We start from the raw sequence: 144,179 nt of genomic DNA, 5'->3' as shown, positions 1-144,179 counted from the left end.
ATTGTCTGGGATCAATGTAAAATTTGATCTCAAAACCAGATTGCTTGTGATTGTGGTCAAAATGCATTCAAAAAAAGAAAGAACATTGAACAATTTTGTACAGCTATAGAAGCTCCCAGTGACAGACTGGATACACTCTAAGCAAAAAGGCTTTTAAACTTCCTGAGGTTAGGTGTGGGAGGATGAAATAGAAATTTCAGGTAATTCTTTGCTCCCTCTGTCCTTAGCCCTTTGTGACAGTCAATAACATTTTCACTTACCAAAGTGGTGCAGAGCATAAAACAATGACGAACCCTGTGGAAGGGAGAAAATGGCCTCTTAGGGAGATAATATGAATCTCATTTTTTATTTACTGGATGGCTGTCTCAATATGAGCGTGGAACACATCAGAATTATCATGGCTGTATTGTCAGCACCTTTGCCCAGGCAAACAATTCAGTGGTCTGCCATTCCTGCTGTAGCAATTACTATAAGAAGTTAATAATTGCAGCAGATATGTATGATATTTTGAGGCATGGTTCTTTCTGTGTGTGGCATGGTGTATGTGTGTGGCTGGGTCTGTATCAAGAAGGTCTAATTTACCTAGAGACTATTCATCTCAATGGCAGTTTCTCGGCTGGCACATTCACCCTCAGAATTACACAACCTGCATGCTGCCATCTTTGCTCACGGTCACTTAGTTCCAGGCACACAAGTTAGGTCTGAAGGCTACTTTTGAATAGCTGTCAATTGAGGTAGATGAACACACAAAATCGACATGCTGCATCCAAATTTTCATGTACCCAGAAATCGAACCCATACTCCTGAATTAATGACAAACGGCACCCCCCATCAGACATTTTTGCATTAATTCAAATGTGTTCACCTTTTCCTGTGCCGCTACTGATAGTGTGTTTCCGAAACATGGGTATTAGTCACATGGAAACCAGGAAATAGTTGCGATCAAATAATCAGCATGAGTGGTGAATGGGATTTGGAGGTTGCATTTTTGCTATAAAATTAAATTGTTACTCTACTTATGGTTGGGTTAAGGGTTGGGGTTAGGATTAGGGAGTAGGGTTAATAAAATATGCATTCCTTTTGACTGTATTAAAGCATTTACAACTAAAATACAACTCGCTTTTGGCGCCACCTTGTGGACATTTCCATTTGAACACTTTGCATTTAGCGCAGACCAATTTCAGCAGCAGATATTTTGACCTCCTTTTGCTGAATTCTTTGTCTCAGTATGTCTACCAGTAGGGGCTATCTGCCCATGCTAATCAGACAAACCTTGACTCCCTGGTCTGAATGGATTCCAGTAAAATATTATGCAATTAATTTCTCAGTTGACAGGCTATCTTTACTCAGAGAAAACCATTTCTTTGATCAATTGCCAGAACAAAATGTCTTGTCAAGGACATGAGTGAACAGGACTATGGAAACTGTATGAGACTACAATGAATGAGGAACCAGGTACAACATAATGTGAACATGATAACTGGCCCCTTTCTACTCTGGTTAATTTAACATTTCATTCAAAGCCACTGTCCTTAAACCAGATGCTCCGGCACTCTGACAGTTTGACACTCTGGACTTCTCAATTTAGCCATCAGCCGCAATGTCTTTGGCTGGCTGAACTCTAGGAGGAGATCTTTAATGGCTGCTGTTCCATAGGGACCTCTTTTCCCATGATTAACAGCCCTGGTTGTGTCTGCAAAAAGCCATCTGTCTGTCCTTGCACACCCCATCTCTCTTTGGAAGCAACCCCATGCCAGTCTGAATTATTATCACTCAGTGGCTTTGATGGGTCTCTTCTTTCTTTCTCTCTGTCTCTCTCTCTCCATCTTTTTTCTTGTGATATGGGTAAAGGAACATTTGATGTTTACAGTAGCTGATCAATATATCTCTGCTCTTTGGTCAGAGAAGTGTAATTGGAAAAGTTTGTGTTTGCAGCTAACACAATGGCAGCGGTTTGCTCTTGGGAGCACAGCAGAAAATATATTCTATTGCTGGGTTGTGATTTGTCGTTTTTGAGAGGTGCTGTTTAGGTGGGATTTAAATCTTCATTTCACGCGAACTGCATTAGGGATGCACTATCAATACCAGGGATTCAATACCAATTTTGTGAGGTAAACCTGAAATATCTGCAAGATTTTTCAAATAATTAGCTGTGCACCAGCCCTTTTACGAATGTGCTATGCTGGGTATCATTCGATCCACCTTTAAAAAACAAGCTAACATTTGGAAAAGCTTAAGCTGTTAGCTTGTTGATGGAAGGACCCATTTCATATAACTGAAAGACTAAGATTATTATGTGGCATTAGATCCACCACCTGTGCTTCTCTCCCACCCTTCTATATGGTTATGGGTGAATTCCTAACCCAACTGATTCATGAGTAATGCAATATAAATTACTTGTGCACCATGACTGCAAAGAAATGTTTAACCCCTTATCAGTTAAGTGGTATCAGTTGCATGGTATATATTTTTAGAAAACCTTTCAAAATGTAAGAAAATATATTTGGATCCTGCTCAGATACTGTTATGCTACAACACTGCTGTCAAAACACACAAAATATGAGGGCTAAAAAAGAAACTTTTCAGTTATTATTCAGTTTGACATTATACCTTTTAGACAGTAAGTATGGATGGTCAAAAATGTACTTTGGTGTTGATCTCCAACATGTCAACTATACCAGGAAAAAACGTGTTGATAGGACAAAGCAATACAAACTTATAGCATATTGAATCATGGTTTCCGAGGTGGTCTTTTATTTATCAGTGTCCAAATAACCTCTCCAAGCAAGAATTATTGTGTTTTATTGAACGTTAAAACAGAATAACTGAAAACTATGAATGCAAAAATCTCTCTATATATAATCACTACCGGTCAAAAGTTTTGAAACACTTGACTGAAATGTTTCTCATGATCTTAAAAATCTTTTTTTTCTGAAGGCGATGCTTAAATATTTGAAATGAGTTTTGTAGACAAAAATAGAATTGTGCCACCATATTAATTTATTTCATTATAAAAATAAATTTGATAAAAAAAAGAAAAAGTTTTTGAAATTGATGACTTGGACCAAATAATAAAGAAAAGCAGCCAATTAGTGCCCAGCATATAGATGGGAACTCCTTCAATACTGTTTAAAAAGCATCCCAGGGTGATACCTGAAAAAGTAGGTTGAGAAAATGTCAGGAGTACATTTCTGCAAAATCTAGGCAAAGGGTGACTACTTTGAAGATGCTAAAATATAACACAGTTTTGATTCATTTTGGATTTTGTTTAGTCACAACATAATTCCCATAGTCCCATTTATGTTATTCCATAGTTTTGATGACTTTACTATTATTCTAAATGTGAAGAAAGCAAATTATAATAAAGAATGAGTAAGTGTTTCAAAACTTTTGACAGGTAGTGTACACACACACACACACACACACACACACACACACATATATATATATATATATATATATATATATATATACAGTATATACAGTATATATATATATATATATATATATATATACTTAAACTAGTACCATTTGATACCTTTCAGTGCACTTTGGCTCCTTATTCCAACACTTATTCCATCCTTCCAAAAAATGTGCGTTGAGCGCCCTCAGGTGTGCAGTCTATGTATGTGCGCTCTGGTTCTGGTCCACATGTGGGATACGTGACTTGTCCAAAAATTTATTATAATTTTTTTGATAAATACATTTGGATTTCACACACTAATGCTCACTGTAGTTTGGTCTATGAATGAAACATTTTTTCCTGTTATATTCTACTAATCAAGACTTTTCCAAAGATATATAGCACATGGCTGTGTGATTTACTGTTTTTTTTTATATGATTGTTGTTATCGCAAATTTGCGCATTTTTTTAAACGGAACAGTTCTACTTGAGCAAATTTAAAAGCAGTATTTTAGAATTGGTCAGATCAGCTATATTCATTGTAAAGATAAGAGTCTAAGCTTTAAAATGACACCTAATTTGTGCAGATCAAGCAAGTGGTTTTTGAGTAATACCGTAATATTTTTTTCGTGATCAGCGCCCCCTAGAGGCCCCGGTACCGGGTCGCTCCGGGTTTAAGAGGTTAAGTCAGTTGATAGTGCTACTTTTTGGACCATCCCCATTAAACTGAAATGGTTTTCTATAAACGTGACATTAGTGCATGTTCAAATTTAACAGGGTGGTGCTATTGGACTAATTAAGGATCTGGGCTGCTAAAATAACAAGAGTAGTACAAAAAAAAGTGAGCCAGAAAATGGAAGTGTTCGCAAGGCACACAATTAGTGAACTGCAGCTTGCTTGGATGAAGGTATGAGGTGCTTCAAATGGACTTTTAGTGACCACTGGCCACAATGTCTGTATCAAAATACTGATCTGAGACCTTGGTTTTCACTTTATGAATTGCTCAATGGTAATAGCAGAGAGCTTATGGGATCTGATTCTGGACTTGCATGCTGTCATAGCACAGGGTAGGGGGTTGTGCACTGTGTCAAGACAAAACTGGTAGTGTACTTCATAAATAGAGGTGGAGCACACAACATTAACACTCTCATGCTGTGTTTCACCAACCTTCTCACCTCCCTCCCCACAGGGAGCCAAAATATCCTTCTGACAACGACCTTGATTTGCCCACCCTGATGGCTGAATTTAATATGCTACCAGTCGACTGCACAGATAAACTGCCACAGAACGCGTATATTTAAAATTTCTTCCAATGGGCATGCAACGCATCTGTACATTAAAGGTGACCCAGATGTGTCCGATTTTCTCTTTGTAGTGACTCACATGACATTGAAACTCCACAGTTCAAAGGAAGTAAATGGCCAGAACATTGTCCAATGCATGTTATTCAGCAAAAGTAGAAATTCAGCAATAATGAAACCCTAGGAGAAGTGCACAGTAAATAGATTGGAAGCAAAGTTGTTTTTTATACTACCACAATTGGAGTCAATCTTAGGCTTCACCAAATTCACAAAAGCTGAAAACCAGCTCTGTATAAATACAATTAAAACACTCACTGTACACTTGTCAGTACTTACTATCAAGGGAGTTGCAGTCAAGGTAACATAGACAATGCATCACTGAGGCCTTGATAACCATAGTTGTTGCTTGTCAAAGCCTGTCAAAGCAGAGCAGAAAACAGAAATGACATGTCAATACACAGTGGTATTGGGCCAGCCTGAGAAGCCACAGTCTCATTTAGCAAACATGAATGCCAGGCAGTATTCAAAAGTAAGCAATTATTATGCAGATGTTTACATTTAAATGTAGTGTGTGTATGTGTGTTCAAAAGAGGCATACTTGTGGACACACGACAAGGAAAAAGAATCCCGCACAACTGATGGCAATTGATAATGACTGCCATAAGTCAGGCAACAAATGAGCACAGTTGAACTGAAGTCACTTAATTGTGCAGTAAGTGCCCTGCTCTACTTATTTCTCTCTACTTAGGGAGCTTGCTATGACTTGTGAGGTGCCATAACAGGGTGGATTATCTCTCCATCTCCTCTGAACTGCACTTTATTTTAGACCCCCCTTGCAGATATTGACAAACATAAATAAATTGCAGCCATCACCAATTGTTATACAATAGACTGTTTCCTCTGTAGCTGTGCTTAGAATGCACATAATAAGAGGACATTAGATTAAATGAAAATAGTCCACCTTGTTATCATTTGTATATGGCGTCTCATTATTTGTGACTGAATGGGAAATAGGTGTGCAACCTGGGTTATTTATTTTTGCTGGTACTTATGTCACATTTTCTTCTCTGTCTTGGCACACTAACAAATGCATTTTAATTGTACGTGTGTGTGAGGATATGTATCGTCAGTGCTCACAGGTGACATAGACTACATACTCTGAAGCCAGTGTCTTCCTTAATGTTGTCCCTGAAGAAAGAAAAGGTAGGTAGTGCTCTAACTCATTTCAGCCCTCACAGATTTGCCCGTCCATAGACATTCAGTCTAATTTTCAGTTTATGCACCACCCTCATTGTTTCATTTAATGTCTCGGCTGCTGAATGGACTAGAAGCTCAATCTAGGTGTCATTAGAAAGCTGAGATCCTCATCTTTACAATAATATCATATATAATATAATATATAACATTTAATCAGTAATAGTCTAAAACATATTTTTATGATGATTTGTTTAGCATGCTTTTCCTGCTGGATGGCATATTTTGTTCTGGACATCTAAGATATAACATTGGATTATTCAGCCAAGCAAGCTCACATACAATTAAAAAAATGGCTAATTTTTAGACGGCTGCTCAAGGTAAAAGCAGATATAAAGGTTTTAGCTATTTGGGGCTTACAGCAGCAATAATCTGTGCAAAATGACACAGTTGAAGTCAGAAGTTTACATACACTTAGGTTGAAGTCATTAAAACTCATTTTTTAACCACTCCACAGATTTCATATTAGCAAACTATAGTTTTGGCAAGTCGTTTAGGATATCTACTTTGTGCATGACATGAGTAATTGTTTCCAAAAATTGCTTACAGACAGATTGCTTAACTTTTAATTGACTATATCACAATTCCAGTGGGTCAGAAGTTTACATACACTAAGTTAACTTTTACTTTAAGCAGCTTGGAAAATTCCAGAAAATGATGTCAAGCCTAATTTAGCTTCTGATAGGCTAATTGGAGTCAATCGGAGGTGAACCTGTGGATGTATTTTAAGGCATACCTTCAAACTTAGTGCCTCTTTGCTTGACATCATGGGAAAATCAAAAGAAATCAGCCAAGACCTCAGAAAATATATTGTGGACCTCCACAAATCTGGTTCATCCTTGGGAGCAATTTCCAAATGCCTGAAGGTACCATCTGTGCAAACAATAGTATGCAAGTATAAACACCATGGGACCATGCAGCCATCATACCGCTCAGGAAATGCATTCTGTCTCCTAGAGATGAATGTAGTTTGGTGCGAAAAGTGCAAATCTATCCCAGAACAACAGCAAAGGACCTTGTGAAGATGCAGGGAAACAGGTAGACAAGTATCCACAGTAAAATGAGTCAACATAACCTGAAAGGCTGCTCAGCAAGGAAGAAGCCACTGCTCCAAAACTACCATAAAAAAGCCAGACTACAGTTTGCAAGTGCACATGGGGACAAAGATCTTACTTTTCGGAGAAATGTCCTCTGGTCTGTTTAAACAAAAATTTTACTGTTTGGCCATAATGACCATCATTATGTTTGAAGGAAAAAGGGTGAGGCTTTCAAGCCGAAGAACACCATCCCAATTGTGAAGCATGGGGATGGCAGCATGATGTTGTGGGGGTGCTTTGCTGCAGGAGAGACTGGTGCACTTCATGAAATAGATGGCATCATGAGGAAGGAAAATTTTGTGGATATATTGAAGCAAAATTTCAAGACATCAGCCAGTAAGTTAGAGCTCGGTCGCAAATGGGTCTTCTAAATGGGCAATGACCCAAGCATACCTCCAAAGTTGTGGCAAAATGGCTTAAGGACAACAAAGTCAAGGTATTGGAGTGGCCATCTCAAAGCCCTGACCTCCATCAGGGAACGGAGGTTACGAAAGTAACCAGGACGTTATTGTTTGAACTCTTAAGTTTTAGTTTTTGATACACAAAATATTCCAAATTTTAAGCCTGTACAATACCTTCATTAAATTACATTTGGAAAATTTTTCTAGATAGCAATTGCACTAAGAAATTTTATAGTATAAAACATTTAAATTACATCAGTTAGGGCATTTACTTTGGCAGCCTAAAAAATACTAAAACCTTTAACCAATGTGAAACTAGAAAAAAATTATGAAAAAACTAAACCTGAACTAAACAGTCGGAGTGAAAACTGAAAGGACAGATTGAAAATAAATTAGAATAAAAGCTACATTAAAAATTCATAACTATAGTAACCCTGATTTTTTACTTTAATTGGTTACTAAATATCTGAAATAACTCAGTAATTGTAGACTGAAATGAGCACAGTTACAGTTGAACTGTAAAAAATAAAAACAGTTCTTTTGACAGGTAAAATGATAACTATATAAAACAAAATGTCTCAGTTACTGTCGTAACCTCCGTTCCCTGATGGAGGGAACGAGACGTTGTGTCGATGTAGTGACACTAGGGATCACTCTTGGGAGCCCCAAACACCTCTGCTTTTTGAAAAAAGGCCAATGGAAATTGGCGAGTGGAATTTGCATGCCACTCCCCCGGACATATGGATATAAAAGGAGCTGGTATGCAACCACTCATTCATGTTTTGTACTGAGGAGCCGAGACAAGGTCCTGGCCATTTCAGCGGGTAGTTCAGCGTTGTGGCAAGAGGGACACAACATCTTGTTCCCTCCATCAGGAAAAGGAGGTTATGAAAGTAACCAGGACGTTCCCTATCTGTCACTCACTCGACATTGTGTCGATGTAGTGACACTAGGGGACACTAGGGGGTATTTTGAGTGGAAATACATCACATGGTCTTACCGAGTCTCGTCGGAACTATGTCATGTGGAGAAGTCCCATGGTAGGTCCTACCCGAGGGGGAGGAGTTTCTGCAAACATGGTGACCGGGGAAGAGGGACCTCTGCCCAAGGAAGACGCAGTTTACCGATGGGGAAGCGATTTAGCGGAAGATGTCACATGGGGTCACCTACAGGGAACCACCACATTTGGAGCACCTACCTCAGTACAGGGCCTAGTTAGCACACATACTGAGCCAGCAGCGAGTTTCTCCGCAAACTCGTCTGCCACAGGGCTAAGGAGAAAAGTCATCCAGGGTTCACAACTTGTGAACACGACTGGGAGTCAGAAGCACACGTCTTCACCTCAAGGGAGGGGAAGGGCTCTATGCGGAAGTGGTACACAGCCGGCAAGCTGTCCCGGAACTTACCTGTTTGGACCTGACAACACATGGGACGAAACCGTCTCAACCCGGAGATTATAGAACCTCGCAAAGGTGTTGGGTGTTGCCCAGCCCCCTGCTGTGCAGATGTCTGCTAAAGAGGTGCCAATGGTCAGGGCCCAGGAGGCCGCTACACTCCTCGTAGAGTGGGCTCGTAGTCCCACGGGGGGCGGCACATCCTGGGCGTGATATGCCATCACGATGGCGTCAATGACCCAGTGGGCGATCCTCTGTCTGGAGACAGCGCTTCCTTTCGGCTGTCCACCAAAGCAGACAAAGAGCTGCTCGGAGCTTCTAAAGCTCTGTGTGCGATCCAAATAGATGCGTAAAGCACGTACCGGACACAGCAACGCCAAAGCTGGGTCTGCCTTTTTGGGGCAGCGCTTGCAGTTTCACCACCTGATCCCTAAATGGAGTCATGGGAACCTTGGGTACATAGCCCAGTCGGGGTCTCAGGATCATGTGAGAGTACCCTGGACCAAACTCCAGGCATGATTTGCTGACAGAGAACGCCTGCAGGTCCCCTACCATCTTGATGGAAGTCAGGAGGGCAGTCTTCAAAGAGAGTGCCTTAAGCGCTACTGACTCTAGGGGCTAAAAGGGAGCACCCCATAGACCCCGAAGGACTACAGAGACGTCCAACGAGGGCATGAGGTGTGGTCTGGAGAGATTCAACCTCCTAGCGCCTCTCAAGAACCTGATGACCAAGTCGTGCTTCCCAAAATACTTACCATACACTGCCTCGTGATGTGCCGAAATGGCGGCTACATACACCTTCAAGGTGGAGGGGGACAGCTGCCCCTCCAGCCTCTTCTGCAGGAAAGAAAGCACCGATCCGACTGCGCATCTCTGGGGGTCTTCACGTCGGGAAGAACACCACTTAGTGAACAGATGCCACTTCAAGGCATACAGGCACCTCATAGAGGGAGCCCTAGCCTGAGTGATCGTGTCTACCACCGCGGGTGGTAGGCCACTTAGGTCTTCCACGTCCCGTCCAAGGGCCAGACGTGGAGATTCCAGAGGTCTGGTCACGGGTGCCAGATAGTGCCCCGTCCCTGAGAAAGAAGGTCCTTCCTCAGGGGGATTCTGGGTGGGCCAGTAGGGTGCTACTTGGATGATCTGCTCCTCGTCCTCCATGACCTTGCATAGGGTCTGTGCAAGTAGGCTCACTGGGGGAAACCACATATTTGTGTAGTCCAGGGAGCCAACTGTGTGCCAGCGCATCTATACCGAGGGGTGCCTCTGTCAGGGCGTACCAAAGCGGGCAGTGGGAGGATTCCCAGGAAGATAATGGGTCTACCTGTGCTTGACCGAATCGACTCCAAATCAGCTGGACAACAAGGGGGTGGAGTCTCCACTCTCCCCTGAGCATAACCTGTCATGACAGCACTTCTGCTGCGGTGTTGAGATCGCCCGGGATGTGAGTGGCTCGTAGCGACTTGAGGCACTGGTGACTCCAGAGGAGGAGACAGCGGGCGAGTTGTGACATGCAACGGGAGCGTAGACCACCTTGGTGGTTGATGTACGCTACCGTCACCATGTTGTCTGTTCAGACCAACACGTGCTTGCCCTGGATCAACGGCCGGAACCTCCGCAGGGCGAGCAGTACTGCCAACAACTCGAGGCAGTTGATGTGCCAATGCAGCTGCGGGCCAGTCCAGGAGCCGGCGGCTGTGTGCCCATTGCATACGGCACCCCAGCCCATCTTAGAGGCATCCGTCATAACAACGATGTGCCTGAAGACCTGCTCTAGGGGAATCCCTGCCCTACAAAAATGCAAGGTCGGTCCAAGGGCTGAAGAGGCGGTGACAGATCGGCATGATGACCATGCAATGTGTCCCACGGCGCCATGCCTATCTCGGGACTCGAGTCTGAAGCCAGTGCTTAAGTAGTCTCATATGCATTAACCCGAGCATTGTGGCAGCCGCTGAGGATGCCATATGCCCCAGGAGCCTCTGAAAAAGTTTTAGTGGAACCACTGTCTTCTGTCTGAACACCTTCAGACAGTTCAGCACCGACTGTGCGTGCTCGTTCATGAGGCATGCCGTCATCGAGACTGAGTCCAACTCCAAACCGAGAAAAGAGATGCTCTGAACCGGGAGGAGCTTGCTCTTTTCCCAGTTGACCCGAAGCCCTAGTCAGCTGAGGTGTGAGAGCACCAAGTCCCTGTGTGCGCACAACATGTCCCGAGAGTGAGCTAGGATTAGCCAGTCGTCGAGACAGTTGAGAATACGAATGCCCACCTCCCTTAACGGTGCAAGGGCTGCCTCTGCGACCTTTGAGAAGCCGCGAGGAGACAGGGACAGGCCGAAAGGGAGGACTTTGTACTGATACGTCTGACCCTCGAATGCAAACCACTGAAAGGGTCTGTGTCGAGGAAGGATCGAGACGTGGAAGTACGCATCCTTCAGGTCTACTGCCACGAACCAATCTTGATGCCGGACGTTCACCAGAATGTGTTTTTGCATCAGCATCTTGAACAGGAGTCTATGAAAGGCCCGGTTCAGTACTCGCAGGTCCAAGATTGGCCGCAACCCACCGCCTTTTTTCGGTACGATGAAGTAGGGGCTGTAAAACCCCTTCTTCATCTCTGCCGGATGGACAGGTTCTATCGCGCCCTTCCGTAGGAGGGTAGCGATCTCCGCGCGCAAAGTAGCAGCGTTTTCATCCTTGACCAAGGTGAAGTGGATACTGCTGAACCTGGGCGGGCGCCTTGCAAACTGAATTGTGTAGCCGAGTCGGACGGTCTGGATCAGCCATCGTGACGGATTGGAAAGAGCAAGCCATGCATCCAAGTTCCGCGCAAGGGGGACCAAGGGGACAACATTGTCAGACGTACTGGCAGGTGGGGCCTCACGGCGGGGCGGAGCTTGAGGTGCCACACCACGTTGTGACCGTGCTGAGTCTAGGGACATCGAAGAATTACCTGGCTCTTTGTGACCACCCCGGAACAGCCTGGGACGAGGGAGGAAGAGGCCTGTCCTCGTAACCCATGGAGACTGCCACATCGGGGGCGGCTGTGTGCCACAGCTGGGCGCTCGGGGGGGAAGACCACCGCTGGAGCGCCAATCCTGCAAGGAAAAACCCGTGGACGGTAGTCATAATGACGACCTGTAGACGGAAGTCGTGATGACGACCATGCACACCGGGTATGTGACCCAGGGAGGAAGGAAACTGCTCTTTTGCTGAACTGTTGGGTACCGCAGCCACTTGGGCATGCGGCGAAATCAAACAAAAAGGCAACAATTTTTTCCACCCGGCCCTCCACCAGGGGATGGAGTGGTCTTCTTACCAGCTCCAGGTGAGTGGGTTTCGTCATCCCTGGGTCGCCTGGCTCAGGGGCGCTTTGACGATCTCCATGGGTTCTTAGCGGCCGACTGTGAGACGGGTGGTGTCCGCACCAGGTGGCGGCGCTCTGCGGGCATAGGTGCTCTGCGAGCGCCTTATCCACCAGGGGAATCGCCGTATAGCCCCTGGCCGCCACGCCATCGAGGGTAGTGAGGGTGGGGGAACTGCAGAATCGGGGCCGGGCAGTAAAAGGTGCCTTCCACGATTTCATCAGCTCCTTGTACACTTCCGGGAAGAAAGGCACTGGAGCGGGGCATGGCCGCCTGGGAAAGCATGTCCATCATTTCTGCATCAGCCTGTGACTGGGCAATCGTCCATGAGGGGGGAGCCCAGCTGAGGCTTCTGCGTCCGACTGGACAAGCCCGCTCTCTGATGCTGCGCTCGAGAGCTCATCATCTTTCTTACGAAAGCAAGCCGCGACCGCAATGTTGCCATGGTCATATTCTCGCAGTGAGAACATGATCCATCCACAAACGCTGCCTCCATGTGGGTCGCGCCCAGACACAACAGACAGCGATCATGAGTGATCCCTAGTGTCACTACATCGACACAACGTCGAGTGAGTGACAGATAGGGAACTGAAAAGTAACTCAGATAACCGCTCTGAACAATTGTGGTGAGAATAGCATCTAAGAATGGTATTCTAGGATGCGGGTTGGCGCTGTTTTGGCGGCAATAGGGGGATCTACACAATATTAGGCAGGTGATTTTAATGTTGTGGCTGATCGGTGTGTACCCCTTATAGAACTGTTAGTTAGCACATATTGTTTTAAAATTGTGCACATTTGACAATATATGCACATATAACAATGCACATACTGTATGAAAGTGGTAATTGTGTGATCTTTTAGTGACACATGCTGTGGGGGGTGCTATATCACAAATTATTTTTCACTTAAAATGTTGAAGTCCCTTTATACATAGGTCTGGCATATGAGGTGTCGTTTGAAAGCTTAGAATCTGACATTTTCAGGGTATACCATCACTTTTGAATTGATTTTTAAAAATAACAAAAATAAGGCCTGAAAACATTTTCACAATTCCTGACATTTAATCATAGAAAACATTCCCTGTCTTAGGTCAGTTAGGATCACTACTTTATTTTAAGAATATGAAATGTCAGAATAATAGTAGAGAGAATGATTTATTTCAGCTTTTATTTCTTTCATCACATTCCCAGTGGGTCAGAAGTTTACATACACTTTGTTAGTATTTGGTAGCATTGCCTTTAAATTGTGTAACTTGGGTCAAATGTTTTGGGTAGCCTTCCACAAGCTTCTGACAATAAGTTGCTAGAATTTTGGCCCATTCCTCCAGACAGAACTGGTGTAACTGTGTCAGGTTTGTAGGCCTCCTTGCTTGCACATGCTTTTTCAGTTCTGCCCACATATTTTCTATTGGATTGAGGGAATGAGATGTTGTGTCGATGTAGTGACACTAGGGGTCGATCTTGAGAGCCCGAGACACCTTCAGAACTTTGAGAAAAGGCCAATGAGTATTGGTGTGTAGAATTTGCATGTCACTCCCCCCCGACATACGGGTATAAAAGGGAGGCTGGAATGCGGATTCATTCAGGTTTTTGCACTGAGGAGCTGAGACAAGGTCCCGGCCATTACAACGGTGTAGTTCAGCCTGTGGCAAGAGGGACACAACGTCTCGTTCCCTCCATCAGGGAATGGAGGTTACAACAGTAACCAAGATGTTCCCCTTCTGTCACTCACTCGACATTGTGTCGATGTAGTGACACTAGGGGTTCCTATACGAAACGCCACAATGGCTGAACTGTGTTACATGAACTGCCGATGCAGGTATAGGCAAGCTACTGTGAGCGTAGGAACAGATGCACTCGGACTGCACGTAGCCTCCCCAGACACCCCAAACGTCATGTAATTCCCAACAACCCTGAGGGGGGGAAGGAGACACATCTAGTATGGGAGCAGGCCACGCCAGCCGTGGCCTTTTCTCTCTAAGTTTTACTCTCCACAGAAAATTAGATTCGGCTGGGTCCTTTAAATGCTTATAAAATGCGCCGGGGAAGGCGTTCTTTTCCGTTCCTGTTCTTTCAGGGGGAAAAGACCCCACGGAGGCCACACCCTGCCCTGAAGGGGAGGGTAAAAAAGTGGCAAATACATCATATGGGCCTAAGGCCGCACATGGAAGAGGTGCAGTGGTAGGTCCTGTCCTTTGTGGGGGAGGAGCAATACAAACGCAGCGCCCGGGGCAGAGAGGGCTCTGCCAAGGGAGATGCGGGTCTACCAAAAAAGGGAGACCGTACTATGGAAGATACATTACAGGAGGTTACCAGGTTAACCGAGACATGGTGGAGCACTTACCCCAGTACAGGGCATGTTACCACATGTACTGGGTCCGACTACGAATTCCTCCGCTGAATTTGTGAGCCAGAGGGCTAGGAGGAAGGACATCCAGGGTTTACAGGTCGTGAACACGCATGGGAGAGAAGAGCGCATGGCTTCACCTCGAGGAGGGGAAAGGTGCTAGCAGCGTTCCCTTTCCGCTGTCCGCCGAAGCAGACAAAGAGCTGCTCAGAGTGTCTAAATCTCTGCGTGCGATCCAAGTAGATGCGCAAAGCATGCATTGGACACAGCAATGATAAGGCTGGGTCTGCCTCCTCTGGGGGCAGTGCTTGCAGGCTCACCACCTGATCCCTAAAAGGGGTTGTAGGAACCTTGGGCACATAGCCCGGTCGGGGTCTCAGGATCACGTGAGAGTCTTCCGGACCAAACTCTAGGCACTCTTCGCTAACAGAGAACACTTGCAGGTCCCCAACCCTCTTGATGGAAGTGAGCGTGATCAGGAGGGCGGTCTTCAATGACTTTAACTCGACTGACTCTAGGGGCTCGAACAGGGCTCTCCGTAGGCCTAAAAAGACCACAGAGAGGTCCCATGAGGGAAAGAGGTGCAGCCCAGGAGGGTTCAACCTCCTGGAGCCTCTCAGGAACCTGATGATCAGGTCGTGCTTACCGAGAGACGTACCTTCAACAGCGTTGTGGTGTGCTGCTATAGGAGCTACATAGACCTTGAGAATGGAGGGGGGCAGCCGCCCGTCCAACTTCTCTTGCAGGAAGGAAAGCACTGACCTGACTGCGCACCTCTGGGGGTCTTCGCTACGGGAAGAACACCACTTAGTGAAGATACGCCACTTCAGGGAATACAGCTGCCTTGTAGAAGGAGCTCTGGCCAGAGTGATTGTGTTAACCACTGCGGGCGGTAGACCAGTTAGGTCTTCTGCGTCCCGTCCAGGGACCAAACATGGAGATTCCAGAGGTCTGGGTGTGGGTGCCAGAGGGTGCCCCGTCCCTGAGAAAGAAGGTCCTTCCTCAGGGGAATTTGCCAGCTTGGGAGCCCTCCTGGGGGTCTTCGCGGCCAGCTGAGAAGTGGGGGGTGTTCCTTTCCTGCGGGGGGCTCTATGCCGGGGTTGAGGGCTGGGCTCGGGCTGGGGCAGAGCCGGTTGAGTTTGTGTCACCACAGGGGGACGCCCTCGGTGAACAGACGGGGTGCGCACTCTTGAGCTGCGTCGGGGCAAGATGTGCTGAATGGCCTCCGTCTGTTGCTTCACCACCGAGAACTGCTGGGCGAAGTCCTCGACGGTGTCGCCGAAGAGGTCGACCTGGGAGATGGGTGCGTTAAGGAACTGCGCCTTGTCCGCGTCCCTCATCTCGACCAGGTTCAGCTACAGGTGGCACTCCTGGACCACAAGTGTGGACATCGTCTGCCCGAGTGTGCACGCTGTGATCTTAGTTGCATGGAGGGCAAGCTCTTGTATCACACCGGGATCAGAACTACCCTCGTGTAGCTCTTTCAAAGCCTTGGACTGATGGACCTGTAAGAGGGCCATGCCGTGCAGGGCGGAGGCGGCCTGACCTGCAGCGCTGTAGGCTTTAGTTGCCAGAGATGACGTCGTCCTACAGGCTTGGGAAGGGAGTGCCAGGCAACTCCGCTTCTCAAAGTTCTGAAGGTGTCTCGGGCTCTCAAGATCGACCCCTAGTGTCACTACATTGACACAACTTCGAGTGAGTGACAGAAGGGGAACAGTATTTTACTAAAGATCATGCTGAATGGTAGGAAAAAGGCAAACTAGTCATGGCAGCAACAAGTAAACTGCCTAGTCTCGCTAAATGATTAATGACTTCATCTTTAAGCATTCTCACATGCTACACAGAACTGGATTTAATCTTAGATTGTACACTATCTTCACTCATGGTACCAGTTGTGTGGAAATCGTATCTTATTTTCACTGTATGGAGATGCTGCCATGCACTTTTTTCTGTCTAATTGGCCAGAATTCCAGGCATGGAGCTCAGGCCATAAATGTTTAACAGGTGGTTCCTCACATATGATATAAAAGGCACCTGTCAGATGACTTCTCCCAGACCGACTGGAATGATCACAGACCCACTAGAGCCACTGCTTGAATTTTCATGGGGGTATGATGCCCCAGACAAGTACTGTGAGAGAACTCTTTGTGTGTGTGTGTGTGTGTGTGTGTGTGTTTATGTGTGTGGAATATGAATGAGAGTGTGGTGAAGTTCACAGCTGTGGGGCAGGTGTGGAGGAGATAGGAAGTATATGCTTAGCTTGTCTCATACGTGTCAGGCATGTTTAGGGTCCTTTTACTGTATGGTTCCAGCATGTTAAGTACAGTTTCTGTCAGCTAACCTTTCCTCACACTAACCTTCATGAGCTGGAGGTAATGTCAAGAGTGGAACACAAGCTAAGAGCCAGAGACTGTGCTGTACAAATACCAGAGCAACGCTGTGCAAAAACATTCAGTTTAAAGACCCCAACAGAATTGGAGTATTGTGGCTTGTAGTCCATGTAATGTTAGATTTGAAGCCATCTATATGCTTCTTGTACTTCTAAAAGTTGACAAAAACAACCTATAGCAGATGTACACATTCAAAATACAGTCTCTCTCTACTGGGAAAATAAACCAAAAGTATTGATGATTCATCAGATTTCTGTCCAAGTAAATGTTCCCTGAGAATGTTCCTCTTCCAAATACGCACCACCTGCAACCCACTAGCAGGTAGCAAATCATGGTTTATGTCTGTTATGTAAACTATAGGCTGCTATTGAAAAAAAAGATTTTTACCAATAATTTGTAAACCTTTGAAGAGAGACCTACCATGAGCTTAGAGGTTATTGATCCTTAAATGCATGGTAATTTCCCCAAACACTCTTACATATTAGGGTCTTTAGAGACCCAGCACTTATATCTATCAAAAATAAAATAAAAATAAATGTACAAAATGCCCAGATAGTGTCAAATCTTTAAAATATTTTCAAGACAATTAGAAAATATTAAAATAAAATATATTTTTTATATATTTTGATGTTTTATTTTTCATAAATCAAAGAGATAATGCAACAAATCAGGACAAATCTAGAACAGGATTCATGACTTTCACACTGAAATTTCATGAGATGCAACTGGCTGTTAAACACATAATACATAATCTACACAAGGGGTCGGCAACCTTTTTGACATGGAGTGCCATTTTTTATTTTCTTGGTCAATGGCTGTGCCGACACTAATCCTAAAACTTTATTTCCAGGTTTATTTTATATTTTGAATAGACTCAGATTTTATCAGATTATGTTTTCTCTTTTAATCATTTAATGTAATTTTGAGTGTGACCACGGTTTAAGGACGGTGTACCTGTATGCTGGGTTGGAAATCTCAAGGATTAATAGTGGTGTATTCCTTATTACATCACGTGTTGTTCTGAAAGCAAAAAGAAACAAATGAAACATTGATTAGGTTGTCATCCGTGCAGCCTGACCAAAGTAAATCGGGCGTTTACTCGTGGAATTAACCGAAATGCGTGAATGGCTTGCATGCGCCACATGAGTCTGTTGGGTATACTGCAGTCTCGTCACATTTTAACTTTTTATTTAGCCTCCCATTCAGCTCATGAAAACACCCTGCGTGATCATGAGGAAGGATTACATCAAGATGTAGATTGGAATGCAGGTGCGGAATTTAAATAAATAAAATAGCCTACTTCTCTCTCGCCGATGCTGGCGTGCCAGTTATTACCCCTCCACCTGCCATAGGTTGCCGACCCCTGATCTACACATACACTGGTGGCCAAAAGTTTGGAATAATGTACAGATTTTGCACTTATGGAAAGAAATTGGTACTTTTTGTTAGTTGCATTCAACTGATCACAATGTATTGTCAGGACATTAAATTACTATTACAATTTGAATTTTTTTTTAAACTACAGTACTGTGCAAAAGTTTTAGGCACTAAAGATGTTTCACAAAAAAAAAAAACAATTCTTAAGATGGTTATTTATATCTTCAGCTTTAGTGTGTCAATAGGAAAAATACATTTTAGACTCCCAAACATTACTTTTGCAAATAGAAAAGATTAGAATAGAAAAACAGGGCGCTTTGCAAGAGATGGCATTGCCCCTACAGAGGCCCCCACCGAACATCGTGTCTGTCTGCGATTACAAGAAGAGACAGAAGCAATTGAGACAGCCTAAATAGATAAAAGAACTGTGGTGAATTCTCCAAGAAGCTTGGTACATCCTATCGGCCAACAACCAAGACAAACTGTGTCCAGGTGTACCTAGGATAATTGGGGCTGTTTTAAAGGCAAAGGTGTTCACACCATATATTGATTTAGCTTTTTTATGTTTACTGGACTTTGTATGATGTTAATTGATAAATGAAAAGTATTTATGGCATTATTTTTGGAGACATCCTCACTATGCAACATTTTTCACAAGTGCCTAAAGCTTTTGCACAGTACTGTACTTCAAAGTGTTCTCATCAAAAAATCCTCCAAGTGCAGCAATGACAGCTTTGCAGATCCTTGGCATTCTAGCTGTCGATTTGTCCAGATACTCAGGTGACATTTTACCCCACATTTCCTGTAGCACTTGCCAAAGATGTGACTGTCTTGTCAGGCACTTCTCACACACCTTACAGTCTGATCCCACAAAAGCTCAATGGGGTTAATATCCATAACACTCTTTTCCAGTTATCTATTGTCAATGTCTGTGTTTCTTTGCCCACTCTAACCTTTTCTTTTTGTTTTTCTGTTTCAAAAGTGGCTGCACCCCTGAGTCTTCTATTTATTGTTGTACATGAAACTGGTGTTGAGCAGGTAGAATTCAATGAAGCTGTCAGCTGAGGACATGCGAGGCGTCTATTTTTCTATCTGGGCCTTCTACATCTCTTTCTGTCCTTGTTAGAGCCAGTTGTCCTTTGTCTTTGAAGACTGTAGTGTACACATCTGTATGAAATATTCAGTGTTATGGCAATTTCAAGCGTTGTATATCCTTCATTCCTCAAAACAATGATTGACTGACGAGTTTCTAGAGAAAGCTGTTTCTTTTTTGTCATTTTTGACCTGATATTGACCTTAAGACATGCCAGTCTATTGCATACTGTGGCAACTCAAAAATAAACACAAAGACAATGTTAAGCTTAATTTAATGAACCAAATAGTTTTCAACTGTGTTTGACATAATGGCAAGTGATTTTCTAGTTCCAAATTAGCAATTTATCATGATTACTCAAGGATATATTGCTGGAGTGATGGCTGCCGGAAATGGGGCCTGTCTAGATTTAATCAAAAATGACTTGGTGCTGTTTTTTTACATCAGTAATGTGCTGACCATACTTTGTGATCAGTTGAATGCCGCTTTGGTGAATTAAAGTACCAATTTCCTTCCAAATCAGCAAAATGTGTACATTATTCCACATTTTTGGCCGCCAGTGTAAGCTACACATAAATTACACATAAGTTACACATATGTATTTTTTTAGGCACTTATTGAGTCAAAATAGATGAACAACTTACATTATTTCAGTAGTACACCCAAATGGCAATAGTCATATCAAACTGTTACACTTGCTATAGTTTACTTCAGTGTTGTTTCCACATCAGCTAGCAATGTCAAATGTAAATCAAATCAATCACTGAAACATCATCACCACCTTAAGTAAGAAATAACATGTATAATATGTATGTGTACATGCATATGGGATACTAAGGAAACCTGTTTTGTCCATGGTTTATCACTTTTTCCTGTCTTGTTTTCTCGTGATCATGACTTAATTTCCTCATGATCTCAATATAACAAAAGTAGTTTTTTCATGATCTTGACTTTATTTTCTCGAGATCTCTACATAACAAAAGTTCCCTGTCTGTCACTCACTTGACGTTGTGTCGATGTAGTGACACTAGGGGTTTGATCTTGAGAGCCCCAATCACCTTTGCTTAAAATAGAAAAGGTCATGACAGATGCCTCAAACTCGGGCTGGGGCGCCGTGTGCAATGGGCAGGCAGTCTCTGGGCTTTGGACAGGGCCTCCACTCCTTTGGTAGGGCATCAACTGCTTAGAGTGGCTGGCGGTATTGCTCGCCCTGCAGAGGTTTTGGGCGTTGATTCAGGGCAAGCACGTGTTGGTCCAGACCGACAACACAGTGACCGTAGAGTACATAAACTGCCAAGGCGGCATACGCTCGCATCGCATGTCGCAACTCGCCCGCCGCCTCCTCCTCTGGAGTCAGCGGACGTTGAAGTCGCTGTGAGCCACTCACCTTCTGGGTATCCTCAATGCTCCGTGGGGAGTGGGGACTCCACCCCCACGTAGTCCAGCTGATTTGAGAGAGATTCGGGGAGGTGCAGGTAGACCTGTTCGCCTCCCAAAAGTTCTCTCACTGCCCCCTTTGGTACTCCCTGTCCGAGGCTCCCCTCAGCACAGGTGCCTTGGTGCATAGCTGGCCTCGGGGGCCGCGCAAGTATACGTCTCCTCCAGTGAGCCTCATTGCACAGACTCTGTGCAAAGTCAGGGAGGATGAGCAGCAAGTACTGTTTGTTGCGCCGTACTGGCCCAACTGGACTTGGTTCTCGGATCTGATGCTCCTGGTAGTAGCACCTCCCTGGCGCATTCCCCTGAGGCAGGACCTTCTCACTCAGGGGCAGGGCATGCTCCAGCACCCATGGCCATGACCTCTGGAATCTCCATGTCTGGCTCCTGGACGGGATGTGGAAGACCTAGCAGGTGGTGGTAAGCATGATCTCTCTACGAGGCAGCTGTATGCCTTGAAGTGGCGTCCCTTTGCGAACTGGTGTTCTTCCCATGGGGAAGACCCACAGAGATGCGCCATCGGGTCTGTGTTGTCTTTCCTTCAGGAAGGGCTGGAGAGACGGCTGTCTCCCTCTACCCTGAAAGTGTACGTGGCACCCATAGCAGCTTACCATGACACACTGGACGGGAGGCCCTCATGACAGCTTGACATGATCAACAGGTTCCTCAAGGGCGCAAGGAGGTTGAATCCTCCTAGACCGCACCTGATTCCCTCTTGGGATCTCTCTGTAGTCCTACCTGCTCTACAGAGAACCCCCTTTGAATCCCTGGAGCAGGCCAAGCTCAGTACTTTGTCTCTGAAGACGGCCTTCCTGGTGGCGCTCACTTCCATCGAGAGGGTGGGGGATCTGCAGGTGCTCTGTTACCAGTGAATGCCTGGAGTTTGGGCTGGCACACTCTCACGTGATCTTGAGACCCCGGCCCGGTTACGTGCCCAAAGTTCCCACCACTGCTTTTCAGGACCAGATGGTGAAACTGCAAGCGCTCCCTTCAGAGGAGGAAGACCCGGCCTTGTCGTTGCTGTGTCCAGTTCGTGCCCTGCGAATCTATCTGGACCACATGCAGAGCTTTAGATGCTCGGAGCAGCTCTTTGTCTGTTTTGGAGGACAGCAGAAGGAGAAAGCTGTCTCCAAGCAGAGGCTAGCCCATTGTATTGTGGATGCCATTTCTCTTGCATACCAATCTCAGGACTTGCCATGCCCCTTGGGAGTCCGGGCGCACTCCATTAGAGGTGGCGTGTCCTCCTGGGCACTGGCAAGGGGGACCTCTCTAGCAGACATATGCAGAGCTGCGGGTTGGGCTACACCTAATACCTTTGCGAGGTTTTATAACCTACACATAGACCCGGTTTCGACCCGAGTGTTATGCGGTAACAGCAGGTAGACCGGGCGGCTGGTTAGGTGTAACGCTTGCCTGGCACCTTTCCCCTTTTTCAAAGATGATAATGTGTGCCTTTTTGTCCACAACAGTTCCCCGTATCCGGTGAACCCTGGATGCCTCTTTAATTCTTAAGCACTGTTCAGTGATGAACTCGGCGGAGAAATGACACCAGGCCCAGTACTCGTGTTATGCCCCTTTTCAGGTGAGCCCGTGTGCATGGGCTCAGTGCTCCATGTGTGGTGAGTCCCCCTTGGTAATCCCGTATGATGAGTTTCCACTGTTCGGTTTCCCCTTAGGTGAACCCTGTGTTTCCCCTCGCCAGAGCTTTTACTGCCTCGGCCACTGTGGCTAGGTACCCTCTCTGTAGATAGGGTCCTCCAGTGGTATCATTCCATATGTGAACTTCCCTGTTGGTAAGTCCATGTAAGGTATTCTCCACATGTTAACCTCCCTACGGTAGGATGTGGTTTCCATAGTGCTCTCCTTCCTGGAGAGGGAAGAGTACTTCCCAGCACTATTCTTGAAAGTGCTCAGCGGGAAATTGCTTAACAGCAAATCAGGAAAGGCACTGCCGGTAGCCTACTTGGGTAAGTGCCTCCTCCCCACTTAACGGGACTAGGGAGATGCCTTACCTAACTCGTTAGAAGGTCACGACGTGGTTGAGCACTCACTGTGAGGCACGCAGCAGCTTGCCCATGTCCACACTTCCATACATCGTGACATGGTTCAGCGCCTGCTGCATTTCCTATAGGAACCCCTAGTGTCACTACATCGACACAACGTTGAGTGAGTGACAGACAGGGAACGTCTTGGTTACTGATGTAACCTCTGTTCCCTGATGGAGGGAATGAGACATTGTGTCCCTCCTGCCGCGGCACTGAACCAGCCGCTGACATGGCCGGGACTCTCTATCGGCTCCTCAGCTTAAATCTGAATGAGTGGTGCACGCCATCTCCTTTTATACCCGTATGTTCGGGAGCGGAGAGTGGCATGCAAATTCCACTCGCCAGTTCTCATTGGCCTTTTCTATTTTAAGCAAAGTCGATTGGGGCTCTCAAGATCAAACCCCTAGTGTCACTACATCTACACAACGCCTCGTTCCCTCCATCAGTAACCAAGATGTTTTTTTCTCATGATCATGACTAAATTATCTCTTTTGTTCTTGTGATTTCCACCTAAAGTTTCCACGAGAAAACACCTTTTGGCACCTGGAGCAGCTCATTGTCTCAGGGACAGCATCTTCATCTTCTGTTTATCACAACAGTAGGCTTTCAAACGTATTTAAATAAGCTTCTATACAAGGTTCAATTTACTGCGATCTGGTGGTCAGAAAATGAAGCACAACTTGCAATATAATTTATTATCAATGCTACTATGTCGTTTTTGTATTTATTTAACTAACGTGTTTATAAATAAATATGTAATAACCAAGTGAAGGCATAAAGGTTTCATATATGAGTAAAGAAGCTACTATGTCTGAGAGTAAATTAATTAGAGTGATTTTCAGACAAATAAAGCCTTCACAGATAAAACATTTTCCCAAAATGATTGAAGCTCAGATACTTCAATGTATACAATGCTTCAATGGCACAAAGCTATTTCAGCTGCCGTCAGGCCTTGATTAATGAGATATGTGACGCACTCCTGCTCCTCCGACATTGCAATATGACGTCTCTGGAATGATTCTGCAGTGATATACGCTTAAATCGTGATCACGAGATAACAACTGTTATGTTGAGATCTCAAGAAAACAAGACAGAAAAAAGTGATAAAACATAGACAAAATGATAATTCCCCATTGTTGATAATACATTGTTCCACAGAATGCCAATGTGATATAGTATTTAATGTATGAATATAGTACTCATTTCTCTTGTAATAAACAGAAAAATAGATATTCTGTGATAGTAAACTTAAATAAATATTAAATAATAATAAAACATATAATTTGTGGAAGTGCGAAAAAAACCCACACTCTTACATACCTAGGGTCTCTAAAGACCCTATACACTTTTAGTACTTAAACCATTATATATAAAAAGAGTTTTTGCAATTTTTTTTCATTTTTTGTTTTGTTTTTGTGCTACACTCTTTATAAGAGATAGATTGAGGAATACTAAAGAGGTGTGGGCACAAATCCCCCCCCCCAAAAAAAGAATGAGGTACAGGGGGTGGAATAAGGTCATGGGTCTCTAAAGACCCAAGGTATGCGTTTAAGGGTTAATAGAGTTTATATGAAAGACAGACCACTGCTATAAAAATTAATGGAAGAAATTGGAACACCCAACGGCCAATGGATACAGAAAAGGAAGTCCCGCCTGTTAGGCAGAAGAGCCAATCACATTTTGGATACAGACATCGCCTGTCAGTAAACTCAGTAGCGGTTCTAGCTTGTATGGCACCCTGGGCAAGACCCGCTTCAACACACCCCCAAAGGGGGTATCTGTTTGGGTGCCTCGTGCTGCCCCCCCACAAGATGTCACCCTGGGCAACTACCCATGTCGCCCATGCCTAAATCCGCCACTCGAGAATGCTCATGCGCATTAGCTAAAGCAATAAATAATAAAAAAAAAAATAAAAAAAATAAATATATATATATATATATATATATATATATATATATATATATATATATATATTTGTTTTTTGTGTTCTGAGCTAAAAAAAGCACCATTTCTGATACCATTGTTGTCAGATTTTACTGCTGATTTACACATGTTCTTTGATCGTAATCTTGACCAACTTTTTTGGAGATTTCGGTCTTTATTCAAGCTGTACTTGTATTGCTTTTTTACATTAAAAATAGCTGTCCAGCGTGCTCGAGGGCATTCCAAAGATGGCCTTTTATTTCCACATTTAATAGTTGAATTTATGCTGATGAACTACTCCATAGGAAATATGCCAACAAAGGCAAGACACCTACACTTTTCGAGTGATTTCATGGGGTCTTTAACTAAATGCAGGGACAAACGATTCTTAAAAAGAAATGCAACAAGAACACAGTCACTTATCCAGGTAACCTAAATAAGACAAAAAAAAAAAACAAAAAAAAAAAAAAGAAAGAAAAGGGGGACCTAAGAAAAAAATAAATAAATAAGAACTTTGTGACTAAAGAAAATAGGTCACTATCTAAATCAGTGTTTCTCAACTGGTGGGTTGCGACCCAAAAGTGGGTCGCAGGTCTATTCGGAATGGGTCGCAGACAGCAGGGAAAGAACAATGATTTTTTGGCAGCCGCCCAAGTGATAGAGATTATTTAATGATAATATAATATATGATGAAGAGATTTGATGATAAGCTCGCATTCAGCTAAAGGCTTCACATTTGCACTGCGACTACTATAGACTACTGTAATTTATTATTATTATTACTATTATTTAAGACTAGCTACACTGACCTAACCATGGTTATGAGGAGCCTTTCCTCCTGTGTAATATGTATGATCTGTTTGAATTATGTTTGAAATGAGGAAACAAACGGGATAATAATGGGCTCATAACCTATAAATAAATTTGTAAAAGGGGGGGGAGAAAATTTCCTGTAGATTTTGTTGTTGACATCAACAACAAAAATAATGTCACTTGATGCATGTCCTTGTACTTGAAAACCATGAACAAAACTATGCAATATAAAAGGAAATGCGACCCAGGCAAAGTATTTTGATTACTGAAGAGACTACTTTGCATTTTATTGTCATTTGTTTCATTTAATATTTAGTCCTTTCAGATGGAAAACATATATACATTTAAATGATGAGATCCAAAGTGCATTTGAAAAGCAGTGAAACACATTCTTATAATGTGTTACATTCATACGAGCAGACAGAGAAGTAAGTTTGAAGTAAGTTTGGAGCACAAGAAATAGAAATAAAACTTGTGTAAATTGTCAGCTTTATGCTAAGCTAAAATGCTATTTCTGGCCATTTTACATGCACATGTTACCAGGCACGATCATATTTTTTTGTCAAGAAAATTCACGTTGGATCATAATTTCTTTTTTCTAGTAAGACCTTAGGGCAAACATCGTATTCTTGATGATAATTTTTGTATTGTTTTCCTGTAAAAGTATCGAAAAATCCTTAAAACAAGATCAATTTGATTTCTTGTTTTAGAAACAACACTGTATAAGATATTTAGGTTTTTCAGAGAATGTATTTTTAACGTGTATTTTGTCTTACTGTACTGGCAGAGTTATTATAGTCAAAACAAGTGAAAAAATCTACCAGTGCTGAAGAAGTAATCCAAAGTATTTAGAATATGTTACTGATCTTGAGCAATCTAACGGAATACATTACAAATTAAATTTTACAGCATGTATTCTGTAATCTGTAGTAGAATACATTTCAAAAGTAACCCTCCCAAACCTGGACCCAGGATACATTAAATACAGGTTACATTTTTACTATAGTGGCTCGCTGCTTGACTTCCAATGTAAAATCTGAGTCCCAAAGCAAAACCAGCTGAGAACCACTGATCTAAATTAGCTAATTGGTTATGGGGGTCATTTTTACTTTCATTTATTTTCCAGCTCCGTGAGGGTGCCTCATTTCTTGGGATTACAGATCTAGACATGTAGCACTCTCCTTTAAACATAATAAGTCAACAGCAGTCTGTTTATTCGACTGGGTTACCAGGGCACTGCACAGTCATTTATCAAACCACTGCTTATGTAAATGCAACAGCACAGCATGGAACCGCGTGGTATCTGTGTTCTGAGAGCCAAATGTTCTTGCCGAAAAAAGTTTGATGCTGTACCAAAATGCATTAATAAGAAATTATCTGCACATTGCAATCCTTGCCTGCTTTGTCATGATAAATAAAAGGGAAACTCTGATAGTGTTTAGAGTCAAGGGATGTATAAATCATAATCCATTAGCCTGTTGGCACACCACACTAATCGTTGTGTCTGACATTTCTTAGTGAATCAATACAAAGTTTTGTTTTAAAAATGCAATTTTGTATTGATTGTTTTTGGACATTAATAGTTGTTATGCAGCATGCAAAAACCAATCATACAAGGAGTGCTCCATTATTGGCCCCTGGTTCTCAATATTTTCACCTGGGCCTTGCTGTGGCTCTCAAGGGAAAAGCAGTTCAGAAAGAGTTCTAACTTAAATCAAACCACTGCAGAGCTATAAAATCCTTCAGTGAATCTGGAACAGCACTATAGTTTCCTATTTCATGGATCAGTAAATGGGATTCCCACATAACTACTACCAACATTCTCTTCTAAATGACTAAGCAAATATATTAAAATGCAGTTCTGATTATTTTATTTTCAATAAATACCATATGAATACCACCCTTACAAAACTTTTCATTTTTGGCTGAACTAATGCATTAAATTTAGCTGGAAATATGTCTTACTCTTTTACTCTTAGTTCTGTATTTGTTGTGATTTTGAAATTCTCCAGAAGGCAAGAAGGCAAAACAAGAGGACCATACAGTGTCAAGAAGAAAATCACTTTTTTAACCTCTTAAACCCTGCGGGCCCACTGGCCAGTGGAAGCACTATATGGCAAGCTGTTTTGACACTTAATACCCTGAAGTCCGTGGATGCATGTGTTAGGCATATGTGATATCATTTGAAAGCTTAGAATCTTAACTTTTCAGAGAACACCATAACTTTTGCATTTAGTTACATAAAATAACAAAATAAGGCCTGAAAACATTTGTGTCGCAAATTGGCCCCACTTAAAGGTTACATTGTAGAAATTATTAAAATGAATATAAGTCCTTCACATAGCACTTAAATAAGTCATATATCAAATGAAAGCTCTCATTATCAGGAATGAGAATTTTGTTGCCGTAATACCACAGTTTGAATTATTATTAATATATATATATATATATATATATATATATATATATATATATATATATATATATATATATATATATCTCACAGAGTGAAATTTTATTTCGGGAAGGCATAAAATGCAAACGTCTCTTTTCTTTGCTGACTACTGAACTGTAAGCCCCAGTTAGCCTCAAATCACTGTAAAGCTGGGATTCTCTGCCTTCCAATTACACCTGGATTGGGCTTCTAGACAACTCAAAAGCCAAGATATTCAACAAAACATTGTGAAAGCACTCAGCACTTAAAAAAAAAAAAAAAGACTTGTTGTCTATGGGTGAGGACTAAAATGCGTTAGAGCACCACCTACATTTCAGATCAGTATAATGTGATAGAGGGAAAATTCTTTTTTCTAGTACTTGCTGCCATCCAGTGGAATAAAATAAGACTTTTTGCTTGAAAATTGAGGACACAGAACTGTAATGGTATGCTTTAAACTTTAGACATTAAAAAAAGATATTTAAAAAAAAATGTTTATCATAAAATTGTAAACATATACAATGTTATTTATTATTATTTAGGGGGTTATCTGTAAAATAAATTTATTTTTAATGAAATTAGTCCACTGTATGTGTCAACAGGGAGATTTAAATTTGCGCGTGAAAAATTTCAGGTGGCATCCCAAAAATACTGCAAAGCGTAATGGTCTGTGACACATATAGTATAGTCCAATGATCTTAGGAATGATATGAAAGCAGTTCCAAGATTGTCAGCAACTTCGAATCAGCCAGACAAAAATGATTGAACAGTACCTTGCACAATAGCATTATTCTCCCTTTGCGAGTGTATTTCAGTTTCAACACTTGGACTTTGTTAGGTGACTAGGCTGTAAACCCACTCTGATCGTCATGTTGCACAAGTAGCATCAAGCAAAATCTTTACTTGTTTGTTAAAAAATTATTTGCTGCAAGCCAATTGAATTCTGAATATTTTACAGCCTGTTCAAGAAATCCACATCATATATGCTTGCAGAATCGTATTATTGACCAAACTACCAAGACCTTGGCAAAAATAGCTTTATGAATGAGCTGTCTGCTTTCCATCTAGTACTGTGACTGGAAGACAAGAGCTCCAACGGTTTTTTTTTTCAGCCTGGTCTCATGAAATTTACATGAACATGACAACATTTTTGCAATTCAAAATTTACGTGCTGTATATCACGTTTGGCTGCAGGTTTCCAGTTAAATGTCCAGCTGGGTGCACCAAAAGCAAGTAAAACGGTGTAGTATTCAGGTGCAGTTTTAAGGTGAATTTTAGATATATTTTTGAAAAACAAACCTCCCTAACAAAACTTTTGCCTGAACCTAACCAAAAGTGTTTTCAAATATAAATGAGACACTTAAAAAAAAAAAGACATCCTTACCAAATCAATGCCTAAATTTAACCATTAGTGTTTTAATATATAAATGAGAATTTAAAAAAGACATCCTTATACTTATCAATGCCTAAATCTAACCATAAATGTTTTAAAATGCAGAAGCGTAATGAAAAAGCAAATTTTCTGAAGCAACCACCTCATTTTGTGCTGTTTCTATGGCTCTGTAATGTCACGTGTCAGCTTGAGTTCATGGCTGGATTGAAACATGGTCCTCCAACTCTAAGTCCAATGCCCTATCAAGTGAACAACCATGCAAGATGTTATTGAAATAAGTGTATGGGTGAAGCTGCAATACAAGCATTAAACTGTATCGTTTTTCAAAAGATGTGTTTGAGTAAAAGTGTGTGGATATCATAAAACAGCAGGGCCTGAGTTATAGAGAGAAAAATAAGTACATATAAAGTCATCGCCAGCCACTAAAGTCATGATTTTAAAATACACAGTTGTTGTAGTGCCTCTAGTATTAATTTCTCCTGGAAACTACTGGGAAATATACCTGGAGACACGTATAACAAGTTTTGCAAAAATAGAATTTAGTGGTTTCTCTCATTATTGCACTGTGCTCACTACAGTGGTCTCTTTGTACAGATACTGTAAATTAAGACCACCCATTGGCCATGCAACCCACTTTATGTGACATTCTTTTTCTTTCTTATTCACTCTATTTGTCTTATTCCCCGCTGCATACTCTAAACATCATGATACCTGCCAGCTGAGAGATTTTGTTGATGGAAGGTAAACAAACTGACTTCAGAATGTAAGATTCTAAGCATGCAATATTTCCTCTCTGTGGATCAGTGAGTGCCCTCATGCTGCTTTCTGATGAGTGAATAAACTGAAAGGCACATAACTTGATCTCAAAACAACTGAAACTATTGATATAACTCAACATTTGTTCAGTGCTGTATGCTGAAGCTTTTTGAATGCTGTATGTTTTAAGATCAGTGCTGTACTGTATGTTTTTTTTTTTTTCAATCAGTGCATTCATTCAATGTATTCAATAGACACATTTTTCATTGACTGCAAGGGTGTAGATCTCATTTCAGCTTTGGGTTGGGGGTGAAACAGACAATAAATCTTACAGTATGGATATTTCCCTAAGTTGGGAGCATGCCTACCCTTGCCCCCCTGCAGGGACTGTTCCTCCACACCAAAATCTGTCTTGTTGCTTGTAATATACATTTTGGCACACTTTACTGTATGTATTCAGCAATTTGTATTTTTCTGTGCTCTGCAAGTTACACACTTGATTAATGTTCTCAGATGCAGCTTCTGCAGTTTCCAGAGACATGATCCTAAACTACTTCATTTCTTGCTTCAGCATTAATCATTCCATATCCACAGTTTTAGAGAGTACAACTGAACTACATCCCGTGTGATACAAACATTGCCCCAGTTAGCTATTGGACATCACACAGTTATAGATTTTATGTGTTTTATGTGTTACTTCATTTTCTGAGCCATAAGAAGATTACATCCAACTGAGCCATAAGAAGATTACAGTATAAAGGCTTTGACACATGCAAGGCTGCCAAAAATCTTTAATTGCCCTATGACATGTTCAATTGCCCTGTGTATTGGCTTTAAACCTTTTTAACTAGCACTAATTTATTTCATGAGGTATGAAGAGACATTGTTATCCTCTTGGACCATAACAACTAATATTGGTGGTTTGCTCTGTGCCTTGGTCAGTTGAAGAATTGCAAAATAATTAATTATATATCACATAACAACACACTTCTTGGCCATACAAGGACAATACACTTGCTGTCCTTGCTCTAAGGCTGATTTATGCAATGATCAGTGTGATTATTTCAGTAGAATCATAGAAAATATTGTTTGAGTTTCACAAAACAACTTGAACTAGCCCAATGAGTGTTGTCCTAAACAGCTGAGGAAAGGAACTGGTTAATTAAATGATAGATACATACAACACATCCCATGCTCTTACTACTCAATAAACAGCTCTATTCCCTTTTAAATGTGATATTTCACCAACCAGAGTAATAATAAGTTTCACTTCACATTTACAGTTTCAGTGTTACACATATTTATAATCAATTACAGTAAAAATACAATTACAAACTGCTCCACAAAATAATTAGGCAACATTTTAAATGAAGTTCATTCAATATGTAGAATTACTTAGTACTTTTCTGTACATACTATGTAGGAAAAGTTAAAATCATTGGAATGCAAGTTGTATGATAGACTTTCCATTGTGAAACACTCAAGTGAACATTGAAAATCAGGAATGACATTGTTCTGATGTTTCTACAGGATTTCTTTGCCTTTTACTGAGTCCCTCTGAAAATAAAGTCATCAGTGGTACCTTCTATAGGATATATTTGAACTGGGTCTTTTCGTCTAGGATCAATCATGAGGGTCGGTTGTGTTTTCATTTTTTGTCTTGCGAGTCAATGTGTTGTGCACTCACATCTGTTTTAGACAGATCTATATAAGAAGGATTTACTGCCATTCATACATTTCTCTAAGATCCAGAGTGAGTAACAAAGAGAATTTAAATCAACCCAACAAATCACAGGGCTGTATAAAGGTGCTGAAATAGAACCCAAGGGGTTTAGGTGAGCATTTTGCTTTTACACTGAGAGACTGCAAAATCATTTAAATACCTGAAAAGCATTTTCAACTCCAACAACCTTTTTTTATGAGCTGTTTGGCCAGATAAACCTATTGATATGTTTCGGCTGCTATCTTTTTCAAAATAGTTGATAACGTCTTTATTTAACCATAATGACAATTAATAGTCTATACATGATAAACCTGCTTTGATTGTCAGTTCATTGCAGTATACTGTAAAAAGTGTTAACCTGCAGTTGTTACCTTAAGGAGCCATTTCTAACTGATCTAACTCTTAAATTAATATTCCGGGTTTAATACAAGTTCAGCTCAACTGACAGAATTTGTGGCATAGTGTTGATTACCTCAAATCTTTTCTTATATATATATATATATATATAAAATATAAAATCAAAACTCAAGGTTACAGTGAGGTACTTACATGGGAGGTGAATGGGGCCAATGCGTGAATGTTAAAATACTCACTGTTTCAAAAGTATAGCCACAAAAAAAGTTAACAATATGCGTGTTAACATGATTTTAGTGTGAGAAAATCACTTATTAACCTTTTCTGTGTAAAGCTACTGTATATCCAATTTTACAACTATGTTGTAAACGTTCAATTACAATGAACGTAAAGCCTAACATGACTGCATCCATGATGATTTGAACAACTTTACAGCTCAAATAATAGTAAAATAGCTCAAATCAGAGTTTTAAAAGAAGAATTAATGTAAGTGTTTTATAAAATTAAAAGCTTCAAATTTCTGCCTTTAAACCCTCCAAAAATGGCCCCCTTCACTTCCATTGTAACCTAAAAATTTTTTTTTAAAGAATTATTTATTTATTTATTTATTTGTTTTTTTTTTGTGGCAATCAAAATTATGCCATATATGCTGTCGATGGAACTAAACTTTTATTAAACCTGGAATATTCCTTTTAAATTAGTCTTTTTGGTATAATCTAACATATTCATGTTGATTTAATGATGTAAAATGTTATATATATATATATATATATATATATTTACAGAATTGGGAGGGTTACTTTTGAAATGTATTCCACTACAGATTACAGAATACATGCTGTAAAATGTAATTTGTAATGTATTCCGTTAGATTATTCAAGGTCAGTAACGTATTCTAAATACTTTGGATTACTTCTTCAGCACTGGTAGATTTTTTCACTTGTTTTGACTATAAAACTCTGCCAGTACAGTAAGACAAAATACACATGTTAAAAATACATTCTCTGAAAAACCTAAATATCTTATGCAGTGTTGTTTCTAAAACAAGAAATCAAATTGATCTTGTTTTAAGGATTTTTTTTAAATATTTTTACAGAAAAACAATACAAAAATTATTATCAAGAATATGATTTTTGCTCTAATGTCAAAGGTCTTACTAGAAAAAAAGAAATTATGATCCAATGTGAATTTTCTTGATAAAAAAAAATATGATCATGCCTGGTAACATGTGCATGTAAAATGGCTAGAAATAGCATTTTAGCTTAGCGTAAAGCTGATAATTTACACAAGGTTTATTTCTATTTCTTCTGCTCCAAACTTACTTCAAACTTACTTCTCTGTCTGCTCGTATGAATGTAACACATCATAAGAATGTGTTTCACTGCTTTTCAAATGCACTTTGGATCTCATCATTTAAATGTATATATGTTTTCCATCTGAAAGGATTAAATATTAAATGAAACAAATTACAATAAAATACAAAGTAATCTCTTCAGTAATCAAAATACTTTTTGAATGTAACTGTATTCTAATGATCAATTATTTAAATTGTAACTGTAGTGGAAAACAGTTACTTATATTTTGTATTTTAAAAACGTAATCCCGTTACATGTATTTCGTTACTCCCCAACCCTATATATATATATATATATATATATATATATATATATATATATATATATATATATATAAACTTTTATTTATTTATTTATTTATTTATTTTTTAAAAAAAATTTACGTTACCAAATGAAGCGAATTTTAAGTAAACTTTTTTTTTTTTTTTTTTACTGTGGAAAGCTCGTTCAGCACCGTGGACAGCGCTTTGGGCACGCTCAAATGCATGAACAATATTGTGAGTTATACAGGTGCATCTCAATAAATTAGAATGTCATGGAAAAGTTCATTTATTTCAGTAATTCAACTCAAATTGTGAAACTCATGTATTAAATAAATTCAGCGCACACAGACTGAAGTAGTTTAAGTCTTTGGTTCTTTTAATTGTGATGATTTTGGCTCACATTTAACAAAAACCCACCAATTCACTATCTCAAAAAATTAGAATACATCATAAGACCAATAAAAAAAACATTTTTAGTGAATTGTTGGCCTTCTGGAAAGTATGTTCATTTACTGTATATGTACTCAATACTTGGTAGGGGCTCCTTTTGCTTTAATTACTGCCTCAATTCGGCGTGGCATGGAGGTGATCAGTTTGTGGCACTGCTGAGGTGGTATGGAAGCCCAGGTTTCTTTGACAGTGGCCTTCAGCTCATCTGCATTTTTTGGTCTCTTGTTTCTCATTTTCCTCTTGACAATACCCCATAGATTCTCTATGGGGTTCAGGTCTGGTGAGTTTGCTGGCCAGTCAAGCACACCAACACCATGGTCATTTAACCAACTTTTGGTGCTTTTGGCAGTGTGGGCAGGTGCCAAATCCTGCTGGAAAATGAAATCAGCATCTTTAAAAAGCTGGTCAGCAGAAGGAAGCATGAAGTACTCCAAAATTTCTTGGTAAATGGGTGCAGTGACTTTGGTTTTCAAAAAACACAATGGACCAACACCAGCAGATGACACTGCACCCCAAATCATCACAGACTGTGGAAACTTAACACTGGACTTCAAGCAACTTGGGCTATGAGCTTCTCCACCCTTCCTCCAGACTCTAGGACCTTGGTTTCCAAATGAAATACAAAACTTGCTCTCATCTGAAAAGAGGACTTTGGTCCACTGGGCAACAGTCCAGTTCTTCTTCTCCTTAGCCCAGGTAAGACGCCTCTGACGTTGTCTGTGGTTCAGGAGTGGCTTAACAAGAGGAATACGACAACTGTAGCCAAATTCCTTGACACGTCTGTGTGTCAGTCCATTCCTTGTGAAGTTCACCCAAATTCTTGAATCGATTTTGCTTGACAATTCTCATAAGGCTGTGGTTCTCTCGGTTGGTTGTGCATCTTTTTCTTCCACACTTTTTCCTTCCACTCAACTTTCTGTTAACATGCTTGAATACAGCACTCTGTGAACAGCCAGCTTCTTTGGCAATGAATGTTTGTGGCTTACCCTCCTTGTGAAGGGTGTCAATGATTGTCGTCTGGACAACTGTCAGATCAGCAGTCTTCCCCATGATTGTGTAGCCTAGTGAACCAAACTGAGAGACCATTTTGAAGGCTCAGGAAACCTTTGCAGGTGTTTTGAGTTGATTAGCTGATTGGGATGTCACCATATTCTAATTTTTTGAGATAGTGAATTGGTGGGTTTTTGTTAAATGTGAGCCAAAATCATCACAATTAAAAGAACCACAGACTTAAACTACTTCAGTCTGTGTGCATTGAATTTATTTAATACACGAGTTTCACAATTTGAGTTGTATTACTGAAATAAATGAACTTTTCCACGACATTCTAATTTATTGAGATGCACCTGTATATAGAGACCAACTGGGATTTGAAACTTTTCCCCAGTCTTACACTAAGCATTTCCCTTGACAGTAAATTGTTGCAAACAGTTTAAAGAGTTAATATTGTGTGCGAGGGCAAACAGAGCTCTAGCTGTCACAGAGCAGCTGCGCTGCAGAGGTTTGTCCTCATAACCTGTATTTGGCGTACAGTAAACCTCAGTAGAGCAGACAGGCTCAGACGTCAGCTGAGAAGGAGGTCCACAACCATAAGGACTGTAATCACCACATGGTGGAGCAAAGGGACGCCTAAATTTATTCCCACTTCTGAACCGATGAACCGAGCCACAAAGTTCAGCAATTGCAAAAAAGAATCGGCGTGCATCTTAAAAGAGCTAAGCTTTTCTGCAAATAACTATCCTCTCTATGGATTGCAATCAGTTGCCAAAACGCCACAGCAAATTAAATGTTTCGCTTTCCCCCAGAAAACAAATCTGTAACCAATCCATGTGCACCCGGAACGGATTGCGATGACTGTGTCCAACCTGAGTGTGGTCGGTTGCAGGAGGACGAACAGCGCGCTGTGCCTCAGTGCCGTGGAGGGACATTTGGAGGCGACCTTCTCCAATCGCAGCCTGAGCCCCACCGGGCACCTGCTCGTTGCGGTGTGCTTGGGCTTCATCGGCACTTTCGGATTCGTCAACAATCTCCTGGTTCTCGTGCTTTTCTGCCGCTACAAGGTGCTGCGGTCCCCCATCAACTTTCTACTGATGAATATTTCCTTCAGCGATCTGCTGGTGTGCGTGTTGGGGACGCCGTTCAGCTTCGCGGCGAGCACGCAAGGGCGATGGCTCATCGGCGACAGTGGATGTGTGTGGTATGGCTTTGCCAACTCATTATTAGGTGAGTGTGCGTGGAAAACGCATGTTTTTATAGACGTTTTGTTTTTACGATGCGTTATTCCGTTGGTCATTTCTGCTTTGGCTCAGTGCATGCGTAAAGATGATCATAACCATAGTTTCTCTGGATTAGATCTTAGTTTTGTAAAATTGCAATGATTGATAAAAACTTGTGAATAATAAACAAAAATTCCTATAGGCTAATTCCCAGTTTTGTCATATTTATAACACACAACACATTTGTTGTCCGGCTGCTTATCCACAAATTTCACAATAGAGATTGAAGTCTTATAGTTGAAGAAGCTTCGTTTCTTTCTCGTGGCAGCAAGAGCTGGACGCCTCTGTGCTCATAAATACATCTAACTAGTGGGATTCTCAGTCAGCCGATTTGTGATCGAATCAGTGAAACGCACAAAACGCGCACCAGTTCCTTTTGGGTTCTGATCGAGAAGTGAGCATTTTAAATGACTGATTCAAAACTTTTTTAGAAACATTACCTCCACCTTAATCTCAAATGAAATGAGAGTGTATGAGATAAGTGTCTGGTGCCTTTAGCAATTCTTATATTGCACATATGGCTTTGACCTTGTTTGATCATTTTCGTTTGACAAAGGGGCCGTTAAGACCAAGCGCGTTCTTGCGCAAAAAAGCTAGACGCAGGTGTATGGTTTTTAAAAGTTGAAGTGCATCGGTCAAATACGTCCATCTAGCGCATGTTTACATAGGAGAACAATTGAAAAACAGCGCGGACTGACGCAAAAACGTGTTCGGTGTGAACGCCTACTCACGTGCTGCCTTATTTTGTCGTTTAGATGATACATAAAAATCAGTTACACGTCATAGGCTATAAATGCCTTTATAGCCTATGACATGTGATTTCTAAAGGTTTTCCCCTTGTGTTATGTTAAAAAAAAAAATAAAAAAATAAAAAAATAAAAATAAAAAAACAGTCCTTTGGAGACTTAAACATGTTATTCACTATAAATACAATGTCTTAAGCCACGCAGGATCACTGTTCATAATTATTAGCTTACTACAAGCACACTTTTCATTTATTAGGTGAGACTGACAGATGACAAAGAAGATTACACCAGTTTTGAAGATGTCCCACTTTCGAGAAGGCATGTTATTTGTCATTGATTAAGATACTGAGCTCAGTCTTACTCAGAACTCAGTGTTACTACAATACAGCACTTATAGTATAGTCATCATCATGCAGTTGCTGTGTGTGCAGCAGTGGGTTGTGGTCAGGGGTGGAAAGAGTACTGAAAAATCATACTCAAGTAAAAGTACTCTTATTTCCCAAAAAAATGTAGTGTGAGTAGAGTAAAAGTACCTGTCCTAAAAATGACTCAAGTAAGACTAAAAGAGTACTATAGGTATTTTATAGGTATTTTTGACTGCCAACATTTAAAATACATCACTTATCTGAGAAAAACACTATATGAATCTGATTCCAAAAAAATCAAAGGGTGACATGATTACAGAAATAAAAAGATAAAAAAAATATTTTTCATTTTCTTGGGTTTCTTTCTTCAGCAGAAAACAAATTAAGATTTAAAAAAAAATACCTCAGATTTTTTGGTCCTCCCAATGCAGTGAATGGGTGCCAACATTTTGAAGCTCCAAGAATCACACAAGTCAGCATAAAAGTAATCCATTTGACTTCAGTGGTTAAATCCATGTCTTCAGAAGAAATATGATAGGTGTGGGTGAGAAACAGATCAATATTTAAGTCAAATTTTACTATATATTATCCTCCGTGCTCAGTCAGTCTCCACTTTAACTTTCACATTAGCTTCTTCTTGTGTTTTTGGTGATTCATATTTTTCATGCATATCGCCACCTACTGGGCAGGGAGAAGAATTTCTAGTAAAAATGGACTTAAATATTGATCTGTTTCTCACCCACACCTATCATATCACTGCTGAAGTCATGTATTTAACCACTGGAGTCATATGGATTACTTTTATGCTGCCTTAATGTGCTTTTTGGAGTGTCAAATATTTTGGCACCCATTCACTTGCATTGTATGAACCTACAGAGCTGAAATATTCTTCTAAAACACTTACTTTGTGTTCTGCAGAAGAAAGAAAGTCATACACATCTGAGATGGCATGAGGGTGAGTAAATGATAAGAGAAGTTTCATTTTTGGGTGAACTATTCCTGTAAGTAGCACATGGGGGGCCACATTGCACTCCTTTTGAGATACAATGTTCCACATTTATTTAATTATTGTATCTTTTAAGCCCAGAAATAGTTGTGTTCTCATTCTAATGTATGATGCACAATTTTCTGAAGTGTAATTGTGACTGGTGGAATATTCTGCCTGAAGTATTGCTCTACAAAGTTAGATACTTTTTTATCAGGCATCAGAAAAACTCGATAAAGGCTAAGCATAATTAGACATTATTTTATCATCTCTATTTTCCTGGTAATTTATTATACAAATTAACACACTCTCAACATCAGGCGTCGGTTTTATTAAAAAACTAACAATATTATTAAAAAATAATATTATTAAAAATGTCTGTTTTATTACATTCAATTAATACTTTTAAAGCTACTAAAGTTATTCAGCCAAATGTATTGAGGGTTTTTTCTCGTTTTCTTGTTATTATTGTTTGATTAATAGATTTTTTATGACATACTAGAGAGTGGTCTATTCGGTTACACTTCAAGTCTGACATTTTGATACAAATTCACTTTTTGTCCCACTGTTTACGTTCACTTTAGACATAACCGACTGCGTTTACATTAATGCCTCTCCAAGATGGGCATTTGCGGAATTATAAAGTGTATATTTGATCGTTTAGGCACGTACCCGCAATAGCGTTCTTGGAACAAACGTGCATGTAAAGCGCAGCGCACAAACATAAGCCACCTGTCAGTCAAACAGCGTGCAGCTACAGACTCCAGGAAATAAAAAGTCAATCTTTTATATTTTATCTAGATCAACCAACCAGTGGTGGTCTTGCTATTGCGATTGATATCATGAACACCCCTGGTCTAGATGTAGAACATAGGCTAAGTATAGAAAATTACTCAAAAGTTTATCATCGATATTGAGGACATCTCTTTTTTCCGATAAACATCAAGATCGTTTTATGTATGTGTGAGAAATATATCAATATTTAAGTCCTTTTTTTGCTATAAATCTCCACCTTTGACCAGCCCTGACCAGTATGTGGTGATCAGTGTTCCATCTAAGCTGCACACGTGTGCTGCCGCACACTTCTGATGCTCGTCCCGCGCAGATGGAAAAACATCTGTGCAGATGGCACACTCAATTGTGTGGGAAAACCTAGAGATTTTCCTGAATCAGAGCTAAGTGCATGCTCAGTGTTTCAACTGGAGTCCACATGAATGTTAAATTTTTTCCTGTATGGAGCTGAAGCTTTTAATGAAATCTGGAAATACACACTATTGATTGGTGAAACAACACATACTGTACACATAACCGTATTTACCGTGAGGCACAAGCGCTACTGATGAAAGCAGATATGCTGCTGCATGCCCAAGCGGTTAAATGTGCTTTATGGTCAATGCCCATCCTGAGAGTGGTTAACAGGAAATGTTGACTTGTGACTTCGCTGATTTAAGTTGTTTGATTTAGTTACTATCGCCACAGGTTGTCTGGAAAGAACAAGAATGAAGATGTCCAAAATGATAAAGTATATTTACACACAATTATACATGCCACTCATGAAACAATGAAGCAATGTCTGTAAATGTGTGTATGTTGGCTTGTGTGGTTTCTATTTAAACAGGGAGATGAACAAAGAATATATAGCCTATATTTAAATAATACAAATAATAGAGTCATGAAATAGTTATCAATAATTATATATTGCAAACAAGAATTACAATTATATAACAATGAGGAATAAGATAGAAATCTAGAATAAATACAAACATTAATGAAACACATAAAACAATATAAATTGAATAAATAATGAGTGTACAAACTGAACAATTATAGAAAATGTATACGAAGGACATTTCTGAGGTAAATGATATTCAAATACAGCTTCTCATGTACGCACACAGTGTTTAAAAGTGTTCGGTCCATGAAATGCTGAAGAAGTGAAGCTTTAAGCACTACAAGATGTCTCCAGAGGTAAATAAATAAATACATTAAAATAATAATAATAATAATAATAATAATAATAATAATTAAATATTAAGTCTTGTCAGCAAGGCACACCAGCAAGCTCCGCCTTTGATTTAATACTAACTGAAGGAAAGTTTAGAAAGTTCTGCATATTAATGAGATAAAGGATGGACAAGTTGCATTGAATAGTTCTGATTGGTAGGCTGCATCATGGTTCATGTTGATTGGCTGTTAGGGAGTTTGTTTTCTTGGCAGTTTTGGGTTGCCTGGCAACAGTTTGAGAGAGACTTCAAATAGTCTAGAAGTCAAGAGTTCAGGGGTGCAATAAAACCTCTGCTAAAAAAACACCTGTATAAAGACCTTTTTCAGACCTTTTGAACATAAACATTCGCTTACGACTTACGTGAATGCAAACAGGTGCAACAAAACAGGTATGTGTCAAAATATCAGATCTGTGTATAAAACTTTTCAGTGTAAACATACGAGTCAAAGTGGTTGACCACTGATCTGAATATTAGGGGAATGCATCCCCTTCGATATCTATGGTTGTTACTGTCCTGCTTTACACCAATCCCACTGTTCCCCTGTTCCCTTAGTATCTTATCTAAATTATATTCACCAGTAAGTCCCATTTGAGCTGAGAAGGGAGTGTTTTTGGCATCAGAAGGCTGCCAATGTGTCCACCAGAGCAAGACTAATCATATTCGATTGCATTGTGTTTGGAAAATCACCTTTTGGCAGCTTAACATGGCCAGAATATTAAAGTTGGATCCACCTATAAGTATATTTATAAGATACTTCATCAGATTAATCTCCTCTGAGATGTAACACTATGTGGACAATTTATAATTAGAAAAGGGAAAAAAAGGCTTCTTGTCTCATAACATGTTTATGACTGACAGTTTCCTTTGGATTCGAAATAGGGAGATGTGTGATGTGCGATGCTCTGGCAGGGGAGGCGGAGCCGGGGCCATCCTCGACAGCTCCACGTCATAATGAAGAGAGAGGGGGAGAGGCTGCAGCCCCTCCCCTCCTCAGGGAATTCCCTGACGGGGATTTCCCTTTGGAGCAGTCGCGAGATGAAACCCTCAAACACGCCTTTGACCAAGTGAGAGTCATCGATGGTCAACGACTCCAGCCGGTCATCGCCCTTTCATACCCCTATTTTGCAATTATAAATGAGCGGTTGTATAGAGTGACACAGGACACTCGGACCAAAGAGGATACAACCCAACTCTTGATTCCAAGGAGCCGTCGGGAAATGGTATTCCAGGCGGCTCATTATAATCCCATGGCGGGTCACTTAGGAGAAAGGAAGACACTGAACCGTCTAATAGCCCGTTTCTATTGGCCGGGCATTGGCGGCTATGTCCGCAGGTGGTGTGCGGCATGCCGTGAATGCCAGCTGGTTAACCCACCGGCCACCCCAAAAGCGCCATTGCGCCCTCTCCCTCTGATTGAGGTCCCCTTTGAGAGAATTGGAATGGACCTCGTCGGGCCATTAGAACGGTCAGCATGCGGACATCGCTTTGTATTGGTCCTAGTGGACTATGCAACGCGATATCCGGAAGCAGTGCCTCTTCGCAACATCTCAGCACGCAGTGTTGTGGAGGCACTCTTCAAATAATCTCCCGGGTGGGGATTCCAAAAGAAATCCTCACCGATCAGGGCACAATGTTTATGTCACGGACACTACACGAACTGTACGAGTTGTTAAATATTAAATCGATTCGCACCAGCGTGTACCATCTTCAAATGTATGGCCTGGTGGAACGATTTAATAAAACCCTCAAAAACATGATTCGTAAGTTCGTGCACGATGATGCTAGAAATTGGGATAAATGGCTCGACCCCCTGTTATTTGCAGTAGGAGAGGTCCTGCAAGCCTCCACTGGCTTCTCCCCATTCGAGCTGCTGTATGGGCGACGCCCACGTGGTGTGCTCGATGTATTGCGAGAAGCCTGGGAGGAGAGACCTTCAAACAGTAAAAATGAAATTCAGTACGTTCATGATCTTAGAGCAAAACTCCACACTTTGGGGCAGCTAACACAGGAGAATTTGCTCCAAGCTCAAGAACGACAGCACCGACTGTATGACAGGGGAACTCAGCTAAGGGAATTTGCACCGGGAGATAAAGTGCTTGTATTGCTTCCCACATCGAGCTCTAAATTACTCGCAAAGTGGCAAGGACCCTTTGAGGTCACACGACGAGTGGGAGATCTCGATTATGAGGTTAAACGAACCGATAGAGGGGGCGCACATCAAATATACCACCTCAATCTCCTGAAATTGTGGAGGGAGGCGGTTCCCGTGACGTTGGCTACGGTAGTTCCCGAGAAGGCGGAGCTCGGACCGGAGGTGAGTTCAAAACATAAACAGTTCACCCCAGTCATTTGCGGAGACCACCTCTCACCGAGCCAACTCGCAGAGGTTGCTAGGTTGCAACAAGAGTTTGCAGATGTGTTCTCCCCTCTACCGGGGCATACAAACCTCATCCATCACCACATCGAGACCGAGCCGGGGGTCGTCGTACGTAGCCGCCCCTATCGACTACCCGAACACAAGAAGAAAATCGTTCAGGAAGAATTGGATGCAATGCTTGATATAGGGGTAATAGAAGAATTCCTCAATGATTGGTCCAGTCCAGTTGTTCTAGTGCCTAAGAGCGACGGGTCTGTGCGAAAATCTTCATCATTTTACTCAATAATTTGTCATTCTAAAGAACAACATGACAACATGGCTTACAGTTTGTGGGCAAACCCAGAATGTATGGGTGAACTGACTCAAACATTTGACATGAGCCTTTTTGTTTATAATTTTTCAATCAAGTTTGGTTGGTAAATCTTTGGTTGCCTTCAAAAAATATACATGTAGTAATAGTAAATGTTAAAAGAGCAAATGCTGTTGTGACAGTTTTCTGACATTCTTGTGAAGGAGGAAGCGGGAGACGGGCAAACAATCCAATGTAAATTTTTATCTCTAAACTTTTCTGTCTACACAAAGCATTTTGCTTTTCAGCAACAATGCCCACACAATTACTCTGCTGCGTGCATCTCTCTCTCCCCTCCGGCGGTCTGGACTACCCTTTTATCCCTCTCCAGCTCTCACTGCAACACAGAACAGTGGTTAGAGATAATTTCCCACAGGTGTCAATCCTTACCACTCTTCCTCTCCTGGCCTCGCTCTCCACAGACGTCGGCCGGCCACACCCACATCACCACATACCACCTTCGCCCGACTTAGGCCTGTCACGTACTCCCCCCATTTCTGGAGAGGAAATCCGCAACAACCATCTGCACCCCCGGCCTGTGGACCACCTCGAACTTAAAAGGCTACGTAGATACTAACTGGTGATCTGCGCATTGGCATCCTTCATGCGATGGAGCCACTGGAGTGGTGCATAGTCTGAACAGAGGGAGAGAGCATGCCCAACAGATAGTACTGCAGGGTGAGGACTGCCCACTTGATGGCCAAACAGTCCTCCTCTATCACGCTGTACCTAGTCTCCCTCAGCAAGAGTTTGTGACTAATGTACAGCACGGGACACTCATTCCCCTCCACCCTCTGGGACAGTACCACTTCCAACCCCCTGTCCGACGCGTCCGTCTACAAGATAAAAGGGAGAGTGAAGTCAGGAGAGTGTAATAATGGCCCACCGCAAAGTGCAGCTTTCACCAGCATGAATGCCTGCCGACATGGCTCCATCCACTGGACCAGATCTGGTGCCTCCTTTTTAGTCATATCAGTCAGCGGGCTGGTAACGGTCGAATAATTAGGCACAACCCTATGATAATAGCCAACCAGCCCCAGTAAATGTCTCACCTCATTTATGGTCTTAGGTTTCAGGCAGGCTGCAATTGCTGCGGTTTTATCAATTTGGGGCCGCACCTGCCCATGACCCAAGTGGAAGCCCAGATACCGTACTTCCACCCACCCAATTGCGCACTTCTTTGGGTTTGCCATGAGTCCTGACTGTCTCAACGACCTCAGGACAGCCCTCAGATGCCGCAGGTGCTGCTGCCAATCATTACTGAAAATGATGATGTCATCTAGATAGGCATAAGCAGCATGTGGTCTAAGGATTCTGTCCATGAGCCGCTGAAACATAGCCTCGGTCCTGAACAAACCGAACGGAAGTGCCACGAATTGATGTAATCCGAACAGTGTGGAAAATGCCGTCTTTTCACGGGACATGGGAGATAAAGGGATCTTCCAATATCCCTTCGTTAAATCCAGTGTCGAATAAAAGTGAGCCGTGCCTAACCGATCGAGCAGCTCATCAATCCGAGGCATCGGGTATGCATCAAGTTTAGACACCGCACTGACTTTTCTATAATCCACACAGAACAGGACCGAGCCGTCGCTCTTAGGAACCAAAACCTTATCCCTGTGGGATTCTTCTATTACCCCATATCCAGCATGGCCTTTAATTCTTCCCGAACCACCTCTTTTTTGTGCTCGTGGAATCGGTAGGGACAACTACTTACCACTACCCCTAGGGTCATTTTGATATGGTGCTCTATGAGATTCGTACGACTGGGAGAGGTGAGAACACATCGGAGAATTCTCCATGCAACCTGGTAACCTCCGTGACTTGGGATGGTGAGAGGTGGTCTCCACAAGTGACCGAGGTGACTTGATCGGTGGCTTTTAAGTTCACCTCTTGTCCGAGCTCCTCCCTCTCCGGAACCACCGTCGCCAAAGTCACATCTCTCCATGGTTTTAGGAGGTTGAGGTGGTAAATCTGATGTGCTCCGCCTCTATCTGTTCATTTCAGTACGAATCATATTCTTCAGGGTATGATTAAATCGTTCGACCAAGCTGTCTGTTTGGGGGTGGTAAATGCTGGTCCGAATCAGTTTAATCCCTAATAATTTGTACAGTTCATGTAATGTATGTGACATAAACAAAGTGCCCTGATCAGTGAGGATTTCTTTCGGGAGATTATTCTGAAGAGTGTCTCCACAACACTTCGCACTGAAATGTTGCACAGAGGCACTGCTTCTGGATATCGTGTTGCGTAGTCCAACAGAACCAGGTGATGCCTGCGCAATGGCGCTCTTGGGGTGGTCGGCGGATTCACCAGCTGACATTCACGGCATGGCGCACACCAACTGCAAACATCCTCACGAATGCCCGGCCAATATAAATGGGCCATTAGATGGTTCAGTGTCTTTTCCTGCCCTAAGTGACCCGCCATCAGATTATAATGAGCCATCTGGAATAGCATTTCCTGACGGCTCTTCGGTACCAACAGTTGGGTTGTATCCTCCTTAGTCTAAGCATCCTGTGTCACTCGATACAATGGATCCTTGATAATTGAAAAATACGGATATGCGAGTGCAATGTCTGGCCGAAGAAGTTGACTATCAATCACTTTCACTTGGTCACGCCTAAGTGTCTCATCTCACGTCTGCTCCAGGGGGAAATCCCCTGTAGGGAATCCTCTAAGGGCTTGGAAAGCCAAGACTTCCCCCTCCCTTATGTCCTACTGATGTGGAGCTGACATAGATGGCCCTGGCACCAGCCAGAAAATCACACATAACACACGATACACTTTGTTGCAGGGCTCATCCACACATATTCCCCTTAATATAGTAGTAAATGTCAGCCAATTCGTACACAAGATTAGTGGATGGGAGAAGCAGGGACTAACCACAGCCTCGACACTATTCTTTTGTCCCCGGAATTGAATGATAACCGTCCCTACAGGGTCATTTTAAATATCCCCATGCACACACCTTACCTTCACCCGCCGGCTCATATCCAAAGCCTCAGATTGAACCAAGCTTTGGTGAATGGAGGTTTAATTACAACCTGAATCCACCAAGGCTTGGTATGTACCCCCTTAAAAGTCACAGACATCTGGTACACTCCTGCTCTGTCGGGGGCGGCCTGTGGTGCATTAGGAATCTGAACCAATGTCTCCACCTCCATCGTGGGGCATAGGTCCTGGAAATGCCCAGGTTCCCCACAGCTCCAGCAGACTGGCCCAGACTTCACTCCCACACCAATGGCAGCAGATTCACCAGCCTGTGGGGGGGAGCGGAGAGGGTTAGGGAAAACCAGCAGGTTGACCGGGGAACCGATTTTGGGGACATAATTCCCTGTTTCCAGGGAACAGGAATGGGGGGGGGGGGGGGGGAGAGAGAGAAGAAGAGGGCTCGCCGGCCCCTGAGTATGCCGCCATGTGCTGGACCGCCCCATCCAGCCACACCGGTTGGTGGCACTGGACCCACTCCACTGTCCCTTTCAGTAGGCAGTTGATAAACTGCTCCAGTACCACCAGGTCAGTCTTTGCCATGGCGTTGCATTCAGCTGACAGCAGCCACCGCTGGCAGGAGCGACAGAGCTGTTGGGCAAAGGCAAATGTGCGGTCGAGCTCGCCAAGCATCAGCGAGTGGAAGTGCAGGCAGTGTTGCCGACCTGTTGCAAGATAGCTCATTTCAAGTCTTGTACACCAGGAGGTTGGACGCAGGAAGTTGTTGGGCCGCGAATTGGGCTTCCCCGGACAACAGCAGCAGTAGGCGGGCCACCCACTGGGTGTTTGGCCACTTCCAAGCCACTTCCAGGCTCGCTCTAGAAAAACCTCCAGATCGTCCCATCTTCACGAGTGTGACGTGAGGCACGGCCATAAGGGAATCTGGGGTCGTGGCTGAAGACCCGTCCTGGTGTACCAAGCTCCGTAACACCTGCCAGTCCTCCATTTGAGCCTGGAGTAGCACCTGGAACCCCTGCTTCTGTTCCACGCGCAGGTCAAGCAGAGCCTGATGTTGTGTTTGGTGGATGCTGGCAAGGGTCTTCAACAGTTCGGCCAGGGGCTAAGACTCCATGATGGCGTTTTCTACCACCTAATCCCGGGTTTTGGCACCACTGTTACAGTTTTTGTGAAGGAGGAAGTGAGAGCCAGGCAAACAATCCAATGTAAATCTTTATTTCGTAACTTTTTTTCGAAATTTCTAAAAAACAGTCTACACACAAAGGGTTTTGCTTTTTAGCAACAATGCACACGCAATCACTCTGCTGCATGCGTCTCTCTCTCTCTCTCCCCTCCATCGGTCTGGACTGCCCTTTTATCCCTCACTCACTGCAACACAGAACAGCTGTTAGAGATAATTTCCCACAGGTATCAATCCTTACCGCTCTTCTTCCACACCCACATCACCACAGTTTTTTTATACTTGTACAGAGGACATTTAAGGTATAATGCAGTTGTCCCCATACAAGCACACCCGGCCCCAGCCCAATAGTGGAAAATCAGCAAGAGTTAAAGGAATATTCTGGGTTCAATACAAGCAACAGCATTTGTGGCATAATATTGGTCACCATAAAAAAATAAATTTAAACTCGTCCCTCCTTTTCTTAAAAAAAAAGCAAAAATCAAGGTTGCAGTGAGGCACTTACAACAGAAGTCATTGAGGCCAATTTTTGGGGAGTTTGAAGGCATAATTGTAAAGCTTTTATAAAATGTGAATTTTATAAAAGCACTTTTGTTAATTTTTATGTTAAAACTTGAGTATTATTTGAGCTGTAAAGTTGTTTAAACTGTTGTTTTGGTGGGAATACAGGGTTTACGTTGTTACATCATCATTGCAATAAAATTTTAAAACTGGATATGTCTTTACACAGAAAAGGTTAGTAAGCGATTTTATCACCCTGGAATCATCTTAACATGCATATTGTAAATGTCTTGTGGCAGAAGTGGATAGAGTAGCTAAAAACTTTACTCAAGTAAAAGTATAATTACTTAAAAAATAATTCTCAAGTAGAAGTAAAAGTAATAATGTTATAAATTACTCGAGTAAGAAAGTATCCAATAAAAAGAATACTCAAGTAGTGAGTAATTAGTTACATTCACATATAACGTAATGGATGTTTACTCTCCTATATTCTAGTACATGATACACATTTAACATGCATTACAGAATGATTAATAATAATAATAATAATACTATTAATATCATTGTTAATAATGTAAATTGTCATCATTCACCACCATGCTGTTCCAAACCCATATGAATTATTTCTTCCATGCATCAAATTAAAGGGACAGTTCACCAAAAAATTTAAATACTCTCATTTTCTCACCCTCATGCCATCCCAGATGTGTGACTTTCTTTCTTCTGCTGAACACAAATGAAGATTCTTAGAAGAATATCTCTGTTGGTCTACACAATGCAAGTGAAAGTTTATCTGTTTCTCAAACAGATGGGAAGACATAGATTGAACCAGTGTCATTTGAATTCCTTTAATGCTGCCTTTATGTGCTTTCTGAGCTTCAAAATTTTGGTACCCATTCACTCAACAGAGCTGAGATATTCTTCTAAAAATCTATGTGTTCAGCAGAAAAAAAAAAAAAAAAACACATCTAGGATGACATGATGGTGAGTAAATGATGTGAGAAATGTCAGTTTTGGAAAAATGATTCCTGTAAAGGAGATGTTAGACTGAATGCTAAAATTAATCATCATTTACATTCACTGCATGTTTTTTTCCCCCCTCCATATTTTGAAAGGGAATGGTGACTGAGATTGTCAGTCCCTAATATTCTGTCTAACATCTTTTGGGTTCTACAGAATACAGAATGTTTCACGGGGTTGGAAGAACATGAGGGCGGGGAAATGATGATATAATATTAATTAAAGGCTGAACTATCACTTTGGACGAATCTGTCAATTAGAAGAGAAGTTTGGAAACCTTTCTTTAGTAATTATTACTATGAAAATCATGAACAATGTCACACAGTCCCAAGTTATATATAATGTTTAATTATACACTGAAGCAAGATCATGCTTTATTCATGCCTTCTATCATTATTTCACAGCTTTTTACGTCCTGCGTGAATTTAATTGTGACAGTCAAACATTGTCAATGTCGAAAGAGTTAGATAATTAGTTCTGTACACTAAGGGTAAATTGCACCTTATCTCTGTGTTTGGAAGCTTGTTGTCCATAAGACAAAGCCGCCTGCATCTGTCAAACGCTGTGCACATGCCAACTTTGCACGTGCAGAAATGCTCACAATCGCGATCAGCAGGGCAAAACATTTACACTTAATGTGGATGTTTACAAGGATTTATACAGTAGGCAGTGACATGTTGCAGCGCTGATATAAAAATGCAAACTTAGAAACTGAGGTCATAAGTGCCCACAGTTACCGATTCACGCTGAAAATGAATGAGTATCACCATGACACAGACAAGCCCACATTGTCACAATCTCTAAAACTTACCTCACCATGTTTTCTTAAGTTGTAGCTGCAGTTTTAATCTTGAAATATATCCTTGTCTTGGTATAAAATAAAGGCATTGTGTGGAGTGAAGAAATGTTTGTTTTGCATGCTTGCTGCTGTAGTATTGAATGCGACTTGAGTGACAGCTTGCAGCTGTGAAGTTCCGCTGTCGTAAGATTCCCATTCAAAAATCTCAATAAATTACACATTTATTAACACTTATTAGATTAAAACCAGTAATGTAGCGACAGGAACGCTACCCACTGTAACGAAGTAAAAGTAAAAAAATTTCAACAGAAATTTACCTGAGTAAGAGTGAAAAGTTCCCACCATAAAACATACTCATAAAAATATTTTTTCCCCCCAAAAAGGTTACTCAAGTAAATGTAACGGAGTAAATGTAGCATGTTACTACCCACCTCTGTCTTGTGGCTAAACTTTTGAAACAGTGAGTATTTTAACATTTACAGATTGTTAGCCCCATTCACTTCAATTGTAAGTCAATTGTAACTATAAGGCTTTTTTTTTTTTTTTTTTTTTTACGAAAAGGAGGGACAAGTCAAAAAAATTTCAACATTGTGCCACAAATGCTGTTATTTGAGCTTAACTTGATCCTATAATATTCCTTTATGGACTGACTCTGGATTTCTCTTACCTAAAAGTACATATCAAAGAAAGAGAATAAATAAAATACGAAAGCCTGACTTGTCAGGCACAAGATTCAACTCAGCACAGTCAATATTCCTTTTAATGTGCCTCAAAGCTGCTGTTTATCAGTCAGTGCCAGTTTTGAATTAATAACAGTACATGAAATCTGCTCTTCTGAATGTCTTGCCTGATGAAAAGTACCCTTGGTTGAACTCCATCTGAGTACCAGTAGCCTGGTAAAAGAATGTTATATCTGTGCTATTTAAACCTAAATTATATTATAACATTAATGAAATACTGTATTTGTGCTTATATTATTTGCAGGCATTGTGTCCCTCATCTCCCTGGCTGTGCTATCATACGAACGCTACTGCACAATGATGGGTCCCACGGAGGCTGATGCCACCAACTACAGGAAGGTGGTGGGTGGGGTGGTGATGTCCTGGGTCTACTCTTTAATCTGGACTCTGCCCCCCCTCTTTGGCTGGAGCCGTTATGGGCCAGAAGGCCCTGGGACCACCTGCTCTGTAGACTGGACAACCAAAACAGCCAGTAACATCTCTTACATCATTTGTCTCTTTATTTTCTGCCTCATTGTCCCCTTTCTAGTCATTATCTTCTGCTATGGTAAGCTGCTTCATGCAATTAAACAGGTGAGTAAAACATTGATTGAAATTTGTTTTGTTATTATTTCTCTCTCTCTCTAGAGTTCTGCAATTGTCCTTGGTAGTTCAGTATTTGATTAAGGTCAGGATGTTTGTCATTTTGCAGCTGTTTATAGTCTATTCACTGCAGGAACCATTCTGAGGTTATGTTCCTTGCACAAGGGCACACTGCTTGTAGGGATCTCTTCCCCTCAGTTCTGGTTTCCAGCCAAGATCTTTAACCACTAAGCTACCGCTAACCTGTGAGGTCACCAGGTGCATTTTAAGTGTTGGGTTAAAATGCAAGTCATGGTCAAAAGTTTTACACTTAAAGAAGTTAACTGTACTTTTGAAATAAAAATGTCTGAAGTCATGTGTACTCACAAGAGATGATGACTCCAGTCATATCAGTAGTCTTACCAAAAGATGATTTAATTTACATTACGCTGGGTTGTCTCATGGGGCTCACCATGTTGAGATTACATGAGCAATTGAAATACTACTTATTTTGTCTTGTTAACCCCCTCTTAGAAGCATCTTTTGCCCAAGGAATAAATTAACCATGGTTGACTGCCAATAGTGCATGTCTACAATGGCATCAGTAACTGTAAACCAAAGTCCCTTTCAAGGCAAGTCATTCCACTCTCAAGTCATTAGAAATCTCAGAAACAGCTGGTTAATATTATGATCAAACAGCATATTTAAAATTTGCATACAAATCTGACAACAATGGTCTCATAAATTGTGCTTATTTAGCTTAGATCACACACACACTCACGCAAACACACACACACAGGGTTGGGAGGGTTACTTTTGAAATGTATTCCACTACAGATTACAGAATACATGCTGTAAAATGTAATTTGTAATGTATTCCGTTAGATTACTCAAGGTCAGTACCGTATTCTAAATACTTTGGATTACTTCTTCAGCACTGGTAGATTTTTTCACTTGTTTTGACTATAAAAACTCTGCCAGTACAGTAAGACAAAATACACACGTTAAAAATACTGTACATTCTCTGAAAAACCTAAAAATCTTATGCAGTGTTGTTTCTAAAACAAGACAAATCAAATTGATCTTGTTTTAAGGATTTTTAGATATTTTTTACAGGAAAACAATACACAAATTATTATCAAGAATATTATTTTTTTGCCCTAATATCAAAGGTCTTACTAGAAAAAAAAGAAATTATAATCTAACGTGAATTTTCTTGATAAAAAATATGATCGTGTCTGGTAATGTGCATGTAAAATAGCCAGAAATAGCATTTTATCTTAGCATAAAGCTGACAATTTACACAAGGTTTATTTCTATTTCTTCTGCTCCAGATTTACTTCAAACTTACTTCTCTGTCTGCTTGTATGAATCAACATACAAAACATCATAAGAAAGTGTTTCACCGCTGTTCAAATCCTCTTTGGATCGCATCATTTATATGTATAAATGTTTTCCATCTGAAAGGACTAAATATTAAATGAAACAAATGACAATAAAATGCAAAGTAATCTCTTCAGTAATCAAAATACTTTTTGAATGTAACTGTATTCTAAATACCAATGATTTAAACTGTAACTGTAGTGGAATACAGTTACTTATATTTTGTATTTTAAATACGTAATCCCGTTACATGTATTTCGTTACTCCCCTACCCTGCACACACAAACACACACGTGAGGAGCGTGAGGTCTGAGAACCACGTCTGGGTGGGCCAGTAGGGTGCTACCAGGACGACCTGCTCCTCATCCTCCCTGACCTTGCACAGGGCCTGTGCAAGTAGGCTTACTGGGGGAAACGCATATTTGCGAAGTCCAGGGGGCCTGCTGTGTGCCAGCGCGTCTATATCGAGAGGTGCCTCGGTCAGGGCGGGACTGAGTCTGAAGCCAGTGCTGAAGCGGTCTCATATGCATCAACCCGAGCGGCGTGGCCACCGCTGAGGATACCATATGCCCCAGGAGCCTCTGAAAGACTTTCAGTGGAACCGCTGTCTTCTGTCTGAACGCCTTCAAACAGGTCAGCACAGACTGTGCGCGCTTGTTCATGAGGCACGCTGTCAACGAGACTGAGTCCAACTCCAAACTGAGAAAAGAGATGCTCTGAACCGGGAGAAGCTTGCTCTTTTCCCAATTGACCCAAAGCCCTAGTCGGCTGAGGTGCAAGAGCACCAGGTCCCTGTGTGCACACAACACTTCCCGAGAGTGAGCTATGATTAGCTAATCATCGAGATAGTTGAGGATGCGAATGCCCACTTCAATTAACGGGCAAGGGCTGCCTCTGCGACCTTCGTGAAGACGCGAGGGGACAAGGACAGTCCGAAAGGGAGGACCTTGTACTGATACGCCTGACCCTTGAATGCAAACCGCAGGAAGGGTCTGTGTCGAGGTAGAATCGAGACGTGGAAGTACGCGTCCTTCAGGTCTACTACCGCGAACCAATGTTGATGCCGGACGCTCGCCAGAATGCGCTTTTGCATCAGCATCTTGAACGGGAGTAGGTGTAAAGCCCGGTTCAGTACTCGCAGGTCCAAGATTGGCCGCAACCCACCACCTTTTTTCAGTACAATGAAGTAGGGGCTGTAAAACCCCTTCTTCATCTTGGCCGGAGGGATAGGCTCTATCGCATCTTTCCGTAGGAGGGTAGCGATCTCTGCGTGCAAGGTAGCAGCATTCTCGCCCTTCACCGAGGTGAACTGAATTGCATAGCCGAGTCGGACGGTCCAGATCAGCCTTCCTGACGGATTGTAAAGCGCAAGCCATGCGAGGGTTCAGGGGAGAGCAGAGGGCAGAGGGTTCTGGAGGGCAGAAGGTTCCATTCTAGCCCGACACTCGTGGCTGCCTGGGAAAGCATGTCCGTCATTTCTGCATCAGCCTGTGACTGGGCGACTGTACCCAAGGGGGGGAGCCCAGCTGAGGCTTCCGCATCCGACTAGACGAGCCCGCTCTCCGATGCTGCACTCGAGAGCTCATCAAAAAAAGGCAAAAAAAATTCTCCTCCCAGCCCTCCACCGGGGGATGGAGTGGTCTGCTTACCAGCTCCAAGGCAGTGGGTTTCGTCATCCCTGGGTCACCCGTCTCAGGGGTGCTTTGAAGCCTTTCGTGGGTTCTTGATGGCCGGCCGTGAGAAGGGTGGCGTCTGCTTCCTGCAGTGGGCTCCATGCTGGGGCCAGGCCAAAGGGGCGGGCTGTGGCGGAGCCGGTGCAGGCACCGCAGGGGGACGCCCTTGGCGATGAACAGGTGGGGTTTGGGATCTTGAGCCGCACTGTGGCAGGATGTGCTGGATAGCCTCTGTCTGCTGCTTCACCATCGAGAACTGCTGGGCAAAGTCCTCGACGGTGTTGCCGAATAGGCCAACCTGGGAAATGGGGGCAGCAAGGAACCGTGCCTTGTCGGCCTCACCCATCTCGACCAGGTTGAGCCAAAGATGGCACTCCTGGACCACCAAGGTGGACATCGCCCACCCGAGAGATCGCGCCGTGACCTTCATCGCCCAGAGAGCAAGGTCGGTCATGGAGTACAGCTCCTGCATCAAATCTGGGGCGGAACTACCCTCGTGCAGTTCCTTTAGCGCCTTGGCTTGGTGGACTTGCAGGAGAGCCATGGCGTGCAGGGCGGAGGTGGCTTGTCCAGCGGCACAGTAGGCTTTGGCTGTCAGGGACGATGTAAACCTACAGGCCTTGGATGGGAGCTTTGGGCATCCGCACCAGGTGGCGGAGCTCTGCGGGTATAGGTGCACCGCGAGCACCTTATCCGCCGGGGGAATCGCCGAATAGCCCTTGGCCGCCCCACCATCGAGGGTTGTGAGGGCGGTGGAGCTGAAAGATCGGGACCGGGCAGTAAAAGGTGCCTCCCACGACCTTATCAGCACCTCGTGCACTTCCAGGAAGAAAGGAACTGGTGCAGGGCGTGGCTGTGAGCGGCACCGCGAGCCCAGGAACCAATCATTGAGCCGCGAGGGTTCAGGGGAGAGCGGAGGGTTCCACTCTAGCCCGACGCTCGCGGCTCCCCGGGAAAGCATGTCCATCGTTTCCACATCAGCCTGTGACTGGGTGACTGTACCCGAGGGGGGGAGCCCAGCTGAGGCTTCTGCGTCCGACTAGACGAGCCCGCTCTCCGATGCTGCACTCGAGAGTTCATCAGCTTTGCGGGTTCCAAACAAGAGGTCGAACTCGCCGTGAGACGAGCTGGCGGACTCATCCGGAAGCCCGATTGGGGCAGACGAGCGTGCTGGAGAATGGGAAGTCCGTGGGGGGATACCCAGCGGAGGTGGTCCCATTGGGGTCCCCAATTCACCCCAGTGCTAGCCGTGCTGGCCTCATTCCCGAGGTAGAAGGACCGAGGCGGGGAACCGCAGGGTGACTTGCTTTCTTACGAAAGCAAGCCACGACTGCAACGTTGCCATGGTCATGTTCTCACAGTGAGTACATGATCCATCCACGAATGCTGTCTCCACGTGGGTCGTGCCCAGACATGAAAGACAGCGATCGTGACCGACAGAAGTTGAGAGATAACGACCGCAACCAGGAATAACACACAAACGGAAAGGCATCTTTAAAAAGACGCGTCTTTAAAAAGATGTTCCGTGTGTGCCGCTCTTTTAGAGAAATATACTCTTTTAGAAGAATATACTCTCTTATTTCTGCCGAAGCGCCCAGGGGCGTTCTCTGCAGTGCACCAGTGCAGAGGAGGGAGAAGCCGCTGAAATGCGCCGTCAGATCCAGCAGAGGTGAATGAACAGTAGCTCAGTAAACATCGACCGTTCGGCTCCGAAGAGAAAATTTGAATGAGTGGTTGCAAACCAGCTCCTTTTATACCCGTATGTCCGGGGGAGTGGTATGCAAATACCACTCGCCAATTTTCATTGGCCTTTTATCAAAGACCAGAGGTTTCTTGGGCTCCCAAGAGTGACCCCTAGTGTCACTACATCGACACAATGTCAAGTGAGTGACAGATAGGGAATCAAAGTTTTGTGCTGCTCAAGCCAGAAATGCATCTTTTGGCACTTTATTTATTCATTAATTTATTGCATCTGTACTCTGGAGACAAATCTGGCAGCATCCTCCCTCGAGTGAATTAATAAAGCAGACTGGCTGACAGTGTTGAATTCCCAATTTAATAAAATGATCTTCCTTCAACTGTATGAAGCAACAATGGCAAAATCAATTAATCTGCTTTAAATTAGACACCAAATACTTTCTTGGATTTATCACAGATGAATAATCATTTATAGATAAAGTCAGAGGAGGAAGAGTTAAGTGCTCAAGACTATTGCTTCTATCTTGCCTTTCTGGTTTTGCTCAAAATCAAACATAACAGTTCAAATTTCATAAATGCCACTTTTGGGAATTATATGGTTGGAATTTCATTTTTCATTGTATCAAAACAAGACCCTAGGGAAATCTTTTTATTTATAAGTATCTTGGAGAAATTTGAATGTTACTTGTTTTGTACTTTTTGTTGACTGCAAATAATAGGGTCTCAGGAAGTGTTGACATCCACACAGAATGCCACATGTTACATGTGCCAGCCCAGCGGTATGTGAAAAGACATAAAAAAATGTTAATTATCAAGGTCAATTGGCTGCTGTTATGTGTGAGCTCGGAAACCCAAGTACTGTAGACAAACAATGTGTGGGCTCTCTCCCTTTTTATCTCTTTCTCCCCCATTACCGTTTCTCAAATGGTCCAAGTAGGTTTTTGTGATAATCAGACGTTGTGTGAGCTGCGAGGCGATTGTATGTGTTGTGTGATTGCTATTGGGTCCTTGAATAATGTATAGCATGCGAGGAAGGACAGCTGATGGAGTTTCTGGTGCCTCCCTAAGGTAAGATGTTGCCCCCCTTGGAAGTTGGTCACCTATGCAGACTGCGTAATATGTGTATAGAGAGCGGCGGCCCTGATACTTCATCTAAGACTATTTTTAAATAGCATTTTGCTAATTATTTTAGAATTATAACATGCATGCTGCTTTTATGACCTAATATTAATTGAGAGACTGCATGGAACATTTGTACTTACTGTAAAAAATTAGTGAAAAACATGAAAGAAATGGTGACTAGTTACAGGACCTAGGAGTCTTGATGTAAGATATGCACGTATACTCTTATACAATCTTTATGTTGATAAAAGAAAAGTCCATGGGCATGTTATATGTCGGCTATCCCTAAACGTATCTCCATTAAATTTACAAAACTATTTGCCATTTAAGAGAAAATCTTTTCATTATTAAGTTTCTTGAAAAGTTTGTGGTACTTATTTGACATAATGTTAATCCTTGTTTCATCCATATTTTATATTGATCACAACCACAAATCGCTTTGATAGCTGTTTCAGCATGCTTTCTAAACCATCAACTTAGCATTTAAAACAGCATTTCAAATCATCTCCAATGTTGAATGTTTGTTTACTAGCAATTTCCAGATATTCTGATTCCTATTGGATATGTCAATTCAACAAAACTGGCAATTGCTGGCATCAAAGGTCTTCAAACTATTTTCTTCAAACAATGCATTTGCTCACATAACTGTAAAAGCACACTTCTGTGGTTTAAAGGGATCATTCACCCAAAAATGAATAGACCAGAATCTATTCAATATAAATATCTCTATTATCTATAACAACATTACACTTATATACACTTCAGCTAGGACCACTTTCGTCAAAAGAATAGTTCACTTGAATACTTGAATGAATGATTTATTCACTAACAGACAATTTAAGTGTTGGCGGTATGGTTTTGTTTTGGGCAATCTCTCCACCCATCTATACAGCTGTGCATGGACAGAGCAGGGAGTGCACAGAATAAAAACTCCCCAGGGCAAACAAAACAGATCCAGTAGAATTATTACAATGTTGTTCAATTTTTTTTCTTCCATTTTTTTAAATACTTCATTGCATAATTGATTAAATTGGCATTCAAAGAATTTCAACTGCTGTATTTTAAGTTGATAAATCAAGAACAAGGTGCAATGACACATTAAAGATAGAAATTCCAAACCGGCAAACAACTGTAATCTTAGAGTGCAGAACACAAGACAGATGTAGAGAAAATGTCTTGGTTACTGATGTAACCTGATGGAGGGAACGAGACGTTGTGTCGATGTAGTGACACTAGGGGTTCGCTCTTGAGATCCCCAATCACCTTTGCTTTATTCAGAAAAAGCCAATGAAAATTGGCGAGTGCAATTTGCATGCCACTCTCTGCCCTGGACATACGGGAATAAAAGGAGATGGTGTGCACCACTCATTCAGAGTTGTGCTGAGGAGCTGAGAGAGAGTCCCGGCAAATGTCAGCGATCGGTTCAGTGCCACAGCAGGAGGGACACAACGTCTCGTTCCCTCCGTCAGGGAACAGAGGTTACATCAGTAACCAAGAAGTTCCCTGTCTGTCACTCACCCGATGTTGTGTCGATGTAGTGACACAAGGGTTTTCCTATATGAAACTCCACAGGCGCTGAACCGTGTTGCGAGGTACGGAGGAGCGGACACGAGCAGGCTTGACCACGTTGTGACCTTCCAGCGAGTTAGGTAAGGTGTCTCCCTGGTCCCGATAAGGGTGGGAGGAGGCACTTACCCCAGGAAGCTACAGGCAGTGGCCTTTTCTGATTTTTGTATTAAGCAGTTGCCCGCCGAGCACCTGCTAGAATAACTCTGGGGAAGTGCTCTTACCTCTCCAGGAGAGAGAGCACTACAGAGACCACATCCTACCAGAGGGAGGTTAACATGTGGAGAATACGTCACATGGACTTACCGACGGGGAAGTTCACATATGGAATGATGCCACTAGGGAGGACCCTATCTATGGAGCGGGTACACAGCAACAGTGGCCGAGGCAGAGCAGAGCCCTGATGAGGGGAAACACAGGGTTCACCAGAGGGGAAACCAAACAGTGGAAATGCATCATATGGGATTACCGAGGGGGGAATCACCACATATGGAGCACTGAGCTCAAGTACACAGGCTCACCTGAAAAGAGGCATACCACGAGTACTGGGCCTGGGGACGTTACTCCTCCACCGAGTTTGCCACCGAATAGTGCTTAAAGAATTAAAGAGGCATCCAGTGTTCACCAGTTGCGGGGAACTGTTGAGGACAAGATAGTGCACATTATCACCTTAAAAGGGAAAGGCGCAATGCAAGCGATACACCTGACCGGCTGCCCGGCCTACCTGTTGTTACCCCGTAACACTCGGGTCAAAACCGGTTCTATGTGCAGGTTGTAGAACCTCGCAAAGGTATTGGGTGTAGCCCAACCCGCTGCTCTGCAGATGTCTGCTAGAGAGGCGCCACTTGCCAGTGCCCAGGAAGACACAACACCTCTGGTGGAGTGTGCCTGGACTCCCAAAGGGCACAGCAGTTCTTGTGATTGGTAAGCCAGAAAAATGGCATCCACAATCCAATGGGACAGCCTCTGTTTGGAGACAGCTTTCCCCTTCTGCTGCCCTCCAAAGCAAACAAAGAGCTCCAGGGTGCAAACTGGACACAGCAACAACAAAGCCGGGTCTTCCTCCTCTGAAGGGAGCGCTTGCAGGTTCACCACCTGATCCCGGAAGGGAGTGGTGGGAACTTTGGGCACGTAACCAGGCCAGGGTCTCAAGATCATGTGAGAGTGTGCCAGCCCAAACTCCAGGCATTTGCTGGTGACAGAGAGCGCCTGCAGGTCCCCAACCCTCTTGATAGAAGTGAGTGCCACCAGGAGGGGCATCTTCAGCGACAAAGTGCTGAGCTCGGCCTGCTCCAGGGGCTCAGAGGGGGCTCTCTGTAAAGCAGGTAGGACCACAGAGAGATCCCAAGAGGGAATCAGGCACGGTTTAGGGGGATTCAATCTCCTCGTGCCTTTGAGGAACCTGGTGATCAGGACGTGCTGCCGAGAGGGTCTCCCATCCAGTGTATCGTGATATGCTGCTATAGCAGCCATGTACACCTTCAAGGTAGAGGGAGACAGCTGTTTCTCCAGCCCCTCCTGTAGGAAGGACAACACAGACCTGACTGCGCATCTCTGTGGATCTTCCCCGCGGGAACAACACCAATTCGCGAAGAGACTCCACTTCAGAGCATACAGCCGCCTCGTGGAGGGGGCTCTGACCTGAGTGATCGTGTCTGAAGGCCTGCTAGGTCCTCTGCATCCCGTCCAGGAGCCAGATGTGGAGATTCCAGAAGTCTGGCTGCGGATTCCGGAGCTTGCCCTGCCCCTAAGTGAGAAGGTCCTTCCTCAGAGGAATTCGCCAGGGAGGGGCTACTGCCAGGAGCATCAGGTCTGAAAACCAAGTCCGGTGGCCAGTACGGTGCAACCATCAGGAATTGTTACCCTTCCTCCCTGACTTTGCACAACATCTGTGCAACGAGGCTCACTGGGGGAAACGCACACTTGCGCAGCCCCCGAGGCCAGCTGTGCACCAAGACATCCGTGCCGAGGGAAGCCTCGGTACCAAAGGGGGCAGTGAGAGGACTCTTGGGAGGCGAATAGGTCCACCTGTGCCTCCCTAAATCGCTCCCAAATTAGCTGGACTGCACGGGGTTGGAGTCTCCACTCTCCACGGAGCATTACCTGCTGTGAGAGCGCATCTGCCCCATGGTTGAGGACACCTGGGAGGTGAGTGGCTCACAGAGAGTTCAACGTCTGCTGACTCCAAAGGAGGAGGCAGCAGGTGAGTTGCGACATGCGACGTGAGCGTACGCCACCCTGGCAGTTTATGTATGCCATAGTCGCTGTATTGCCCATCCGGACCAACACGTGCTTGCCCCGAATCAATGGCCGATGCCTCCGCAGGGCCAGCGATACTGCCAGCAACTCTAGGTAGTTTATGTGCCATTGCAAGCGGGGCCCTGTCCAGAGCCCCGATACTGCCTGCCTGTTGCACACAGCACCCCAGCCCGAATTCAAGGCATCCATTGTGACCACGACGCGCCTCGAGACCTGCTCTAAGGGAACACCTGCCCATAGAAATGCCAGGTCTGACCAAGGGCTGAAAGTGGCATGATAGTCACGCACTGGGTGCTGTGGCACCATGCCCACCTTGGGACTCGAGCCTGTAGCCAGTGCTGGAGCGGTCTCATATGCATCAACCCGAGGGGGAGGACTGCCACCGAGGATGACATATGCCCCAGGAGCATCTGAATTGTTTCACCAGGACCGCTACCTTCTGCCTGAAGTTTCTCAGGCAGGCTAGCACTGAGTGTGCACGCTCATTTGTAAGGCGTGCCATCAGGGTGACCGAGTCCAACTCCATACCGAGAAAAGAGATGCTCTGCACAGGGGAGAGCTTGCTCTTTTCCCAGCTGACCTGAAGCCCCAGTTGGTCGAGGTGTTAAAGTTCAAGGTCCCTGTGCACACACAATAGATCTCATGAGTGAGCTAGGATCAGCCAGTCATTGAAATTGAGGATGCGAATGCCCTTCTCCCTTAGCGGGGCCAGGGAGGGGCTGAGAATTGGAGAATGACCCATGGAATGAGGAAACTGCTCTTTTATTGACAATTTGGGTGCTGGGGCCCAAAAGGCACATGGTGATGTTATGAAGATACTCGCATCATGCTGGCCCAGGGGCAGGAGTGGGGCCTGTGCACACACCTGGGTCAGGTCGGTTGCAGTACGCAGTTCCTGCATAAGCCCTGGGTCGGTCCTACCCTTGTGCAGATCTTTGAGTGCCTTGGCCTGATGGACCTGCAGGATGTCATTTCGTACATGTAAATTGTTAATTTACCCTTTGTTTAGATTTCCATTTGTTTGTTAGTGGATAATAAATTTTACAGAATGTCACTTTATGTCCCTTGGATATTATTTTCTCAAGATAAATCTTCTTGAAAACATTTTATTTTGACCCATTAATCTTAGGTTTATTGCATTGCATATTGCTGCATAATATCCAAGTTTATAGCATATCACATTTTTTGAGGCCAGTTACTTGGGAGCCCCAAACACCTCTGATATTTGAGAAAAGGCCATTGAAAATCAGCAAGTGGAATTTGCATGCCACTCCCCTGGACATACGGGTATAAAAGGAGCTAGTTTGCAACCACTCATTTGTAATATGGTGGGCCAGAGAAATAGGAAATGATACTTGTTATATGAGGTAAAGTAATAATGTTATTTTGCCTATATTACCAGACTGACTTTTTGCATTTTCGTAATACCAATATTTTGAATATTATCCTTGCTGTATGTCCCTGCCAACTTTGAAACCAAACTTACTTAAGGATTTCTATCTGGTCTGGTCCTTAAATTGACCATTGTTGGTTTAATTTAATGTATTCAGGATGATTCAGTCATGTTAAATCTGACACAATGATTAATCTTAAATCAACCTGAAATAATTAGCCAAGTGTGTTTTAGCCATAGCGTTATTTCAGACTAAACCAATTAAGAAAAATGGTCTTTGTTCTCATTGATTGTCACAGTTGTCAGTGCACAGGTACAATCAAACAATGTCTGCCATGCTGCTCACCATAATGTTTCATTAAAATGCACATAGTTCCAGTGCCAGTCCTACCCCATTTGACACCCTAGGCGAGTGCCAGAGTGGGAGAGAGAGATAGAGAGAGACAGAGAGAGAGAGGGAGAAGGTGACAGGTGTTCCACCTGGGAACTCTTTACTGAAAACTAGGGCTGTACGTTGGTTTCTATGATGCGATTTTGATTTGACTGAATCATGTAATTCCAAACCCATATGCTGTTATTCTTTCTTGAAATACAAAAGGAGAAATGTCTTGCTCCTTTTTTCCATACAACAACAGTTCATAGTGATCTGTGAAGCTCCAAAAAAGAATAAAAAGCACCATAAACAAAGTTTATACAACTCCAAGTCTTCTGAAGTCAAATGATAGCTTTGTGAGGAACAGACATTATTTAATCCAGTGAGCTGTTAACTTGAACTGGATCACATAATCAGTGAGTCGAATTACAGAAATGTATCAGTCCTATTCATGAACACATTTTTATTTCCATAATTTATTTTAAAAAAATGGTTGACCCAGTTCACAAATCGAATTGATCCGGTTCTCCAGTTCATTTCACTGATTCAATGATCCAGTCGCAACAGTTTGTGATTTAACAGCTCACTGGAGTACATGCTTTTCTGTGACTAATGACTTATTTTGGTTTGTTCCTTACAGAAAGCTATTAGAAGTGCAGAAGACATGGAAAAAAGCACCAAGAGAGTCATAAAAAGGAGACTACTTTTATATGCGTTTTGTCCTTTTTGAAGCTTGACAAACACGTCCACTATGAACTCTTATTATATGGAAAAGGCCTGCGTAAAGATTCTTCAAAATTTTTATTTTGTGTTCCATGTGAAAAATAGGGACTATTTTGCTGCAAAAAGGAAGACTGCGGCCACTGGAAGTGAACCAATCAACCACTGTAGCCTAGAAATGCAGAGAATAAATGGACAGAGCATTCAATCATTCAAATAATAATTTAAAACAGCATGAGAAGGGTTGTTTTTAGTATTAAATTATAACCTATAGTCATATGAAGAGCTTTTACACTTGTATGAAGTCAATAAGTTGAAAAACCTAGTAAGTAATATTATTATTATTATTATTATTATTTCATTATTTAAAAGTCTATTCTAAGCAACCATGTGTAATAAATTCAACATACGGTATAAATTGTGAGGAGGATGTTTAAGCTGATTATTGTGCTCAATTCACATCGTCTCTTGTAAAACATGACATTTACTTACCTAATCTATTATTTACTATTTGACAAATTAGCGATTCTTTCGTAGTAGATGGTTATAGTACAACATCAGAAAGTAGCAAGTTAAAGTTGAATCTACGCAATGGAACAGTCGGCTGAGGTGTCTGAGTACCAGGTCCCTGTGCGCACACAATAGATATCAAGAGTGAGCTAAAATCAGCCAGTCATCGAGATAGTTGAGGATGCGGATGCCCACATCCCTTAGCAGGGCAAGGGCTGCCTCTGCGACTTTCGTAAAGATGCAAGGCGACAGGGACAGACCGAAGGGGAGGACCTTGTATTGATACACCTGGCCCTCAAAAGCGAACTGAAGAAACGGTATGTGTCTAGGCAAAATCAAGACATGGAAGTACGCGTCCTTCAGGTCTACCGCTACAAACCAATCCTGATGTCGGACGCATGACAGAATGTGCTTCTGCATTTGCATTCTGAATGGGAGTTTGTGCAGGGCCCTATTCAGGTCCAAGATTGGCCGCAACTCACCGCCTTTCTTTGGTACGATGAAGTAAGGGCTGTAGAACCCCTTCTTCATCACAGCTGGAACTGAAAAGCATAGCCAAGTTGGATCATCCTGGCCAGCCAATGCGACAGGTTGGAGAGCGCTAGCCACAACTCCAACCCCCGAGCAAGGGACACCAAGGGGACAATTGCGTTTGACGTACCTGTGGATGGGACCTTGCGGCGGGGCGGAGCAGGAACTGCCACATTGAGGAGCCTGGCATCCCGAGCCCGTGGCTGTGCTGAAAGAACTGCTAAAGCACTTACCTCCCTCCGCATGCCCACCATAGGACCGGTCAATGACAGGGGAGGAGGCTGCGTGTACTCGTGGCTCATCACAAACACCTGAGCATGGGTGTGTATGTGCCGCAGCTGGGTGCGCGAAGGCGGGGAAACAGCATTTGTAGCGCCCCGGCCGATAATGTTCAATGTAAACACCAAGTGTGTAACCCAGGGAGTGAGGAAACCGCTCTTTTTTTGAAAGTGGCGAAATGAACACAAAAGGAAACAGAAAAATTCTCCTCCCGGCCCTCCACCGGGGGATGGAATGGTCTGTGCACCACCTCCAAACTTACAGCGGGTCTCCTCGCCCCTGGGTCGCCCGTCTCAGGGGCGCTTTGAAGCCTTCCTGGGGTTCTTGGTGCTGGATCGTGGGACGGGGGGCATCAACTTCCTGCAAGGGACTCTACGCCAGGGCCGAGCAGTTGGATCAGGCTGCGGTGGAGCCAATGTTGCAGCAGCAGGAGGATGCCCTCGGCGACGAGCAGATGGGGTGCGGGACCTTGAACCATGCCGGGGCAGAATATGCTGAATAGCCTCCATCTGCTTCTTGACTGTTGAGAACTGTTGAGCAAAGTCCTCAATGGTGTCGCTGAACAGGCCAGCCTGGGAGATGGGATCATCTCAACCAGGTTTAACCACAGGTAGCACTTCTGGACCACCATGGTGGACATTGTGTGCCTGAGAGCCTGCACTGTGACCTTTGTTGCCTGTAGGGTGAGGTCGGTCGCCGAGCGCAGCTCCTGCATCTCTCTCGGTTCAGGACTACCCTCGTGTAGCTCTCTCACTACCTTGGCCTGGTGGACTTGCAGGAGGGCCATGGCATGCAGGGCGGAGGTGTCCTGTCCAGCGGCAATGTAAGCCTTGGCCATCAGGGACGACGTAGACTTACAGGCCTTGGAAGGGAGTCTCGAGCGATTCCGCCAGGTGGCAGCATTTTGTGGGCACAAGTGCACTGCAACCAACTTATCCACCTGAGGAATCTCCGTGTACCCCCTGGCCATCCTACCATCAAGTGTAGTGAGAGCGGAGGAGCTCTGAAGCCGGGTCCGGACAGTGAAAGGTGCATGCCACAACTTCGTGAGCTCCTCATGCACTTCCGGGAAGAATGAAACCGGGGTGACGCATGGCTGTGATCGACGCTCTGAGCCCAGGAACCAGTCATCAAGCCACGAGGGCTCAGGGCAGGGATCCACTTGAGCCCGACACTCGCAGCGGCCTTGGCAAGCATGGCAGTCAGCTCCGCGTCGGCCTCAGACTGGGCGACCCACCCAAAGGTGGGAACCCAGCCGAGTCCTCCATGTCCGACCGTGCCAGCCCGCTCTCTGAGCTCATCCTGCTCTCGAGCCCCAAAAGAGACATTAAACTCATCCTGGGGCGAGCTGCCTGTCTCATTCCAGAACTCGACCGGGGCAAATGAGCGTACTGGGGAATGGGAGGTCCGTGGGGGTTTACCCGGTGAAACCACTCCCATTGGGGTCCCCAAATTGCCCCCAGCGCTAACCGCCATGGCCTGATATCCGTAGGTAGAAGGACCGGGGTCGGGGAGCGGCTGGGGTGGCTTTCCCTCTGAAGATGGAAATCCGCGACCGCAATGTTGCCATGGTCATGCTCTCGCAGTAAGAGCATGAACCAACCACGAACGCTGTCTCCGCGTGGCTATGGCCCATACACGTGAGGCAGCGATCGTGGCCATCAGAGGTGGAGAGATATCGACCGCATCCAGGAACTACACACAACCGGAAAGGCATCTTTAAAAAGATGCTTTCCGTCAGTGCTCACTCTTTTAGAGGAATACTCTTTTAGACATACTCTCTTAGTGTAGCTGCCGAAGCGCCCAGGGGCATTCTCTGCATTTATCCATGCGAGAGGGGGAGAACCCGCTGCAATGCGCCATATATCCAACAGCTTAAAATGCTTTTTATGCCTCGAGGTGAATGGAAACGCAGTGGAGTACATAGACACCACTCGGCTCTAAATGAATCTGAATGAGTGGTTGCAAGCCGGCTACTTTTATACCCGTATGTCCGGGGGAGTGGCATGCAAATTCCATTCACCAATTTTCATTGGCCTTTTCCCAAATATCAGAGGTTTTTGGGGCTCCCAAGGGTGACCCCTAGTATCACTACATCGACACAACATCGAGTGAGTGACAGTATAGGGAACAGTAGGTTGACTTTTCTTTAAATAAAATCGGTCAGTGCTTTCCGAAATCGAAACACTGCCCAAAGTGGCCAAAGCGGTAAGTGTTGTTGAGCATATGGGCACACATGAGCTCCATTTTCCAGGTGTAATGTCTATTGAAGGGCGCCAGAAACAAGTTGTTTTTAACTGTACAGGCTGTTGTACAGTGAGGAGGAATGCATGTTTTATAAACTATACCCCCCAATCCCAGCCCCAAACCTGAACCTAACCAACCATCAGTGGAGTAAAAATGTTATGATAGAGGGAAAAATTCAACCTAACCACAGTCTCCCACGCTGCTGATGCAACAGGTCTCCAGTTGCACCACAAGGGAAGGTAAACACCTTGGAGCAGATGCAAAAATGTCTGATAGGAGATGCGGCTTAATGTGGCTGATCCTAGGGTACCAGAACTCTCAGAAACAACATACCGACTTCCCGTGTGATCTGATCCTAAAGTACCAGAGCTCTTGGAAACAACATACCGACTTCACATGTGATCTGATCCTAGGGTACTGGAGCTCTCGGAAGCAACATACTGACTTCCCATGTGATCTGATCCTAGTGTACCGGAACTCTCAGAAACAACATACTGATTTCCCATGTGATCTGATCCTAGGGTACCGGAACTCTTTGAAACAACATACCGATTTCCCATGTGATCTGATCCTAGGGTACCGGAACTATCAGAAAAAAACATATCGACTTCCTATGTGATCTGATCCTAGGGTACTGGAACTCTTTGAAACAATATACTGACTTCCCATGTGATCTGATCCTAGGGTACCGAAACTCTTTTGGAAACAACATACCGACTTCCTGTATGATTATGTTGCCCTCTCAAACTTCCCTCACACAAACTTACGTTTCCTCTGATTGGTGTGAGCAGCTTGTAATTAGCCTTCTTTGGATCTCCATGTATAATTTTTTTCAGATTGCCGAGACCCTAGTGTACTGTATGCCGATATTAAACCTACTATGAATTGCACTCATCCCAGGGTAATGAAGTACGGTATGGAGGTGTGTATGTGTGTGTATTGTATATTATTCATGCTTGGGGAACGAAACAACCTTGAATTAGTGGAGATTATATCTGGAAGATTTCAGCAGGTGTCATGTGCAAGCCATGAGAATGCAGAGCTGGCCATCTTGCATTTTTTACACTTGGCTGTGAGTGGCATTCTGTATATAAGCATATAATATAGAGGTTCATATATTTTGAAATATTGTGTTGGTTATTCCATAAGAGACTAAAGGTAATATGGAAAATGATCGTTCAATGATCCGTTCTAAAGGATTCATTCTAAACTCCTCCTTTCAGAGAGCCTACTCTGCTCTGATTGGTGTCCCAGTCTGTTGTGATTGGTGTACTGCTTAGTGTAGTGTTTGAGGGTGGGTCAAAGCTGTTTGCAAGCAGCCAATGAAGACCAGAGGCTGTTTTTTTTTTTTTTTATCAAATTACATAGGTTAGTACAGGAAGTCTGGAATTACTAACGACTCGTTTAAGGTGTTCAGAATCAGTTCTTTCTTTTGGGAGTCAATAACTCCATTTGTGGTGCACTTTGATTTTTGAAACTTTGCAGTCTTTTTTATATTCACAAACAGCTATATAACACACTACATGAAAGGTAATATTTGAAAAACCATAATAGGTGCTCTTTATTAAATATGCATTGCAAAATGAATTTGGGTCGTGTTTCATGTTTGTTTGGAGGGTAGATGGTAAGTTCTCTGTTACTCACTCGACGTTGTGTCGAAGTAGTGACACTAGGGGTCACTCTTGGGAGCCCGAGACACCCCTGGTCTTTGATAAAAGGCCAATGAAAATTGGCGAGTGGTATTTGCGTGCCACTCCCCCGGACATACGGGTATAAAAGGAGCTGGTATGCAACCATTCAAATCTGAAACACATTCAGATTTTCTCTTCGGAGCCGAACGGTCGATGTTTACTGAGCTGAATTTCTACTGTTCATTCACCTCTGCTGGATCTGACGGCGCATTTCAGCGGCTTCTCCCTCCTCTGCACTGGTGCACTGCAGAGAACGCCCCTGGGCGCTTCGGCAGAAAAGAGAGTATATTTTCTGAAAGAGCTTTTTCCTCTAAAAGAGTATATTTCTCTAAAAGAGCGGCACACACGGAACGTCTTTTTAAAGACTTGTCTTTTTAAAGATGCCTTTCCGTTTGTATGTTATTCCTGGTTGCGGTCGTTATCTCTCAACTTCGGATGGTCATGATTGCTGACTTTCGTGTTTGGGCGTGACCCACATGGAGGCAGCGTTTGTGGATGGTTCATGTTCTCACTGCGAGAACATGACCATGGCAACGTTGTGGTCGTGGCTTACTTTCGTAAGAAAGAAAGCCACCCCAGCGGCTCCCCGCCTCGGTCCTTCTACCTACGGGTATGAGGCCAGCGCGGCTAGCACTGGGGGCGATTTGGGGACCCCAATGGGATCGCCTCCACCGGGTATCCCCCGCGGACCTCCCATTCCCCAGCACGCTCGTCTGCCCCAGTCGGGCTCCCGGATGAGTCCACCGGCTCATCTCACAGCGAGTCTGGCCTCTTGTTCGGAGCCCGCGAAGATGATGAGCTCTCGAGCGCAGCATCTGAGAGCGGGCTTGTCCAGTCGGACGCAGAAGCCTCAGCTGGGCTCCCCCCCTCGGGGACGATTGCCCAGTCACAGGCTGATGCTGAAATTATGGACATGCTTTCCCGGCCGCTCAAAGCAGCCACACCCCGCTCCAGTGCCTTTCTTCCCGGAAGTGCACGAGGAGCTGATGAAATCGTGGAAGGCACCTTTTACTGCCCGGCCCCGATTCCACAGTTCCCCCGCCCTCACTACCCTTGATGGTGGGGCGGCCAGGGACTATACAGTGATTCCCCCAGTGGATAAGGCGCTCGCGGTGCACCTATGCCCGCAGAGCGCCGCCACCTGGCGTGGATGCCCTAAGCTCCCATCCAAGCCCTGTAGGTTCACATCATCCCTGGCGGCTAAATTCTACAGCGCTGCTGGACAAGCCGCCTCAGCCCTGCACGCCATGGCTCTCCTGCAGGTCCACCAAGCCAAGGCGTTGAAAGAACTGCACGAGGGTAGTTCCGCCCCTGATTTGATGCAGGAACTGCACTCGGCGACCAACCTCGCTCTCCGAGCGATGAAGGTCATGGCGCGGTCTCTCAGGCGGACGATGGCAACATTAGTGGTCCAGAAGCGCCACCTTTGGCTCAACCTGGTCAAGATGGGTGAGGCCGACAAGACACGGTTTCTTGTTGCCCCCATTTCCCAGGCTTGCTTATTCAGTGACACCGTCGAGGACTTTGCCTAGCAGTTCTCAGCGGTGAAGCAGCAGATGGAGGCTATCAGGCACATCCTGACCTGGCGAGGCTCAAGATCCCACACCCCGTCTGCTCATCGCCAAGTGCGTCCCTCTGCGGTGACTGCACTGGCTCCGCCGCAGCCCGCCCCTTCGGCCTGGCCCCGGCATGAAGCCCACCACAGGAAGCAGACGCCACCCGTCTCACAATCGGCTGCTAAGAACCCACGGAGGTTGTCAAAGCGCCCCTGAGACGGGCGACCCAGGGACAATGAAACCCACTCACCTGGAGCTGGTAAGAAGACCACTCCATCCCCCGGTTGAGGGCCGGGTGGAAAATCTTTTGTTGCCTTTTTGTTTGATTTCGCCGCATGCCCAAGTGGCTGCGGTACCCAACAGTTCAGCAAAAGAGCGGTTTCCTTCCTCCCTCGGTCACATACCCGGTGTGCACGGTCGTCATCATGACTACCATCCACGGGTTTTTCCTTGCAGGATTGGCACTCCAGCGGTGGTCTTCCCACCCCTGAGCGCCCAGCTGTGGCACACAGCCGCCCCTGATGTGGCAGTCTCCATGGGTTACGAGAACAGGCCTCTTCCTCCCCCATCCCAGGCTGTTCCGGGGGTGGTCACAAGGAGCCAAGTAAGTGCTTCGATGTCCCTAGACTCAGCATGGCCACGACGTGGTGTGGCACCTCGAGCTCTGCCCCGCCACGAGGCCCCACCTGCCGGTATGTCCGACGATGTTCTCCCCTTGGTCCCCCTTGCACGGAACTTGGATGTGTGGCTTGCGCTTTCCATTCCTTCGCGATGGCTTATCCGGACCGTCCAACTCGGCTACGTGATTCAGTTCGCCAGGCGCCCGCCCAGGTTCAGCGGTATCCACTTCATCTTGGTCAAGGACGAAAATGCTGCTACCTTGCGTGTGGAGATCGCTACCCTCCTACGGAAGGGCGCGATAGAACCTGTCCCTCTGGCCGAGATGAAGAAGGGGTTTTACAGCCCCTACTTCATCATACTGAAAAAAGGCGGTGGGTTGTGGCCAATCTTGGACCTGCGAGTACTGAACCGGGCCTTACACAGACTCCCATTCAAGATGCTGATGCAAAAACACATTCTGGCAAGTGTCCGGCATCAAGATTGGTTCGCGGCGGTAGACATGATGGATGTGTACTTCCACATCTCGATCCTTCCTCAACACAGACCCTTCCTTCGGTTTGCATTCGAGGGCCAGGCGTATCAGTACAAAGTCCTCCCTTTCAGCCTGTCCCTGTCTCCTTGCGTCTTCACAAAGGTCGCAGAGACAGCCCTTGCCCCATTAAGGGAGGTGGGCATTCGGATTCTCAACTATTTAGATGACTGGCTAATCCTAGCTCACTCTCGGGACATGTTGTGCGCACACAGGGACTTGGTGCTCTCACACCTCAGCCGACTAGGGCTTTGGGTCAACTGGGAAAAGAGCAAGCTCATCCCGATTCAGAGCATCTCTTTTCTCGGTTTGGAGCTGGACTCAGTCTCTTTGACAGCACGCCTTACGAACATGCGCACCCAGTCAGTGCTGGCCTGTTTGAAGGTGTTCAAACAGAAAACAGCGGTTCCACTGAAACTTTTTCAGAGGCTCCTGGGGCTTATGGCATCCTCAGCGGTAGCCACCCCGCTCGGGTTGATGCATATGAGTCCGCTTCAGCACTGGCTTCAGACTCGAGTCCTGAGATCAGCGTGGTGCCACGGGACATATCACATGGTCATCATGCCGGTCTGTCACCGTCTTTTCAGCCCTTGGACCTACCTCTCGTTTCTACGGGCAGGTGTTCCCCTAGAACTTGTCTCCAGGCACATTGTGGTCACGATGGACGCCTCCAAAATGGGCTGGGGCGCTGTTTGCAATGGGCTCGCAGCCGCTGGCTTGTGGACGGGCCCGCGACTGCATTGGCACATCAACTGCCTCGAGTTGTTGGCAATTCTGCTCGCCCTATGGAGGTTTCGGCTATTGATCCAGGGCAAACACGTGTTAGTTTGGACAGACAACATGGCAACGGTAGCATATGTCAACCGCCAAGGCGGTCTGCGCTCTTGTTGTATGTCACAACTCACCTGCCGTCCCCTCCTCTGGAGTCAGCAGCACTTCAAGTCGCTGCAAGCCACTCACATCCCGAGCAACCTCAATTGGTGCCTGTATGCATTTAAGTGGCATCTGTTTACTAAGTGGTGTTCTTCCCAATGGGAAGACCCCCAGAGATGCACAGTCGGATCAGTGCTTTCCTTCCTGCAGGAGAGGTTGGAAGGGAGGCTGTCCCCTTCCACCTTGAAGGTGTACGTTGCCGCCATAGCAGCACACCACGACGCAGTCGACGGTAAGTCTTTAGGGAAGCACGATCTGATCATCAGGTTCCTAAGAGGCGCCAGGAGGCTGAATCCCTCCAGACTGCGCCTCTTTCCCTCATGGGACCTCTCTGTAGTTCTTCAGGGTCTACTGAGAGCCCCCTTTGAGCCTTTGCAGTCAGCTGAGCTTAAGGCACTCTCCTTGAAGACTGCCCTCCTGACTGCGCTCACTTCCATCAAGAGGGTAGGAGACCTGCAAGCGTTCTCTATGAGCGATACTTGCCTGGAGTTCGGTCCGGGCTACTCTCACATGATCCTGAGAGCCCGACCGGGCTATGTGCCCAAGGTTCCCACGACCCCTTTTAGGGACCAGGTGGTGAACCTGCAAGCGCTGCCTCAGGAGGAGGCAGACCCAGCCCTGTCGTTGCTGTGTCCGGTGCGCGCTTTACGCATCTATTTGGATTGCACGCAGAGCTTTAGGATCTCTGAGCAACTCTTTGTCTGCTTTGGTGCTCAGCGGAAAGGAAGCGCTGTCTCCAAGCAGAGGATCGCCCACTGGCTCATTGATGCCATAACTATGGCAGGGCCGGTAGGGCTATGAGCCCATTCTACCAGGGGTGTAGCGGCCTCCTAGGCCCTGGCCAGGGGTGCCTCTCTAACAGACATTTGCAGAGCAGCAGGCTGGGCAACACCCAACACCTTTGAAAGGTTCTAGAACCTCCGGGTGGAACCGGTTTTCATCCCAGGTAGTGGCACGCAATACAAGCAGATAAGCCCGGGATAGCTGGCCGGGTGTATCGCTTGCACATAGTGCCTTCCACCTCCTTTTGAGCTGAAGACATGCGCCATTAATTCCCAGTAGTGTTCACAAACTTTGTTCCTTGGTTGACTTCGTCCGAGCCCTGTGGCAGTCGAGTTTTTTGAGAGACTCGCTACCAGCCCAGTACACATGCTAACTAAGAGTCCTGTTCTGGGGTAGGTGCTCCACATGTGGTGGTTCCCTGTAAGGCTAACCCCGTGCGATGTATATCTTCCGCTAATTCATTTCCCTGTTGGCAAACTGCATCTTCCTTGGGCAGAGCCCCTCTGCCCCAGTCTCCATGTTTATAGTAACTCCTCCTCCGTTGGGTAGGATCTACCTTGAAGACTCTCCACATGGTCGGAAAGACCATGTGACGTATTCTTCCACTTAAATATCCCCCCCCTCTCTTTGGGCGAGGTGTGGTCTCCGCGGTGTCTTCCCCTTGGGAGGGACACCCCCTGACTAGACCTGGCGGCCCAGTCGGATAATCCCCCTTCTTTTTTAGGGAATGGAAAAAAGAAGGGGAAAAGAGGCCATGACTGGGTTAGCCTGTCTCTATCTTTTGGGTACTCGACTTGTCCCCAAAGGGTCATACGACACTCATAACTATGTTGGGGGAGGTTACGTGTCGACCCGATGTGCTAACTATGAAGCACACAGTGGTCTGCCCGCCACACACCGCCTGTTCACATAACACAGTTCAGCCAGTTGTGGTGTTTCGTATAGGGACTCCTAGTGTCGCTACATTGACACAACTTTGAGTGAGTGACAGATAGGGAACGTCATGGTTACTTGTGTAACCTCCGTTCCCTGATGGAGGGAACGAGACATTGTGTCCCTCCTGCCACAATGCTGAACTACCTGCTGAAATGGCCGGACCTTGTCTCGGCTCCTCAGCATAAAACCTGAATGAGTGGTTGCATACCAACTCCTTTTATACCCGTATGTCCAGGGGAGTGGCATGCAAATACCACTCGCCAATTTTCATTGGCCATTTATCAAAGACCAGAGGTGTCTCGGGCTCCCAAGAGTGACCCCTAGTGTCACCACATCGACACAACGTCTCATTCCCTCCATCAGGGAACGGAGGTTACACAAGTAACCATGATGTTTTTCCTTCTTATGCATGATGCTTTTCATCCATTCATAATTTATATGCTTATATTGAATCTAATGGTTTGTTGTGATTAGTTATTCCTTGTATTTGTTGACAGGAATGCAGAGGATCTTAGGGAGGGATACAAAGTCTGTAGCACTGTTACTATATGTGAGCAATCATATACAGCGGGGTCCAAAAGTCTGAAAACAATAGTGTTCTGCATTGTTTTCTAATTTAATACACATTATAATATCAGCACAACAATTATAGTGAAAAGTTGAATTCTACATTAATTTTATTATTTCCGTTTGTTATATCTTGCTAGGACTCCACAATAAAACCTGACGATCAATGTTATCCCAGCATGATCTGAGAATGTTCCAAAGAGTATCTTTGAATAAAGGTTATCCAAAGATAAAAATGACCTTCTATACAAAGGCATTAACATCAGTTTAAGAAATTTGCTTACATTTATTTAGTGATCTAGAAAAAATTAAAGAATCTTAAATATTTCTTCTTCGTTTTAAAATATAACTTCTCTGTTTTAAAATGTTCATGATTCTAAAAATATTCAGTTTATTACTAAATAATAATAATAATATTAATAATAATAATAATAATGGCAATGCTTTACAATAAAGTGCCATTTGTTAACATTAGTTAATGCAATATGTATCATTAATTATCAATGAACAATATATTTATTACAGCATTTATTAAGCTTTGTTACTGTTAGCTAAAAAATAACAATTATTCATTGTTAGTTCATGTTACTTCATATTACATTAACTAATGTTAACAAATACAACTTTAGATTTTAAAAAAAGTATTATTTAACGTCGTAATTAACATGAAAAAACATTAATAAATGCTGTATGTGATAGTAATAGCACACAAAGCCAATTTTATTTTGCACTTTTAAGGCAAATACAGTTGAAGTCAGAAGTTTACATACACTTAGGTTGAAGTCATTAAAACTCATTTTTTAACCACTTCACAGGTTTCATATTAGCAAACTATAGTTTTGGCAAGTCTTTTAGGACATCTACTTTGTGCATGACACAAGTAATTTTTCCAATAATTGTTTACAGATTGTTTCACTTTTTATTGACTATATCACAATTCCAGTGACGAACTGCTGAACATTCGACAGCATATACCAGTCAATCTTTTCCCGGATTTTGAATATTCGGATGTTTTGTTTGACATTTTAGTCAGAGGCGCGGCTGTGTTGTTTAAACGCGCTATGAGATGCAGGTGAGGAAGACGAGCAGGCGCGCTGGTCAAGCTCCATCGGCGGGGCTTTCGAACAACGCTGCCGAGCATTCATCTTGCGAATCTCCGCTCTCTCCCTAACAAAACGACGAACTACATCTCCTCACCCGCACAAACAAGGACTTTTCAACCTCTGCTGCCTTGTGCTTCACAGACACCTGGCTGAGTGAAGCCATTCCGGACAGAGCATTACATTTGCCAGGCTTTCAGCTGTTCAGAGCGGATCACATCGTGGAGTTAACGGGGAAAATGAGAGGCAGTGGAACATGCTTTTACATCAGTGAAAGTTGGTGTACAGATGTAACAACGTTAAAGAAGATGTGCTGTCCTAATTTGGAAGCGCTCTTTATTAACTGTAAGCCTTTCTACATGCTGCGAGAGTTTTCCTCGTTTATTCTGGTGTGTATATCGCAGCAAACGCGTGTGTGGACACAGTGCTGCAACAGCTGACTGATCAAATCACAGACACAGACCAACAATACCCGGACTCAGTTATTATTATTCTTGGGGATTTTAACAAAGCAAACCTCACACGTGAACTGCCCAAATACAAACAGCACATTACATGCCCAACCAGATCACTGCTACACAACAATAAAGGATGCATATCGCTCTGTCCCTAGAGCAGCTTTGGGACTCTCTGATCACTGTCTGGTTCACCTTCTTCCAACCTACAGACAGAAATTAAAATCTGCTAAACCTGTATTAAGGACTGTAAAGGGATGGACCAACAAAGCAGAGCTGGAACTACAAACCTGCTTTGACTGCACTGACTGGAGTGTTTTTGAGGCTGCAGCCACAGACCTGGACGAGCTTACAGATACTGTTACATCATATATCAGTTTTCGTGAAGATATGTGCATTCCTACTAGGACTTATTTAACATTTAACAACGACAAACCATGGTTTAGAGCGGAACTCAGGGAGCTTTGTCAGGCCAAAGAGGATGCTTACAGAGCTGGGGATAAAGTCTTGTACAATCAGGCCAGGAACACACTGAATAAGGGAATCAGAGTGGCTAAAAGAAGATACTCTGAGAAGCTGAAAAACAAGTTTTCAGCTAACAACCCTGCATCAGTGTGGAGTGGCATGAAACAACTTATGAATTACAGGACTCCTTCCCCCAACCCTGTAGGGAACCAACAACTGGCTGACGACCTGAATGTTTTCTACTGCAGATTTGAAAGGCCCAATCTCACACCCCACACCCACTCTGACCTTCACTTCACACAAACACCTCCTGCAACCCCCCTCCTCCCCCTCCTGCTACTCAACCTGCACTTAAGATCTGTGAAGATGATGTGAGCCACGTCTTTCGAAAACAAAGGATAAGGAAAGCACAGGGCCCAGATGGCATTTCATCTGCATGTCTTAGATCCTGTGCTAACCAGCTGGCCCCCGTCTTCACACAGATCTTCAGTAGATCACTGGAGCAGTGTGAAGTCCCATGCTGCTTCAAATGTTCCACTATCATCCCCATCCCAAAGAAACCAAAAATCACAGGATTTAATGACTACAGATCTGTCGCCCTGACATCTGTGGTCATGAAGTAATTTGAGAGATTGGTGTTGGCCCACCTGAAGGACATCACTGAACCCTTTCTAGATCCCCTGCAATTTGCTTATCGAGCAAATAGGTCTGTGGATGATGCAGTCAACATGGGATTGCATCATATCCTGCAACATCTGGACAGACCAGGGACATATGCAAGGATCCTTTTTGTGGATTTCAGTTCGACTTTCAACACCATCATCCCAGCTATTCTCCGGACTAAATTACACCAACTCTCTGTTCCCACGTCTATCTGTCAGTGGATTACCAGCTTTCTGACAGACAGGCAGCAGCTTGTGAGACAGGGGAAATTCACTTCCAGCACCTGTACAATCAGCACTGGTGCCCCCCCCCAGGGATGTGTGCTCTCCTCACTACTCTTCTCCCTCTACACCAATGACTGCATCACCAAGAACCCCTCTGTCAAGCTCCTGAAGTTTGCAGATGACACCACTGTCATCGGCCTCATCCGAGATGACGATGAGTCTGCATACAGAAGGGAGGTTAAACAGCTGGCTGTCTAGTGCAGTCAAAACAACCTGGAGCTGAACACGCTCAAAACAGTGGAGATGATAGTGGACTTTAGGAGGAACACCCCAACACTGTCACCCCTCACCATTCTAAACAGCACTGTGGCAGCAGTGGAGTCATTCAGGTTCCTGGGCACAACCATCTCACAGTACCTGAAGTGGGAGACCCACATTGACTCCATTGCCCAGCAGAGGTTGTACTTCCTTCGCCAGTTGAGGATGTTCAACCTGCCACAGGCGCTGCTGATACAGTTCTACTCAGCGGTCATTGAGTCTGTCCTCTGCACTTCAATAACTGTCTGGTTTGGTTCAGCTATGAAATCAGACATCAGAAGAATACAAAGAACAGTTCAGACTGCTGAGAGGATTATTGGTTGCCCCCTGCCCCCCTTCAAGAACTATATACTTCCAGAGTGAGGAAAAAGGCTGGAAAAATCATTCTGGACCCCACACACACCCTGCCTGCATATATATATATATATATATATATATATATATATATATATATATATGTGTGTGTGTGTGTGTGTGTGTGTATGTATATATATATATATATATATATATATATATATATATATATATATAAATATATATATATGTATATATGTGTATGTATGTATGTATATATGTATATACATACATGTTTTTGTCTATTGTGTATTCTATGTATACTTTTTTCTTTTCAATATTTATCTATTTTTTATTCAATTTTAATTATTTTTTTAAAGTCTTGTTGCTGTTTTTGTATTGTTGTGTAGCGCAAGCTCCTGTCACCAAGACAAATTCCTTGTATGTGTAAGCATACTTGGCAATAAAGCTCATTCTGATTCTGATTCTGACTATATCACAATTCCAGTGGGTCAGAAGTTTACATACACTAAGTTAACTGTGCCTTTAAACAGCTTGGAAAATTCCAGAAATTGATGTCAAGACTTTAGACAATTAGCCAATTAGCTTCTGATAGGAGGTGTACTGAATTGGAGATGTACCTGTGAATGTATTTTAATGCGTACCTTCAAACTCCTGTTTGTGTGCCCATTTGCTTGACATCATGGGAAAATCAAAAGAAATCAGCCAAGACCTCAGACAAGTTTGGTTCATCCTTGGGAGCAATTTCCAAATGCCTGAAGGTACCACGTTCATCTGTACAAACAATAGTACACATGTATAAATACCATGGGACCATGTAGCCATCATACCGCTCAGGAAGGAGACGCATTCTGTCTCCTAGAGATGAACGTAGTTTGGTGCGAAAAGTGCAAATCAATCCCAGAACAACAGCAAAGACCTTGTGTAGATGCTGGGTGAAACAGGTAGACAAGTATCTATATCCACAGTAAAACGAGTCCTATATCGACACAACATGAAAGGCTGCTCAGCAAGGAAGGAGACACTGCTCCAAAACTGCCATAAAAAACAGACTACAGTTTGCAAGTGCACATGTGGACAAAGTTCTTACTTTTTGGAGAAATGTCCTCTGGTCTAATGAAACAAAAATTTAACTGTTTGGCCATAATGACCATCGTTGTGTTTGGAGGAAAAAGAGTGAGGCTTGCAAGCCGAAGATCACCATCCCAGCCATGAAGCATGGGGGTGGCAGCATCATGTTGTGGGGCTGCTTTGCTGCAGGAGGGACTGGTGCACTTCATGAAATAGATGACATCAAGATGAAGAAAAATGATGTGGATTTATTGAAGGAATATCTCAAGACATCAGCCAGGAAGTTAAAGCTCGGTAGCAAATGGGTCTTCCAAATGGACAATGACCCCAAGCATACCTCCAAAGTTGTGGCAAAATGGCTTAAGGACAACAAAGTCAAGGTATTGGAGTGGCCATCACAAAGCCCTGACCTCAATCCGATAGAAAATTTGTGGGCAGAACTGAAAAAGCGTGTGTGAGCAAGGAGGCCTACAAACCTGACTCGGTTACACCAGTTCTGTCTGGAAGAATGGGCCAAAATTCCAGCAACTTATTGTGAGAAGCTTGTGGAAGGCTACCCAAAACATTTGACCCAAGTTACACAATTTAAAGGCAATGCTACCAAATACTAACAAAGTGTATGTAAACTTCTGACCCACTGGGAATGTGATGAAAGAAATAAAAGCTGAAATAAATAATTCTCTCTACTATTATTCTGACATTTCACATTCTTAAAATAAAGTAGTGATCCTAACTGACCTAAGACAGGGAATGTTTTCTACGATTAAATGTGAGGAATTGTGAAAAACTGAGTTTAAATGTATTTGGCTAAGGTGTATGTAAACTTCTGACTTCAACATTAGCTCAGCATTTAGCATTTCATTATACAAACTAATCATAACTAATCATAAAAGTTCATGGGGAATAACACCCTACAATCTTTGGCCACATATGAACAAATAATTCCAGGAAAGCAGCTTTGCTATTCATTCACTATGTCATTTTATTAAATTAAAATGTCATGTTTTCCCATATGGTGTGAGTGGATTTGACTGACACACTAAGGCAAAGGTAAATTATTCACCTGTGAAAGATCTCTTTGTATGTGGCTTCTTTTGAGATTGAGTGACATTTGAAGTACTGGTTGTGCCAGGAACTTGACTCCTTGAATTCAGTTTGAGGAAAATCTTTGATTGCTGACAGGGTGCACATCTCACAGTCTGTCCCAGCATCCATATCTCATCAATAAAGCCAGTGTTCCATGCCTGTAATTACATTCAATTACAGTATTTTGTGTCTTACTCCTTGGTTTGTTGCTGGTATTACGGCTGACAGCGTAATCACTCAGATCATTTTCTGTGATTTGTTAAAGCCCAATCCCTTTGTGAGCAAATTGTGAGGTTTCAGAAGGGAGAGGTAATCGGAAATATTTATTCAGATGTCGGTTGTCTGTTTGTAAGGGAAAACACTTTGAATTCTTAGCACACCAAATAATACTTGCAGGGCAAGGCAACAGATTGTTCTGCAGCTGGGCATGAGGTACAGTATATTGAAGTGTGAAAGAATTAGATGTTCAAATGATTGGGATCTTACAGCACATATTTTTAAAAAGGGTGAAAATAATGCAGTTCTTGCTGCATCAAGACAAGAAAAGCAAAAAGCAGCAGTATAAAAAAAAAGATATTGTGATTTGTGAAGCATTTGGACATCACATTTTTCAACATTATGAAGAAAGAGAGAGCATACTTTCAGAGAGAGGACCCAGAAATTACAGGTAGCTCTCTGAAACAAAGCTTCAAATTCCATAATATTAAACATAGTCAGTTGCTTTACCTTAATATCACCTTATTAAGTGTTGGGCCAGTTACTCAAAAACATAAGGAAGAGGCTATTTGCTCTAAGTGCAAATAGTGTAATGCTATTTGCTATTTGCAAACAGTGGTGCATACTATTTGCTGTTTGCAAACAGTGGCACATACTGTTTGCACATCTAATTAAATACTAGCATTCAGTATTGGGGCATCACTGCTGCATGTTTATTGTGTTTCTTTAGAGCTCCACAGACACCCTACACTTGCCACTATGGTCCTAATAAAGTGCCCAACATGGTCATCTGCTGTTGTAGCCCATCCGCCTCAAGGTTCGACATGTTGTGCATTCTGAATTGCTATTCTGCTCACTACAATTGTACAGAGTGGTTATTTGAGTTACCGTAGCTTTTCTGTCAGCTCGAACTAGTTTTGCCATTCTCTGTTAACCTCTCTCATCAACAAGGCATTTCCATCTGCAGAACTGCTGCTCACTGGATGTTTTTGGTTTTTGGCACCATGAGTAAACTCTAGAGACTGTTGTGCATGAGAATCCCAGAAGATCAGCAGTTAAAGAAATACTCATACCAGCCCGTCTGGCACCACCAATCATCCCACGGTCGAAATCACTGAGATCACATTTTCCCCATTCTGATGGTTGATGTGAATATTACCTGAAGCTCCTGACCTGTATCTACATGATTTTACGCATTGCACTTCTGCCACATGATTGGCTGAGTAGATAATCGCATGAATAAGTAGGTGTACAGGTGTTCCTTATAAAGTGCTCAGTGAGTATAAATAAATATATGATTTTAAGTAATTGTGCTTTAAGTTTCATGTCACAACCATGATATTTCAATTCTGTCAAACAAACCTTAAAGAATTTGGTGTCCTATTAGCAGAGGTTGGTAGTAACATGCTATAGTTACTTGAGTAACTTTTTGGGAAAGATTTTACTTTTAGAGTAGGTTTGTTGTGGGTAGTTTTTACTCTCACTCAAGTAAATTTCTAAAAAAAAAAAACTTTTACTTTTTGTAAAATGGGTGGCGTACCTGACGTTACATTACTGGGTTTAATTTTAATTAATGCATAATTTATTGAGAGATTATTGAATGGGACTTTTACGACAGCGGAAATAAAACACTTTCTTCACTCAGCACAGTGAAAAAAGAATAGCTTTGTCATGCAATGCCTTTATTTTACACAAAGACAAGCTGAAATTTCAAGATTAAAATCTCAACATCAATTTAAGGCAGCACGTTGAGGTAAGTTGTGGCTGTGTAATGTGATGGTCATTTTCAGGGTGATTCTGTTAATATGGGCTGTTATGACATCAGTTTTTATGTGTACATTTTTAAATCAGTGCAGCAATATATCAGTGCGCTTTGTCCCACATCTCACATGTCATAAGCAGTATTTACGCATTTACTCCGCGCCCTCGCGGGGGTACTTGAAACTATCACGGCTACTTCTGGCTGGTTAACTGTATAAATCCATGTTAACATCCATGTTACGTGTACATGCCTTTTGTTCTGCCCTTCGCGTGATTGACAACTGGAGCGCGAACAGACAGCATTTCTGCGCGTGCACAGCGAGGTGTGAGGCGATCGTATGGTGAAGAGAGTGGCTATGTCCGAAATCGTTCACTCATTCACTCTTACCTATATAGTGAATGGCAGTGAGTGCACTTTGTCTCAGCAGTGAGTGAATTCGGATGCTGACGTATACATCGAGCATCGGAGCTCTGGGGCTGTCACAGAAACAACATCACATATGAACTTTTTAAATACTTGGGCCTCGTTATTCTTATTAAATTATATATTAATACAATAAATCTTCATTCTGTTTGTTATTTTTGATATATATGTTAATATAAAGAGTAAACACATTTTATCAAATGTACATTATTGTATTTATTTGTTATACTTTAGTATCTTTAAACTCCAATACAAGCTTGGTAGCATTTCTGGGTGCATAGCGCCCTCATGCAACCAAATTATCATAATGTTATAACCGAATATTTAAATCATCCACAGAATTATCATTTCCACTGTGTGCAGTCTCCTGAGTGAAAATAATATCACCTTAGTGAATTATTTAGTAAATAAAGAATTCTTCAGCTTAATGGCAAAATTAAATATAAATATAAATAATGAGTACATTTTAAAATGTATCTGTATGTTTTGTCTCTCTATATGTTATGTTATTTTAATCAAGTAATGATTTGTCAAAAAGTAACAATACATTCAGCATGAAATAAAACATTGCAGGAGTGAAGGAAGCAGTAAACTCCCAGCTCGTACGTCTTCCCCGAGGTGGATTATTGGCAATTAACCATCGTCTAGTGTACATCAAATGTACGCTCGAAATTAGAGTGCTTTGTGGGTAAGAATGAGTGAACAAAAGTAGGGAACAAGTGGCTCACCCAGAATTCAGACACTCCTACAAAATGGCGTACACCCGAAATTGTGCACTATATAGTGAATAGGGAGCGGTTTCAGACACTGCGTGTGTTCCTCGAACGGGGTTGAAATGTTTTCAAACCTCTCTTCTTATTGACAAATTCATCCAGATCTGACAAGAGCCCTTAAAAGAACAGTTCACGCAAAAATGCAAATTCTCTCATCATTTACTCACTCTCGCTCCAGATGTGTATGATTTTCTTTCATCTGCTGAACTCAAATGAAGATTTTTAGAAGAATTTCTCTGCTTTTTTGGTCCATACAATGCAATGGTGAATGGGTGCCAACATTTTAAAGCAAAAAATAAAAAATAAAAATAAAAATAAAAATAAAATAAAAAATCACATAAGTCAGCATAAAAGTAATCAATAAGACTCCAGTGGTTAAATCAATATCTTCAGAAGCAATGTGATAGGTGTGGATGAGAAACAGATCACTTTTACATTCTTCTTCTTGTGTTTTTGGTGATTCACATTCTTCTCTGCATATCACCCCCTGCTGGGCAAGGAGAAGAACTTCTAGCAAAAAATGACAAATATTGATCTGCAAGATGATTTTAAGGGGCATCATAGAAGATAGTATTCAAGTCATTGTGTTAATTTTTTTTTTTTTTTTTTTTTATAAAAACATTGTGTCATGTCATTGACCCTTGTATCATACCCTTATTGTTGTGAAAGTGGAGATTTAGAGTAAAAAACGTAAAGACTTAAAATTTTAATCTGTTTCTCACCCACACCTATCGTATCGCCTCTGAAGATATAGATTTAACCACTGGAGTCTTATGGGTTACTTCTTTGTTTTCTTTATGTGATTTTTGGAGCTACAAAGGTCTGATTACAATTCACTTGCATTGTATGGACCTACAGAGCTGAGATATTCTTCTAAAAATCTTTATTTGTTTTCTGCTAAAGAAAGAAAGTGCATGTGAAAAGAAAGAGAGCGCAAAAGAGACACTCCAGAGCAAGGTCACAGACTGTAACACCAGGCAATAAGATAAAACAGAATATAATAATAGTAACCCAGGCCAAATTAGTTGCAAGACATGCAGGCCATCAGGATTTCTCCCGTTGCTCCAATTGCCAATCTGGGCTGCAAATGACAACACTAAAGATATACTGTATATAAAAACCTTAGTTTAAATCTGCATGTATGATTTGTATGTTTTCAATATTTACCTGCTTATATTCTTTAACCATGCCTCAAAATAAGTTTTACAATTGATTTGACCAAGATGGAAGATAAATACATTATCTCCACACTCATCAAAACCAGCTGATATGAGAGTAAATTGGTGGCAATATTCTAACAAAATCTGGAGAGGACTGCGGAAATTGCCAAGACCAAAATGTGATGCTGTGCTGTGATCTGTAAACACTTTTTCAAATGAGAGTAGAGAGCCAGATGATCATGTCAAGCAGCGCACACCATCTGCGTTTCCATCTCCCATCCAGCCCCCAAATGAAGATATGACACATTTGCAAGTTCCTACACAGTGATTAACAACCAATGGTTTTGGACGTGGCTGCTGTAGTGACAAGAAAGAAACTAACACAATTAAGGCAGTTGGTTTATAGTGATTTATGTTCGATGAGTTCTGAGGTTACTGCACTTAAGGGGTTTAAACTGAAACATGCAGCTTGTACTTCTTAAGATGTGTCTGAAGGTCTTTTTTGAATGCTCTGGACATCTAAACCAATAAAGGTGGCAGCAAGCAACTCTTATTCATTTGGTTGGGTCAAGTTTAACTCTCAACATATTACAAAGGTTCATTTGGTCAATTTCCAGGCCCTATAATTAACTTTATTTGCGGCAATCAGAAGAAACACCACACTGCGAGATCCTTGCACAGAATGGTTGAATTCAGAATCAGAATGAGCTTTATTGCCAAGTATGCTTACACAGACAAGGAATTTATCTTGGTGACAGGAGCTTCCAGTACACAATACAAAACAGCAACAAGACTTTAAAAAAAATAAAATAATAATTAATTGAATAAAAAAAACAAATATTGAAAAGAAAAAAGAATACACAATATATACACACGTAGTGCAAATCTAAATACAAATCGGTTATATACATTGCAAGGGAATGTAATGGCAGAAGAGGTTGGATGTGTTGGCTAATATAAAAAGACTAAACTGTGTATTGCACATTATGTAATGAGTCAGGCAACAAACGCACAGAGTAAGGTATAATACATGCAAAGACCGACAAAGGAAACAGGGAAAACAAGGGCTTAAATACACAGGGGCAAACAAGGGAATGAGGAACACCTGTGGAAACAATCAGGGGAAAACCAATCATAAAATGAAACTACAAAAGGACTACAAACTAACTGGAAACAGAAACATGGGAACTAAACAAGAATTTCAACATAAAAGTCAATACAAAAAACAGGGAATATATGACACATTAATTATTGCTTAAAACCTTTTTGAGCCTTAATTAACCAATAATTGAGCCTTTGACTGTAATTTGATGTTAATCTTGCATATGATCATCATGTGGGTCCCTTGCCTTCTGCCAAAAGTATGTGAAATTAGTCACTGATGTCTTGCTAATTCGTTTAGGGCGTCTTTCCCACTGTTGTGCTTAATAAAGTGGATCAGTCATGTTGGAAGAAGTACATGCTTTTCTCTCACAACCACAGCCTATCAAGCCAATAATCTATCAAGCAGACAAAGTCTTAAACAGACTGCATCCTCAGTCCACTGGTGTTTTGATGGATCTTACACTTGTAAAGAGAGAAAGCTAATGACATGTGGTCCTCGTAAATATGAGAGTGGTAGTGCTGCCACAATTAATTTATTCTGCACCTCCCGCAGGAAGTATCAAATTCAGTTCCTTTGGGAATCTCATGAAGGAATCAGGGCAGCGGCTTGAGCTGATTATCAAATGTTTCTTCCTGACCCACTTTCACATATGCACTTTAATGCTTGTATAAATAGGTGGGAATTACTTCTAGGATCCGGACTGTTGAGTTCTTGTTTATCTCTTTATGTACTCATGTTTGTCTCCCTCTGTCCTCTTTAGTGCCACTGATCATACTGCCCCTTTCTTAGAGTTTTATTACAACACTGCCCACTATGCTGATACAGTTAATCAGTGAAAGGCGATGCTAAGTTTGGGATGAATTTCTCCCTTTTGTTGGCCAGATGAAGATCTGTATTCCCTTACATGCTGTTTAAAAGGTAAAACTGATTGCACATATTTGTGAACTGCAGGTCAAGTTCTATAAATAAGGTCTTAAAAGAATTGTTCAAAGTTCAACATGAAAATTTCTTAATTGGCATAATTTACTCACCTTCATGTTGTTCCAAACCCATACGACTTTCTTTTTTTATGTGGAACACAAAAGAAGATGTTATAAAGAGGGGAGTGAGTATTTGCACTAGGTGGAGATAGAACCTTTCACACAGCCCATTCTTTTTGCACTCCAATAGTCTGGTGGAAACTAGGGTTGCACAGACTAATTGACTGCTCGACTACAACTAACATAGTCAAAACCATCAGCTAGAAGTTGATTAGTCGCACACAACGTGATTTATAAAATGCATCTGTAGGAAATACAGCAGGTGTGAAGCCTGGTGGCTCTGCACTCAAATGTAGGCTGTGATGTTCTGTCAGACTCACATCAAAAGATGTACACACAGAATGCACACAGAACTGGTGTTTGTTTACTGTGTCGCTCTGCTCAACAATGCAATGCATCAACAAAATTCTCTGTATCTGTATTGCATATGCGCATAGAATTGTATCATCAACACTGATAATGTTTAGAACATTCCATAGGCTACACTGAAAAAGATGACAAAAAATGTGCAGGGTGCAGTGGTTTGGGGGTGGAATGACATCACGATAAGTTGAATTTGACTCCACTAATGGGCTCGACTAGTCGACTAGTAAAAATCAGTAGTTATGCAACCGCTAGTGGAAACACATTTAAGACAAACTGTTTTTTTTTTTTTTTTTTGCTAGCAACCCGGGTTCAATCCTGCCTTTTGTCCCACTTTTTACCCATGCTGTTTCCTGTCTCCACTATTAATTGTTTCTTTTAATGCTACTTAAATTAATATATGGGTTGATTTCCTCGCAGTGATTTGGTCATGGTGAAGGTCGAGGAGTTGAGAGAAAGGTTTGATCTTGGTAAAATTAACCATGGTTTTATTATAATAATATTATAGAAACTAAGTTATTTGGCGAAAGCCATCATTTTAATGCAATTAACTATGGTGTTACTACAGAAAAATGGTGTTAATATTGTTACTATGGTTTTACTACATAATACCGTGGTGATCCTATGGTTACTGTAATAAAATCATGGTTAATTTTATATGGTAAGGTTAGGCAGGGCTGGACTGGGACATTATTTCAGGCCGGGAGTCTCACACTGATCCAGGCCACCCAATAAACCCACAACAAGTTTTTAAACCACAGCTGATGTTGGGGATAATGATTTAACAATACACTTTACGCTAAGGCTTTGTATACATTGGCACATGAACGTTACATTCCACATTAGGTTTCAAGACATAACAATGAATATTTTTCCATGCATATGCTCATCTTAGTTAATGTTAATTTATACATATAATATTGGAAATTGTTAGTTCATGTTAATTCTTAATGATGTTACATTACTAATGTTTTTTATTTTTTATATTAAACTGTATTAGTATGTGTAGAGGTTAACATAAACCAAGGTTACAAATGCTGTAAAGGTATTGTTACGTTTTTTTATGGTAATTCATTGTGTAATGTTAATGGAAACACAATCTTATTTGAACGTGCTACCAATACATTTAATGAAAAGCAATCAAACAATGCCTCCATGGATAGATTACCCTAGATGTAGAATATTATCATGCACTTCCTCAACGACTCCTAAACTAACTTTTGTTCACTGAATAGTAAATACCTGTCCTCTTTGTTCTCTTTCGCTGACTCATATTGTCTTCATTGGTGATTGAAATCTCAGAACAAAAGGAAGGATTTATTTATTTGTTGTATATGCTTTATCACTCCATGTTGCAATAATTTGCTATCATTATAGGGCTTCATTGAACTTTTTCATGGATCAAACATAGTGCTTTTGTAACTAAGGTTTTTTTTTTTTTTTTTTTTTTTTACAACACTTACATTAGAATATTTAAATAAGAAACATGAATTGATTTTATTTATTCATTATCCTTAATATTTTATTCTGTATGATGTGAGAGCATTTATCTGATTTTAATTTAAAATAAAACACTACAGTTTTGTTTCTTTCTTTTTCTTTCTACCGGTCAGTGATGATTCTGAGAGAAAACACACCTGAAGCCTATTGTTGCTATAGCAACGAACGCAACTTCCACACGCGTCTGATTGACAGGTAACGCGCTCTCTCATTTCAGTTAATTTTGTGGTTATTTTTTGTTATTTCAGCAGACAGTTGCTTCATACATTAGGATAGACAGCATTAAGTTAAAGAGTGTAAACTTAATCATTCAACTGATCTGTGTACAAGCATTTTAGACACTTGCGTTAGCTGCAATCTGTCCATGTACTGAATGCATGCACGTCCTTGAATGAGCGGGGTTGTCCAAGATTGAACCACTTTACTTGAATTTACTTGAACCGCTCACGCAATGTCAATGGTATGACCCATTTTAGGGGTGGCCCAGATTAGTCAAGACTAGCAGATTCGTGCTTTATTATCGATTTATTATCAAAGGCCAAATCGACTTTGCCCGCTGCTCCCGATGACCAGTACGGGCCTGAGGTTGGGGTTATGTTTTTTTAATTAGGGGTGCAAAAAGCATCTAACACTATTTGCACTTAGTGCTAAGAAGATTATTTTTGTTGCTATTTAAACTTCCTGTAAAAAGCATCTATTGCTATTTGCATATAGCCTCTACCTTTAAAGAATATCATGGTCATTTTAGGACAATGGCAGTGGATAGTGGCTCACTTTGAAGCTTAAAAGAGCACCCAAATAAAAATAGTCAATGCGCCTTATCAGTCATATTCCAAGTCTCCTGAAGATGTACTATGGGGTTTTTGTAAGAAACAACAAGAAATTTAAGTAATTTTCCAGTGAAATTGTTAGGGTCCTTTTTAAGCACTATCCACTGCCATTGCATTGAAAAGGCAGACCACTTTTGAGATTATTTGTGATGAATGTTAGAAAAGAGACTGGCCTGGAGCAGTTACCCAAGCCTCCTTAAATGTGATGGATAAGATGCCAGTCATGATAGATTTATGTTTATTCAGCTTTATTTATCTCTTATGTCTTATTGGAGAATTAATCTTTTTAATGAGTCTGCTTCTAAATTTTTTAGAGTGCAAACAAGTTATTAAGCTGAAGTCACACATTGCCAATGAATAATAATCAGCCATGTCTGAATATTATTATTGCCAATATATGCATAAGTGCATTTGTATCATTTTTAAATATCAAGGCAATGAGATTCATGGTCACACCAGCTAAAACTTTATTACAGTCTGAAGGATACAGGAATAGCTGAATATGATATGTCTGCTACATATTCATGACATTAAAAGGCTTTCTGCAGACTTCTGAGAATTTACTGATTTAGATGAGAGCTGAACTAAGTATGGAAGTGAATCATAACCTAACTGATACACAATCTCTCTGTTTTCGTGGTGAGACAGCAATGTAATTGAAAGGCTAATATGGTTTATTTCGAAACATGATCTAACTGTCATCCTTAATTAAATCTGTCATGTCCTGTATGACATCTCTGCCATATCCATAATGAAAATGGCTCTACAATCATTACATTGATCACAAGTGTTGCCGCCTGTCACATTTAAAATGGAAAAATATCTCTAATATACAGTATATGATTAGTCTTTTGTTTCTGAGTGAGTTCAAAAGTTAAATCTGGTAAATTTGGTTTCTTTTATACTGTATCTGAGAAGATCTATCCAAGTTCTATTCCTCTTCATTGAAGTCTTTAGAATACAGTCATGCATAGCTTCTGATATTTATGTGAGCTACAAGTATAATGTAACAATCTATTGTTTATTTACCCCTGTCAGGACTGCCATTTTCCTTGTGAAAAGTAAGGGTGCATTGAATGCATCAGTAGGTATAAACAAATTGCTCTGACTTTGGACTTCTTAGTAAGTGGACATTGAAATTGCAGCGTAATATTAAGTGTTGTTACAAGCATTTGTCATGGTTTTGGTAACATACATCAGGGCTCTGAAATGTAGACACTATAAGCTTTTCTTCTACCACTTTTAGCCTTTTTAAGGTATCATGAATTGCAGTGTTTTTGCCTTAAAAGCTTTATGTGATTGACTTCTTAATGTCCCTCTAGATCTCAAAGGGTTTTAATGTTTCCTCTTACTCAGATGGCTTAGCATGGGGCAACACCTCCAAGTACAGATGGAGAGATGCTGAATGGAGGGTGATAAAGTAGAGAGTGTGCCTACAAAGACTGCTGAAGTTAAGGAGCTCCCTTTGCTGGTGACAGGAATTCCTGACAGGGTGTAGAAGCCCCATGCCAGCTAACACACAAGATTCATGCAATCCATAAATTTCAGGCCAAAGACACAAGAATGGCAGCAAGTCCATGTGGACTCTTAGAATGTTTATAGAGAATAAAATCCTTAGAAAAATCCTTAAAATATTTATTGTTATAATACAGTGAACAGGAATACATATTTTATTAACCACTTGCCCCAACCCACACCTCAAACCTAAACCTAACTTTTAGTGGAGTAAAAATGTCATTTTAGAGTGAAAATGCAACCTCCAAAACATGCTCACCATTGTTTATGTAAACATGATTACTTCCAGGCCCCCACTGGACCAAAACTTGTGTGCCAGAGGTTGCTCGCCCAATGCTCTATCAGCAGCATTAGAGGGAACTATAATTACACTTGAATTCATACAAAAATGTTTGCTGGGTGATGCTTCTTGTCAGTAATTTGGCTAATTTCCAGGTACATGAACTTTCGGAAGCAACATGTTGATTTTCTGTGCTATCATGTTGGTTTTATGAAAGCTGATTTAAAACCTAACATCTGGCAACAGACCTCTCAAAATACAATTTGTACAATAAAAATATAGTCATACTCTTTGAACAAGCAGCATATTAAAGGTGCACTCAGTAATTTTTTTCCCCATTAAAAACGTTTTACTCCTAAAGAAATGAATTGTAATTTTGAAACATACGTATGTATAAAATTATGAGCACTCACATGAGATGAAGACTTCAGTCATATCAGTTACCTTATTAAAGCTGTTTTATTCTACATGGGGCAGGGGTACCCTGATGGGGGCTGCCATTTTAGAATCACATGACCAGCTGAACACTACTCGCTTATTCTCAGTAACCATCTTGTTATTGGACACTTTCAATAAATTAGATCTTGGATTAAATTAATCATGGCTGATTGTGAATAGTGAATTTCTACAATGGCATCTGTAACTGAAAACGTCTTGGTTACTGATGTAACCTCTGTTCCCTGATGGAGGGAATGAGACATTGTGTCAATGTAGTGACACAAGGGGTTCGATCTTGAGAGCCCCAATCACCTTTGCTTAAAATAGAAAAGGCCAATGAATATTGGTGAGTGGAATTTACATGCCACTCTCCGCCCCGGACAAATGGGTATAAAAGGAGATGGTGTGCATCACTCATTCAGATTTATGCTGAGGAGCCGATAGAGAGTCCCAGCCATGTCAGCAGCCAGTTCAGCGCCACGGCAGGAGGGACACAGCGTCTCGTTCCCTCCGTCAGGGAACAGAGGTTACATCAGTAATCAAGACGTTCCCTGTCTGTCACTCACTCGACGTTGTGTCGATGTAGTGACACTAGGGGTTCCTATAGGAAACGCCACAGGTGCTGAACCGTGTCACGAGGCATGGAAGAGTGGACACTGGCAAGCTGCTGTGTGCCTCGCAGCGAGTGCTCAACCATGTTGTGACCTTCCAGCAAGTTAGGTAAGGCATCTCCCTAGTCCCGTTAAGGGGGGAGAGGGCACTTACCCAAGTAGGCTACCGGCGGTGCCTTTCTTAATTTGCTGTTAAGCGCTGGGAAGTGCTCTTCCCTCTCCAGGAAGGAAGGTCTTCCGTGTCCCGTCCAGGAGCCAGACGTGGAGATTCCAGAGGTCTGGCCGCGGGTGCTGGAGTGTGCCCTGCCCCTGAGAAGGTCCTGCCAGGAGCATCAGATCCGAGAACCAAGTCCGGTTGGGTCAGTACGGTGCAACGAACAGGACTTGCTGCTCGTCCTACCTGACTTTCCACAGAGTCTGTGTAATGAGGCTCACAGGAGGAGACGCATACTTGCGCAGCCCCCGAGGCCAGTACCAAAGGAGGCAGTGAGAGGACTCTTGGGAGGCGAACAGGTCTACCTGCACCTCCCCGAATCTCTCCAAAACCAGCTGGACTATGTGGGGGTGGAGTCCCCACTCCCAGTGGAGCATTACCTGCCGTGAGAGCGCTTCCGCTGCACGGTTGAGGACGCCCGGAAGGTGAGTAGCTCACAGAGACTTCAACATATGCTGACTCTAAAGGAGGAGCCGGTGGGTGAGTTGCAACATGCGACGTGAGCGTACACTGCCTTGGCGGTTTATGTACACTATGGTCGCTGTGTTGTCGGTCCGGACCAACACATGCTTGCCCTGAATTAATGGCCGAAGCCTCTTCAGGGCCAGCAACACTACCAGCAACTCTAAGCAGTTGATGCCCATTGCACACAGTGCCCCAGCCCGAGTTCGAGGTGTCTGTCATGACCATGATGTGCCTTGAGACCTGCTCTAGGGGAACACCTGCCCATAGAAACGGCAGGTCCGAACAAGGGCTGAAAGTCTGACGGCACTGTGGTATGATGGTCACACGCCAGGTGCCGTGGCACCATGCCCACCTCGGGACTCGAGTCTGTAGCCAGTGCTGAAGCGGTCTCATATGCATCAACCCAAAGGGGAGAACTGCAACTGAGAATGCCATGTGTCCCAGGAGCCTCTGAAATTATTTCACTGGCACCGCCACCTTCTGCCTGAAGCAGGTCAGCACTGACTGAGCACGTTCGGTTGTAAGACGTCCAACTCCATACCGAGAAAAGAGATGCTCCACACAGGGGAGAGCTTGCTCTTCTCCCAGTTGACCTGCAGCCTGAGTTGGTCGAGGTGCTGAAGCACGAGGTCCCTATGTGCGCCCAGTGGACGGAGGCACCCTCGCCCCGCACCATAGTGGAGAGTATGTCACTGAACCTGGGCGGGCATCTGGCGAACTGGATCACGTAGCTCAGGTGAATCCTCATAATGAGCCCCGTGACAGCAGCACCAAGGGGATGACTGGACTTAACATGCCCGGGCAGGGAGATTCGTGGCAAGGCAGAGCAGGCGCCCCAACTGGAAGACAGCCCAGTGGAGACGTGCTGCTCTGCAAGCCTGCAACGGTGGCCGGTGACTGGGGTGGGCAAGCGACCCCAGAGACCAGCATACTTACCTGTCTGTCTCTCGACGGAGAACGAGGGAACGGGAGGTACTTGCATTCGCCTGTTTGACCAGAAAGACTTCCAGCACCTGGTCGTCGTGAGTGCGCTGGCCCAAGGGACTGCCCTTTTACTTACCATGTGGGTGTCGAGGCCCAGGGGGCACTCGGGGATAGAATACTCACCACACGCTGGCCCGGGTGATCTCTCCAGCCAACCATCGCCCCTGGGCCAGCGCGTGGTGAGTATTCTATTTCCGAGTCCCCCCTGGGTCGAAGGCAGTTGCCTCACCCCTGGGCTGCCCATATCAGGGCTGCCTCGAAGCCCATCTGTGGTTCTTGGGGGCCGACTGACGGGCAGGTGGAGCCAACTTCCCGCGGGAGGATCTCTTTCTCTGAGGCTGGCGTATGGACTCCGATGGTTCGGGAGCCGGGGCCGGCACCACAGGGGAACGGCTCAGGCAAGAAGCAGACCGGGCGTGAGATTTCAGAGGCCTGGAGACGGCCGAGTTGTGCTGCGGCAAGACCTGCTTAATTGCCTCAGTCTGCTTTCTCACCATCGAGAATTGATGGGTGAAATCCTCGATGATGTCGCCAAAAAGCCCCCCTTGGGAGATGGCCGCATCGAGAAAGCGGACTTCCTCTGCATCACGCATCTCCGCAAGGTTGAGCCACAGGTGCCGCTCTTGGACCACAAGAGTGGACATTGTCTGGCCCAGGGCGCGTGCCGTGACTTCCGTCGCCTGTAAGGTGAGGTCGGTCGCAGTATGCAGTTCCTGCATCAGCCCTGGGTCGGTTCTACCCTCGTGCAGATCTTTCAGCGCCTTGGCCTGGTGGACCTGCAGACCATTTCTGACCCAGAAAACCTTGGTTGTGCCATAGTTATGTCTTTTGAATTGACCAATGACAGGTTTAATTGATTTAAGTGTGCACAAAAACTGATAATTAATTTTATTGGGTTTAATTGGGTTGTGTTTGGTGTTACAAATTTAAGATTGTAAGCCTACTAACAAAAGAAATGCTTGTGCGATTGATTCAACCCATGTCATCGAAATCTCATTCCAACCAGGATGACAAAGTTGGCAACCCTGGTATTTGCAGTAGACAATGTGTAATTTGTCTTGTTTACATTCTGAATTCATGGAGCTAATGCTCTAATTCGTTATTCGTGGCCATAATATGCAGGGATTACACTCTGTTATTGTAATTTTTTATGACGTTTCTTCCTCACAACATTTCTCAGTGAATATTTGTTACGTTAAAAAAAAAAAAAAATAAAAAAAAGCATGACATGGTATTATAAAATATGTCTACACAAATGCTTGTACAGATGTAGGTACATTTACACCAGTTTGCTAATATTGTGTTCATGTTGACTGATCATTAACACTGATCATTATTAACAGACTGACTGAAAGGGAATCAGCAGTCGGCCTCAAAGTAGTTGGAGCTCCAGATCACACCTACCATTAACATGGACCAATGGCAGTAAGAAGGTGTTTCACAGCTGGTAAGAAGTTTTCCTAAAAGTTCGCCCTGGCGAGCTGTTACGAACCACTGAAACAAACTCAAAAACACCTTCTTTTTGGCCAGATTTAGTTTCAAATGGCATCACACCCGTTCGTCCTTAGATTTCATAGAAAGTATGCAGGGGCCTTAAACCTACACCTGATAACAGATCAGGCTGGTAGTAGTGACTCTAGCACAGATTACAAAAGAACATTTCCCCCAGTGTATGTTCCTCTGAACTATTTCTGTTGTCTACAACCCTAATTTGACTTATCACATGGAACTTAGAGCATAATCATCCACTCAGCTTTGGGTTGTTGTCTGCATTCAACCATTTTCTGTTTCATAGCTCTAGCCTAATGAGAACCCTGAGGACAACAGTGTGCCTATCCCTTGCTGTAGACTCTATCTTCCTCTCTCAGATACCATCTGTCTCAATATTGTCTGCAAACTTCTCTACATTCAGCTGCTCACAGGTCAGGTGGCAGACTTATGCTGGAGTCTGCCTTTTTGAAACAGCTTGTCTGAGTTTGAACAAAAAGGCAACTTTCCTTTTCGATTGCTTTTATTGAAGCTTGTTTAATGGAGATGATGTGGGTGGGACAGAAAGAGCTCCCATGAGAATTTGACAGATAGTGGAAGGCAGAGCACTAGTTTACAGGAACTGGTCCATTCTAGCATTAAAGTTGCAAACTTGCAATCCAGTTCATAAAATAGATTTTTAGTTCAGACAAGAAATTCTGAAGTGCCACATTTGAAGCCATTGTAAAATATAAACACAAACCTGTGACTGCACATTCTGTATTAATGCATCAGGTTGCTACATTGTTTGGCAACTGCAACATGATCACACAGGAACTCAGCATATTGATTCCAAGAGTTCCTGTACCCTAGGATCGGCCACATTATGCCGATTCAATGACATGCGGCATCTCCACTCAGCCATTTTTGCATTGGCTCCAGCATGTTTTCCTTACCTTGTGGTGTGACCGGAAGTGTGTTGTGTCAGCAATTTACACATTTAACTACACATTTCGCAGTATTGAAACCAGGATGTAATCAATTTCTCATAATCATTGATGAGTGTGATTTGGAGGTTGCATTTTTCCTTCAGACAGTAAATTTTTACTCCACTGATGGTTAGGTTTAGGTTTGAGGATTTTGGCACCCATACGTGGACATTAAAAATGGAGCTCACATGTGCCTATTTGACCAACAAAACTAATCGCTTTGGCCACTGGGGGCGGTGTTTTGAATTTCATAAAGTAAAGACCAATTATAGCTAAAGAAAAGTCAATGTTCTGTTCCTGATTTCACTGTGAGATCAGTCTGGCACCTGTAAAAAGCCTACCTTTAGGTTAATGATCTATGTTACTTGGCAAGAAAAATTGGATATATACACTACCGTTCAAAAGTTTAGGGTGACTTACTCATTCTTTCTTTATTTTTTTTCTTCACATTTTAGAATAATAGTAAAGTCCTCATAACTATGGAATAACAGAAATGGAAATATTGGAATTCTGTTGTGACTAAACAAATCCAAAATAAATCAAAACTATGTTATATTTTAGCATCTTCAAAGTGGCCACACTTTGCCTCCATTTTGCAGACTCTTGGCATTTTCTCAACCAACTTCTTGAGGCATCACCCTCGGATGCTTTTTAAACAGAATTGAAGGAGGTTTGAACCATCTATATGCTGGGCACTTAGTGGCTGCTTTTCTTAATTATTCGGTCCAAGTCATCCATTTCAAAAACTTTTTTTATTTTTTTTAATTAAATTTTAGTTTTGTAATTAAATAAATTGATGCGTTTGCACAATTATATTTTGTCTACAAAACTAATTTCAAACATTTAAGCATATGCCTTCAGATCAAAATGTTTTTAAGATCATGAGAAATATTTCAGGCAAGTGACCCCAAACTTTTGAACGGTAGTGTATATACAATATACAGAATATATTACCAAATTTCCTTAACAACAGAGAAGCAGCATATTCAGACAGTTCTTTCACACTTTCAGAAATCAGAATTTATGCATTTTTTAAACTATTTTATAAATATATTTTTTAAGTCAAAGAATAATCTCTAATATTCTGGGTGGGCCTGGATCTAATTTGGGTGGTGATTTGTGTGTCAGTAGATGAAAATTATTAATAATACTTACATTCACTGTAATTTAACGGAACGTAGATCCAAATTCTGACGAGAATCACATTTTCCATGTGTATAAAAGGAGCATGTCACTGTCATAGAAATATACCCGACAATCATCAAGGATGCAGAAAATGTGTAATTTTCAGTTCTTCTAATTCATTGCATACAGTCCATTAACACTACCAACTTCTTATGAATTTGCACATTGCATGTGCAATTTCGCCAAACCTACTTACGCCTAAACTTAGCACATGCTTGCATGAAAATACCAAAACTTCATGGCCATGCCCACTGACTTTGCAATCATGACTAATGGCATAGCGCTGTACTTTCTGCATCGTGCCTCACTGTTGTTTATAGTCTTCCACTATATGCGGAGGCGTCATGCCCATTTAAAGTAAGGGGGCATATACCCTCTCAGATATTTGAGCCAAGAGGAATTATTTATTTTTTTGTCCCCTTTTCTCCTAGATTGGAATGCCCAATTCCCACTACTTAGTAGGTCCTCGTGGTAGGCCCACAAATTACCATGTGCCCCATTGAGAGCGAGAACCCCTAATCGCGACCATGATGAAGTTACCCCATGTGACTTTACCCTGCCTAGCAACCAGGCCAATTTGGTTGCTTAGGAGACCTGGCAGGAGTCACTCAGCAAGCCCTGGATTCAAACTCGCGACTCCAGGGGTGGTAGTCAGCGTCAACACTTGCTGAGCTACCCAGGCCCCCAGGAGCCAAGAGGATTTTAAATGGATTATTTGAACTTCCAAAAACATATTTTTACATTTGATAATTAAATTGAATGATTATTGCATGTAAAAAAAGAATGTGTATGTGGCAGAAATCTTTATTCACATTCTAAATGTAGTTTTTTTTTTTTTTGTCAGTCCAATTGAGTCACATATTTCGCTAAAGGCGACGTCCCGTGGCTGCCTTGGATTGCGCTCACTGGGAAGGTCGAGCACATATGGGAAAGCACGATGTTAAGCTAATTAATTAAATCAATTTATGTGCAGTTAACCTTTCCTAACTGTGCCTGTCTCAGTGGAAGAGTCAATCTTTTTTTTTTCTTCATAGTCTTATATAGATTGTCAATATTTTTGTTTGATTGGTCGCTTTTCATTTCCTTTGGTGCTGAAATGCGTTTGACTGGTTTTGCAGTGTAACACTCTCTTTTCTTCGTATTTAAAGAAAGCAGCAGTTCCTCTCCTTTCCAGTCATTATAAATAATGTTAGTTTTTTTTTTGTTTTGTTTTTTTTTAGTTTTTGAAAAGTAATGAAAGACAGTTTTACATAGTTCCTCTGTAGCAGCAGATTTTTTATCCATTGAGAAAGGCGGCGGGCGGCTGAACGGGCTGCGCTGTTTACATTCTCTGTCTAGGGGAAAACTGTAATGTGTCAAATAGTGATGGCAATTGCAATAACTGCCGTGATGTATTCTTTGTTTTCTTGGCATGTTTCAGAAGATGAAAGACAAACAGATATGGTTTGCTTGGCGACATTTCCACAGTATTCGTCCAATCACTGCTACTGAAAACGATGCTCTCTCATCTATAAGTTCTTCAGTTTTATAAAATGTTACATCCTCGTTCCCTTTCCTTATATCATTTCTTTGAGAATTTTCTGTGAAATATCAAGAATGTTTTTATTATTTACTGTGATCATTTTTGGGAAGAACCTTGTTATTTTCTTTTTGATTCTCTCGTGAATAATTAAAAAAACAAAAAATCTCTCTGCGGATTATAAAAAGCTGGCATTTAAAACACATTTCATTTTAACGTGGTGAGGCCTATGTTTAAAATTCAATGCCCTGTTCAGTTATTTATTTATTTTAAATGCATCGACATATTATTATTATTTTTATTATTTTATTTTTGTTATAGCCTACATATGAGCCATTCATTTATTATCGTAGTATTTTGAAACACTGACGTTCGACCTGGAATTTAGACTCTTAGACTATCATCTAAGAGTGAGTTAGGCTACCTTTTGTAAATTAATGTTTGGTTTGATTGTTCTAAAGTTGATATTTGATATATTTTGTGTAATTTTATTTCTATATTTAGATTTTTTTAAGTGTAGGTTTAAATACTCTGTAGTTGAAATTAGAGGTCAAACTAAAGAATTTAGCCCTTGGAATTCATTTATGAAATAGGGGTAGGCTAAATTTGCTCCTCATTAAATAACATTACATTATTTCACACCTTTGTAAATGTACTATTACACCATATCTATTGTTTTTTAGTGTTATTAGTATATGGGATATGGGATTTTTGAGACCAGTACCAATACCGATTTTTAGAGGGGAAAATTCACCGATTACCGATATGGTGGTCGATATAGTTAATTTTTGAGCTGGAATGAAAACAGACCTTTTCTATGTGGATTGTTCACTGATTTTGCACCAATATGACTATGCAAAGGTACTCAGAAGGCTGCTTTCTTAAACAAATATTTTTTATCAAAGAATATTTGACATTATTATTATACATTGTCAACAAATTCTAGAAATGAACACTGAGAAAATAAAGAATAAATAAAAATACAATAAATAGCTTAATAAACATCAGTACTGTATGTTTAGTATCAGTCAATTGCTGACCATTTAAATAAAGAATAAATAAAAATACAATAAATAGCTTAATAAAAATCAGTACTATATGTTTAGTATCAGTCAACTGCTGACCATTAAAATAAAGAATAAATTCAAATAAAATAAATAGCTAAATAAACATCAGTACTGTATGTTTAGTATCAGTCAATTGCTGACCATTTAAATAAAGAATAAATTCAAATAAAATAAATAGCTAAATAAACATCAGTACTGTATGTTTAGTGTCAGTCAATTGCTGACCATTTAAATAAATAATATAAAATACAACAAATTGCACCAGCTATACGTATGTTACAACTTAGCCTAGTTGTGGCGTAAATGGGCACTAAGTTAAAATGTATGCTCTCCTAAATATTTGAGCATTGCACCATTACATTTATGTAGGAGGTAACCCTACGTATAGACTAAATATTTACGGAAGCCTCCGACCAGGCGTAACTGATGGAATAAAAAAGCAGACTCACTTAATGACATCAATGAGCTCATGTATTGGTTGACAGGCTTCAGTCCTTTCGACATATATGATGGTGTTGACATTTACACTCATTTACATTTACGAGAGGGAGAAAAAACGTACTTTTAAGCTGCTCTTCAGTATGAAACCGATCTAACGGTGCAGTTTTTTGGGTGTGTCGCCCGGTGTCAAGTTTCAACACATTCAAAATATATATAGGATATTAAAATGAATAAATGTCTATTTTTCCAGCCTGTTGTATTAGTATTCATGTATCACTCCTAATTTATTATAGATAGAGTTCCTATATATTATTATTTACACAGGGCAAATATACTATTTATTAATTCTACTTTTATTACGTATCCTGTTTAAATGTCTGGAAAACCAGACTTTTAAATATTAAATTGTATAAATGCAACGACTGGAATTGTTCGGATGAAGGGGGTACCAAACTGTGAATCCTGAACAAAACAGTTTGGTGAATACATGTTTACACACTGACAAGCAATGAAAGTAGCTATGTGGTTAGCTAGTTAGCTATAAGCTCGTTGTCATGGAGAGTAAAAGATGGACGTTGTTTATTTACTTTCCAGCATTGCGTCTCACCAACTAGGTAACAGCGTAGCGTGAAATCAACACTCAACAGACACAATCCACCACCGCACTGTTGTCTGCTGAGCTGCAAAAAGATGCTCTGATGTTTACCTTTCAATCTGCTACATTACTGACAGCACTGACAAACTATAGCTGGCTAACATAACAAACAGATGTGATCAACATGAGTGACATGGATGTCAGGGACAGGGTTAACGTTATATTAGTTATATAAAATGATGGGGTCATTGTTTATTAACTTTCCAGTATGTATTTCACAAACTAGTTAGCAATTTACGGAGAAGAGACCGCTCAAATCCGCACCGCTGAACTCCGCCCTGTCTGCAGAGCCACCGTCAGTTCAGCTCTGTAAACAGTGGAGTTGGAGCGCGCTCTGCTGGACAAACTACAGTATGACACCAATTCTAAAGCATTGTTTTCTGCATTATATGTTCTGAAAAGAAAATTAATATCTGCGCATATCGGTAAACATATACGCTGATACCGATATATCGGTGAAAGGCTAATCGGTCGGGCACTACTTGAAATGTCAAGTTTTGGACTCATAACTCAAATATTTAAGTTCATTGAACTTATTTATCTTAAAAATCCATAGAATTAAGATTTGAAGTGTTAATAACTCAAACTACTGAGTACAAAATTGAGGCTACGGGGAATACCCAAGATCCCTTGCTGCTTGAATTATGTTTCCTTGGTCGGATCGAACAGATTGGGGAATTTAAATAATTGTTATTAAGAATTCATAGATGTTTTAGCTCTTTTGTTGTATTATTTATGCTTTGTTGCAAATAGATGTTTGGTGTAATGTCACCATTAGGGTGATCTGTGTCTCTTTGTTCAAGTTGGACCCTGGTCACACTATCTTAGTTCTCTTTGTGCATGTGCAGCTGAAGTGCATATATGCATTTCTATAAAGAATTATTTAATAACTGGCCAAGAATCAGTTATCATCTTTATTTGAGCTGTGCTGTTGTTTGATCTAAAATTGAATCAATTCAATTAAAATGTACAACAGTAGAAACAACAATGTTTAAATTCAAATCTGAGTTAAGTCTACTTGCATGTAGTTAACTCAACTTATAGTTAAGTTCACTCTACTTGAAAAACAAGTTAATTGAACTTAAATACTCAAGTTTTGGGAGACCCCATTACTCAATGGAATTGAGGAAATTAGTTTTCTCAATCAAATGTGTGCAATGAACTTATTAGGATTTTCAGTGTATAATTTACACAGAACATGGAAAACTACATTTACAGTAATCACCTCATTCAGGGGAAGGGTACAAGTTCACCTTCTTTAGAGATAGGCTTCAGCTCACTCTCTATTGAGCTGAGACACATTTTGCACTGCCTCTTATGTCGTGTATGGAAAATATGTACACAAAAGAAGTGACAAGAGCACAAGAAAGCGATGTAAAACTGTCTGAAGATGTAAAAATGCAAAAGAATGCAACCATTACTGATACAATTACTGATTAAAACAGGTGTTTTATACCATTTCCATTTGCCCCCTCAAAAAAATTAGGTGCATGATGCCCCTGACTATATGCTCAGTTTTTTTAAGATGCTGAGTCAAGTAAAAAGTAGTTTTAAACTTTGAAGAACATGTTACAAGACCCCTGCTTTCATTTGCTCTTAATCCAGCTCTCTTTGAAAGCAAGAATACATCCTGTGCAAGTTTCATTTTGTGCTGCCTGCTCTTGGTAAGTGTGTTTTGGGGATGCGTGTTACCTGTACAGCTGGGGATGTGCAGACTGCCCCTGCTGACACTGGCTATCAAAAACATCAAGGCAGTACTCCAAGCTTCAATTGCTCTGAAAGTAGAAAACATACGGGCCAGAAGGCACGATCAATTATGTTACTTTTTTTAACATGCATTTATTTATTTTTTATTAATAACACTAAATTAATGCATTAAATCAACAGCCCTAATTGTTACTCATTTTTGGTTGGTCAATCTGTGTTTGTCTACATGTTAAAAAATGCAATTACATCAATTCAATACTTCTACAGTATATATGTGCTTCCCTGTCTGTCACTCACTCGATGTTGTGTTGATGTTGTGACACTAGAGGTTTGCTCTTGAGAGCCCCAATCACCTTTGCTTTATTCAGAAAAGGCCAATGAAAATTGCCGAGTGGAATTTGCATGCCACTCTCCGCCCCGGACATACGGGTATAAAAGGAGATTGCGTGCACTACTCATTCAGACTTGTTCTTCGGAGCCGAGCGCATGTGTGTGTGTGTTCGTCCCGTTACCTTATTCCTTGCTGCTGGAATTTACGGTGTATATCAGCGGTCGCCCTCACATGGTCGAGTGTTGTGCTTCCCCTGGGTGCTTCGGCAGCTGAGTCCACAGGTGTTAAAAGAGTATATTCCAAAAGAGTATATTTTCTCTAAAAGAGCTCGAACAAACGATTGGCGTCTTTTTAAAGATGTCCCCACTGGATGACCATGAGATCAGTCTTGAGTGCTTGGGTCGCCAGCACGCCGAGGCAGCTTTCGTGGAGGGGTCATGTTCTCACTGCGAGAACATGCCCATGAGAACTTTGCGGTCACGGCTCACTTTCTTCTTTTGAAGCAGAGAGCCACCGTGGCTGCTTCCCGACCTGGTCCGTCCTGCATTGAAACTCAGGCAGCTGCGTCAGCGAGCGCCACGGGCGATCTGGATGTGGATATGGGAGCGTTTCCGTCGGCTCAATCCCCGTGGACTTCCCAGCCCTCCGCACAATTGTTCTGCCCGGTAGAGTTCACGAGCGAGGTAGGTGGTCTGCCTCAGGGCGGATTTAACATCTCGTTCGGGGCTCACAACGAGGATGAGTTATCGGTTGCAACATCGGAGGGTGGGCTTCTGCTTTCGGAAGTGGACGAATCTTCTGAGCTCCCGCTCTCGGGCGGTAGAGCTCAGGATGAGGCGGATGCTGAGTTGGCAGCCGTGCTTGCCCGGGCGGCTGAGAACATTGGGTTGGAGTGGAACCCTCCGCCCTTCCCTGAGCGTTCGCGGCTAGATGATTGGTTTCTGGGCTCGGAGCGCGACTCATGGCCGCGCCACGCCCCAGTGTCCTTCGTACCGGAAGTGCATGAGGAGCTCACGAAGTCGTGGAAGGCAACTTTCTCTGTCTGTACATGCTTCGCTGGCTCGTCCACCCTAACTACCCTCTACGGCGGAGCGGCTAAGGGATATGTTGAGCTTCCCCAGGTAGAGCATGCCGTCGCGGTGCATTTATGCCCACAGGGCGCAGCCACCTGGAGGAACCGACCAAGGCTCCCTTCCAAGGTGTGTAAGTTTTCTTCGTCACTCGTGGCGAAGGCTTACAACACCATGGGTCAGGCCAGTTCCAACCTGCACGCCATGGCCATCCTGCAGGTCCACCAGGATGATCCTCCTGGTGGGGCTTCTGCTCTGCCCTGCCGTGAACCACCCACCCCAGGCGTAATAAATCCAATCATCCCCCTGGTGCCATTAGCGCAAAGGCTGGAAGCCTGGTTAGCGCTTTACAGCCCATCACGATGGCTCATCAGGACGATCCGGCTCAGCTACATGATCCAGTTCGCCAGACAGCCACCCAGGTTCAGTGGCATCCTCTCCACCACTGTGTGAGGCAAGGATGCCTCAGTTCTTTGGGTGGAAGGGAGCGATAGAACCCATCCCCTTAGCCGAGTCGCACAAGGGCTTTTACAGCCCTTATTTTATCGTGCCGGGGGGGTTGCGCCCAATCCTGGATCTGCGTGCTTTGAACAGAGACTTACACAGGCTTCCGTTCAAAATGTTGATGCAGAAGTGCATCCTGACATCTGTATGACATCAGGATTAGTTTGCGTCCATCGACCTGAAGGACGCATACTTTCACGTATCGATCCTTCCTTGACACAGACCCTTTCTTCAGTTTGCCTTCGAGGGATGAGCATATCCTCCCTTTCGTTCTGTCCGTTTCCTCGCATCTTTAACAAGGTCGTAGAGGCTGCCCTGGCCCCGCTGAGGGAGAAGGGCATTCACATTATCAATTATCTCGACGACTGGCTGATCCTAGCTCACTTGTTAGATCTGTTGTGTGCGCACAGAGACCTTATGCTTAGGCACCTCGACCGACTGGGGCTTCAGGTCAACTGGGAAAAGAGCAAGCTCTCCCTGGTGCAGAGCATCTCTTTTCTCAGTATGGAGTTGGACTCAGTCACCCTGATGGCATGCCTTACGAACGAGCATGCACAGTCTGTGCTGGCCTGCCTGAAAACCTTCACGCAGAAGGTAGCGGTCCCAGTGAAACAATTTCAGAGGCTCCTGGGGCATATGGCATCCTCGGCGGCGGTACTCCCCCTCGGGTTGATGCATATGAGACCGCTCCAGCACTGGCTACAGACTCAAGTCCCGAGATGGGCATGGCACCACGGCACCCAGCACGTGACTATCACGCCTCAGTGCCATCAAACTTTCAGTCCTTGGTCAGACCTGCCATTTCTACGGGCAGGGGTTCCCTTAGAGCAGGTCTCGAGGCATGTCGTGGTCATGACAGATGCCTCAAATTCAGGGCAAGCACGTGTTGATCCGGATGTACAACACAGCAACTGTGGCGTACATAAACCACCAGGGCAGGGTACGCTCACGTCGCATGTTGCAACTCACCCGCTGCCTCCTCCTTTTGAGTCAGCAGACGTTGAAGTCTCTGTGAGCCACTCACCTCCCGGGCATCCTCAACCGTGCAGCGGACGCGCTCTCATGGCAGGTAATGCTCTGCGTTGAGTAGAGTCTCCACCCCCACGCAGTCCAGCTGATTTGGGAGAGATTCAGAGAGGCGCAAGTGGACCTGTTCGCCTCCCGAGAGTCCTCTCACTGCCCCCTTTGGCACTCCCTGTCTGAGGCTCCCCTCAGCACGGATGACTTGGTGCACAGCTGGCCTCGGTGGCTGCGCAAGTACGCGTTTCCCCCAGTGAGCCTCATTGCACAGATGTTGTGGAAAGTCAGGGAGGATGGCAACAAGTCCTGATGGTTGCACCATACTGGCCCAACCGGACTTGGTTTTCAGACCTGATGCTCCTGGCAATAGCCCCTCCCTGGTGCATTCCCCTGAGGCAGGACCTTCTCACTCAGGGGCAGGGCATGCTCTGGCACCCGTGGCCAGACCTCTGGAATCTCCACGTCTGGCTCCTGGATGGGATGCGGAGGACCTAGCAGGCCTTCTGCCAGTGGTGGTAGACATGATCACTCAGGCTAGAGCCCCCTCCATGAGGCGGCTGTATGCTCTGATGAGGCATCTCTTCATGAATTGGTGTAATTCCTGCAGGGAAGATCCACAGAGATGTACAGTTGGGTCTGTGTTGTCCTTTCTATAAGAGGGACTGGAGAGATGGCTGTCTCCCTCTACCCTGAAGGTGTATGTGGCTGCTATTGTAGCATATCACAATACACTGGATGGGAGACCCTCTCGGCAGCATGACCTGATCACCAGGTTCCTCAAAGGCGCTAGGAGATTGAATCCCCCTATACCGCACCTGATTCCCTCTTGGGATCTCTCTGTGGTCCTACCTGCCTTACAGAGAGCCCTCTTTGAGCCCCTGGAGCAGGCCGAGCTCAGCACTTTGTCCCTGAAGATGGCCCTCCTGGTGGCGCTCACTTCTATCAAGAGGGTGGGGGACCTGCAGGCGCTCTCTGTCACCAGCAAATTTCTGGAGTTCAGGCTGGCACACTCTCATGTGATCTTGAGACCCCGGCCTGGTTACGTACCCAAAGTTCCCACCACTCCCTTCCGGGACCAGGTGGTGAAACTGCAAGCGCTCCCTTCAGAGGAGGAAGACCCGGCCTTGTCGTTGCTGTGTCCATTTCACGCCCTGCACATCTATCTGGAGCGCACGCAGAGCTTTAGACACTCAGAGCAGCTTTTTGTCTGCTTTGGAGGGCAGCAGAAGGGGAAAGCTGTCTCCAAACAGAGGTTGTCCCATTGGATTGTAGATGCCATTTCTCTGGCTTACCAATCACAAGACCTGCCGTGACCTTTGGGAGTCTGTGCGTACTCCACCAGAGGTGTTGCATCCTCCTGGGCACTGGCGAGGGGCACCTCTCTAGCAGACATATGCAGAGCAGTGGGCTGGGCTACACCCAATACCTTTGCGAGCTTCTACAACCTGCGCATAGAACCGGTTTCGACCCAAGTGTTACGGGGTAACAACAGGTAGGCTGGGCGGCCGGTCAGGTGTATCGCTTGCATTGCGCCTTTCCCATCTTGAGGTGATAATGTGCACTGTCTTGTCCACAACAGTTCCCCATAACTGGTGATTACTGGATGCCTCTTTAATTCCTTAAGCACTGTTCGGTGGCGAACTCGGTGGAGGAGTGACACCGCCAGGCCCAGTACTTGTGATATGCCCCTTTTCAGGTGAGCCCGTGTACTTGGTCTCAGTGCTCCCATACATGGTGATTCCTGCCTCGGTAATCCTGTATGATGCGTTTCCACTGTTCTGTTTCTCCTCAGGTGAACCCTGTGTCTCTCCTCGTCAGAGCTCTGCTCTGCCTCGGCCACTGTTGCTGTGTACCCTCTACGTAGATAGGGTCCTCTCCAGTGGCATCACTCCATATGTGAACTTCCCCGTCAGTAAGTCCATGTGAGGTATTCTCCACATGTTAACCTCCCTCCGGTAGGATGTGGTCTCCGTAGTGCTCTCCCTCCTGGAGAGGGAAGAGCACTTCCCCAGTGCTATTCTAGCAGGTGCTCGGCGGGAAATTGCTTAATGAAAAAATCAGGAAAGGCCACCGCCTGTAGCTTCCTTGGGTAAGTGCCTCCTCCCACCCTTGTTGGGACCCGGGAGATGCCTTACCTAACTCGCTGGAAGGTCACGACGTGGTCGAGCGCTCGCTGCGAGGCACACAGCAGCCTGCCCGTGTCTGCTCCTCTGTTCCTTGTGACATGGTTCAGCACCTGCACCGTTTCATATAGGAACCCCCCTAGTGTCACTACATCGACACAACGTCGAGTGGGTAACAGACAGTGTAACCTCTGTTCCCTGATGGAGGGAACGAGACGTTGTGTCCCTCCTGCCACGGCTCTGAACCGACTGCTGACATGGCCGGGACTCTCTCTCAGCTCCTCAGAACAACTCTGAATGAGTGGTGCACAGCATCTCCTTTTATACCCATATGTCCGGGGCGGAGATTGGCATGCAAATTCCACTTGCCAATTTTCATTGGCCTTTTCCGAATAAAGCAAAGGTGATTGGGGCTCTCAAGAGTGAACCCCTAGTGTCACTACATCGACACATTGTCTCGTTCCCTCCATCAGGGAACAGAGGTTACACCAGTAACCAAGACATTTACAATAGAACATAATCACAATAATTTGTGATATAACATAACAAAACCACTTGAGAACTACTGCTGTAGATGATGGATTATCACCATGGATTATGCAAAGAACAACTTTTATAGACTGTGTTTGGAATGGAATACTACCACACTACATTTACTATTAAAGAGAGAAAAAATAATATGTTAGAATGCCATTCTGAACTCAGCTATTGGTTCCCTGTAATGACTGTTTGTCAAATAAAAATAGGGAAGTATAATTTTTTGCTTATTAGTATTTATTCCTCACACATGTGCTCTTGACATTCAAACAACAACTGTTGTTGTTTTAACCTTCATCTCCTGTTATATATCGGCGATTATGTCTTCTTCTAGTGTTTCTTCATGACAGCAATGGCTCAAATGCTATTATTGTCACCTTGTGGATCCAAATAATTCCAGGCGATTGTGCATTCCGCACTTTAAAAGTCGTTTGGTTAGAAAAATCGGGCTGCATATGTTCAGTGTTCGATCACTCTGCTGATGACGAGATTTGCGTCACGCATACTGTACATGTTCACGTCTGACCGAAGTATACTTAACTCCACTGCATGCTGACTGACTGAAGTCATGGTAGAAACCACTGGGAAAAAGGTTACATAGTGTGACAGGAAGTGAATCAGTGAAGACAGACACAGTGGTATCAGTGGGAACATGGCTCCCAGAGACTACACATCTAAAAACATTCATGGGGAATGACTGAACAGAGAGGGTCATGGTGTCCTCATTGTGCTTCAGGTGCATGTTATCACACTGCCAGCAAAACTCTAAAGCCACACCACTTTTCTTAATCACCCACTCCCATTGTATTGCTGTTTCTATCAGGACGACTCGCAGACTTGAATGAAATTTAAGATGACATTTATTTCATGAATATAAAACAGAAATGTAATGTCTCTCTTTGGCGTAAGCCCTATCTGGCAGTCCGAAGAAGTTGTACTCGGAACCATCATATCCTGCCGGAGATGGGAGGCAGGGGCGAGGAGCCTACCCCCCGTGCAGGACAGGACTCAACTGGTGATGGTGGGGTGGTGGAGGTTGCCGTGTTAGCACACTGAAACACAATGTGATATATTGTGAGCAGACTTATAAAGCATTGGCTTACATGTGATTGGCTAGGAGTTACCTAGCTAATGGTGCGATGATGTACAGCTGCTAGTCTTCCCGCTAGAACTATGCTGCGCTTACATTTCTGGGACTGCAGTAGACGACAATGATATAAAGGAAGGTGGATCCTCCACACAATAGATAAACAAGCAGCTCTTCTTTGTGTAGACTGACAATGGAGGGAGGGTTATTAAGGATGACAACATCTATTAAATTTACTGTATGCATTTGGCAGACACTTTTATGCAAATATTTTACAATTCATTGAAGTTATACATTTTATCAGTATGTAATCACACATATCTAATGAAATTACATGGGCTGAATTATGTGAAAATTTAAGGAAGTCTAAATAAAGAGGTTTTTAATTAGAAGTCAATTAAAAGTGATCAAGCTGACAAGCTGTACCAGTGAGAGGACATAGCTTTAATTAATTTGCAGAAAAGTGCAATTACTTGTGGTAATCTTGCCATATGAATACTTTCAAGAAGCCACTGAACTTCTTGCATTCCATCTAAATTTGTTTACTAATTTCATGGGAGGATACTAATGTGCTCTTGATGAATATGTTATTGATCCTCCTGGGGCAATTCAGTAAGAGCAACGATTCCTTAGTCAGCAGTATTCAAGCCTTTACACAGAGAGTCCTAATGGACTTAATGTCCTTTTCCTAACCACTTTGACCATGACTAATTAGCTACAATTAAAAATATTTTTAAGATCACAAGAAATTGTTGTATTAAACTTTTATGACTCAAGGTTACTTCACCTCTTTATCTCATTCTTTAACTCAAGGTCAGTGGTGTGAACACACACATGAGTCGCAAACGAGAGCACCGGGTTCTTCTCATGGTTATTACCATGGTGATCTTCTATTTGCTCTGCTGGCTGCCCTATGGTATCATGGCTCTGCTGGCAACATTTGGAGCCCCAGGACTGGTGACTGTGGAGGCTAGCATCGTGCCCTCCCTCTTAGCAAAATCCAGCACTGCCATAAACCCTGTCATCTACATCTTCATGAATAAACAGGTAAGCATGACGAAAGGTGTAGCACAACATTAGAGGAAGATTATGTCCTTTTTGGAGCTTGAAAGTTTTAAATCCCATTGACTTGCATTGTATGGACACACAGACATCATCGGGCTCTATTTGTGTCACAGCACTAGGTGCAATACAATGTGCAATGACTGTGTGCAATACCTTATCTAATTTTCAAGAGCGCGCTAGTTCTAAGCGCAGGTTTTGTGCAGCATAAAGCGCAAGAGGCTGGGGGGAAAATATAGCATGAATGGGAGTGTTTGTGCTATCTGTGGGTGTTTTTGCACAAACTGTGGGTATACTGCATGTAGATAAATCAATAAATTAATTAAATTCAATAAATTAATGTAATTTTGAAGCATGACGTGCACGCTATAAAAAAAAAAAAAAAGATCTCTTGATCCGCAGCCTAACCTGGACCTTTAAATTTAAAGTGCTGATGAGATCCACATTTTCTATGTGTATAAAAGCAGCATGTCACTGTCACTAGACATAAGCCAGACATTTAACAAAACATTTGATACACAAAAAACACAAGTCCATATGTCTATTCTTCCAATTCATTGCATGCAGCCCATTTACACTACCAACATTTTATGAATTATAGCACGTCTTTGTTTATCTCACTGGTGCTTGACAGGGAATGGATTATATAATAGGACGCAGACAGTGCAATAACCGAAGAAGAACATCAGAATTTAATTGCACTTGACCCAGCCCATTAATGAAAACTTAATGGCCATGCCCACTGACTTTGTGCATATATCGAATAGCTTTGCGCTTAGCACTCTTAAAATATGGCCCTGTATGTCCTTCAAAAAATCTTCATTTGTGCTCTGCAGAAGAAAGTGGGTCTGCTTGTAACTAACATCTTCAAGATTCTAACGGCATACAAGAATGAACTCATAGTCGCTCAAACTGTGTATGCTCTAATGGATCTATTCAGTGATAGTTCCCAGATAGAGTCCCAGACCCGGAGACCAGAAAGCTGGTGCCAAAGATGTTGCGGTCCAATCCGTCTACACTGTCAGCTTGATAAAAGCTGAAGGTGTCTGATGCGACTGTTTTACTGGTGTACTCTCATGTGAAATAATCCAATTCATTTTGCTTGTTTCAACATCAGTCAAATTGTCAGCTGTGCAATGTGGCACAGATGAAGAGGGTAAATAGCATGCCATTTCCTCTAAATGTGGTTAGGGACATAATATTAATGCCAGATGAGAAGGCAGACTTTTTTAACACTCCTCTAACTTAATTAAGTTAAATACATTTAGCTCTGACAGATGTACCATTTGTTCCCTATCTGTCACTCACTCGACGTTGTCTCAATGTAGTGACACTAGGGGTCACTCTTTGGAGCATGAGATACCTCTGGTCTTTGATAAAAGGCCAATGAAAATTGGCATGTGGTATTTGCATACCACTCCCCCGGACATACGGGTATAAAAGGAGCTGGTATGCAACCACTCATTCAAATTTTCTCTTCGGAGCCGAACGGTCGATGTTTACTGAGCTGACTGTTCATTCACCTCTGCTGGATCTGACGGCGCATTTCAGCGGCTTCTCCCTCCTCTGCACTGGTGCAGTGCAGAGAACGCCCCTGGGCGCTTCGGCAGAAAAAAGAGAGTATATATTCTGAAAGAGTTTATTTCTCTAAAAGAGTATATTTCTCTAAAAGAGCGGCACACACGGAACGTCTTTTTAAAGATGCGTCTTTTTAAAGATGCCTTTCCGATTGTGTGTTATTCCTGGTTGCGGTCTTTATCTCTCAACTTCAGATGGTCATGATCGCTGTCTTTCGTGTGTGGGCGTGACCCACATGGAGGCAGCGTTCGTGGATGGTTGGCTTGCTTTCTTACGAAAGCAAGCCACCCCAGCTGCTCCCAGCCTCGGTCATTCTTCCTACGGGTATGAGGCCAGCACGGCAAGTACTGGGGGCGATTTGGTGATCTCAATGGGATCGCCTCCGCCGGGTATCCCCCCGCAGACCTCCCATTCCCCAGCACGCTCGTCTGCCCCAGTCGGGCTTCTGGATGAGTCCGTGAGCTCGTCTCACGGTGAGTCTGGCCTCTTGTTTGGAGCCCGCGAAGATGATGAGCTCTTGAGCGCATCATCAGAGAGCGGGCTTGTCCAGTTGGACGCAGAAGCCTCAGCTGGGCTCCCCCCTTCGGGGACGATTGCCCAGTCACAAGCTGATGCAGAGATGACGGACATGCTTTCACGGGCGGCCGAGAGCATTGGGCTAGAGTGGAACACTCCACTCTCCCCTGAACCCTCACGGCTCGATGATTGGTTCCTGGGCTCACGGCGCCGCTCAAAGCAGCCACACCCTGCTCCAGTGCCTTTCTTCCCGGAAGTGCACGAGGAGATGACGAAATCGTGGGGGGCACCTTTTACTGCCTGGTCCCAATTCCTCAGTCCCCCTGCCCTCACTACCCTCGATGGCGGGGCGGCCAGGGGCTATACGGCGATTCCCCTGGTGGATAAGGCGCTCGCGATGCACCTATGCCCGCAGAGCGCTGCCACCTGGCGTGGACGCCCAAAGCTCCCGTCCAAGCCCTGTAGGTTCATGTCGACCCTGATGGCTAAAGCCTACAGTGCTGCTGGACAAGCCGCCGCTGCCCTGCATGCCATGGCTCTCCTGCAGGTCCACCAAGCCAAGGCACTAAAAGAACTGCACGAGGGTAGTTCCACCCCAGATCCGATGCAGGAACTGCGCTCGGCGACTGACCTTGCTCTCCCAGCGACGAAGGTCACGGCGCGGTTTCTCGGGCGGACGATGTCCACATTAGTGGTCCAGGAGCGCCACCTTTAGCTCAACCTGGTTGAGATGGGTGAGGCCGACCAGACACGGTTCCTTGCTGCCCCCATTTCCCAGGCTGGCCTATTCGGCGACACCGTCGAGGACTTTGCCCAGCAGTTTTCGACAGTGAAGCAGCAGACGGAGGCTATCCGGCATATCCTGCCCTGGCGCAGCTCAAGATCCCGCACCCCGTCTGCTCATCGCCAAGGGCATCCCCCTGCAGTGACTGCACCGGCTCCGCCGCAGCCCGTCCCTTCGGCCCAGCCACGCCGTGGAGCCCACCGCAGGAAGCAGATGCCACCCGTCTCACAGTCAGCCACTAAGAACCCACGAAGGTCGTCAAAGCGCCCCTGAAACAGGCGACCCAGGGTCGAAGAAACCCACTCATCTAGAGCTGGTAAGAAGACCACTCCATCCCCCGGTGGAGGGCCGGGAGGAGAATCTTTTGTTGCCTTTTTGTTTGATTTTGCCGCATGCCCAAGTGGCTGCGGTACCCAACAGTTAAGCAAAAGAGCGGCTTCCTTCTTCCCTGGGTCACATACCCAGTGTGCACGTCCGTCATCACGACTACCGTCCACGGGTTTTTCCTTGCAGGATTGGCGCTCCAGCTGTGGTCTTCCCGCCCCTGAGCGCCCAGCTGTGGCACACATCCATCCCCGATGTGACAGTCTCCACGGGTCACGAGGACAGGCCTCTTCCTCCCCCATCCCAAGCTTTTCCGGGGGTGGTCACAAGGAGCCAGGTAAGTGCTTCAATGTCCCTAGACCCTGCATGGCCATGACGTGGTGTGGCACCTCGAGCTCCGCCCCGCCGCGAGGCCCCACCTGCCGGTACGTCCAACGACATTGTCCCCTTGGTCCCCCTTGCGCAGAACTTGGATGCGTGGCTTGCGCTTTCCAATCCGTCACGATGACTGGTCCGGACCGTCCGACTCGGCTACGTGATTCAGTTCGCCAGGCACCTGCCCAGGTTCAGCGGTATCCACTTCACCTTGGTGAAGGGTGAAAACGCTGCTACCTTGCGCGTGGAGATAGCTACCCTCTTACGGAAGGGCACGATAGAACCTGTCCCTCCATCCGAGATGAAGAAGGGGTTTTACAGCCCCTACTTCATCGTACCGAAAAAAGGCGGTGGGTTGCGGCCAATCTTGGACCTGCGAGTACTGAACCAGGCTTTACACAGACTCCCGTTCAAGATGCTGACGCAAAAACGCATTCTGGTGAGTGTCTGGAAACAAGATTGGTTCGCGGCGGTAGACCTGAAGGATGCGTACTTCCACGTCTCGATTCTACCTCGACACAGACCCTTCCTTCAGTTTGCATTCGAGGGTCAGGCGTATCAGTACAAGGTCCTCCCTTTCGGCCTGTCCTTGTCTCCTCGCGTCTTCACAAAGGTCGCAGAGGCAGCCCTTGCCCCGTTAAGGGAAGTGGGCATTCGCATTCTCAACTATCTCGATGACTGGCTAATCCTAGCTCACTTTTGGGACATTTTGTGCGCACACAGGGACTTAGTGCTCTCACACCTCAGCCGACTAGGGCTTTGGGGCAACTAGGAAAAGAGCAAGCTCCTCCTGGTTCAGAGCATCTCTTTCCTTGGTTTGGAGTTGGACTCACGTTGACAGCATGCCTCATGAACGAGTGTGCCCAGTTGGTGCTGGCCTGTTTGGAGGCGTTCAAATAGAAAACAGCGGTTCCACTGAAACTTTTTCAGAGGCTCCTGGGGCATATGGCATCCTCAGCGGTAGCCACCCCGCTCGGGTTGATGCATATGAGACCGCTTCAGCACTGGCTTCAGACTCGAGTCCCGAGATGGGCATGGCGCTGCGGGACACATCGCGTGGTCATCACGCCGGTCTGTCACTGTCTTTTCAGCCCTTGGACCGACCTCTCATTTCTACGGGCAGGTGTTCCCCTAGAACTGGTCTCCAGGCATGTCATGGTCATGACAGATGCCTCCAAAACAGGCTGGTGTGCTGTTTGCAATGGGCACGCACCGCCGGCTTGTGGACGGGCCCGCGACTGCATTGGCACATCAACTGCCTCGAGTTGTTGGCAATTCTGCTCACCCTGCGGAGGTTTCGGCTGTTAATCCAGCAAATATCAACCGCCAAGGCGGTCTGCGCTCTTATTGTATGTCACAACTCGTCCGCCGTCTCCTCCTCTGGAGTCAGCAGCACTTCAAGTTGCCGGGCAACCTCAACACTACAGCAGACGCGCTGTCATGGCAGGTTACCCTCAGGGGAGAGTGGAGACTCCACCCTCAGGTGGTCCAGCTGATTTGAAGTCGATTAGGACAGGCACAGGTGGACCTGTTTGCCTCCCAAGAATCCTCCCACTGCCCACTCTGGTATGCCCTGACCGAGGCCCCCCTCGGCATAGACGCACTGGCACACAGCTGGCTCCCTGGCCTGCGCAAATATGCGTTTCCCCCAGTGAGCCTACTTGCACAGACTCTGTGCAAGGTCAGGGAGGACGAGGAGCAGGTCGTCCTGGTAGCACCTTACTGGCCCACCCAGATGTGGTTCTCGGACCTCACGCTCCTCGCGACAGCCCCCCCCGTGAATTCCCCTGAGGAAGGACTTTCTTTCTCAGGGATGGGTCCCTGGACGGGTCGTGGAAGACCTAAGCGGTCTACCACCCGCGGTGGTGGACTGGCTGTCCCCTTCCACCTTAAAGGTGTACGTTGCCGCCATAGCAGCACACCACGACTCAGTCGACGGTAAGTCCTTAGGGAAGCACGACCTGATCATCAGGTTCCTGAGAGGCACCAGGAGGCTGAATCATTCCAGACCGCACCTCATTCCCTCATGGGACCTCTCTGTAGTTCTTCACTCTCCTTGAAGACTGCCCTCCTGACTGCGCTCACTTCCATTAAGAGGGTAGGAGACCTACAAGCGTTCTCTGTCAGTGAAACGTGCCTGGAGTTCGGTCCGGGCTACTCTCATGTGATCCTGAGACTCCGACCGGGCTATGTGCCCAAGGTTCCCACGACCCCTTTTAGGGACCAGGTGGTGAACCTGCAAGCGCTGCCCCAGGAGGAGGCAGACCCAGCCCTATCGTTGCTGTGTCCGGTGCGCACTTTACGCATCCATTTGGATCGCACGCAGAGCTTTAGGATCTCTGAGCAGCTTTTTGTCTGCTTTGGTGCACAGCGGAAAGGAAGCGCTGTCTTCAAGCAGAGGATCGCCCACTGGCTCATTGACGCCATAGCTATGGCATATAACGCCAAGGACATGCTGCCCCCAGTAGGGCTACGAGCCCATTCTACCAGGGGTGTAGCGGCCTCCTGGGACCTGGCCAGGGGTGCCTCTCTAACAGACATTTGCAGAGCAGCAGGCTGGGCAACACCCAACACCTTTGCAAGGTTCTACAACCTCCGGGTGGAACCGGTTTCATCCCAGGTAGTGGCACGCAATACAAGCGGATAAGCACGGGATAGCTGGCCGGGTGTATCACTTGCACATAGTGCCTTCCACCTCTTCTGAGCTGAAGACTTGCACCATTAATTCCCAGTAGTGTTCACAAACTATGTTCCCTGGTTGACTTCCTCCGAGCCCTTTGGCAGTCGAGTTTTCGGAGAGACTCGCTGCCGGCCCAGTACACGTGCTAACTAAGAGCCCTGTTCTGGGGTAGGTTCTCCACATTTGGCGGTTCCCTTTAGGGTTACTCCATGCAATTTATATCTTCCGCTAATTTGTTTCCCTGTTGGCAAACTGCATCTTCCTTGGGCAGAGCCCCTGTGCCTCAGTCTCCATGTTTGTAGTAACTCCTCCCCGTTGGGTAGGATCTACCTTGAGACTCTCCACATGGTCATCAAGACCATGTGATGAATTTTTTCCACTTAAATATCCCCCCTCTCTTTGGGCGAGGTGTGGTCTCCGCGGTGTCCTCCCCTTGGGAGGGACACCCCCCGACTAGACCTGGCGGCCCAGTCAGATAATCCCCCTTCTTTTTTAGGGAGTGGAAAAAAAGAAGGGGAAAAGAGGCCACGACTGGGTTAGCCTGTCTCTATCTTTTGGGTAGTCGACTTGTCTCCAAAGGGCCGTTTGACACTCATAACTATGTTGGGGGAGGTAATGTGTCGGCCTGGTGCGCTGGCTACGAGGCACACAGCGGTCTGCCCGTCACACACTGTCAGTTCACGTAACACAGTTCAGCCATTTGTGGCGTTTCATATAGGGACCCCTAGTGTCACTACATCGACACAACGTCGAGTGAGTGTCAGATAGGGAATGTCCTGGTTACTTGCGTAACCTCCGTTCCCTGATGGAGGGAACGAGATGTTGTGTCCCTCCTGCCACAACGCTGAACTACCCGCTGAAATGACCGGACTTTGTCTCGGCTCCTCAGCATAAAACCTGAATGAGTGGTTGCATATCAGCTCCTTTTATACCCGTATGTCCGGGGGAGTGGCATGCAAATACCACTCGCCAATTTTCATTGGCCTTTTATCAAAGACCAGAGGTGTCTCGGGTTCCCAAGAGTGACCCCTAGTGTCACTACATCGACACAATGTCTCGTTCCCTCTATCAGGAAACTGAGGTTACAAAAGTAACCAGGACGGTTGTTTCAGTGCTTGGAAGCAGACCTGGCTGGAATAAGTTAACATGTAGTGCAAAGGTCATAAACTGTCTGTCAGCTCTGAAGCTTGAAAAACCACATCCCTGAGATACTTAACTTACTCTACATCCCAGATTTGTTTCTCTCTGGGCAGCAGGCTCTGTTTTGATTGACGGAGAGCCTGAGCTTGTCATATGACCTGTCAAGTGTTGTGTTCAACCCAAAGAGCACAACATACATTCCATTTTTACAGTTTAAGTCAGAAGTTTACATAAACCTTTGCCAAATACATTTAAACTCAGTTTTTCACAAGTCCTGACATTTAATCGTAGAAAACATTGCCTGTCATAGGTCAGTTAGGATCATTATTTTATTTTAAGAATGTGAAATGTCAGGATAATAGTAGAGAGAATTATTTATTTCAGCTTTTATTTCTTTCATCACATTTCTAGTTGGTAAGACGTTTACATACACTTTATTAGTATTTGGTAGCATTGCCTTTAAATTGTTTAACTTGGTTCAAATGTTTTGGGTAGCCTTCCACAAGTTTCTCAAAATAAGTTGCTGGAATTTTGGCCCATTCCTCCAGACAGAACTGGTGTAACACGTTTTTTTAATTCTGCCCACACATTTTCTACCGGATTGATGTCAGGGCTTTGTGATGGTCACTCCAATACCTTGCCTTTGTTGTCCTTAAGCCATTTTTCCACAACTTTGGAGGTATGATTGGGGTCATTGTTCATTTGGAAGACCTATTTGTGACCGAGCTTTAACTTCCTGGCTGATGTCTTGAGATGTTGCTTCAATATATCCACATAATTTTCCTTCCTCATGATGCCATCTATTTTGTGAAGTGCACCAGTCCCTCCTGCAGCAAGGTACCCCCACAGCATGATACAGCCACCTCATGCTTCATGGTTGGGGTGGTGTTCTTCGGCTTGCAAGCCTCACCCTTTTTCCTCTAAATATAACGATGGTCATTATCGCCATTTTGTTTCATCAGACCAGAGGACTTTTCTCCAAAAAGTAAGATCTTTGTCCCCATGTGCACTTGCAAACTGTAGTCTGGCTTTTTTATGGTGGTTTTGGAGCAGTGGCTTCTTCCTGGCTGAGCAGCCTTTCAAGTTATGTCGATATAGGACTGGTTTTACAGTAGATATAGATACTTGTCTACCTGTTTCCTCCAGCATCTTCACAAGGTCCTTTGCACTTTTCACACCAAACTATGTTCATCTCTAGGAGACAGAATGTGTCTCCTTCCTGAGCAGTATGATGGCTGCATGGTCGCATGGTGTTTATACATTTTGTATTTTGTACAGATGAACATGGTACCTTAAGGCATTTGGAAATTACTCCCAAGGAGGTCCACTTTTTTTTCTGAGGTCATGGCTGATTTCTTTTGATTTTCCCATGATGTCAAGCAAAGAGGCACTGAGTTTGAAGGTAGGCCTTAAAATACATCCAAAGATACACCTCAAAGTCAGGACACCTCCTATCAGAAGCTAATTGGCTAATTGCCTAAAGGCTTGACATCATTTTCTGGAATTTTCCAAGCTGCTTAAAGGCACAGTTAACTTAGTGTATGTAAACTTCTGACCCACTGGAATAGTGATATAGTCAATTAAAAGTGAAACAATCTGTCTGTAATCAATTGTTGGAAAAATTACTTGTGTCATGCACAAAGTACATGTCCTAAATGACTTGCCAAAACTATAGTTTGCTAATATTAAATCTGTGGAGTGGTTAAAAAATTAGTTTTAATGACTTCAATCTAAGTGTATGTAAACTTCTGACTTCAACTGTAAGTGTAGTAGAGGCAAGTTACACAATGGACTGGAATATATAAGCAGGAAATAGCAGAGGATGGACATAAACTACTGATAATGTTATCTAGGAGGGTGAAATTCAGTTGAACATTTTGCATAGTTTAAATAAACCCAAGCATGTTTTGACAGATTCCTTCCTGCCAGTTTCTTGTTTAGTCCCGAAATCTAATGTTCTTTGTTATTATTTATAGTGCTTGCTAAGGCAAGTGTGACTTTTATGATGAATGATTTGATTTGCCTGCTGAACAAAAAATCCATTGGATTTATTCTGAAGGAGTGACCCAAGCCATATCTTGGGACTAGAGTATCATAAAGACTTGGGGGTGGTCTCTTTTGACTTGGGTCAGTAAACAAGCAACCCAAAAGCACTCTAGCGATCACATAGCAACATGCTAAAAACCACTTAGAACACATAGAAACCCTATTAATTGCCCTCCAAAACATACACTTATTACTCTTATTGAATCTAACAGTTTAAATATGGTGGCTTGTTATCTCTTCTCATCACTCTGATTGCTGTTTATTTATTGCCCTTAATGAATGAGCATGGTACCAAAGACATCCCTGTGGAAATGGTGATCCACTGCAGAAATGTAGATATTGCTTAATATATGATTAGATGCTATCTCAGTACATTTGTTCTGCTGAAGTTAATTAATTATGTATCTAGCTCTAAGCTTCCTGAGGAAGAGAGGAAAACAGCATTTATCCTGAGGTTGATTAATTGCCTCATTGTCTTGATATGCTTTGTCCAACAATTGATTGTGCTGTTTTCACAATATAATGCAATGCTGTCAGCACATTTCCGCCAGTGTGGGTTAAGCACTCAAGACTTGGCTCTGTGTATAGATGGAGGAGAACGTCGTGGTTACTGGTGTAACCTCTGTTCCCTGATGGAGGGAACGAGATGTTGGTGTCGATGTAGTGACACTAGGGGTCACTCTTGGGAGGCCGAGACACCTCTGGTCTTTGATAAAAGGCCAATGAAAATTGGCAAGTGGTATTTGCATGCCACTCCCCCGGACATACGGGTATAAAAGGAGCTGGTATGCAACCACTCATTCAGGTTTTATGCTGAGGAGCCGATATAAGGTCCGGCCATTTCAGAGGGTAGTTCAGTGTTGTGGGAGGAGGGACACAACGTCTCGTTCCCTCCATCAGGGAACGGCGGTTACACCAGTAACCACGACGTTCCCTATCTGTCACTCACTCGATGTTGGTGTCGATGTAGTGACACTAGGGGTCCCTATTCAAAACGCCACAAGGCTGAACTGTGTTACGTGAACTGGCGGTGTGTGGTGGGCAGACTTGCTGTGTGCCTCATAGCCAGCACACCAGGATGACACGTAACCTCCCCCGACACAGTTATGAGTGTTGAACGGCCCTTTTTGGGGACAAGTCGACTACCCAAAGATAGAGACAGGCTTAACCCAGTCGTGGCCTCTTTTCCCCTTCTCTTTTTCCACTCCCTAAAAAAGAAGGGGGATTATCCGACTGGGCCGCCAGGTCTAGTCGGGGGGTGTCCCTCCCAAGGGGAATACACCGTGGAGACCACACATTGCCCAAAGAGAGGGGGGGATATTTAAGTGGCAGAATATGTCACATGGTCTTTCCAACCATGTGGAGAGCCTTCGAGGTAGATCCTGCCCAATGCGGGAGGAGTTACTACAAACATGGAGACTGGGGCAGAGGGGCTCTGCCCAAGGAAGACGCAGTTTGCCAACAGGGAAACGAACTAGTGGAAGATATAGATCGCATGGGGTTAGCCTTACAGGGAACCGCCAAATGCGGAGCACCTACCCCAGAACAGGGCTCTTAGTTAACGCGTGTACTGGGCTGGCAGCGAGTCTCTCCGAACACTCGACTGCCACAGGGCTCAGAGGAAGTCAACCAGGGAACAAAGTTTGTGAACACTACTGGGAATTAATGGCGCACGTCTTCAGCTCCAAGGGAGGTGGAAGGAGCTATGTGCAAGCGATACACCCGGCCAGCTATCCCGGGTTTATCCACTTGTGTTGCGTGCCACTACCTGGGACGAAACCGGTTCCACCCGGAGGTTGTAGAACCTTGCACAAGTGTTGGGTGTTGCCCAGCCTGCTGCTCTGCAGATGTCTGTTAGAGAGGCACCCCTGGCCAGGGCCCAGGGAGCCGTTACACCCCTGGTAGAATGGGCTCGTAGCCCTACCGGGGGCGGCATGTCCTAGGTGACACATGCCATAGTTATGGCGTCAATGAGCCAGTGGGCGATCCTCTGCTTGGAGACAGCACTTCCTTTCCACTGTGCACCAAAGCAGACAAAGAGCTGCTCAGAGATTCTAAAGCTCTGCGTGCGATCCAAATAGATGCGTAAAGCGCGCACCGGACACAGTGACGACAGGGCTGGGTCTGCCTCCTCCTGGGGCAGCGCTTGCAGGTTCACCACCTGGTCCCTAAAAGGGGTGGTGGGAACCTTGGGCACATAGCCCGGTCAGGGTCTCAGGATCACGCGAGAGTAACCTAGACCAAACTCCAGGTACGTTTCGCTGACAGAGAATGCTTGCAGGTCACCTACCCTCTTAATGGAAGTGAGCGCAGTCAGGAGGGCAGTCTTCAAGGAGAGTGCCTTAAGCTCGGCTGACTGCAAAGGCTCAAAGGGGGCTCTCTGTAGACCCTGAAGAACTACAGAAGTCCGATGAGGGAACGAGGCATGGTCTGGAGGGATTCAGCCTCCTGGCACCTCTTAGGAACCTGATGATCAGGTCGTGCTTCCCTAAGGACTTACCATCGACTGCGTCATGGTGTGCTGCTATCGCAGCAACGTACACCTTCAAGGTGGAAGGGGACAGCCTCCCTTCCAACCTCTCTTGCAGGAAGGAAAGCACTGATCTGACTGCGCATCTCTGGGGTCTTCCCGATGGGAAGAACACCACTTAGCGAACAGATGCCACTTAAAGGCATACAGGCACCTCGTAGAGGGGGCCCTAGCCTGAGTGATCGTGTCTACCACCACAGGTGGGAGACAGCTTAGGTCTTCCGCGTCCCGTCCAGGGGCCAGACATGGAGATTCCAGAGGTCTGGGCACGGGTGCCAGATGGTGCCCCTTCCCTTAGAAAGAAGGTCCTTCCTCAGGGGAATTCGCCAGGTGGGAGCTGTCGCGAGGAGCGTGAGGTCCGAGCACCACGTCTGGGTGGGCCAGTAGGGTGCTACCAGGACGACCTGCTCCTCATCCTCCCTGACCTTGCACATGGTCTGTGCAAGCAGGCTCACTGGGGGAAACGCATATTTGCGCATGCCAGGGGGCCAGCTGTGTGCCAGCGCATCTGTGCCGAGGGGGGCCTCGGTCAGGGCGTACCAGAGCGGGCAGTGGGGAGGATTCTTGGGAGGCGAACAGGTGTACTTGTGCCTGTTGAATTGACTCCAAATCAGCTGGACCACCTGAAGGTGGAGTCTCCACTCTCTCCTGAGGGTAACCTGTTGTGACAGCGCATCCGCTGTAGTGTTGAGGCTGCCCGGGATGTGAGTGGCTTGCAGCGACTTGAAGTGCTACTGACTCCAGAGGAGGAGACGGCAGGCGAGTTGTGACGTATAACGAGAGCGCAAACCACCTTGGCGGTTGACATATACTACCGTTGTCGTGTTGTCTGTCTGAAATAACACGTGCTTGCCCTGGATCAACGGCTGAAACCTCTGCAGGGCGAACAGAATTGCCAACAACTTGAGGCAGTTGATGTGCCAATGCAGTCGCAGACCCGTCCAGAGGCTGGCGGCTGCGTGCCCCTTGCAAAAAGCACCCCAGCCCATTTTGGAGGCGTCTGTCATGACCACGACGCGCCTGGGGACCAGTTCTAGAGGAACACCTGCCCATAGGAATGAGAGGTCGGTCCAAGGGCTGAAAAGACGGTGACAGACCGACGTAATGGCCACGTGGTGTGTCCCGTGGTGCCATGCCCGTCTCGGGACTCGAGTCCGGAGCCAGTGCTGAAGCGGCCTCATATGCATCAACCCGAGCGGGGTGGCCACCGCCAAGGGTGCCATATGCCCCAGGAGCCTCTGAAAAAGTTTCAGTGGAACCGCTGTTCCCTGTTTGAACGTCTTCAAACAGGCCAGCACCGACTGGGCGCGCTCGTTCGTAAGGCGTGCCATCAAGGAGACTGAGTCCAACTCCAAACCGAGAAAAGATATGCTCTGAACCGGGAGGAGCTTGCTCTTTTCCCAGTTGACCCGAAGCCCTAGTCGGCTGAGGTGTGAGAGCACCAGGTCCTTGTGTGCGCACAATACGTCTCGAGAGAGAGCTAGGATTAGCCAGTCGTCGAGATAGTTGAGAATGCGAATGCCCACCTCCCTTAACAGGGCAAGGGCAGCCTCTGCGACCTTCGTAAAGACGCGAGGAGACAGGGACAGGCCGAAAGGGAGGACTTATACGCCTGACCCTCGAACGCGAACCGCAGGAAGGGTCTGTGTCATGGAAGGATCGAGTCATGGAAGTACGCATCCTTCAGGTCTACCACCACGAACCAATCTTGATGCCGGACGCTCGCCAGAATGCGTTTTTGCATCAGCATCTTGAACGGGAGTCTGTGTAAAGCCTAGTTCAGAACTCACAGGTCCAAGATTGGCCTCAACCCACCACCTTTTTTCAGTACGATGAAGTAGGGGCTGAAAAACCCCTTCTTCATCTCGGCTGGAGGGACAGGTTCTATCGCGCCCTTCTTTAGGAGGGTAGCGATCTCCGTGCAAGGTAGCAGCGTTTTCGTCTTTCACCAAGGTGAAGTGGACACCGCTGAACCTGGGCGGATGCCCGGCGAAGTGAATCGCGCAGCCGAGTCGGACGGATTGGAAAGCGCAAGCCATGCGTCCAAGTTCCATGCAAGGGGGACCAAAGGGACAACGTCATCGGACGTACCGGCAGGTGGGCCTTCGAGGTGGGGTGGAGCTCGAGGTGCCACACCACGTCGTGGCCGTGCTGAGTCTAAGGACATCGAAGCACTTACCTGGCTCCTTGTGACCACCCCCTGAACAGCCTGGGACGGGGGAGGAAGAGGCCTGTCCTCGTGACCCGTGGAGACTGTCACATCGGGGGCGGATTTGTGCCACAGCTGGGCGCTCAGGGGCGGGAGACCGCCGCTGGAGCGCCAAACCTGCCAAATAGAGTGGTGGACAGTGGTCGTGATGACGTCCGTACACACCGGATACGTGACCCAGGGAACAAGGAAACCGCTCTTGCTGAGCTCTTGGGTACTGCAGCCACTTGGGCATGCAGCGCAATTAAATGCAAGAAGGTAACAAAAAGATGGAGATCTGCTTACCAGCTCCAGAGCAGCGGGTTTCGTTGTCCCTGGTTCACCCATCTCAAGGGCGCTTTGAAGCCTTTCACGGGTTCTGGGCAGCTGCGAGACGGATGGCGTCTGCTTCCTGCAGTGGGCTCCATGCCGGGGCCGGGCCGAAGTGGCAGGTTGCGGCGGAGCCTCTGCAATCACCGCAGGGGGATGCCCTTGGCGATGAGTAGACGGGTTGTGGGATCTTGAGCTGTGCCAGGGCAGGATATGCCAGCTAGCATCCATCTACTGCTTTATCATCGAAAACTGCTGGGCAAAGTCCTCGACGGTGTTGCCGAATAGGCCCGCCTGGGAAATGGGGGCAGCAAGGAATCGTGTCTTGTTGGCCTCACCCATCTCGACCAGGTTGAGCCAAAGGTGGCGCTCCTGGACCACTAGTGTGGCCATTGCCCACCCGAGAGACCGCGCCGTGACCTCCGACACTCAGAGAGCGAGGTCGGTTGCCGAGCGCAGTTCCTGCATCAATCCCGGGGCGGAACTACCCTCGTGCAGTTCCTTTAGCGCCTTGGCGGACTTGCAGGAGAGCCATGGCGTGCAGGGCGGAGGCGGCTTGTCCAGCGGCACCATAGGCCTTGGCCGTCATAGACGACATAAACCTACAGGCCTTGGACGGGGGCTTTGGGCACCCACTCCAGGTGGTTGTGCTCTGCGGGCATAGGTGCACCGCGAGCGCCTTTATCCACCGGGGGATTGCCGAATAGCCCTTGGCCACCCCACCATCGAGGGTAGTGAGGGCGGGGAAGCTGAAAAGTTTGGGACCGGGCAGTAAAAAGTGCCTCCCGCGACCTTGTCAGCTCTTCATGCACTTCCGGGAAGAAAGGAACGGGGGCGGGGCGTGGCTTTGAGCGGCGCCGCGAGCCCAGGAACCAATCACCAAGCCGCGAGGGTTCAGGGAAGAGCAGTGAGATCCACTCTAACCGACGCTCGCAGCTGCCCGGGAAAGCATGTCATCATCTCCGCGTCAGCCTGTGACTGGGCAATCGACCCCGAACGGAGGAGCCCAGCTGAGGCTTCCGACTGGATGAGCCCGCTCTCCGATGCTGCGCTCGAGAGCTCATCACTTTCACGGGCTCCGAATAAGAGGTTGAACTCGCCGTGAGACGAGCCGGCGGACTCACCCGGAAGCCCGATCGGGGCAGACGAGCGTGCTAGGGAATGGGAGGTCCGCGGGGGGATACTCGGCGGAGGCGGTCCCATTGGGGTCCCCAAATCGCCCCCAGTGCTAGCCGCGCTGGCCTCATACCCGTGGGTAAAAGGACCGAGGAGGGAGCCTCTGGGGTGGCTCGCTTTCTTACGAAGGCGAGCCTTGACCGCAACGTTGCCATGGACATATTCTCGCAATGAGAACATGACCATCCACGAACGCTGTCTCTGCGTGAGCAGTGCCCAGACACGAAAGACAGTGATCATGACCATCAGAAGGTGAGAGATAACGAGCGCAACCAGGAATAACACACAATCGGAAAAGCATCTTTAAAAAGACGCGTCTTTAAAAAGACGTTCCGTGTGTGCGCTCTTTTAGAGAAATATATACTCTTTTAGAGGGGAAAAATGCTCTTTCAGAAAATATACTCTCTAGTTTTTCTGCCGAAGCGCCCAGGGGCGCAGAGGTGAATGAGCAGAGGTGAATGAACATTAATATTCAGCTCATTGAGCATGACCTTTCGGCTCCGAAGAGAAAATCTGAATGAGTGGTTGCATACCAGCTCCTTTTATACCCGTATGTCGGGGGGAGTGGCATGCAAATACCACTCGCCAATTTTCATTGGCCTTTTATCAAAGACCAGAGGTGTCTCGGGCTCCCAAGAGTGACCCCTAGTGTCACTACATCGACACCAACGTCGAGTGAGTGACAGATACGGAACCAAATCTACTGTAAGCTGCTTCAAACCAACTTGAGCAAGCTTTATAAGAGTTCAAAAAAGATGTCATGGTCACTGCATACAGATAGATCAAGAGCCAAGACAACAAAGAAACGGCAGAAAAGCATGTCATTGAGACAGACCTCTCAAGATGGTTCACAGTCACCCTTGTCAGATGTAATATCATATCAGAACTGCTGTCCTGCTTTCAGTTGAACAGCTTTTATCTGGTATCTGAAGGATCACATAAAGCTCTGATAAATTAGTCTCCTCATGCAGTATGCTGTTATTGAGTTTAAAACTGACAAGACCAGGAAGTGTAAAATGTAATAAATGAAGTTATTCAGCAATTATAAGAATGTGTTTCTATTGAAATACAGAGCTACTGTTATGAGGTGCTTTTCATATGGTCACTGAAGGTGAATCCAATTTGATATTACCTCTATTAACCGAAAAATAAATCAGAGATACACAGAGATAAATATAAACCACCAAGATTTTAGTAAAAATTGTGACCCAACAGTTGAAAACCACTGAACTATTGCAGTAAATAACTCTAAATGGTTCAGTGAAGCTGCTTGAAGTTGTCATCTGTTAGCCAATCAGCTGGCTCACATGTAATATATCAAGCCAACCGGCACACATGGTGTAAGCTGATAGGTCCTTTGACATGTAATCGGGTAGCAAATTAACTGCCGTATTCACTCTTTGCTATGTTTGCAAGTAAGACGGTTTCTCTGAAGCATTCTTCAAGTTTTCTCTATAACCCTCCTCCTCCCCAACTTCACTGGTCTAGATCTGCTACTTGGGATTGTATTTATGTCTTGATGCAGCATGTACTGTGTTTGTCTAACTGTGCAGCAGCATAAATATGTAATGCTCACATTAACATGCTAAATTTTTCAGAGTAATAAGTTAACTAATGTTAATGAATACAACCTTATTGTAAATTATTACCAAGATTTTCTTGCATTGTGTCCCATCCCATGCAAATTCAGATGAGTGGGTTTTTTTGTGACCCCATCACTGTATCAAGGAATGAGTGATGTTTCAGGATATGCATCAGATTCCTGCCAATGAAGAACGAATTTCCTGTATGTCATTTTCAGTCTTCAATTCCTCCCAGCCCGTAACTATGGAAACTGTGAGTTGAGGCGAGTTGAAGACTAAAAATGCTGTACAGATACAAGTAACATTTCTTGGCCTGCAGTGATCATCAGTGAATGCACGAACAGAAGATCTGTGGTGAGTGTGGTTCACTGTCTTCTTCCAAAGTGTTTTGGTGATGGTGGCTTCAAAACATGTTAGAACCATTCAGTGGATCAAGTTTCAGGTATATGACTTAAACAAGGGATTTTCACATTGTGTTTACTAACTAATGAGTCATTATAATCTTTAGTTTCAGTCTACGACCAGAACTTATGAATATCAATGAAATAATATGATATACAGTATACGTACCCCAAATTTTAATGTGTGATGAAGTCAAACTCATGCTCCTAACAGAACATTTGCATTCCATTTATGTCTCTGAGAGCCAAATGTTCTTGGAAGTGGTGTGCCTAAAGCCATTAATGTTTAATATCTCTTTTCCACAGTTGGGGAATGGTTCTCAACATCTGATATTTTATTAGACCAAATTAAGTAGCGTTGCTGTCATATTAAGTGGTGGATGACAGCTGTTGCTGGAAAGGAATGCTATATGATTTCCTCTCAATTAATTTTATTAAGTTCATTTTTAATTGCAATTTGATAACTAAGCTGAGCACCCACAGAAAATAGTGATTACTTACAACTCTGCTGTAATTCTGTTCCTTAGAGAGACAAAACAACAGAGTTTGATCGCTAAAACTATTATAACGCCAGAATGGTGGGTAAGCTCCTTTGTGTTGGGGATTTTATTTCAACTCTTCTTTTCTCCAACACTTTAAATTGCTTGTACCTTCATGAAATGAAGATATGTTCTCCTTGCTGATTAATTGCAATTCTTGGTCTTTATATCTTTTCATACCTCAGTCTGCCTGGTAGAGAAGGGTTCTCCTTTATCGCATACACTGTGTCACTGAATTAAATCTTCAGAAGATTGTATGCAAACATTGTGCCCTTCCATTTCTTGAGGAAATGTAGTTGACTATAAGTATACATGATGCAGACAGCGTATACTAAGTACACTACATTTTCTTAAGGGATGTGACATCACAGATTCGGAGTATAGACCTGGCTGTTCCTTTCACTTGAAGGAGCACTTTGGTACTGTATGTGTCATTCATGTCAAGACGACTCATAAATAACAGTTTGTGGTGTGGTAATTGTGAGGTCTTGGTTTGTAAAGTCCTAAATGCTTAAGATATTTCCAAACTTGACTGGTTTGGTCAAAGAAAATCCAGTAGATTAGAGTAGATACACAGAACCTACTTTTTTATTGGAAACATGAACATTGTCATAGGCTTGTTTTTTTTTTTTTTTACACTAAACACAAGCTTTTTAAAATAGCATTTCAGCTGGAAAGAGCGCCACCCAATAGTGGTACTATTCTTTTACTGTAGATATCCTTCATTTTAAGTTAAAAAATAAAATAAATAAATAATAATAATTAGAATGCTTACAAATATTTATCTGTTTTAAATAAATACAGAATCATGGTTTTATTCAAAAACATTCTGAATAGAAAAGTCTGCCTGGCAGATGACAAATGAGAAAAATCCCATTGACTTTCACTGAAAAGGTCCCATACACATATCTGGGGATCAGGGGTCTTTGGGATGATCTCTTTTGATGTGGGCAAGTAAGCATCCAGTTACTAATGCCCTAGCAACCTCCTAGCAACACACTAGCATTACCCTGACAATGCAAAAATATAAAGTTTCATAAAAATACACTACCGTCCAAAGTTTAGGGTCACTTAATCATTCTTTTTTTTTTTTTTTTTCAAATTTTAGAATAATAGTAAAGTTATCACAACTATGGAATAATAGAAATGGAATTATGGGAATTATGTTGCGACACAAAAATAAAAAATAAATCAAAACTATGTTATATTTGAGCATCTTCAAAGTGGCCACACTTTGCCTAGATTTTGCAGAAATGTACTCTTGGCATTTTCTCAAACAATTCTTGAGGTATCACCCTGGGATGCTTTTTAAACACTATTGAAGGAGTTCCCATCTATATGCTGGGCTCTTAGTGGCTGCTTTTCTTAATTATTCGGTCCAAGACATCCATTTCAAAAACAATTCTTTTTTTATTTATTTATTTTTATACAATTTTAGTTTTGTAATTAAATAAATTAATATGTTGGCACAATTATATTTTTGTCTACAAAATTAATTTCAAACATTTAAGCATACACCTTCAGATCAAAAGATTTTTAAGATCATGAGAAACATTTCAGGAAAGTGACCCCAAACTTTTGAACATTAATATATACAATTTTTTTGCTTATTCTTTTATTCATTGTTGTGGAGAATCCAAAGGCGTTTTGACCAAATACAAGATTAAGATTTGTTTTTCACTGTTTGTAACTCATTTTTGACCCAAAGACTACAGTGCATAAGAATATGTATTATTATCAATGTCATAAAACATTTCTGTATTTAATACATTTAATTTAGATTCTTTACTCCTAAATATTGTCAAAAGAATATCCAGCATAAAACAGTTAAAGGTGTTTCATTAAAGATTTTATATAATGTGCTTCTCCTTTTTTTCCACGGCACACTATCTTTCAATGTCCAAAGTAGAAATGTGAAACATTGACATCTTTGTGATATTGTTTAACTTCATTATTTATTCATCTGTATGTTTTGATATTTTCAAGTCTTCTTGAAACAGAATCACATATACAGTATATATTATTTAAGAAAGATCCAGCCATTTATAGAGCAACATGAAATATAATACATGGCTGGCTCTATGCTTTGCCCTCAGCTTTATTATGCATGACCTCACTATGGTTATTACTATGTCATTTCACTGCTTATTAGCTTCTGTTACCTTTGTTACATTTACCAATGACCTCCCGCTGTACAGAACGGACAAAATTACTTCTCTTTCATAAATTAATTACAGCTTTGTAAATTATTGAGCCGGTGTACATTGTTATCAGCAATTATTCCATTGCAAATTGTATAATTGTTCTGTTTCGAAAAAAAGTAATTAAGTGAGAATTTGATACATTTAGAAATGGTAGTGATGATGAATATAAAAGGGCAGAAGTCTCTTTACAAGTGGTAGCACTGAAGATGGAGAAGTGTGAATAAGAGAGGGACCCTTTATTAATCAGAATGTCTAAATGAGCTGTAATTGTTGTCTATGACCAGTCATGGTTGATGGACTTATTCTTCATCGCTAAAGGGAAATGACTCATTAGAAGTATACGGCTGTTATGAAGTATGCAGATACTGAAATTAATGTGGGTGTTTTCATTTGCAAGGTCATGTGAAGTTAATGCATTGACAGAAATGGAAAAAGTCTTATCAAACACCATAAAATATGGTTTATTTGTTTTTCTTACTTCTGAGGCAAATGCAGCTATTACTGCTTGCAGTACAGCTGTAAGAGACTAGTTTAAAATCTGTACAAGGTTCTTTCTTCAATGGTCACTTGTTTCTATGCATTTGCAATGAATGGGGCCTTGGAGAAAGGATGCAAAATCACCATAAAAGTATCATAAAAGTTGTCCATTTAACTTGTGCACTACATTCCAAGTTTTCTGAATCCAGACGAGATCAGAATTCTCAAGATCGGAAATTGCTACTCCTCTCTTGAATGTCCCAAGGAGAGCTATAGGGCTGTAAAAAGCTCATGAGTGCCAATGCATTGTCCATAATTCGGCAAGTGCTTTTGAAATTTATTCCATAAAGCTTACTACTACAGTACTTACTAATTACTTTCTATTTTCATAGATCTATTTGTATCTAGTACTTAGTTTTAGATACTAAGTATTCCGATAGTAGCCTGTATCTTTTTCAGTTTTGCTAGTGTGTATTCATTATTTACTAGTACTTATTCATCATTACAGACTTATTTCTACTTCCACTATTACTGGCAACAATTTGTTACATTTCGCCTTTGAATTCTATGGGGATCTATGGTTCAGATATCCACTATTCACTTCTGACTAGTATAAATTCCAATAGTGACTAGTATCTTTTTATATATATATTACTAGTACTTATTCATTAGATACTACTGTCTATACCAGTTTACTACTTATTTATTAGATATCAGTACTTATTATTACGCTCTATTGTCAGTTCCAGATGTTACTAGTAACGTTTTTCATCAAACTAGTTACTAACTACTTTTTTTCTTGTCAGATGTAACCACTAGTCAGAATGGGTACTGAATAGTTCAATTAAAAATATTATTAGTAAAATGTAAGATGTTACTAGTAAAACTTGGAATAGACACTAGTGTCTAGTAAATAACTACTAATAAAACTGGAATAGTTTTAATACTATTTAATAATTAGTTACAACTAAAAGAATAAATAAAAAAATACTAGTCACTGTTGGAATACATAGTCGGAAGTGAATAGTTAATATCTAAACCACAGATGCCTTGAATGGCAAAAATGTGCAATTTGTAACAACAATTGCTGTACAACTAGTATAAGTACTAGAAAGATTAATAAAAGGTACTAGTCACCATTGGAATACTTACTAGTAACTAAAAAAGTAGCAGTAGTAACACACACACACACACACAAAAACATACTAGTAAGTTTTAATGAATAAATGATAAAAGTGATTGCCATACTATACAGTATTTTGCCTTGGAAGAGTATTTTAGTAGTACACTTCACACATATAGTATACTTGACATGCACAGCCAATCATCATGTAAACCAGAATGCAAATGAAAACATAAATAAAAGATTGATAACCATGCTTCGTTCCAACAAATTGCTGTCAGTCGTCAGTAAGTACTGAGAATATTTTAGCATTGTTGATATCTAATGCCATCTTGTACTTATTTGTGTGGTTGTATCTGTGTTAGTTCTACAGGTGTTTCAGAGCGCTTCTCCAATGTGACACACCTCAGCGAGGTTCCAGTCTTAAGAGTTCTTCAAAGGCAACTAAACTGTTTCGGCCTGGATGGCGCACAGAAAACAACTTTACTTTTGAGGTTGCCTCAGTTGGGCACACAGCGACACCCAACCAGGCTAACCCAGTGGAGGATGGCCCTCCATCTACGGATAATGCCAAACCAGCAGTGGTATCCCTTGTGGCTCATTACAACGGTTGACAGCTATTCTTTGTCAAAAATGCCAACACTTGAAGAAACTTTTCACACATAATTAGGGAAATGCAGTAAGACATTAAGAAGATTTTACAAAGGTATGATAAAATACTATAAAAGACACTCTTCTGAGTGTCTTTTCAGTAGCTACTTTTCGAAGAGCAGAGAGCATTTTTTAAAAGTCCTTTGGAGAAAACAATGTTTGTAACACTGTTTAACCTGATTTTTTGTTGTAAGATGAATGTTCAAGCTCAATTAGTACTAAAGTTATTTGCACATCACTTGCCACTCCACAAGCAATTACAAATTCATGCTCACATTGTCACAGTCACAGTCACCATGTTTCCTAGGACTCTTATTTTGAATGGTTTTCATCCTCTGTCTCCTGTTTTCCCCGGACTACGTTTCCCAGCATTCACTCCCCTCATCACTGCCATCTGTTCCCCATCATTGTTCTCGATTCTGTCATCAGCCCTCCTGTGTATAAATACCCACTAGTTTAGTCCCATCATTGTCAATTCTTGTTCATTGTTAGTTGTTACACTGTTTATGTTAACCCCAACGACTGTCTTGTTTTGTAGCTTAAATCATCGTCTTCTGTGTATACTCGTCTTCATGCTGTTGTCAATTAAAGTATCCCTGCACTTTGATCCCGCTCTCTCGCCTCATCCCTACAAACGTGACAGAAGAACTGACCCACAAACAATATGGATATACCTGCTGTTAGGATTATCCTCCTCGAGCAAGGGGACCGTCCAGTTGAGGATCATGTCCTTGAGTTTTTCCATCTGGCGAATTTGGTGCACTATGAGGACCACTCTCTGCTGGCTTTCTTCAGAGCTGGTCTGAATAGTGCACTGAATGAGCTGATGCCTCCGGCGGATCCTCACTGGACGCTGGCTGACTACACGGAGGTGGCTCTGCAACTCTGTGGCTCACCCTTCACTGTGGGAAGGGAGGATGAGGACAACTGCTCCAAGCCTTCCACGGCTCCTTGCTCCAAGCCTTCCACGGCTCTTTGCTCCAAGTCTTCCACAGCCCCTGTCTCCATGGTAACTCCTCTCCATACATTCCCCCTAAATAATTTTTTTTTGGAGGGGCTCACCATCTCCAAGCTCTGGTGGTCGATTCCCCAATGCAGTCTGTGGTAGTGGCCACAGAGGTGACATTTCCCCTGTACGCTGGTGTTTTTGGCGGGAACCCCGGGCCACAACCAGCGCCCATGCCTGCCACGGTTAATGAACCAGTGCCCATGCCTGCCACGGTTAACGAACCAGTGCCCATGCCTGCCACGGTAAACGAGCCAGTGCCCATGCCTGCCATGGTAAACGAGCCAGTGCCCATGCCTGCCACGGTAAACGAGCCAGTGCCCATGCCTGCCACGGTAAACGAGCCAGTGCCCATGCCTGCCACGGTTAACGAACCAGTGCCCATGCCTGCCACGGTAAACGAGCCAGTGCCCATGCCTGCCATGATTATCAAGCCCATGCCCATGCCTACCACAGTTAACGAGCCAGTGCCCATGCCTGCCACAGTTAACGAGCCAGTGCCCATGCCTGCCACAGTTAACGAGCCATCGCCAATGCCTGTAGCCTCGACCATCCCAGAGCCAATGCTTGTAGCCTCGACCGTCCCAGAGCCAATGCCTGTAGCCTCGACCGTCCCAGAGCCAATGCCTGTAGCCTCGACCGTCCCAGAGCCAATGCCTGTAGCCTTGACTGTCCCAGAGCCAATGCCTGTAGCCTCGACCGACCCAGAGCCAATGCCTGTAGCCTCGACCGTTCCCGTAACAACGCTCCCAGCTGTCCGGAAAAGGAGGAGAAGGAAAGGGACACCTTCTTCCCAGTCTCTGCCTGTACTCACAACCACGGAGGTCGTTCCCTAGTCTCTGCCTGTACTCACGACCACGGAGGTCGTTCCCCAGTCTCTGCCCATACTCCTGAACACGGAAATCGTTCCCCAGTCACTGCCTGTGCTCAAGGGAATTGTTTCCCAGTCATCCAGGGCTCTTAGTCCCGAGCCTCCCACGGCTCCACCTTGCATAGCTTCGCCCCTCGAGCCTCCCACAGCTCCGCCTCCCATGGCTTCACCCCTCCAGCCTCCCACAGCTCCGCCTCCCATGGCTTTGCCCCTCGAGCCTTCCACGGCTCTGCCTCCCATGGCTTCGCCCCTCGAGCCTCTCACGGCTTCTCCTTCCATGGCTTCGCCTCTCAAGCCTCTCATGGCTTCGCCTTCCAAGTCTTCGCCCCTCGAGTCTTCCACGGCTCTGCCCTCTGAATCTTCCACGACCTCACCATCTATCACAGAACTTCCTGATGGAGTGGTGGTGGCATAGTGGACTAAAGCACTGAACTGGTAAGCAGAAGGTTGTTGGTACGATCCCCACAGCCACCACCACTGTGTCCTTGAGCAAGGCACTTAACTCCAGGTTGCTCCAGGGGGATTGTCCCTGTAATAATGGCACATTATAAAGCCAGTGCCCATGCCTACCACGGTTAACGAGCCAGTGCCCATGCCTGCCACGGTTAATGAGCCAGCACCAATGCCTGTAGCCTCGATCGTCCCAGAGCCTTGTCCATCCCAGAGCCTTGTCCGCCTTCCATGGCTTCGCCCCTCAAGCCTCTCATGGCTCTGCCTTCCATGGCTTCGCCCTTCGAGCCTCTCCCGGCTCAACCTGCCTTCGTCGAGCCGTCCACGGCTCCGCCCTCAGAGCCTTCCACAGCTCTGCCCTCAGAGTCTTCCACGGCTCTGCCCTCTGACCTCACGACCTCACCATCTATCACAGAACCTCCTGATGGAGTGGTGGTGGCATAGTGGAATAAAGCACTGAACTGGTAAGCAGAAGGTTGTTGGTTCGATCCCCACAGCCACCACCATTGTGTCCTTGATTAAGGCGCTTAACTCCAGGTTGCTCCAGGGGGATTTTCCCTGTAATAACGGCACTGTAAGTTGCTTTGGATAAAAGTGTCTGCCAAACGCATAAATGTAAATGTAAACCTCCTGACCCAGTCCCTGCCCTGTGGCTGCCTCCCAGGCCTCCTGACCCAGTCCCTGCCCTGCGGCCACCTCCCAGGCCTCCTGACTCTACCCCTGTCCTATGGTTACCCCCTGGCCTCCTGGGGCCAGTTGCACCAGCTATACGTACGTTACAACTTAGCCTAGTTGTGGCGTAAATAGGCACTAAGTCACAGTTTACGCACTACTAAATATTTGAGCGTTGCACCATTAAACTTAGGTAGAACGTAAACCTACGTATAAACTAAATATTTACGGAAGCCTCTGACCAGGAGTAACTGATGGAATAAAAAAGCAGACTGATATTTTATTACATCAATGAGCTCGTGTTTTGCGTGAGAAGCTTCAATGCTTTCGACATATATGATGATGTTGACATTTACACTCCTTTACATTTACGAGATAGAAAAAAAAACGTACTTTTAAGCGGCTCTTCAGCATGAAACCAATCTAATGATGCAGTTTTCAGGATGCGTCGCCCGGTGTCAAGTTTCAACATATACGAAATATATAAGATATTAAAATGAATAAAATGTCTATTTTTCCAGCCTGTTGTATAAGTATTTATCACCCCTTATTTATTTTAGATACAGCTCCTATTTATTGTTATTTACACAGGGCAAATATACTATTTATCAAATGTAGCTACTTTTATTAGGTATCATATTTTAATTGGGATTTATTTTATTACATCTGACAGTTACGGGTTACAAGGTTTGAACATCAACCATTACGAGCTAAAACTGAAATGCACGGCTTTTTAATACTTCTGTGTACAAACTTGAAGGCTGTTTATTGGATCAATACAGGTAAACGTCATATTATGCGACTATGCATTACTTTACGGAGAGCTTACAACCTACTAGTTAAGTCTTGCCTTAAGAACAGGTGGTGCAACCAAATTAAGCACTGACTTAGTTACAAACTAACTAGTAGTTACTAAGAACCTAGTGTGAACTTTACGTCCTAACTTACGTGAGAACTTACGCACAGCTGGTGCAACCCTACCCTGATCACCCCCAGACTCCTCCATGGTCTTCTCCTGGATCCTCCCCAGTCACCTGTTTCCTCCTGCCCTCCTCCACCTTTAAATGCCAGGAGTCGCCTTGTGGGGGGGGGGGTTAATGTCACAGTCACAGTCACCATGTGTCCTAGGACTCTTATTTTGAAATGGTTTTCATCCTCTGTCTCCTGTTTTCCCTGGATTACGTTTCCCAGCATTCACTTCCCTCATCACTGCCATCTGTTCCCCATCATTGTCACCTGTTCCCGATTCTGTCATCAGCTCTCCTGTGTATAAATACCCACTAGTTCAGTCCCATCATTGTCAGTTCTTGTTCGTTGTTAGTTGTTACAGTGTTTATGTTAACCCCAACGACTGTCTTGTTTTGTAGCTTAAGTCATCGTCTTCTGTGCATCCTCGCCTTCTTGCCATTGTCAAATAAAGTATCCCTGCACTTTGATCCCACTCTCTCACCTCATCCCTACAAACGTGACACACATTTGTCTTTGTTAAAATGTGTTAAAATTACACGGAGGACCATTTAAGTTTGAGATTAAATATTTTGTCATTCTTGTGACAATTATCTAAACTACTATGACACTGTTTAGATGAAACAGAACAAGATCAAGAGAAAGAAAAAGAAACCATTGTGTCGTGTTATGAGAGTTGTGATCCTATATCTGCATAAGTAATCATTTGAAAAATAGTTTTTCTTTTGTTCTGGTTTATTTTCTGTCCTGCTGTTTGCTTTTATGTTTGGTTTTTGATTACTTAAGAAAATCGGAAACAACATTGTTCGAACATTAACTTGAATGTAGCAATCCCGCACATCAGCACTTTATATTTCAGCAAATAGACCATTGGGGTAATTTTCATAGCCACGGTCTATTCCATTGATTATCTGTCCATTTGATTTCTGGAGGAAGTTAGAATAATAAATGAAATGTAATAGTGTTGAAAATGGCTTCAGAATTGTTTACTTTTAAGTTATTTTTAATGACTAATTTTAGATGTATGTGCCGGTGAAGAGCCCCGGCTTTATCGTTGTCAACATATTAAATTAGTTACAATCTCTAAACACATTCCTTTTATTAAAAGGAATGCACAAATTTAATTCTAAAATGTAAGTAGATGTTCGAGATGAGCAGAACTTAAAGTTCAAGGTTCTGTAATTTTTTTTAGAATAAGATGTTCTAAAAAGCTCTTTTAAATATTTTAATATGCTCCTTTTACTTGTGCATGACCTGTGTTTTATTTTCATTCACTCAGTGATGCTTCAGTCTTATTTGCTTTATGTTTGAAACAATAATGCAGTAATAAATATCAGAATAATGCACAGAACTCCACAGTATGTTTACCTTGCTGACAGCAGTATATCTACGAACATATTATTGCCTAAAACTAGGCTAAAGAATATGAAGAGGACTTGCTTATTTGGTCTGTACAAAGCATGTGCAAATATTATGTGACTCATATGAGTCATCTAGATTCAGACTGTTAAAGATCATAATTAAAATTTTTACCTGTAAAATAATAAAAATAATAAAAAATACAATTAAAATAATGTCAAATGAACTAAATATGTGAAAAATTGTTCACAATATCCATTTTTTAAATTTTAAACATCTTTTGTCCTCACAGGGGTGGAAACTCACTGATAAGACCATTCATGTATGACGGTTGTAGTATAGTTGTAATATACAATACAAAATGTATTATTTTATAATATGTACTTCGTAAAGTTTGTGAAAATCTCAAACAAAGCTGTTGTATATTTGGGATTTCAAACTGTTTAATAAAAGGTCTTTGAAAGCAGAGTGGCGCATTTTGGAGACATTTGCAACATTGTCTCGTGATAACTCTTGACTACATGGCAAAATCTTAAGTCAAGGCTCTTACAAAAGTTACAACTTTTATTCACATAGAGACCAATCAGTAAACAAACAGATTTGCAGATCAATACAATGTAGGCATAAAATGTTAGCTAGCTATTTTAAGAAAGGACACGTCTGTGAACAAATTTAGTTTCATATTTAGTGGTATGCTAAAGTTATTTTCCTATTAAACTCATGGTTTTAGGGTTAGGGTTTGGGTAAGGGGTTAGACTTTATGGTCTGGTTTAGGTTCGGATTAGGGGTTACATTTTGGAAAAATCATAATAACATTGTTGGCTGGTTCATTATTTTTCTCAATGGAAGTAAAAGTCATACATGTTTGAGTGCATACACGACAACTTGATTTCTAATGATTTTGCCATCTCGTATTATTTCAACTTGCCATGAGACCGGGTTAGACATTATCTTTTGTTAGCCTTATGTTAAAGAGCTTCCACATCTTAACCTCTAGATTCTGTCAACAGTAGAGTTGCAAGTCTAGTGTGTTTCACTGAATTCCATGTATTTACACTTGAGGAGGATACGTATGTGAGAATCTGACACAATGGCAGTGTGTAAAGAAGTTAAACTGTAAGTCAAGAAAGAGTTTTGGCAAACTTTGCTTATCAGGTTTCTATGGCCCAAATGAAATCATAGTTTCAGTTAACCCTCAAACTCTCTCATTCATTTAAAATTCTCAAGCTTTTTTAAAGCTCAAGAGTGTCATTTTTTATGTGTTAAAACACTTTCTTAGCTTAATATGTAGACATACAAGTTCATCATTTTTAGGTTGATTTCCCTGGAAAGTGTAAACACTGTGGCTCTGTGGTGTTATCAAAATGGTATCACTTTACAGTAAGGTTCCCATTGTAGTAAAGGGGTTCATTAATGACTTACTCATCTTCAAATATTATAAATAATTTATGTGCAGTTGTAACAGCATGAATAAAACGGGTGACTTTCATGCCATACTTGCCAAATAGTGAGTCAATTTAAACTATAAATGCTTAATAAGGGTACTTATTAATACTTATTTTAATCAAAATAATGAAATGTCATAATTCATGATTTATATCATGATGCAGAAAAAAATAGACTACACTGTTTTTCTACAGTAACATACTGGCAACACTGTTGCCAGCTAGTTACTGTAAAAACCTGATAACGGTAAGCTGCTGCAATGTCGTTTACAGTAATATACTGATTACTGTAATTGGTAGCTGAGGTATATTACTGTAAATATATAAATTGTACAGTAACTAGCAATAAATATCCCTAACATTATTTTTTTTTTTTATATTTTACTGTTATTATTATATACAATTTATTAATAATAAAGAAAACACTTTTTTATTTTCGTTTTTTTATTGGAGCATGACAAGAATAAGGGAACTGGATCATGACATGATTTATAGTAAAACATTAAAGGAATAGTTGTCCCAAAAATAAAAATTCTCTCATCATTTTCTCACCCTCTTGCCATACCAGATGTATACGACTTTCTTTCTTCTGCTGAACACAAACAAATATTTTTAGAAGAATATTTCAGCTCTGTAGGTCCATATAATGCAAGTGAATGGTGGCTAGAAATTTGCAGCTTCAAAAATCACATAAAGGCAGCATAGAAGTAATCCATAAGACTCCAGTGGTTAAATCCAGAGATATCATTGGTGTGGGTGAGAAACAGATCAATATTTAAGTCCTTTTTTTGTGTGTGTGTAAATCTCCACCTTTGACCAGCCCCAAAAAGTATGTGGTTATATGCACAAAGAGTGTGAATCACCAAAAAACAAGATGATCCTGGAAGTGAAAGTGGAGGTTTAACCGCTCTTATGGAGTCTTATGGATTACTTCTATGCTGACTTTAATGTGATTTTTGGAGCTACAAAGTTCTGGTCACCATTCACTTGCATTGAATGGACCTACAGAGCTGAAATTTTCTTCTAAAAATCTTTGTTTGTGTTCTGCTGAAGAAAGAAAGTCATACATATCTGGAATGGCATGAAGGTGAGTAAATAATGAGAGAATTTTCATTTTTGGGAGAACTGTCCCTTAAAGTAAAAGACTACACAAATACAACAATTAAGTGCAGGGCTACAAGGATCAAGTGATCACTGAAAGATAATAATATATGATCAGTGTTAATGTTAAGTCATGAAGTCATCACACACAATACTTCCCAAAATCTCCTTTAACTTTCACATAAGACGCTTTCTTGTACCCGAAACAGCAAGCTGGAGCGCAACGCAAAAGTGAACGTGCGGGTCTCATTTAACGTTTAACTTGACGCACTGTCTTAAAAATGTAACTTTCATGACGCAAGAAAAAACAGTGAAACGCGGGTCTCAAGGCACATTTTAAAATGCTGAACTGCTTTCAACTGACAAACCGTCTTAAAAATACAACCCTCACGATGTGAGAAAAAAAAAAAAAACAGTGAGACGCAACGCAATGACTAAAGATGTACCAACACTTAAAAATAAGGCAGACAGAAAACAAGTATGTGTCCTCTGTGTACAGCCACAAAGTAAACTTTATTCTTTCAATAACAGTTTTCTTATTTCTCTGTAAATATTTCTCTTGAATTATCATCTTATTACTGCTTGTACTTACTTAATTTCATGTGATAACACTTAATAATAACAGTACATGAATAATCATGAATTAATTCCTGAATTAATAGTTACTTCTGCATAAATTAATGATGAGTTAAGGAATGGACTAATCAGGAACTAATGAAGAGCTAACATTAACTACGACATGACTCATTTGAATTCATGCTTTAATAATAGTCACCATGTTTGATAGTTAATGCATAATTAACATTAGAGAATAAACTAAATCAAACAGCCTTTATAAGAAAGAATGTGAAGTACTTTAACCTTGAATTAAACATTCATATTTAATATTGAAATAATTAAATTATTTTATACTTTTAGCTGTCTGCAATTTTGCCACAAACGTCATTGAATGACGCAGTATAATTCAGCCATTTTTTAAATGGACATTAAAAAAAAACGTAGAAAAACACAAAATAATAATAATCAACAATAATTTGATCTTGTCTTTATGTTGTTCGATCAATATTTCTTCTTGTTACATATATTTCTCAATATTTTTCTTGGTTACTTAGTGAGTTTCATCAGTACTGTGGTGAACATCAGTTAAGATGGCATTCCAGGGACCAGTTTATGGCAGGGCCCCTCTCTAACTGCCGGTGTAGAAAAAGATGTACCTCACTGTGATTGGATCCTTGGTGAATGAACATAAACAAATGTTCAGCAACATCAGATAAGATGCTAAGACAACTGCCAGACACCTCTTACAGGGCAGGAAGGGGGACCTTCTGCACACACCAAACTCATTCCTAAGGTTTAAGCAAGATCTCCCATAAATTCCTTCAGGACCTTCCGGATGCAGCAGCAGTGGAGGGCCACAGAAATCTATTCTATAGATCTATAGGTTTGGAGGCCTTAAATTAATATAAACTGCAACACATCCACTCCATCTTCATGCAAAGCACAGTTTATGTTAATGGTTATTGACTGTTAACACAACAGTTCATGGGACAGACCTATTAACAGATAAACGAATGCACGGATGATGACTTAACCGTTTCTTATCGTGTTTGGTCTCTATCTGTTCCATATGATGCCTTTAATAATTTGATAGAGGTTTGGTAAAGAAATAATGCATGGGTAAAACGTTAAAGACACTGTTTTAACACTGTACTTTATGCTATGCAATTGAGTTCCACACTAGGGTGGGCAACACCGTGGCCACTTCAGGCACCAGTGGCCAATCACACTCCAGGATCGGAAAGGCGCCAGATTTCAATCTCCTCCTTATCAGAAAGGGATAAATATGTCCCCCGGGAAAACACACCCTTGTCCTGCATTTCCAACTCAACGGGGAAGGAGACATTAGCAGACACACCACGTCCTGAGTTTCTGACCTGACGAGGAAAGAGGCTACAAAATAGTTGAGGTTAAGCTTTTGCGAGCAAAACCTTTTATATTGCTTTATTGCTATATTGCTGCACTCTAGCTGAAAAAGGGCCCCAGCATTGAGGGACCTTATCTGACCCTTATGGCCCCTCCAGCAGCACAGCCCAGTCCACAAAGGACCTCTGCATCAGCAGACATTGCCTGTCCCACACGGCTCCTCAGTGACACAGACAGCCTGCAAAGGACCCTGTGAAGATTCAACTGACCCAGCTGCCCAGTCCACTCTTTAAGGACCCTCTTGGCGCAACCGAAGTTCAGCATCCTCCAGTCCAGCGTGGCAATGACTACTGGATCACAACTCTACGCCCTTCCCACTGCATGCTACCCGTATTGCCAGTGGAAGACGTCTCTATTGCCGGACTGATCACCCAACTGTGTGGAACGTAAATATAAACTTACCAAACCTCTTTTTAGAGACCTTGGAATTAGTTTATACCTGCAGCATATGTTTTTCTAACTTGCTTAGATAACAGTTACCTGGGGTCAGCTTGTTACAAATAATAGGTATATTATTTGTTTAATGATAAATAAGCATTATTTATCACCATTTTGCCAGAGCCATTAGGTGGTTTCCCATAAGGAGCATTCCCATACAATTCTCTCCCATTGCTACATTCAGTTTAACAGCATTGCATTTATCCATTCTGTGTTCAAATCATTTATTTGTTTTATTGTTTAATTCAGTACTTTCCTTTTTGGTTATAAGTTTATTATCCTTTAGCAGTGCATATTCATTATTAGCATTATTAATCGTTGTGGTATTTACTCTTGCATATCTATTGTTAATAAATTTCATGAATTTTATTACAACTGTGTCTTCATTGTGTTGATGATCAAAGACTCTACTAGTTGTCCAGACTCTCACAAATCCTTCAGATAAATCAGCTGACCAACTCCCTCTAGTTTACATTAATTCTAAATGATCAAACAGCTCTTTTGGGAGTGTTCTT

The 144,179-nt window shown here is 43.5% G+C and overlaps 2 protein-coding genes across 2 annotated transcripts; both read left to right on the top strand.

The window, feature by feature from the left end:
- The first annotated feature begins 36,065 nt into the window (after positions 1-36,065).
- Positions 36,066-139,180, top strand: LOC127441484 (pinopsin-like). Its single transcript, XM_051698983.1, has 4 exons — positions 36,066-36,587; positions 50,902-51,230; positions 110,480-110,713; positions 133,088-139,180. Exons 1-4 carry the CDS (start codon positions 36,215-36,217, stop codon positions 133,334-133,336), a joined length of 1,185 nt encoding a protein of 394 aa, XP_051554943.1. The 5' UTR covers positions 36,066-36,214; the 3' UTR covers positions 133,337-139,180.
- On the top strand, positions 134,466-139,180 carry LOC127441485 (skin secretory protein xP2-like). The gene is made up of 2 exons (XM_051698985.1): positions 134,466-135,203; positions 135,243-139,180. The coding sequence occupies exons 1-2, from the start codon at positions 134,466-134,468 to the stop codon at positions 135,663-135,665; spliced, it is 1,161 nt and encodes a 386-aa protein (XP_051554945.1). The 3' UTR covers positions 135,666-139,180.
- Positions 139,181-144,179: the final 4,999 nt, after the last annotated feature.

The sequence above is a fragment of the Myxocyprinus asiaticus genome, chromosome 5 (genome assembly GCF_019703515.2).
Source record: "Myxocyprinus asiaticus isolate MX2 ecotype Aquarium Trade chromosome 5, UBuf_Myxa_2, whole genome shotgun sequence".
Classification (NCBI taxonomy): domain Eukaryota; kingdom Metazoa; phylum Chordata; class Actinopteri; order Cypriniformes; family Catostomidae; genus Myxocyprinus; species Myxocyprinus asiaticus.
This window is presented reverse-complemented; position numbering and strand designations above follow the sequence as displayed.

Coding starts and splice junctions, on each gene's coding strand:
- LOC127441484 (XM_051698983.1), top strand. CDS start 36,215: ATGACTGTGTCCAACCTGAGTGTGGTCGGTTGCAGGAGGACGAACAGC. Junction 36,588..50,901: donor CTTTGCCAACTCATTATTAG/GTGAGTGTGCGT, acceptor TATTATTTGCAG/GCATTGTGTCCCTCATCTCC. Junction 110,714..133,087: donor ACATCTTCATGAATAAACAG/GTAAGCATGACG, acceptor TATCTGTGTTAG/TTCTACAGGTGTTTCAGAGC.
- LOC127441485 (XM_051698985.1), top strand. CDS start 134,466: ATGCAGTCTGTGGTAGTGGCCACAGAGGTGACATTTCCCCTGTACGCT. Junction 135,204..135,242: donor CTGTACTCACAACCACGGAG/GTCGTTCCCTAG, acceptor ACGACCACGGAG/GTCGTTCCCCAGTCTCTGCC.